Source organism: Phodopus roborovskii, unplaced genomic scaffold (genome assembly GCF_943737965.1).
Source record: "Phodopus roborovskii unplaced genomic scaffold, PHOROB, whole genome shotgun sequence".
NCBI classification, from domain to species: Eukaryota; Metazoa; Chordata; class Mammalia; order Rodentia; family Cricetidae; genus Phodopus; species Phodopus roborovskii.
In genome coordinates, this window is record NW_026126032.1 from 68,002 (window position 1) to 212,180 (window position 144,179).

A 144,179-nucleotide genomic window follows, 5' to 3' on the forward strand; every position below is an offset into this window, starting at 1 on the left:
CACTACATAGTAAATATAATCACACACACACACACACACACAGGCACACACAGAAACACACAGACACACACACACACACACACACACACACACACACACACACACACACACTTTGCTTTGTTCTTTTGCTACCTAGCAAATGCCTTTAGTTAGTTACTCTGTGTTTTTTTCTTATAAAAAATGGAAGATTTCACTTTATTACATGTTAAATAACTACATCTTCTTACTTAAAATGATTACTTTAAAATTGTGTAGTATTGCTTCTGGGGATATCCAGTTTATTAAGTTCTCAAGTAGCAAAACCATGGGGCATTACTAACAATAATGTCTAATGTCTGATGAGTAAGTTACACAAGAAAGACTATAGAACAGAAACACTGTATTAAAAATTAAGTTCACATGTCCAAATAAGTAGGGAAATAACTAAAACACTGTATCTGGGAGTTGAGCTCTAAGTGGGAGAGCTGTAGAAAATTAAAAATGAAACTCATTTCCTGGAGGATGATAGTACAGATCAGTATCTCACAAGCCTTAGTCCGATGTGGGAGTAAAAAGAGTACTTTATCTAGGTCCAGAAAATGTAAATGTTACTGAGGTCTGCCTAACATGGATATTGCAGCACTTAAAAAGAAAGAGATTGTCTTCTAAGGTCCACATAGACACACCAGAGCTAAGTCCAGTTGAGGGCCATATGAGATCATACTTTTAAAAATCAAGAAAGAGAGTGAACCTGATCATTCGAGAATGTGGTGACACATTTGGAGTTCAGAAATTTTCCCTCTTTTTCCCCTTGCCCTCCTTGCAGGTACAAAAGCAACAGGCTTAAATCTGTCCATCTGTTATATGAGAGAGGAAAAATTTCCATTCTCAGAGATTCCTAGGATCAAAAGCCCACAACATTTTCCTCATTACAGCAATGAGTTCAAAACAAGATTTGATTTCAAAGGTACTCAAAATTTTATGAGGGCTCAGATCATAAAACCCTTTTCAAATCATAAATACATTGCATCTAGATAAGAGAATGTCATTGCTTTTGGAAATACCACAATGATGAGAAATATTATCAATGTATTCTAAAATGGTTTGGCAAACAATAACAACAAACATATAAACATGTATAAACCTATACAGAGAATGATGAAACAGACCTGACAAAATGCAAGCCATTTTAGATGTCTGTGATTTCCTCTACTGTGGTGGTTCTCAACCTTACTAATGCTGTGATCCTTTAATATAACTCCTCATGTTGTGGTGACCCCCAACCATAACATTATTTTCATTGTTCCTTCCTAATTATAATTTTCTACTGTTATGAATCTTAAGTTAAGTATCTGTGTTTTCTGATAATCTTAGGTGACCCATGTGAGAGGGTCATTCAACTCCTCAAAGGGGTTGCAACCCACAGGTTGAAAACTATTGTTCTACTGCCTTTTGATGCATCTGTTAAACATTTATAAGATTCTTTAATTCTTTAATCACCTTTATGTATATGTATATACATATGTAAATGTCTACCTAGAATCCTCATAGGAAACAATCATGTTTTGTGAGATTATTTGGCCATACTGATCAGCAATCCCAAAATTATTTCTGGTAGCCTGTTGCATAACTAAAGAGATGGACATTGCTTGGAACCTTAGGGAGGTAATGTATTTTTCTGGCTCCGAATAGGAAAAAATCATCTGAACTGTCATCATTATTAGGTCCAGTTCAGTTTAAGAAACCTCTGAAATGTGATCTCTACAGGTAATTTATGACAGTGAATACTGAAGTTATGATTTACATAGATACTGATTTTAAATTTTAATTTAATTTCAAACTTTAACATATATATTCTTGACTGTTTCACTATATATATGTATATGTATATATGTATGTGTGTGTGTATATATATTTGCTTAGTTCTCTCTCACTCTCTCTCTCTTTGTGTGTGTGGTATGTATGTTTGTGTATGCATCTCCATTTGCTTGTTGTTTTATTACTATTGTTTTCTGAAACATTTTAAATTATCTCATCTGGATGATGAGAGCACACAGAAATAATACAATTTAGAAACTCATCATTGCTGGAGCCAATCCTGAATGCTAAATTCAGGATTAGAGAGTGAAAAGTATTCTTTTCTTTTGGCATAATGAATGAAGGATATCATGCTCAAAATCTTGTCACATAAAAAATGGCAAAATATTGGGTAAAACGAAAGAGCATGTCCAAAGTTGGTGAGAAAATGAGTTCAAATACTGGTACAATATCTTAAAAGATGAAAATTTCTCATAATTTATTTAAATTTTAATCTTTTAAACTCAGTGCAGCTCAAGTTCTCTCTGTAATAAAATACATTTGTTCATACTTTCTTTACAAGATGTGATTATCCATCAAATTATATGTACAGAGTGAAAGAGAGCAAAACAGGCATGTTTCTCACTAGATTTTGTGTTGCTTTCTGTGACCTGATCCCCATCTCTATCTGAACCCCGTCAACCAAGTTCAGACGGTATGGGGCTCACATTCCAAGGTAATACACACAGTCCCTGACCTTCAAAGGCATGTCTTATGGACATGTTCTAATTCTGTCACACTGTACAATTGTGTCTCAGCATTTCTTTGGGGCTTGATGTAGCTGTAGTCATCACCCTTTCAGTCAAGTTCCTTGTTATTTCCCATAAACATTTATTAGGTAACTATTGTGTTAATTTCACACTTAGTCACTTCAAACAGGCAGTTGTGGAGGTCAAATATCATTTCCAGGTCTTATATAGAGCTAAAGTCAAGGTATGAACAGAGATCCTTTCCTTCTGGAGGCTTCAGAAGAGAATCTATTTGTCTCTGTCTCCAAGTTTCCATGGGTTACCTGCATTCTTTGGTTCCTAACTCAGTCTGCAAAGTTGGCAACATTTCATATTTAACTATTTCTCCCTCTCTACCCTCCTCTTTTTTCTTATAACAACCTTTGTAATTACATTGAGCCCACCTATATGATCTAGTAAAAAAAAATCTTAAATGTATTATAAGGGTAATACATCGTCAGGTTCAGGCATCTTTGAGTTTGCCATTCTATCTCCTGGGCCGTGTTTTGAGGAGTTGTGGATTGTCTGGCTTTGGTTTAGAACTGTCTTGGTTAGGGTTTCTATTTCTGTGGAGAGTCACCACGACCATGACAACTCTTGTAAAGGACAATATTTAATTGGGGCTGGCTCATATCATCAGAATTTAGGCATATTATCCTGATGAAAAGTATGGTGGTGGTGTGCAGGCAGACATGGTGCTGGAGAAGGAGCTGAGAGTACTACATCTTCATCTTCAGTCAACAGGAAGGAAGACTGCCACACAGGGTGTGGCTTGAGCATCTGAAACCTCAAAGCTCCCCCTACCCAGTTAGACATTTCCTCCAAAAAGGCTGCACCTACTCCAAAAAAGATCACACCTCCTAATACTGCCATTCTATATGTATCTATAGGACCATTTTCTTTCAAACCACCACAAGAAGTTTGTGGTTACTTGGTACTGCACATTATAATATGGTTAAGAGTGTTCTTCTGATTTGTTGGCCAAGAAGCTATTAAATCAAATAAAATTCTCTTTCTTTGCCTCTCTCCCTCTCTCTCTCTCTCTCTCTCTCTCTCTCTCTCTCTCTCTCTCTCTCTCTCTCTCTCCTGCATCAATCTTCAAAATACAAATGTAAACCACCATGTCTGGCTAGCTTCGAAGATTCTATTTTATGTCTATTTACTTGTGTACATGTATATATATATCAAAGGACAACTTATGGAAATCCATCGTCTCATCCCACAGTGAATGTGCAGGGAATTGAATGAATTCAAGTTTTCAGGCTTGGTGGCAAGGTCATTTATCCACTGAGCCATCTCACCAGCCTTGAAATTCTATTTTTTCTTATTTTAATGTGTGTGTGTGTGTGTGTGTGTGTGTGTGTGCCTGCGTGTGTGCATGCACATGCTCACCATAGAAGTCTAGTTTTCCTGAGTGGAGATATAGGTGGTTGCAAGATTGTAAGGCACCTGACATAGGTACTGGACTGGCAACCAAACTCTGGTTCTCTGCATTAACAGCAGACACTCTAAATTACTGAACCATGTCTCCAGCTCCCATGATTCTTATTAAAAGTTGCATGCTATTATCCATTCCATGACTATCAGTTTAATTTTGGTTTTAGTATAGTGTGGTTTAAATTTGAATTGCCAGGCTTGTGAGAGATACCTGATCTGAATTTTTAATTCTTCATAACAATTTTCTAGGACAATTATATTTTATAGCTCAGTGACTGTCACAGAGTAAAATTTCATGTGAGTGTTAAATGAGTTAAATCTCTATATGACTACTGAAAACACTGTGTATGAATCTACTTTTGATCAGGTAATGCCTTTATGATGCAAATAGCTATCCAAGACATGTTTTCTTAAGAAAGTGTTTGCTTTTTGGCACAACTGTTCAGCTAGTGAAATTATTGGGTGGTGTTTGTTAATGCTGGCAGAAGAGAGAGAGAGAGAGAGAGAGAGAGAGAGAGAGATTTATAGATGACTGGTGGTAATCAGTCACTGACCTTCCACTGAAGTAAAATTGTTTACACTTCTGTATCACGAATGATAAAACTTGCAGCATATAAAAGGACTTTCCCCAATAGTGTTTTCATTTTATTTTTGACAAAATAAAATATAATAAGATGAAGCAAAAACCCACTTGTTCTCACAGTCACAGGTCCCATAAAATATCAAGCTAGAAGCTACAATATATGTGCAAAGACCTTGTGTAGACCCATGTAGGCCCTGCTTCAGTCTCTGTGAGCTCATATACACCTTGCTTAGTTGATTCAGAAGGCCTTGTACTCCTGGTGTTCTCCATCCTCACTGGCTCTTAAACTCTTTCTGCCTCCTCTTCCTCTGAATTCCCTGAGTTCTAAGGGGAGAGATTTGATGGAGACCTCTCTTGAGATATGGCAGGGGTGAGGAAATGCTGTAGCTGGTTTTCTATTGCAGTGCAGTGGGGGAGTCACTTTAGGGGAACAAAGAGAGAAGAGAAGGTCTTTGGGCAGCCTACCTAGTTTGCTGGCAGGTGTGCTGGCAGGGGTTGCCTACTGGAGTTGTGTATGGGATACAGACAAGAGCAGAGGGATTTTAGGAAAAGATGGTCTGTGAGATGTGGACAGGAAATGTGGGCAGCATGAAGGGAAGACTGTAGCTCGTGTTTTGTGCAGCACCACAGACAAGACTAGGAGATCAGGTTTGGGGGAACTAAGAGAGAAGAGAGGGTCTGATAGTAGCCTACCTGTTTTTCTGGCAGGCATGTGTTCATTTTTTTAATGACTATAAATATCTCAGTTTATCATGATATGGTCCTGATGTGACATTCACCAGTACTTGACTGAAATCCTTGACCAGGACTGGATGGAGTCATTGCCTCTATTCTGATTTTTGTCTGTCTTTACCTTTTTTTCCACAGTGATTGACCACAGTAGCCAGTTCCTATCTCAACCAATGCTGAGCTATGTTTTATGATTCCATTCCCTTTTTCATATGACATCTGATAAGTTACCTGCAGAGAATTTCTGTTTTCTATTTGCCAGTTCACAAAGTTAAGAATCCACTTCTCAATAGCCACACAATGGAGGATTCTATAGTTATTCTCACTTCCTAATGGAGGGATACATACAAAAAAATGAAATTTGAGTGCTCACATTATTTTGTCCTTTAGAAAATTAGAAACATTTCCTGACTGCACAGAAAATGGGTTTTAATGATTAGTCTAAGTCTACTAGGAACTCACAAATTTTAGGGAAAGTTGTTTCTAATAGGTGACCCTGTAGAAAGCTGAGAATCCTCTAAATTTGTGCACATGCACCACACCAAAGTCATCATGTCATGTTGGTTTACTAGTGACTATAAAAGCTGCATTTCTTTGAATAATGGATTTTCAGCATTTGGGCAACTGGCCGCAGAGTGGTGGGGGTACAGTATCACAAAGCTGAATCGAATGTGAGAATTTTTTTCCTAGAGACTTTAGGAAACACAAAAATGAGACTTACACATAGAGATCCAGTAATCTACTGGATAGTTGAAGCCCAAGAAATTGTGGAAAATAAAAAAATGGGTCTGTCTCTGAGAGAAATGACTTGCACATTCATCAGATTAGATGTACCTGTTTAAAATAGATCATCAGGAGTGGGCATGTTGTCTGTTGATGTTTCCATAGTAGCTGGGGGTGGAGAAGGTCTTTGGACCATCACCTGCGATTCTAGCTAAACTCTTTCTGCATCTCCCAGCTGTTAGTGTGTAATTATGTTCTAATTGTACATGGGCAGTGATCTTCAGAGGTACTGCAGTATATAGAGCATGGGAAGGTAACTGGAGGGGCCTCTCCATCTATGTAGCTATGAGGAAGCCAACACTCACAGCAGCTACAGTCAAAGCTTTATAGCCATGCTCTTCAAGTAAGTCCAATAAATTCATTGGTTCCTCAGCATCAGCTTTGGTGGAATCATACTTTGGTTTGTCATAGGGATCTTACAAAGAAGGGATAGATATGGGGAAGAGATTCTTGAATATATGTCAAAACTAAAATGCAAAAGTACACAGCCAGGAACCAAGAATCACCAGGAAACAGAGAGTTAGATAAAAATTGAAATAGATGTGAAAGAGTAAATAGGAATATTCTGAGGCAAATTCCTAGAACAAGACCTATCATTATCTATGGCTTGCTTGTACTTGAGATCAAGTGTCAAGTATGGTGTAAGGTTTGAATTATTGTTCAGTGTTAAGATTATTTCCCACTTGTTCTTCCAGATCATTCTGTAGCCTTTCCCACTTTGATTTGGACTACTTTATATTGCAACATTAAGGTCTCCTTGTTGTGTTGTCTTCTAGTTGTGTTTGGCTAAGGCAAGTCACCAGGAAGAGATCTGAGAGCAGGAGAAGAGAGAAACGTCATAGTGTTTATTTGTCTGGACTTCTGCTGTATTGGCAGTGATTATATTCTACTGGAGTTCTTTGTTCCTGTCTAGTGGCACTTTCTAGGTTCTGAGTTCCCATGGTTTCACCTTCCTTTTTCCCCACTCAGATCTAAGAATAATAGTAGCTTCTCACTCTTAAGACTTCCAAAGTCCTCAGCTTCATTGTTGGTCCTTGTGGAGGTTTGAAAGAAAATGGCCCTCAAAGGAGTGGCACGATTAGGAGATGTGGTCTTGTTGTTGGAGGAAGTGTGTCATTATAGAGGCTGGCTATGAGGTCTCTTTTTCACAAGCTTCGCTCAGTGTGACAGCCAGTTGACTTCCTGTTGCCTGAAAGATGTAGCACTCTCACCTCCAGAACCATGTATACCTGCATGCTGCCATGCTCCCCTTTATTATCATAATGGACTGAACCTCTAAAACTGTAAGCAAGCCACCATCAATTAAATGTTTTCTTTGTAAAAGTTGCCATGGTCGTGGTGTCTCTTCACAACAATAAAAACCTGTAGCTAAGACAGACTCATTTCTCCATCTTCACCTTTGTAAATAATCACTTGTTAAACTTTCTTCAGAATCCCATTCACCTGTGCTTGCCACTTCTTCTTGCTAAAACCCCAAATAATAGTGAGTGAGAGGAATATTTTCTAGAGTTGGTGAAACTTCTAAACATTTTTCAATGGTGTTATGACCTGGTATGTAAACTGTGTTCTGTGTTAGAAGTCACCCTATTGTGTGAGGATTGTAATTCAGGAAGAAAATGCTTTGTACCTGTCTTTAGTGACTTATAATCTGCCAAGGTGACAATAGCTACTGAGCACAAAAGCTCAATTAACACCACTGTCTTAGTGTTCTATTGCTGTGAATAGACACCATGATCACAGCAATTCTTATGAAAGAAAGTTGGGATTGGCTTACAGATTCACAGGTTTAGTCCATTATTTTCATGATAACAAGCACGGTGTCACACAGGCAGACATGGTGCTGGACAGGTAGCTGAGACTTCTACATCCAGATTGTTATGCAACAAGAACTGAAAAACCTGGGCCTGGCTTGAGCATTTGAAACCCTAAAGCTCATCCTCAATGATACCCTCAAACCCTATCAAGTATCTCCACTCCCTAATGATAAAAGTATTCAAACCACCACAGCCATGAAGGAATTTCCCTAGTGCTGGTTCACTTGGGGCTTTCAGAAATATTCTGTACTAGCAACATTAAGAGAGAATTGCTGTTGGATCTATTATCATTCTATGACTTTGGAAAGCTGGGCATATTTTTTGCCTAAGACTCACTTTACTTCTCAGTGTTGTTTATATCATTGTCACTAAGGCCTTTTCTGAATCAAGCCTGTCAGGTCCTTTGGAGCATTGGCTAGAATGAAGACTAATTTGGGTTCAAGCTAATTTTGAACGAGTGGTTACAGAAGAAACTGATGGGAGATGTCATTCTGTATATGTTTCTCATACTGATTAATGAATAAAGCACTGTTGTCCAATAGGAAAGGAAGATAGGAGGGACTAGGAGACAAGGAGGAAATAGGAAGTAGGAAGGAGAGTCAAGATGAAGATTCTGGAGAGAATAGTACCGCCAGCCACCTCTCACTGGTAAGACCACGTGGAAATACATTAGATCAGCAGAAATGGGTTAATAATTAAGGCAGAGCTAGCCGATAAGAAATTAGTACCTGGCCAACAGCATCCTATCAAATACAGAGTATTGGTGTGTTAATTGGGGCTGGTGTGGCGGCGGGACCAGACCAGGCAGTGGGAGGAAAAACCATACTCCTTACATATGGTGCCCACGTGGCTAATAAGAACTTCCACTTAAAATTTAACAAAAGCTTAAAATAGGGTTTTACAAACAAAAGAACAGAAACAAGCAAAGTTTCTTGGTAGCAGCATCTTTCTCAGTTGGACTCTGCTTTGTGAGAGACAAGCAGATATTTGTGAGGCTCCTTTAAGGGAAGATTCCTGACTCATCATAAGCGGCAAAAAACAAACAAACAAACAAACAAAAAACCCGCAAGGCTTTTAAATATCTCTGCTAACAATGTATTGGTGTGTATGAGAGATAGCAATGGCAGTGACCACATCTCCAAGCCGGCAGCATGCCTGCTGGATGGCAGTGCTGACCAGGGCAGTGACCACAGCTCTCAGTGCTGGCAGTAAAGGTACCCACCGCCATCTTTGATAACCGCGGCAGAAACAACAAAGACTTTCATTTTAGCAATGTTGTTTACAAGATAAAAGACTCGTGGCCAGAAAAAGATAAAGATTTACAGTAAAGACAGATTCATATTAAGAAAAATTTCCAAAGGTTTACAGTATGTTTTAAAATATATGTAGACATGGGAAAAATAAAATAAAATGGTTTTAAAAGACAGAGAACATCTAGGTGTGGTGGCACACAGCTTTAATCCGAGCTCACCAGAGACAAAGGCAAGCAGATCTCTGTGATTTGCAAAGTAAACCTGATATGCAGAGTGAATTCCAGGACAGATAAAAGTTACACAGTGAAACCCTGTCTCAAAAAATTAAAAAATAGAAAAAGAAAGAGAGTAATAATAAAGCCACGTAAAAATGAAAAGCTCAGAGAGAATCTGTATACTGTATGGCATTATATTGTCATTATATCATTTGACTGCTGAGGAAACAACTGTTAAAGGAAATACTGCTGGATTAATTCAATTCGTATATTTTAAAAATGCTTTGACTCCAAAATTTAAGTCTAAGGACAAGTTACTGGGGAAAAGGATTTCTATTTTTGTTTCCACAGAAAATGAAAAGCTGTGGATTCCTTCCAGACTATTTTGGATTGATCAAGCCATACCCCCTGAAACAAAGTTCCTGGTGATCCAACATTCAAAACAGCTTGAACAAGGCAGCCTTGCAAACTACAGCCAGGATTTCTGCATCTTCTTAGGATCCCCAATGACAGCGCCCCCTATCAGCAGGAAGTAGTTTGGAAAGAACGGCGCCCAAATTACCAAATATTGTTTATAAATGTTTGTTTTCATTTAAATGGACTTGGTTATAAATGGTTAATGATCACAGCCAATTCTTTTTAAAGGTAAAAAGTGGATTATGGTATAGATATGAATACTTTGTTTTGGAATGGATTTTCATTTATTGATTACTTTGTTTTGGAATGGAATTTTATTTATTGATACAATTTAAGATCAATCTTATGGTGTGTATATTTCTCCTTTTGTTTAGGTATTGTGTTTATATAGCTCATTTAGAAATGTAATGTATACTTCAATGCAGATTATAGATAGTACCTATGATAGTCAGATATTATAGATTTCTAGATATACAGACTTGTATTTGAGATGGATAGGCATTCTTCAAACCTTTCAAAGACCTACAGTATATGGCATTTAAAATGGTTTATGGTTTTTCTTGACAATGAGGCACAATTGCTCCTGGCAACACCACCTGCGTCAGAAAGGAAGATGGACATTGAAGAAACTCATTATGGTGTTTACTTCCAATATGTCAAGACTAGCCATTTGGACAAGATACTGCTCTTGTCTGGACTATTTGACTTTGTGCTGTAAACTGGACATGCAGGACCCACAGGAAAGTGACTCCTAATAAAAGATGGACATTGATACAGAGTTCCTGCCTCAGGGAAGAGTCTGCCAGACAGTCTGCAGGACACAGAGATAAATGACTGACAAGCTGTCAATACAAGAAGACAGTTTAAAGTTTCCTGCTTTGCTGAAGAATCTGCCAGGCACACTATGGCCTATGGGCTGAAGATGGAAGATTACAGAAGAACTTCAGGTGACTGACAAGGTAAGATGTCTCTGTCATTTCTAGAGTTTATATACTATCCTTCTGTGGTCTTTGAAGGAGTTGAAGACAGATAGTTATGGTTATAGTTTTCCTTAGTTAGGATTCAATGATAAGGTACATGTAGGACTTTAGACTCACAAAGATAAAGTAGATGATGGAATATTTTCTTCAAATCTTACTAAATGTTAATGAACTAAATATTGTTAACTGTGATTCTTACTTGATAAATGTTGTGTGATATATTTTGATATGTTAAGCTTAAAACCCTTCTTTTTATTTAGACAGAAAAGGGAGATGTCATTCTGTGTATGTTTCTCATACTGATTAATGAATAAAGCACTGTTGTCCAATAGGAAAGGAAGATAGGAGGGACTAGGAGACAAGGAAGAAATAGGAAGTCGGAAGGAGAGTCAAGATGAAGATTCTGGAGAGAATAGAACCGCCAGCCACCTCTCACTGGTAAGACCACGTGGAAATACATAGATCAGCAGAAATGGGTTAATAATTAAGGCAGAGCTAGCCGATAAGAAATTAGTACCTGGCCAACAGCATCCTATCAAATACAGAGTCTTGGTGTGTTAATTGGGGCTGGTGCAGCGGTAGGACCAGAGCAGGCAGAGGGAGGAAAAACCATACTCCAGAAGGGGGCAAAAGCCAAGGGTGGCCAGTTCACGTAGTTTCCCAATCCCTAACTCATTCTCTGGTGCATTGGTTTCCCAGTTGCTGTAACAAAATAGCTGACAGGAGTAATTCAAGGAAGGAATGGTTTATTTTGACTTATATTTTCAGAAGGACTTGGTTCTATCATAGCAAAAAGTCTGGGCAGAGCAGGGCATGACAGTGGGAGCCAAAGGCTTCTCAAGGATTGGTCAGCCTCTAGTGTCTTTCTACTTACATTTAGGCCCCACCCCCTCAAAGCACAGGTGCACAGAACACATAAAGGAGAGTCTAAAGAAGTAGGTCAAAGCCCCTTTGGGGGAGTCGAATGACCCTTTTATAAGTGTCACATATGAGATACCTGGCATATCTGATGTTTACATTTTGAATTATAATAGTAGCAGAATTATAGCTATGAGAAACTCAAACATGAAGAACTGTATTAAAGGGTTGTAGCACTAGGAAGGCTGAGAACCACTGAGCTAGGGATCTGGCCTGAGCACCAGAAGAAGCCTCCATACAATCCTTAGTGGAAGCACACTAAGTTTCCAGGGAGAAATAAACCTGTAATGCTTTCTATAAATACCTTTCTTCAGGCTCAGAATATGGCTGAGTGACATCCTGTATCAATGATGAGTGATGATTCCAAGATAATGGGTTTTCAGGGTGTCTTGGTTACCTCACTGCTACTGTCTGAAAGACACCACCATAAACAACGGATCAGATCATCTCATGGAAATCTAAATCAAGCAGAACCCACCAGTTGTAGATATAGAAAAGTGGCAAACCTTCCCTGAAGTAGCACCTATTGGCTTCTAGAGATAAACTTAGGAACATGAGTCATTATCTGGGAAGAAACTGGGTTTCCACAAGGAGAAAAAGAAGACAAGAAGGCTTTAGTTATCTTCTAGTAGAACCATGGCCATTTTAACTCAGGGCAGTAGTGGACATCTCTTCAAGATACACTTTTGAGGAAGTTATTAGGATAGGAGTGGTATATAGATTTTCTGGATACACTCAGTAGTGAGGCTGCTTTGGGGGTTGGGTCTTTCTTGTGGCTAAAGTTGCAAGAACAAGATACTTGCTTCTCTTTCTCTGCTGCTGAAGAGAGGAGGAAACTGGTTGATAGTGTTTAATTTTCTCAGGTATTGGCATGATAATAAATTTCCATTTAGCAATAATCCCGTTTAGCTTTATCTCAAGTTTCATGTGAAAGATGAATAACACTTCAAATTATATCAATTTTTTATAAGAGAAAATATGCCGTTTTCTGTTTTCATGACATTTTTGTTTTTTAAATGGGGAACCAAAAGGTGATTCATGACTAAATTTATAACTTATGTATGGGTTGAAAGGTTTTCTAAAAAAAAAAAAATGTTGTCATGATGATTTCACCCAGGGGAAGCTGCAAAGGTTTCAGAGTGACAGTTTTTTGTTTGTTTGTTTGTTTGTTTTTGTTTTTGTTTTTCCCTGTCACAATGGCAAGGAAGGAGCACTTTCTCCCAGTCAACTCCCTGGAAAAAAAGAAGCACTTTTACTGTTATATCTATAGATGTACCTTGTAAAACTAAAATACTAAGGAGGCTAAGGGAAATAAGGAAATTGTGGGCTATATCCTATACTTCTAAGTGTATAAACATTTTAGGGTTAGCAGTTGTAAAAGCCAGACTTTCTTGGACTGGAGACTGATAATTTACACAGAATGTTTGCTGTCAGGGAGAGTGCAACTGAGAGTACACCAAGAGCTACAGGGTAGAGGGTAGAGGCAGAAGCGAGGACAAGCTAACTCAGCACTCCGAGTGAGAGTTTTAAGTTACTGCATTAGAGATAAGTTCGGATGCAGGTGTCAATTGCGATTGTAAACTCTTTTATTTATTTATTTATTTTTCCGAGATGAGGTTTCTCTGTATTGCTTTGTTTTGGAATTAGCTCTATAGACCAGGCTGTCCTTGAACTCAAAGAGATCTGCCTGCCTCTGCCTTCCAAGAGCTGGGATTAAAGGTGTGTTCCACTAACACCCGGAAAAGGCTTTTGTGGTGGTTTTTTTGGGGGAGGGGTTAAAATATTCTGTATTTTAATTTTTACTTATGCTAAAACAAGTTTTTTAACCCTAACTTCATATAGAAAATATTTAGCGAATGAACCTTAATTACATTCAAGCTCAATAAATACTGAATTTTGGGGGCACATGGGGCAGGTTTCATGGGCTAGAGGCCTGTGCAGTTGCATGGGGATCCAATTAGAAGGGGCCCTCCAATTAATGTAATACTCTAGTGTCTTGAAAATCTTAGTGATTTCTTTTTTAGCAATCAGCCCTGCTTTTCCATTTTGTACTGGTCCCTGGAAATTATGTAGGAAACCCTGGATTGTGTATTAAGGCTTTTTGTTTTGTTTTGTGTTTAATTTCCCTGTGTGTGTGTGTGTGTGTGTGTGTCTGTCTGTCTGTCTCTGTCTCACTCCTCTCTCTTTCATTCCTTTTTTATTTTTTTGAGACGAGCTGGCCTTGTAGCCCAGAGCTAATCTTGAATTACAGATTCAAGTACTGGGATTACAAATATGAAACACCATGACTTTTTATGTGGGTCTGACTCTTCATTCCTGGGTGGTCTAAAACTTACTGTGCAGCTCTGGCTAGCCTCAAACCTTCAGCAATCTCTTGTTTTGGCCTGGCCTCCTGTGTGTGTGCTCTTTAAAGTACCTCAGGTGATTGTGTGTGTGTGTGTGTGTGTGTGTGTGTGTGTGTATTTCTGGATTTAGTGTGTTTTTTTTAAATATTTTTTTTCTTATTTTACATATCGATTCCAGTTCCCTCTCCCTCCCTCCATTCCATGCCCCCCACTCCCCCTTCCATCCCATATCCCTCACCCAATACACAGGGAGGGTGATGCCTTCCAGGAGGGATCATCAAAATCTGTCAAGTCATTTGGAGTAGTTTCTAGGCCCTCCCTCCTGCCTCTAGGTTAAGGGAGTATCTTCCATTGGGAATGTGGTCGCAAGGTCCTTTTGTACACCAGGGATACATCCTGGTTCCACTGTCAGAGGTCCCTTAGACTGCCCAGGTCGTCTAACTGAGACCCACATTCAGAGAGTCTGGGTCAGTTCAGGTGATTTTTGTATAGGAAGAACAAATAGAGAGCTAATGTTGAAACTTTGGACTATGCTACCAGTGAATACCACAGGATTTCTGTGAATGAGAGAACCTGGAGTTTCTGAAGTCTAGAAGATTCCTGTCTTCAATGATGTTGGGTTCAATTTCCCTAGAGGATCCTCTTGCCCTGCATACCTAACATATCAATAGAGACTTTCCAAGGGACCACTTAGTGGGAGCCTTAATGAAGGAGGTGCCTACCATGATATCTATAACATAGATGCAAGATTAGAGAAGCAGGGGTATTTTGCCTTTTCCTGCTCTGGTGTTCTGTGTAAAAGGCCAAGGGTTCAGGCGACTCTGGTCTCTGCAAAAATGAGGGAGTTCTCTTAGTTGACTGCTCAGTGCTAGGATCTTGGTGATTGTCCTCTCCTCTGGGAGAGTGTCAGCTGACTCCTGAGTTCTTCTAGTCAAAGAATCCCATACCAACTCTGCCATTGAATCACATACACAGAACTGGGAGCAGAGTCTTAGGTGGTCACCACCTTTTGATTAGACATTATCAGGTAGATCTACATATATGTTCACAAATAAGAGCCAGGTGTGCTTGCCAAATTGCTTGCAATCCCGTCATTAAGAGGTAGAAACACAAGGATAAGACGTTGAAGTCTATCAGCAATATAGAGAGTTTGAAGCCAGCCTGGGCTACATGAGATTCCCTCTGTCTCTCTCCCCTCTTTGTCTCTCTCCTTCCTCTCTATCAATATGCATATGTGTATGAGGAAGAAATGTGCATGTGAAGAGAAAGATAGCACAAAGTTTTCATCATGAATTTTTTTCTTTGTTTTTTTTTTATCAAGTCTTTGCTTCAATAAAATAAAATTAGTCAGAAAATGAATTGGCTTTTCTATCACTAAGTGGGTTAAATCTGAACATTCTTTGGTCCTATTCAGTGTAACATATGAATTTAGTGTATTTGTATTGGGACCAGTGAGGTAGTTCACAGTCCCTGACAATCTGGGTTTGATTCCTGAATCCCACATTGCATATGAAGAGAATTAACCATAAGTTGCCACTGACCTACACATGTGCACATCCACATAATACATCACAAAATAAATAAATGTAGTAAACATTAATCTTTGTACCAACAAATATTTATAAATTATCTTGAATGTACAAGACAAAATTATAGGTGCCAGGTAATAATTGTAAACAAAATAAACAAAAATTCCTGCTCTCAGTGAATATTTATTCTGTTGTTGAGAGATGGATGATGAGGAAGAATACGATAAAGGGCATTTGATGGAGATCCATGCTACCAAGAAATATAAAGCAATGAATGCATCAAGTGGATATTGGAGTTTGGTGGGTGTGGTAGTTTGAATGAGAAATATCTCTGTGAGGCTTAGACATTTGAATGATTCGTCTCCAGTTGGTGGTGCTGTTTGGGAACATTCTGGAACTGTTTGGAGGTGAAACCTTGCTGGAGAAAGTTTATCACTGGAGAAGGGTGTTGATAGTCTCACATTACTTCCTGTTAAGTTTTTCTGCTTAGTGCTTTGAAGATATGAATTGTCAGTTTCCTGCTGCCATGCCTCACTGCTATGATGGAATCTTATCCCTCTAGAATAGTACAGCTAAATAAACTCTTTCTTCTATAAGTTGCCTTATTTTATTGGTGTTTTTTTGCAGCAACAGAAATGTAAGTGATAGGGTAGGGTTTGATGTTTCAGATCAGTAATATCTAAGTAATTGCTGTGCTTGGGTGGTGGAGAATTTTTGTCTGAGATGGGTATCACTACCCTAAGGTTTCGTAATGAATGACCTAGGACCTGATTGCTGGGCAATATCTTCACTAATAGAGTCAGCTTCCATACTGATACTCTGGTTAGTTTAATGGTTGGTAGAATTCATATGCATGGTAAAGAAGGACTCTTTACTAAAGGTACCATATCAAAAAACAGCAGCACATCCATTCACAGTGGCACATGCCTGTAATCTTGGCCTCTAGGAGGTGGAAGGAGCAAGATCAGAAATTCAATGCCATCTTTAGCTACATAGCAAGTTTAGGCCAGCTTGGACTACAAAAGACAGCATCTGAAAATCAAAGAAATAAACAACTCCAAACACCACAACCTATAAAAGGATTAGAGGGGGCTGCTTTTGTTGTTCAATTGATAGAGTACCTAACTTGCATGATGCCTGATCACCAGCGCCACACAAAAAAAAATTAATAATAATTAAATAAAACAGAAGTGATGCAACCCCAGCACTTGGGAAATGCAGGCATGAGGATCAGAAGTTCCAAGTCATTCTCTGTATGGTGGGGAGTTCAAGGCCAGCCTGAACTAGAGACTGTCTCAAAAGGAAATAAAAAGAGAAAGTCATGGGAGGTTTTGCATGAGGAATAGTCCCTCACTATATACCTAATTCACCATATATCTAAGTTCTTAGCACTTTGATTTTAAGATTCATCACTTATAGAACTAAGAAAATAAATTCAGTTTCTTATAATTAACTCATATTAATTCCCAACTCAAACAGTCCTCAGTTCACCAGTATATCTCCCATTGTCTAGGAAAGAGGCTATCACAATGGAATAACTAGAGGTGGAGTTGCAGGGGTTATCTTAAGGTTTCTATTGCTGTGAAAAGACACCATGACCATGGAAACTCTTATAAATTAAAACATTTAATTGGGGTGGCTTACATTTTCAGAAGTTTAGTCCATTATCATCGTGGTGGGAAATGGTGGTGTGCAGGCAGACATGGTGCTGGAGGAGGAGCTGAGAGTCCTACATCTTGACCTGTAGGCAACAGAAAGTAGTCTGAGACACTGGATGTGTCTACTTCCACAGTAGCTCTCAAGGTCCACCCCACAGTGATGCACTTCCTCCAACAAGGATATACCTACTCCAGCAAATCCACACCTTCTAATAGTGCCATTCTAAATGAGCTATGGGGGTCAATTTCATTCAAACTACCACAATGGCACATACTTTAGATGTTGCACAATCTGTTGAAAGAACCCCATCTTATGTCTTTTGAAGTCATACCTCGTGCCATGTGTTCCCAAACAAGAGAAAAATCTCCAAAATCCTTTAAACATGTTAATATTCCATGATTGTAAATTTCTAACAAGTCCTATTTTAGAGGAGCCACTAGATTAGATAAATTCTGAAGATTCTGTCTGTATTCTAGATGATTCTACCTGATGCTGTTCTTTGTGAACAAAATTGACTCTGCCTCTCACTCTTCACGTATCTGTGTGGTGTACACATGTGCTCAGTATGTGTACATGTATGTGTTTGCATGTGAAGGCCAGGGTCACCATCAGCTGTCTCTATCATTCTCTACTTTTTTGTCTTAAAATATCCTACTTTTTGTCTTAAAATATCCATCCACTCATTAATATATTCAATCATTCATGTGATTATGTGTCTAAATATATGTTCACATATTGTGCAAATCTGTGTGGTCATGATCAGCTCTTCTCCTCTGTCACTCTGTACTTATTATTATTTAGGCAGGGTCTCTCCCTGAACCTAGAGTCACAGGATTTGCTGTGATTCCAGGCTTAATGCATGAGTGTTGGGATGCTTATAACCACTGAACCATCTCTATAACTCCTTTATTTTTGAGAAAGGGTATTTCAGTGAACATAAAGTTCATCAGCTCAGCAAGACTAGCTGGCAAATAAGTCCCAAGAATCCTTGCCCCCGCTTCTCCAGTTCTGGGATTATAGGTGCTGATATGCTGAACAATTTTCTTAAATGTTGGTGCTGCAGATTCACACTCATGTCCATAAATACTTCACTAGCTGAGCCATCCTACCAGGAGTTTGCATACATTCTTAAATGTGCTACCCTTGAACATTTAATGCATACTGGATAGAGGAGATGATGGACAGGTATCACCACGAGTTGGAGATGAGTCTGTGGTTCCCACCTGCTACAAAGTACTTCAAACTGGGTGGTTAAAACTAGCAGAAATGTATTATTTTACAGTTCTGGAGACTAGAAGTCTCAAATCAAGGTGCTATTGGAGTTGTGTCCCACTAAAGGCTCTAGGAGATGAGTATCTGTTCTTGTTTCTCTGATTTCTGATTATTTTGACTAGTGGCAACCTAACCCCAATCTCTATTGTTCCTCTGGCTGGACAAGGGGAACTTCACTCTGTCATTTCTTCTTGTAAGAAACACTAGGAAAACTTCATGAAAGGACCACTGTGAACTAATCTTAACTTATGTCATAATCACATCTTCAAAGACCTTCTTTGTGAATAAGGTCACACTCTAAGGTACCAAAGAATACAATTGCAGCTTATCTTCATGAGATTGTCAGCCATGAAAAAGAATAAAGCAAAAACTGCCCATAATGGAAAGAAATCATGAGTCTTTTATCACTTTGGGGAGGTGCATCTCATTCTTGTAACTTTCAGAGTTTTGAAATCATGTACATTTCCTTAATTCCTACCTCCTGCTAGGAGGTGATGTTTTACTTTGTAGCAAATTGCTATACAATGTAAACTAGTGCTTATTGGTGTCTTTCTTTTTCTTTGGACCCTTTTATCTTTTCTCCTTTCTTTCAATTTTTTTTCAAAGCCATGGAATGATACAGGTAAATGGCAACAGAGATTTATGGGATCTAGATTTTTAAAAAGTGCTTTCATGTGAATAATATAAATAGTGATGGATTCTTTAATTTGCCATGTGCGTCATAAACAACTGCCAACAAAGAGGAGGAGAAAGGAGAAGGGGGTGGAGAAATAGCTCACCAAAGGTTTTGTAGGTGAAGAATTTATCACAAGTATTTGGGATTACATTTAGCTATGGTTTATATATACACATCCACATACATACATTCATATTTTCATAGTTTTCCTTTTAAGTTTTTAATTTATTTGAGGATTTTATATGTGAGTACTGTATTTACATTATTTTCACTATCCCATCCTCTCTGCCTCCACAGATCCTCTCATATCCCCACCTGCCTTTCAAGTTCATTACCTCAAGCTGGCCATGATATCACACACTTTTAATTTCAGTGCTAGAGAGGTAGAAGCATGACTGGTCTACAAGCTGAGTTCCAGTTGGGCCAAGGCTACAAAACTCTACAAAAATGAAAGCAAAATTCATGATCTCTTCTTCTATAATTCAGAGATGGGGGAGGGAGAGAGAGAGAGAGAGAGAGAGAGAGAGAGAGAGAGAGAGAGAGAGAGAGAGAGAGAGAGAGAGAGAGTTGTCTGTAGTTCTTCATCTAGGGATGGGATCCTCAGATTTCCTCCATTCATCCAGATTTGGATCTCAGCTGGTGCCAACTTTGTGCAGGTCTTGCTGAGGAGACTATAATGTTGAGATTTCATGGATGAAGCTTCACTGTCACATATAGAAGACACGATCTGACAGCAGAGTTCCCAGTACGTTAGTTCTTACAATCTTTCTGCTGCTCATCTTCCAAGAGCCTTACATATAGGGATTGTGGGATGAATGTATCAATTGGAGATGGGGACCTCTATGGTCAGTTTTTATCCACATTTTCACCAGTTGTGGATCTCTGTAGTAGTCTCCATCTGCTGCTGAAAGAAGCTTCTTTGATGAGGAGTGAGGGCCACACTCAACTGTGGGCATAAGGATATGTATTTAGCATGTAGTTAGAAATTATATTTAGGAAATAGCAATAGTAGGTAGTAGGTTCTCTAAGATCCACAGCACCAACTATTAGTAGTTGGACTGGTTTATAGTGACAGGCATGGATTCCTTCCTATTTAACAGGTTTTATATCCAATAGTTGGCTGTTTGGTATTTTTTAAGTTACTTATAAGTAGTAACATTTCAATTTGAGAATAAGATGTGTGGCATTGTCTCTATCCTCATTGTCTTGTGTGACTGATTCTGACTTATTTCCCTAACAAAATGAGACAATTTAAAGTAATTGACATTCTACAAATTTAAATCAATGATGTTGCTCACTAATCCTAATCAGCCAAAGTAAAGAAATTTAGTGCTTTTCTCAGAGCTAAAGTGGCAAATGTCAAAAAAGCTGTTCCATCACAGCCTTGTAAATCTCAATTACAAGAAAAAAGGAGGGGAGATTTTATTATGTTCAGGCTCAGAGCTTAATAGGTAAACGGACAAAATTTACTAAAACAACTACCAAGTGACATCTTCTCAAGTGGGGAACACTAGCACACTTAGTAATTTTTTGCTGGTGTGAGAACTGGAACAAGAAGGCATTATTGGGATTAAACTGTCAGACAACAGTTTATGCCATTTAATCCATTATTTACTCTCTCTCCAGGGCTCTGGGGGTGCTCACATCTGTCCTCATCTATGTTGCAGGCAAGTCAAGAAATCTTCTGGAACCAAGTGGAGGGTGACATAGGATCCGTTGAGGACAATGGAGAGAGGTGAGTGTTTAGTGCACTTTTATTTACAAGTTAATGAAAGAATTTCATCTGCACAGGAACTAAATAAAAAAAAATAGTTGGTGTTTGGTTAGTGAGGAAAAGGATTTGTTCCAGTGACAGAAAACACAGGGAAAATTATTTAAATTGTACCCTTTACATATGATGAGATCTTGCCTTAATTTTGGCCAGAACAAAATGTATCTGCTGGTTTATTATTTTTTTTCTTTGCTTCCTTTTATTCAAATGGGTCACACCCTCCAGGTTTTGAGAAATTCAACTGATATCTCTTAGAACTATGCCTGAACCACTGATGCCATTTGGCTCAAGTGGAATGAAGTCACCCATGGGACAGCCTGGGTCCTCATGGTCCAGCTTGCCCGAACCATTCCCATACCCAGAATTGGGTGCCAATATGATGGGCAAATATGTATGGTGGTGAAATGGGACAGAAAGCAAGTGAGGTTTTGTGTACTGTCATAACAGGCAATTCTGAAAAAGCAGGGGTGGTGAGGAATGGGGATAGCATATGGGCCAGGCTGCTGCCTAAAGCCATATATGGGTCTGTGATAACCAGGGTCCATGTTGACATCCATGACCCATGCTTCAACAAGGCCACATGGTTGCTGGGGCCGTTTTGGTATCCAAGGGCTGTGCTGCCACTGGGGCCATGTTGATCTGAGTGGTCTGTGCTGCTACAGGGGGGCATGATGACATTTGGGCCTGGTCTGCAGCAGTGGGCCATGTCTAGATCTGTGGCCCAACAGTAGCCAGGGTCTGGGCTGATGTCCATGGCTCCTGTTACCAGAGTAAGTCATAAGAACCATGTGTGTTGAAATCTGAGGGATGTGCTTGGCCATCACTGGCCCTGGGATAGCTGGCTCTGCCCTACGCTGGACTCTGCGGTAGGAGAGCTGGAGCTTCCTCTTCCATGAGAGAGTTGATTCCAGCACTCAGGAGAACTGGCCCCAATTGCATGGGCCTAGGAGAGTTGGCTCTGAGTGGGTGGTCCCAATGGCCAGAGTCACCAACTCAGCTGCCACCCAGACCCACATTGTGGGCCTTGGATTGGCCCACCCTAAAAACTGTCCAATCTATGACCTGCTGAAGGGCATGAAAGGATTGGTCCTGCACATTGCAAACTGCAATTTCACCATGACTCAGGCAACAACAGGATAGCTGAGAGGAGTTTAGATGAGGGCCCAGTGACAATAGTGTATGACAAACTAGAGGCCTTCGACCAGACCTTGAACATTTTACAGGTAGGGCTGATTGGACAAAAGGGGTATACTACATGACACACGGCAGCTCCTGATGCAGCTAGGATGAATAAGAGGTGTTGGAAAGATGGAGGAGAGAGGTGGGCTTTTTGTTTGTTTTGCTGTTAATTAATTTTGGGGGGCATACTGCAGGAGTGGACATGGAGGGACTGGGAGGTGAGCAGGTTTGGGGTGCATGGCATGAAATTTCCAAAGAATCAATAAAGAATTATGCTAAAAGAAAAGAACTATGTCTGAAGTACTCTTTCCAAATTTAGATGTTTAAATTTGGCGATTTTTTTTTTAACCAAACTCAACCTAAAGGACAAGTGCTAAGTGAGTTATAGATCAGGGGTTGATTCTTGAAATTTCGATGGAAATAGTTTAGACAAAGATAGATTCAACAAGGTAGACAGAAAGAAATGAAATGCATTTCTGGAGGAAAGACAAGGCCACACTGGAACTCATTATAGTCGCAGCCAATGAGCAGTTGAGAACCAATATCTGATATATGATTTAATATCCAGAAATCACTTAATATTAACTCTTCAGTAACACACACTCAACTTAAGAATTTGGCTTGCAATTGCTACTAGTTTTTTACATTAGCTGTTTTTAATTCTTTCAAGTGTTTCTTTGGAGGCAAAAATAAACGTTAGAATAAAACTGAATTTATTGAGGACCTTTACTTAGATTAATTTGGTAATAAAAGCATTTTAAATTTCTAATTTACTAAGCAATGTCACTGGAATGTTGAGTTACTTTAGTTTTATTATGATGATCAAAAGAGATAAATACAGGCCTAGCCACATTGGAAAGAGAGAAGAGGAAACAGTCTCTCTGTATAATTACTGGTTTTTCTCATTCCAGTATCTTCACTATTTCTAAAGAGTCTGTTTTTTAGGACTGTTTATCACCCATGTTGTCCCGATTTACCCAGAAACATGTAGAGTACTACTATATTTTTCATTAGTCAATTTAATGAATTAAATTTTGGTAAACAGTGTTAACTAAAAATTGTGTAGTTTATTCTTATAAGTATGAAACTTAAAGAAACAAACCAAATTCTCTCAGGAATAGGAGAACCAAGAGTTCAAAGTCAGGCTGAGCTTCATAGCCAAATCATGTTTCAAAACAATTATGACAGAAAAACCCTTGTTTCCAAGTATCAGCTTAAATGAATGACTAAAAGCAGGGTTGGAAATTTAGTATCATGAGATTCAGATGGCTTTTGATAATGAATAATGAGGAATTATCCTATCCTGTTTAAGAAGACAAATGCTTAAAAACTATGTAAGTTTGGAAGAAAAATGTAAAAAAGAAAGGAAGTTTGTCCGAAGGAGAAAGAATTAAAGAAAAAGCTACCAGATCAGATATTCCATCATTAGAAAATGAGTGTAAATCTTATTTTTTCTTGGCTTTAAAAATAATTTGTTCTTTGCCACATCTAAACATACTGTTAACCTGGAAGAAAAATGATTCATTTTTCTATATGACTAAATTTATTAATTGCCATGAAATTGACATCTTATAAATAAAAACAAGAATCAAATGAAATCTCTGTAGTTCCTGATCCCCAAATTATGACCGTTTTAATGAAATACTTAAAATATACTTACAAAGAACCAATTAATATAATTACAGTGGATTTAAACAATACATATGCACTGAATCTGTTTCTGGAAAACATAGCTATTCTGTTATTTTGTTGTTGTTTCTAAATGAGAAAGGTGGCATATACAATGCATATAAGAAATGCAAAATTTTTAAAACGAGGGAGCCTGTAGTCTTCTGTCATCACCATCCCACCCCCCAAAATAAATAAATGAAAAGCCAACAGCCCAATACCAGTTTGCATGGAAATCTTCCGACTGATGCCTCTGAACATTACTGGGGTTTTTAACAAGGACAGCAGCATATCCAAGTAGTTAATGTAACAGAATTAGGGCGCAGGCAGCAACTTGCATCCATCCCCTGCCAGTTGACATGATTATTTCTTTGCCTCTTCTCACTGGCTCATTCTACTCCGCTTTACTTGATTCCCCACCCCCTCTACCCCTCTTCCCACAAAGCGTGAGGCTGTCCCTGGTAGGGCAGTGGAAGGTGCCTGGCAGGGAGTGAAGAGCCAGCGGGAAAACAGGGGAGAGCATGCTGTGCCCAAGCTGTGGCCGCCACTTGAGCCCGGGAAGGTTGGGAGGGCGGGGGTCGGGAAGGATCCCAGGGCCACCCCCAATCCTCACGAGTGCTTGGGACCAGGGAACTGCAGCACACAGCAAAGCACAAGGCGCGGGCTAGGCAGTTCAGGGCTGGGCCCCCGCAGAGAGGGGCGGGCGGGCGGGGGGTGGGGCGGAGCGCAGCGCTGCGCGGGTGGCGGGAAAGGGGCGGAGATGAAAGCTTGGCTTGCTCTGGTCGCTGGACCCAGTAGCAGAACCTGCATGCCAGGTGGACGACCGGTCCCCCAGGCTCTAGGGAAGCTCTTCCCTCTCCTCTGAGGGAGCGAGGCCATGTGTGGGGTTCCACGGTCTGCTCATGGTAGACTTCTCAGTCAGCTGGAGACAGCGCACCGGCGGACTCATCCTGCGTTCAGGTGGGTACCCCCACCCCAAGCAACAGTGGCGCCTTGCCCACTTCTGGGGTCGCCAAGGCCCGGGAAGCAGGGCTGCTGTGGTCATCGTGGGTAAGGGCCCACCAGGTCCCAATTGCCAAAGAAGGGTGCTCGGCCCCATAGGGCGCGGGCTTGAACGCGCGCTCAGAGTAGGTTAGGGAGAGATGCGGGAGAACTAATGCCTGTGGGATTCGCTCCTTTGGGTCTCTTAGGCGGTCCTCACCAGGACTCCTTGGAGGAGCTGAGCTTCCTTCCACTGTAGAGTCTGGCGACCGCGACCGACCCCTTTACCCACCTGCGATCTGGGTGGTGGTTGCTTGTCACTCCAGCGTTTCCGATCCCCACCCAACAGCCACCAAGGAGCTGTTGACCCTGCTTCTGGCCCGCGGGGACTTAAGGGACTGGGTGAGGGGAGAGTGGCAGGACTGCCCGGGTAAGGTTGGAGTTGCTAGAGTATTGTGTGCCAGATCGTTGCCACACCCGGGGGCTCCCTCCTGCTGTCCAAGCTGGGGTGGGGGCTGGGGTGATGGGGGTGCAGAACTTCCCTCCGAGGGCTGGCGGTGCAGAAAATCCTTGGGCGCTCATGCACGTTTGCATTGCACGAGGGCTTCATGGAGGCACGTGGGAGCGGAATTGGTTCTTGGCGGGTACTCAGACCTTCTTTGGGATGGTGCAGCATATGATCGGGCTTGGGAAGGGAGAAGGGTCTCTCTCTCTCTCTCTCTCTCTCTCTCTCTCTCTCTCTCTCTCTCTCTGTGTGTGTGTGTGTGTGTGTGTGTGTGTGTGTGTGTGCGCGTGTTTGTCTGATGAACACTCTAGAAAGGAGGAGGCTAGTGTCTGAAGGAGACTTGGTTGGCCAGGATTTGTGCAGTTCCCTAAAAAACAAGCTTTTGAGCTTTAAAGTAAATGATTGGTAAGTGGGATGCATCTCTGGTGTGGGCAATGAGGCCCGGGCTTGGCTGGGTAACGAGCTAGCATGTGCAGTGGGGTCTTTCTCAGCAGGGAGTGGGCGCGGGAAGTGCTTCTCAGTGGATAACATGTTGGAACCAGGGAGGAGGTGGCCACTTGTCCTGGGAAGATGAGCTGCCTCTTTGCAGCGCAGCAGTCATGCAAGGTGCTTCCTCCTATTTTCAATTAACCACAGAATTTTAAAGTTTGTATCTTTCCCTCTGACACAAACCCTTCTTTTATCTTGTGCCTGCTCGGATTCTCTGGTAATTGCTTGTGCATATTTTATTCCTATGTTCTTTCTGTGACTTTTCAAAGAAAGAATTCATCTGTATTTTAATCAGAAGGATGGTGAAATATCTTTTAGTTTTTATTTATTCAAATCAAGGCCAGGACACTATGAAGACCCACAGAAAACCTTTAGATTGAACTTATCTCTGTTCAGACTGGAATCATAATTTTTAAATAGATACCTTATGACCTTGTGATAAAGTAAGCTTAGCACGGGCTTTATCTCTTTTTATCTGGTTAATTTATGGAATTCTTTCTCAGATAATCATACTGGGCAAGTTGACTTCTAATTTTAAATGGTAGGTCTCCAAATGGCTGTAAATTATGCTGGCACGTGCTCCCTCTCTTCTCCTCCTCCCTTCCCCTCCCCCTTCTCCCTTGCTCTCTCCCTTTCACACACACACACAAACAACACTGGCGCGTTCTCGAGCGCGTGCGCGCGCGCGCGCACACACACACACACACACACACACACACACACACACACACACACACACACACATCCCCCATCTCCTCTCCTTTTCCTCTCCAGACTAGTAGCCTGGACCCAGTAGGTAGCCCTGGATGGTCTCAAATGTGTTTTCATTTTCCTTCTCTACCTTCCCCAGCGCTGGGATTAGCAGAATTCAACATCTCTTTTAATGAACTATTCAGAAAGCCACTTGGTTGATGATCTAGGACTTGGTATGTTTCGGGTTTCTAATCAACTACTTTACCTAACCATCATGAAAGGAGACACCTTAGGTATGTTTCTCTAGGAGAAAGAACACTTTGTCCTCTTACAGCAAATATTTTGCCACTTTTTCTCCCGTTTTCTCTGTTAGATGCCTAGGAAAGATGCATTGCTGATGAATAATACATGATTTATTTCTCTTTTATGTCTACAGGTGGCAGTGTCAAAGCCAAAAGCTTCCAGAAGTGGTTTCTGAAAAATAAAGAGTTGAATGTACATGAGTAAGCAAACACAGGAATCTGAAAAACCACAGGTATGTAAGACAATTAATCTACCGATCCATAATTATTGCATTCTAGTAGTACTAACCCACTTGTTTTTATGCTAAATATTTTGACATTTCTATTGACTTTTGTGAAGTGAAACATATTTTGAGGTGCTCTCAGAGAAAGCAAGGCTAATCTATTTCAGATAGTACATTTAAATAAAAATATGCAGTACACCAGATTATCCCTGTTTGCTGTTCAAAAAAAAAAATGAGAGAGAGAGAGAGAGAAGCATTGTGTTTTCACTGTGTCTACATGGTGAGCTTTAAGGAGTAGTCTGATCCTTTCTTTTCAAAACATTTTTTTAAAACTTTAAAATTGACAACTGCACCAGACGATTTTTTAAGTTGTACTTCTGATTTGTCTTACTGAACAAATGTAATAAACGGCTGCTGTTAATTCCATATCACATTGATCAGGCTTCTTTTTACTTCTGACTTACGTGCTTCTGCCTCCCAAGTGTGGGCATTGTGGGTGTGTGCAACCTCTACTGGTTTATGCTGGGGCTTTGTGCATGCTGGGCAAGCATTATACCAGTTCCCCCAGCCCAGGTAATTTATTTTACACTAGTTTTTCTGTGCTTAATACTTTCTCATCACTTCCCAATTATTGCCTTGCTTCTTTGCCAACCCACCAATTTGTCCATTTGACTAAATTAAGGGCATGTTATATCCAATGTATAGACAATCAAGTTTGTAAAATTATGCAGCAAAAGGCTTTGACTCTTATAAGATTTTTGCATATTAAGGTATTTAATATTCATATTATTACTAATGACAGGTGCCAGAGGAGGTAGGGAAAGACATTACCCCTTTTTAAATTTCTTGAGAGGAAGCTGTGCCAATTTTGAGTGTTTAGGGTTAGGCAATAAATGTCCCTTAATAAAAGGAGTGCAGGTTTCTCTTAGTGTGGGTAGATGGTGGGTGGAAAGAACAGCTATGGGAGGGGTGTCATACATTTATCAAATAATGGAGTGTTATATAACACTGTAACCTGCCTGGCAGAAATGGAGATATTCTAAAAAGACATGTGTGTCTCAATCTGATTATCAGACCATTGAAACAGTGGACAACAAAGAAATGGGAATTTCCCCAGGAATCTCATGCTGCAGAAAGAAAAGCCATCAGCCAGCTGGGGAACTTATCTCTAGGAGAAAGGTTTCACACAGATGTAACAACTTGTCAGAACACCTTACAGCCAGATAATGATGGGTCTTTGTAGGTGGGACCATACCTTAGCCAGAACTGATTAAATATGCAAATCCTTGGGGCTATATTTAAACTTTGATCTTATTTCAGGACCCTGATTGGCTTGGGGTACTGGATCTCTTTGTCTCTTTCCCCAGTGTGTCCACTTTGAATACATTTCCTGCTTTTCTAATTTCCATGTTTAATTTGGCTCTTTTAATTGGCTTGCTGATGGTGATTGTCAGGAAGTGACTTGACACAGATGTGGATAACACATTATGATATATACATATATATCATATATAAATAATTATGCATGCACAACTTTTTAGGTTGTGGCCAGAGATGCTGCTGGGAATGCAACTCAGGGCCTTGAGTGCATATAAGGCAAGTGTTCTGAAAATTAAAAAGGACTATAGTGGTGGTATATCATTTTAATCTTTGCTCTTGGAAGCAGAAGCAGGTGGAATCTGTGCTATGTAGTGAGACTCTGTCACAAACAAAGCAAAACAAAAGAACACCCTTAGTTCCAGCACATGGGAGGCAGGGCCAGGCAGATCTGTGGCTAGCCTGGTCTACAGAGTGAGTTTCTGGACAGCCAGGGCTGTGCAGAGAAACCCCGTCCCAAAAAAACCAAAACCAAAAACCCAAAAGATAACAATGTCCAGTTGGACATTTGGCCAGTCGAAAGCAAACAGGAGATGTAGATTCCAAGTATAGACTAAATTAAATGAAAACCAGTTATTATAAAAGCCCAATAAATACAGAGTACTTTTAGGAAAGGGACCACTGATAAACAGGAACAGGAAGTTTGCTCTGAGGGAGGCTTCAGATTCATCAGGTGTCTTGGGAAATTGGCAATTCTGGGTACAATATAGTCCAAACTTGTAAGTCAGAAAAGGAAAAAAAAAAGGTTGCAATTTGTTAACTTTTAAATCAGATTTCTAATTAAAGAGCTGGGGTGCTTTACATATAATTTACCTTTGAGATAGAGCAAATATTTAATAAAAGCACATGTGCATTAATCCAAAATATGATTGACGATAACTTAATGTTTTCTGTGAATAGGCAGCCTGTGGCAGATGAAACCTAGTACATTTCCAGCACTTCAGGAGAGTTCTTGCTCAGTCTATTCAATATTCATCTCAACACCATCATGAAGGTAAAATAAATTGCCATTAAAAGAACAAAAAACTTAATCTACCGCTTTAACCTGGTTTTAAGGTCCGTATAAATATCATACAATAGGAACTCTGTGATGTATATCTTTTTTTCACAGGTGTGCTAAGTAGTTCATTGGAATATATTGAGTGATAATTTACTTGATTCCTGTTACATCTCTGAATAGTGTGGAGGATTTGTCTAAAATGAATAAAGCATCTTTGAACATTATTGCTTGTGCTCTTTGGTTCACATTTTTACTTAGTTCTCCAAGCATAAACTTAGGTAATATAGTGTGGTACTTATAGCATTGAGCTTCAGTAGACTATGTCAACAAACAATTTTCCAAAGTGGTTGTGCCAATTTAAATTCTACCAGTGGAGTGTAAGAGCTCTGATTCCTCTCTACACTCTAAACAACACCATTTATTTATTTATTTGTACACTTTTACCATATTTGTTGCCGAGACTGGTCTATAATGCCTAAGCTGAAGTGATCCTCATCTTCCCAAGCAGGACACTAGTCACACATCATTTTTTTTTTATTTGGATTTTACCTATTTTTGATGAGGGCATAGTGTTTTTATTTTTATTTTTTGTAGGTTTAAAAATAGGCTTTAAAATGGTGATTAAAAACATACATGCATGCAATTTAGAAAACCAAAACTCGGATGAACTGTAATACCTTATTCCCCTATGCTATTATGGCAACCAACATTCTAGTTTCTATTAATTTGACACTGTAATTTGTCTTCTCCTCCTCCTTTTCTACAGTGCCCTGGGTTTCTTTCTTCCTTTTCCTTCATTCTTTCTCCTGTTCTTCCCCCTCCTTAATAGCTTATTTCACATAGAATACTGCCTCAAGGAAGGTCTGCCCATGTTGAAACACTTGCTATTAATATGTGTATGTGATCTGCTAGCCATTCATTTGTTCATAGATTCTTGAGTAGTGCCACCTTCTGGCTGTTGAGAATAATGCTGCTGTACACATAAGGCTACAGATACCTCCTTAAGGTTCTGCTCTGAGTTTTTTCAGTATATATACAAAGTAAAGTGACTGGAGAAATTGTATTTTTAATGTTTTGTAGAACTGCTATGCTGTTTATAGTGTTTAGAACATTTTACTTCCTAACAATAATGTGAAGGTTCTAGTTTCTCCACAGCCTTGCCAAAGCTTGTTAATTTCTATTGTTTTTTTTTTTTTTTTTTTTTCCCCGTAGTACCCATACTAATTAGTGTGAGGTGATCCTTTTGGGTTTAAAACCATTTTTTTGAGTAGTGATGCTGAATACTATAGATGCCATTGATACTTGTATATTCTTTGTGAGGGCCTGTTCAGGTCTCCCCTATCCCTTTAAGGCAGTAGCTCAAACTTGTCCTGTACTTGGTATGTAGCACAGGCTGAAGGCCTCCAACTGGTGATTGTCTTACCCCAGGATCCCAAGTGCTGGGAGTAAAGGCATGAAGCACTATGCCCAACATTTTATAATTTTTGATCCCCCCTTATTCTGTTGTAAGAAACATATTCTGTGTGAATCCTTTGTCAGATGTATATGTATGAGTCTTTATGGTTTGGTAGTATACAGCTATCATCCTATTATTCAGGAACTTGGGTAAGAAGAAGGCTGCTAGTGAGAACCTGCTTCAGAAAAAAAAATTCACTCAACCCATGGTTTGTGTTTTTATCCTTTGTTCTTTGTTTTGAAATGCATTTTTATTCTTAACATGCCTTTGACATTTTTAATAAAGTACACTTGCTTTTCTTTTCATTTATAACTGTTGCCTTTTGTTCTATCTAGGAAATCTTTGTCTACTTCAGAGTTCTTTTCATTTTTAAATTTAATTTTGAAACAGGGACTAACAGTCCTGCCTGGGCTGCTTCTAACTTGAGCAGATCCTTCTGCTCTAGCCTCCTGCGTGCTGGCTTTACAGCCATGTACCACCATGATGACCTTGTATTGCTTTTAAAGCATCTCATTAACTATGGCCACCTGTGGTAAAAGGAGCTGGTTGCCAGCTGCCTGGGTCAGCTGGCAACCATCAGGAAGAAATCTCCGTTTAGTGTTGAGGTCACTCTCCATAGACCGAAATGAATAGAGTTCTTTAAACAAGTGACAACCCTCTGAAGTGACAATTTTGTCCCAGCACAGTGTGTTCCCATTACTAGCCCCTGCCACACAGGCTGCACTCACTAAGCCTTTTTTCCCCTGCTATCATCAGGGCCTGCTCTTTTAAAAGCTTTTTTAATTGCTGAGGGCACATGAATATAATTTATTTGGTGGCTGTTGTCTTATGCTAGCTACAGAGTTAAGTAGAACTTTCTCTAAAATGTTTGAGTCCAGAAGTACTTTATGTTTTACAATATTTGTCTCTACCTGAGTTTAAGCCTGACTGCCATTAATATTTATATTATTCACTTATTCATGTTGCCTAGTGGTAATCTTAAACTATTTATTTAGTATGTCTGTTTTGACTATCATGTGATGTCAGTCATGAAATTTTTCAGATTTTGGTGCATTTCTGGTTATGGATTTGGGCTGATCAACTTATATAAGCACATTTCAAATATGTGACCCAAGAATAAATCTGATTATCCATTGTTGTAGTAGGTGGCATAAAGGGATTTCAAAAGTTGTATGTACCACCCTGCTTTCTTGGTTGATTGAATGAATTTAATTATAATCCCAGTTCTCATGAGTCAGAAACAGGAGATTTAGTCCAAGTTTGATACCACTCTGGTCTAATGAGTGGGTCTCTATCTCAAAAATCAAAATAAAACTATTTAAAATGATCAGTGTTTTCTCTGGATTTAGATGCCCTCACTCATGGTTCATCATTAAGTCCTGGTTAGGGTGGTTAGGGCAGGAGTATCTATCCAGTGGGAAAGACTGATAGCTGAAGGAGAAAATGGGCAAAGTTGATGCTTCAAGACTTCCCTCTTCCCCAGGATTTTGCTATCCATTAGCTATTTGTTTTCTTCATCTTTATCTTTACTGAATGTTCTTCATTTATACCTTCACTTTCATCTTTTGAAGGACCCCCTTTTCCTACGTTAACACTAAAGAGGCAGATCAGATATTTGAGGCCAGCCTGGGCTATATAATGAGACTGTATCATTTTGTTTTTGTTTTTGTTTTTTCAGACAGAGTTTCTTCTGTGTAGCCCTGGTTGTCCTGTAACTTGCTCTGTTGATCAGGCTTCCCTTGAAGTCCAAGATCTACCTGGCTCTGCCTCCAGAGTGCTGGGATTAATGGTGGGAGTCAACCATTGCCTGACTGTGACCCTGTCTTTAAAACAAACAAAATAAAAATAAAATTCAACCAAACAACAAAACAAGATGCCCTGAGTCTTGTTAGTACATCTTTTGGTATCTATTTCCCTACTCATGGTCTGGATCAACTTATTAACAGCCTGTTGCCTGCTTCCCTGAGGATGTACCACAAGTGCCTTTTTTTGTAGGGAACATGGGCGTTTCTTTCCAATCTACTCTTCTGTTCTTTCTTTTAACATGCTTCTAGGGTTCCAAAGTAGTAGAGCCTCGGCATGGTTCCTGATCTTCCCACAACTTTTCTTACCTTCACAGCCCATATTAGTTGATTGTCAAGTGTCCTGAACTTTGCTTTTGTCTCTGAGGCATTGTTCAAAGAAATCTGTTCCCCATGTTCATTGGCCCTTGAGAATGTAGTAATTGTTTTCTAACTGGTCTCCTTGAATTGGACTCTGGCTCTAATCCATCTTCCACTTGTAATTAGCTTTCTTATTCCATTTATTCCTTAGGGATGATTTGTAGCATTCAGTCTTATAAGAGGGATTCAAATTCCATAGCAAGATGTACAACATGAGACCCTTTAGTATTTGCCTTCCGTCTGTTTAACTGCTCCATCATCTGCCATTTCCTCCCTCTACTCCATCTGCCCTAAACTGTTTGCCACCCCTAGAACATTCCTTGTTCTTTCTTGTATCTCTGTTTTTGCTTTTTCACCATCTTCTGTTTTGTTTCCTTCTGCTGGGGAAGGAATTCAGATTGTATGTGCTAGATAAGTGTTCAAGCACTGGGCTACTTTCCATTTCCATTCTCCTTGTTAAAATGGTGTATTTTTAAAATCATCCCAGACAGTTTTAAAGTTCTCACCTGGAACTAGCTATGTAGCTCCTACTGGCCTTGAACACATCTGTCTGCTTCTCCCTAGTGCTATAATTAAAGATGTGTAATACTATGCCCATTCAAATATGGCCTTTTTGAACCAATTTGTCCTCCTAAGTAGACCTTGTTACTGCTACTCCTTTATATGGGGGGAAATGACTGGAATGGCAGGTACTGTTCTGTGGTGATCTTTATTTCCAGTAACTGCCTCATCAGTCCTTGAAATAATGAAGACTTAATTATTGTTTATAAAATGAGTTGATGAAGAATTGATTCTTTATTGTCTAAGGTAGATTTTACTGTTTAACAAACCATCAAACTACCAAGTTTAGTTAGTGATTTTTAAACCACCATCCCTTAGATACTGATTTTAGGAGTAGAATGTTTAGGGAAGCTAGGATTATTGGCATAACTTCTGATATTCACTTGTGATTTGGGTGGTTTGGAGGATGACTCTTTTTGGCTTCAACTACTTACTCTACATGCTTTCTAGTTCATAACCACATAGATCAGGCTTGTTCACACTGTGTGGTAGTCAGATTTTTAAGGTAGTATCTAGACTTGAAAGAAATTACTACTGTCTGAATGAATTCAGTTAGCCAGATGTAGTACTGATAGAGAAGGTGGAAAAACATTACGCAATGAGGGGAACTGAAATTCTGTTGCAAGAAATCTGAGTAGAGAGAGGGTAATAATAGAAACTAGTTTTTGAAATCAACCTAGGAGTAAGAATAAGATAATAGACCCAGCTGGGGCCAGATGTTTTATTTCACTATTTCACTAGCAGTAGGCAGGTTTGAACTGATTCATTAGTCTTAATTTTGCCTAAGGTGAACCCAAGATGGCCTTGTGGCTGGCCTTCCAAATCCTCATCTTCTGATGTGAAAGTTATGCAAAAACATCTCCAGTCCCTTTTTTGGCCTTGGTGTCCTGGACTGTAGTGGAAGTACCTCTATGCTATGGTGCAGTGAAGGAGTTCCTGGTACTGCAGAAAGGAGCACCAACATTCTTGTCTCTGCATTCTAGAAGCTGTTGTATGGCTCTAAGTAATGTCTACTGATGGTAGTGGGTTACTGATCTTCAACTTTTGTGTTTTCCATCCATTAGATACTGTTGAAAGTTGACAGCATGAATTGAAATGTTTCTGATTTGCCTAATCCCTATTCATGAATCTCTTTAAGGACTAGGATATGTCTGCTTAGATCTGCAGTAGGAACTTAATATACTAAGGTATACAGAGAGTGACTATAATTTGCATAGATAGTGTAAACTACCCCTGAATAGTTTTTTTTCCAGAACTTAGCTTCAATACGCATCTGTGTACTTTAGTAGAATTGTTGAAAGTAGTTCAAATAAAGCACATAGTGGACTGGGATTTAGTTCAATGGTATACACAGGACTATCCATCATGCTAGAGGATTCAGCCAGTGTTACAGATCAAAGGCTGGGCATGTTGATACATGACAAATCCATGTGGTAAACATGGAAGGATCATGGGTTTATGGTCAGCCTAGGCTACATAGGTAGCTCCTGTCTCAGAAAAATGAAAACCAAAAGCATGTTGACCTCGTCTACACCCATTTCTACAAATTGTAGAGACTTTAATGAAAGTCATTGAGGTCATAAAGGATTGAAATGCATTTAAAGTGCCATTAGACTCTTTCCTCCTCAGGTAGTAACCTCATTATTCGCCACTGGAGCCAAAACAGCTCACGACCCACCTAAACCATAAATCATGTTGCATATAGCTTATATGTAGAATTTCAGTCATGGAGTGAGAGTATATCTGGTTAATCTCAGCATCCTGGAGGTGGAGGCAGGAGAGTGCAGTTTAGACTATAGTGAGACTTTCATAAATAGAATGAATGGTAACTTACAATAACAAAAATACATTCTCAACATTTATCTGGTTACAGCCATGCTCTGTTGGCACCCACATTTAGTCACAGGACTCGGAGGCAGAGGCAGGCAGATCTCTGAGTTTGAGACCAGCCTGGTATACATAGCAAGTTCCAGGACAGCTTCCAAAGTCACAGAGAAACCCTGTATCAAAAAACCAAAAAAAAAAACCCAAAACCAAAACAAAACAAACAAATGAAAAAACAAACAAAAACAAACAAAAGAAAAACAAAAACAACAACTTTAAAACCACACTTACCTGGTTACAGCTCTTCTGACTCTGTAGCTGAGGATGGTTTTGAACTGATTCTCCTGTGTCCATCTCTTGAGTGCTGAGATTATAGATAGTCATCACTATGTTTAGTATATAGGGTGCTAGGCATCTAACCCAGTGCTCTGTTCAGGCTAGTTAGGCAAGCATGAACTACATCCCCTCCCCTCAACAGTCTTTTTCGTAATTTTATTTTTTCAGAGAGCAAAAATTTACTATCTTAATCTCTCCATGCCCATCTACTGATCATTTTTTTATTGGATCTCTGGCTATCTTTTTAAAAAAAATATAAACTCATGATCATGATTCAGTATTTTTGAGAGCCACAATAATTTGGTTAAAAGATCAGTAGTTTATAAGAGGACAAGTGAAATCGAAGTACTTTAATAGTGGGTACTCATGATTTATTTTTCTGAAAAGACACTTAACCTGTTATAACAACTACTCTTCCTAAATTATATTTGACATGCATACAAGGTGCATTTGTATCTGTAAGTGGACCACAGACAACGAATGAGTTTACTAAATGAAGGTGATAGATTCGGAAGGCACCTTTGCTAATACTGAGTAGGGTTAATAGACGTACTGTTGTTTCTTCTTAGAGATTTAAAGATGCACATTTAAGATGGACTAGATGGTAATTCGGAACTAAAATTAGAACACTACATTGAGGATGATTTGCATGTTTGGTATTCCTATTCTGGGTTAATGATGCTTGCAACAAGTTTCAACCCCACTGTCAGTGCTGTGTCATTGTCAGTGTGGTAGGTTTCTAGGCATAGGTTTAGGCCTGAGGTTGGCGTCTGTCACTATATATCTTGCCCACCCAGCAGCCCAGCTGTGTATGCAGGAGGTTCTTGCATTGTATTTTGGCAATAACAGCAAACCTCAAACTGGCAGGTAATTGAACAGGAAAATAATAGTGGAGAAAGACAATGGAGTCTTGATGACTTTAGAGGAAGGAATTGATGGTTTCAACCAATGCCAAAGCTTCAGGTTTGTGGTGTAGGATAGAACAGATGATATTCCTTGGACAGCTATATAAAGGACAGTTGCTGTGACCACTGAGGGAACAGCTTGTGCCTTAGTGATAGGATCCAGGCAAAATGCCGTCATTGTCCTTTCCTTCCAGGATGGCAGGAAAAAAAAAAAAAACTTGACCAGTGGAGCTCAAATGACAGTCCCAGACCCCACCTTTTTCTGCTTCTTTGTATTTTTCTTTGCCTGTGTGTTTTGTAGCTGATGATTGGAAAGAAATCATACACCCCCATCCAGGAGGCTCATAGTTCTTAGAAAGCTGGGGCTGTCTGTCCTCTTCTAGGGAATGTCACACAGTGCATGTATGTGTTCACATGCATTCTCTTAGTGATGAAGAATCATCGCTATGTGATTAGGGTGAATGAGTTCCTGATGTGCTTTATTTGGCATCAGGGGAAGGACATACGTGTCTGTAGAATGACTCACTGGTGGGGGGGGGATGGGATGGGAGGGTGGAGGGGCATGGAAGGGAAGGAGGGAGGGAGAGGGAACTGGGATTGATATGTAAAATAAGAAAAATAAATAAATAAAAGAAATGATTCACTAGGAACTCAATCTTGGGAGATGTGACTAGGTAGTTGGCCTAGAAATCAAGAGGCTGCTGCTGCATTGATTCCAGTCAGGTTGTACATGGCTCTGGTGACTTAGCACATTGTTTTTATTGCTCTTGGTTTTGCTGTTACCAGTTCTCACACAGGGTTAGATTCTAGTCTCCAAAGTCTCTTTCAATTCCGACATAATTCAGCATAAAGATATTATTGGGATTCAAAACATTGTTATAGGGTCTGGAGATACAACTTTGATCAGTAAAGTGCTTGTTGTGCTAAAAAAAAAAAAAAAAGATCTGAATTTGATCACTAGAGCTCATGTCAAAAAGCCTGCCTCTCAAAGGTTAATCCCAGTGCCGGCATCTTAGGTAGTAGTTCTTTTTTATTGTATTTCTAATGTTTCTTATACTAACATCATGCCTAAAGGAGCTATATTCAGATTATGTCATCCTCTAGATCAGGCACCTTTGGACTTTTGATGTCGGACCTTCTCCCTGGGAGAGATTCATTGCTACTTTTTTGTAGAAACCCACATGTTCTTTTATTTCAGTTGGTCAATGGAATTGGGAGGAATATTTAACTAAAACCTTTCCTTGGAAATACTATGCAACTGTTAGGAGGCTTCATAGTGCCTTCTAGAAACTCCTGGCCTAATAGCTCAGACTTTTTCTACTGAGTACCTGGGACTATCATATATTTGAGTCTAATGTCTCCCTCCCTCTTGCCTTGTGTGTGACAATAGATCAAAATATTCTCCATCTTGTTTTTGGAGTTTGCTAAGTAGGCTAGAATTTGCTAAGTAGGCTAAGTTGACTAGTTGGCGAGCCCCAGGGATCTGCCTGTATCTACCTTCTTTATCATGGGATTATAAGCATGTAGCACCGTACCTGTTTTTTTTTAACAGGGTACTAGGGGTTGAATTCAGTTCCTATGCATGCAAAGCAGCACTTTACTAGCTAAACCATTTCCTTAGCTTCTGTGTACCATAAAGCTTCACTTATTTTGTTCGTTACTATGAATCCTCCCTTTTCATGGGTGAGAGCTTGGAGTTACCATATGCCCCAAAGGAAGGAAATGGGATTATCTGGTCATTTCAGAAGAGTTTCCTTTTTTAAGGGGTGGGGTGGTGGGTTGTGTCTTTGTTTTCCTCAATAGTTGCATGTCAACCTGGTAAGATTTTCCTGAATAAACTGTCAGATGGGGCCTACATTTTCCTAATATGCATCATTTGCCTGTTCTTATCTATTCTGGAGTCTTCTGTTTAAACATAAAACAGTTCGCAGCTTCATGATAAAAAGCAATTTTGGTGGTAAGTACGTACTGACTCTCCACAACATTTCAAAAGGAGGAAAATGGGAATAGTTAGACAGTGTGATTCTCTTCAAAAATATTTTCCTTACAGGCTTTTCAGTTCCCCAGTTTTAATTTGTCTAGAAAAGCTATTGTTGGTAATAGAGGCCCTTTCAACTGATGGGTTCCTTATTGCATACATTTACTCCTGCTTGTAAAATGAGGCATGATTGTCATTACAAGCCCTCCCATTTGGGAGGGTAATTTACTCCAGAGAATTTGAGGATCCTTAACAGGCAGTATACATGGTTTACATGTGTGTAAAGCCAAGCATAAATCCCTTTGGGTACTAATTTCGAACCACTTCATTGTTTAGGTGCAGTTATTTGTGTCTTGCTATAAACAGGGTCTTGCTATGAACTTCTGGCTGTCCTCAAACAGGAAAGTGACCCTTTTGCCTTAGCTTCTGGAACACATAGTACCACACATAGCTGTTAAGTAGCCATCTTGAGTTCCAGAACAGCCAGAGCAACACAGAGAAACCCTGTCTCAAAAAAAAAAAAAAAAAAAAAAAAAAAAAAAAAACAAAAAAAACAAAAAAAACCCAAACAACCAACCAACCAAACAAATAAAGCGTTTCATTTGAGACTAGGTAAGACTTAGCCAGGGTAAGAAGTGTATAGTGTTCGGGAAGGCTCTGTGTTTTAGTTTTTTTTTTTTTTTTTTTTGGCTATGCTTCCCATAAGCGTTTTTTCCCTGCTGCTTCAAGACAGTATACACTCATACATTTATTCCTTTATGAAATAAAGTTCTGAGAAGTGTCATTAGGTGACTAGTAATTTTTGTAACATCTTAAGTTATCTTATATAAAGTAAGGTGGTCTAGCCAAGTGCGATACCATACATACAAGTTTGCACTGTGCTTTTAGACTGGAAGCCAGTGGTTTGCTTACACAGCATTGCTACATGTGAAGACTGGAAGGGATTGTTGTCTTCCAATTTTAATACACACTTCCTTGTAGGTTAAGTCACTGGTTGATTCCTAATCCTGCTTTAGTCCTTAAGATACCAGCATATCCTTTATTAGTTGTAAATTAAAATTGTTCTTATATTTCTATAAAATATTTTCAGTATGAAGTTACAATATTAGTATGAACATTTATTTAATTATTTAAATTTTGTGTGACACCAATGGGAAACAAGGCAGAGTATGTCAATGTCTTAAGAAACAGAATTAGCCTAAAAAAAAGCAGTAATTATGAATTTTGAGTACTTGATTTCAAGTCCTGGGCTTGTTACTCATCTGCTGTAGGATCTTGGGCAATTTCTCCAACTTTTTTTTTTTTGCTTTATTTTATTTTCTGTGTTTTGCCTGCATGTATGCCTGTGTATCACATGTGTCCCTGGTGCCTGCAGAGGCCAGACAAGGGGTCAGAGTCTCTGCAATTGAATTTACAGATGCCTATGAGCTGTCACGTGGGTGTTGGAAATCAAACCCTGGATCTCAAAGAGCAACAAGTGCTCTTACCTCCTGACCTAAATTAGCAGCCCATATTGTCCACTTTGCAAAAGCTTAGTGTCTTCAGTTGAACAAGGGGTAGACCAGTTCGAGTAGTCTTTTGTTTCAGTCTGCTTTGGGGATCAAGTAGAACCTCTTCATGTGTGAAGTCTCTTTCTAAACATAAAGCTGTAAAAAGCATCAATTATCATTAGGATTAATGATGCAGCCCTTGTCAGCAGCAGCCATCTGTTTGTTGTGGCTGTCACCACTGTCAAAAGCAAGATGTGAAAATGGCCCAAGGGTATTTCAATTATATACACCTTGATTTTCATCCACACCTCGTTCTTTTTTTTTTTTTTTTTTTTTTTTGATAGCCCAGCTTGACATGATTCAAATTGCAAAATGTCTCCTGGAAACCATTGAAATAGAGGGCCAGAAGGAATAGGAATAGTGGGATCATATTAATCAGTTTTTCTCTTCAAAGATCTGAGCTTAGAAACTCAAATTGACTTACAGAGGTAATAAGGGCTGCTTCAAGGCAAGGCCACCACTAAGGCATTAGTAGCTTCTGTTCTTTATTGACACCCTGATTTTTGTAGTTAATATATTGTTTTTGTTTTGATTAAAAAACCTATCTCATAGCTCAGGATTGGGTGCTCTTACCACAGCACTGAAGTTTTAGGCATGCACAGGACTTAGTATAGTAGTTTCTGTCAAAGACTCCCTCCCCCCACCAATTTGGTGTTGAAATAATACGTTTCTCTTTATACTTCATAGTCCTTCTCCCATTCTGATAACAGTATGTCTCTTTCCCTAGCTTTTAAAAGACATTACCCTATATATTGTAGGTGGGCCCAGTATAATCATGAGGGTTTTTTTTTAAATTGGTCTGTGCTTTCATAGCCCTGGGTATGAAAACTGCTGAAGATCTTGAATTGCCTTACCTGTTATCTCTAGTTAATGCCTCATTGATGTCTTTCCTCTAAGAGATATGACTACATCTGTTTTCTGTGATAGCTACAATGAAAGAAAGCTTATATGAGTCAGGTGTTCTCTGTATTGCCTTATTTAATGTGATAAATGTGTCAAGAAGTAGACAGTAAATCCTTTTATGGATGAGGAAACAGTACAGAGTACTTAGCTTCCACAAAGTCATGCTGCTAGTAAGCAATGACCCTGAGGTTTTATTGCACAATACAGAGGAAAATTCTAAGGTGTGTTATTTGTACTTTTGTCAAGGTACGCTCACAAAACTATATTTAAAAAGTGTCCCACATTGCATTTTAAAAGTTGAAGACAAATATGTATATAATTAACAGTATGACTTATTAGAGAACAAAATAAGGTTAATTCCAGTAAAATCTTAATCCTACTTTATAATCTCTTGTCAACATATATATGTTACAGTTTCCCATAGTTGTAATCACAGTGCTGTGCTATTTAAATTTTACAATGTGTTTTCTTGTTAATTTTTGTAATTGTTATCTCTGTAATTATTATCTTAGGTAGCCATCTTAGGTTGTTTCTGAGTTTCATATTGTTAAAATAACGTTGAGCAAAAAGCTGTCTGGAATACACCATTTGGCAAAGAAAAAAGGGTGTCAGGAAGGTTCAATTCAAATCAGTGAATTATTTCATCTGCTACCTAGAGGGAATAAGATAATCAGGCAGAAAATAAAAATATAAATGAGTGATAACCTATAGTATGGCAGCATGTATCTATAATATCAGCACTTGGGGTAATAAAACAGGATGGCAAGTTTGAGTTAAGTCTGAGCTACATAGACAACTTTTCTCAAATGAAAGGAGGGGCCAGCAAGATGACTTAGCAGTAAAGGAGCTGGCCATGCAAGCCCCTAGAAACCCATGTAAAGGTAAAAGGAGAGAGCCCGATGCCAGGGTTATCCTTTGACCTACACATACACAGTATGTGCTCACATACATTTACATTATGGAAGTATTGGAGCCTTGAGCATGGCTCATCAGTTAAATGATTTCTGTGGAAACATGAGGACCTGATTTCAATCTCTGGTATCCACATACAAGCTGTGATTACATATACCTATGATCCCAATATTGAAGAGGCAAACTTAAGAGGATCAATCCCTGGAGCTTGCTAGCCAACCATCCTAGCTGGATCTTCAAGCTCCCATATTAAGTAAAAGACCCTACCTGAAAAGATGGAAAGGGACTGAGGGAAAACACTAAACATTGACCTCTGTCCTCTACATATATGCTGGATTGCACAAACACACACCTACAAAAAGGTACACATACACAAATAAAGCTGTCCAGCTGGTTTATGTTTTGAAGCAAGGTTTCAATGGCTTCAGGTTCCTGGGCTTAGGTGCTATTTCTACCTCAGCTGTTTGCTCAGTAACCAGGAGTACAGGCACTCACAACACACCTGGTTCAGGATCGTTAGTTTAGAATCCAGATCCTGACCATGTAAGAGGGCTCTGTCCATAGGTACTTGATGCCTCTGAAATGGAGGAAACACTGGGAAGTATGCACTTTGCCTGAAACACTGTGATAGACAGAATGCCAACAAACTAGATTCCTCTAGATATGTAATTTTGCCATGGGATTGTGTGTGCTATTTTTGGTGCTGCTATTTGGATGAAACTTGACTTTTTTTTAGGTTTTTAACTCAAATGTACACAGTGCTATGGATTTTCTAATTGTGAAAGAAAAGGCGGGTTTAATTTGTGGATTACACTAATTAAACTCTTTATTTTTTGCTGTGTTTGTGGAAATGATCTCTGTCTCACACTCTAGGCAAACCCTCAATCACTGAACTGCAACCTCAGTATAAACCCTTCTACAAAGCACATAATAATTATTTGGGGGCTGATCTAAAATCTCTGGCCCCAAGTCCCAAGGACTGCTAGTGAAACATTGAGTGCTGGGATGACAGAGACAGGCAGATACCTGGAGCTCATTTACTAGATAGCCTAGCTGAACTGGAGAACTCCAGGTTCAGTGAAAGACTGTCTCTATCACAGTGCTACACAACTGAGTAGGATACCTGGCATTGATCTTTGTTCCACATGTACACACGGGTATACACAAAAAAGAGAAAGGGAATATTAGAAACTTGTAATAAAAAATGGGAAGTTTAAAATCAAGGTTCTGATTGATCAATTGGTGAGGCATGCTTTCTTTCTTGATCCTTAGTTGGTGGCATGTCTGTTCATACACATATTGCTAAAGACCAAAAGTGTCAACAGGTGCCAGGAATACTGATAGTATTCATGATGACTGACCTAATGGCCTAGTTGCCTCAAGGGTCCGTGTCTCAACTCTATTCTCATTTGAGTCAAAGTTTGGAAGGATACAGCTTTGAAATGATGTCATATGGTTATTACAGAGTCTGTAAATTAAAGGGTGGTCTAGGAATTATTATATGCCCAGGAGCTTGTTAACTTTTCCGTTACATCATTTTGTGTACAGGCCCCATCTCAGAATGTGCATTTTAACAACATCTCTAAGAGCATCATGTGCATGTTAAGTTTGGATAGCATGGTTATAGTTGGTTCTTAGGAAACATTTTAATTTTTTAGTTTAGGGATTTGAACCTAGGCCCTGGATGCACTCCAACAACAGTTTGGTTTTGAATTATGACATACTTGCCTTTTATAGACCTGTCTTTCTGTCTGACCTTGGCTTGCTTGAAACTTGCTTTGTAGCCTAAGCAGATCTCAATGTCATCCTCCTGCCTTAGCTGGGATTGCAGATATGTCATTGCCTGCCTTTTTAAATGTGACTATATTAATTGCTAATAGTTAATATCATAAAAATTTAATTTGGGCAATATTTAGAATTAGGCACATTTGGAACAATAAGAACTTAGAAGCTGTTTTTAAGAAACTGTTACTAAGAAGGCTTGATTAGGAATTCATACTGGTAGTCTGGCATTGTCTGGTTTACTGGAACACTGAAGAAGTAGCTTCATACATAATACTTTTGAGTCTTTGAAACTGGTCTGTTCAGTTTCGAACTGGAGAAGTTTTTTCTTGTAGTTGCCCCTTGTCTTTGTTAGTAATCTTGGTATTTTTCTCTGCATTGATAGTGGGTCAGGGAACCTACTCACCAAGAGGGCAGTGTGGACACTGAGTGAAGTAAAATTTGAGATGATATGCACCCAACCTAAGGTGTTTGCTTGGTTTTAAAACACACTGGTATATGAGGCCAAATTTGGAGTGCTTCTAAGCAGCTTTCCATGGGTATTCTTGAGTTACAAACATAGAGCTTCCAAGGTACTAGTAGTAAAGATAGGAAGTACTTTGTAGGTGTACATGTGTAGTTGAGAAAAGAACTCTATACATCTTAATTTGTTTTTTTTTTTAAATGGAGGTCACCTATCATTTTGTCAAATTATGTTTGTATTAAGGCCCAGATCATTGGTTCAGTGACCTTGGCTGTTTTGTGTGGTGATACCTTGTTTATTCTCTAACAAATAAAACGTGCTTGAAGATCAACGGGCAGAGCTAGCCAATAGCTAACCATGGAGATCTGGAGGTTTGTACAGACAAACAGGAAGTGAGATAACTGGAGAGAAGGGATATGAGGATTTTGTAGAGGTAAGAGATCTAGTGGCTGTCTCTTCTGCTTCTCTAATCTTTCAGCTTTCATTCCTAGTATCTGACTCTGGGCTCTTATTATTAAGACCTATTAGAATTCCTGTTACACTATCAGTTTTAATTCTTCCAACTAATCAATTCTTTTTAAAGTCCTGAAGGTGATGTTCTTACTAATCAGCAGTTTTGTCTTTTTTTTATGTCGAAGTTGTTAGGAATTGAACCTGGAGGCCTCATACATGTGAATACATAAATTATTTCTTGTAAGTCACATCTCTGAAGGAGTTCATAAGCAAGAACAATTATTGTTTCTTTATTAGCACTTTCGATATTTCAGTGTCTCATCCAACTGATTGGTTTTCTTTGGATGGGCATTAATCCATTACATATTCGATTATAGGCAGAATTTATAAGCTAGGAAGCCTTTATAGTCAAGACTATTTTCTTGATCATCTACTTAAATTATTTCTTTGTAAAATAGGCTAATAAGGCACACCCATGTAACAAGAGTCCATTGATTGCAGTAGCTATTACAGGAATAGGTGAGTTCTGCTCTCAATCTATGTAAGGATTCTACTGTTTATTTGTAACTTCAAATAGAAGCATTAAATAATCAGTCTTTAGCTATATATGGAGAGAATTAATGGAGTTTTAATGGAGTTAACTTCAAACTGGAAGAATAACAAGCTCATTTAGCAAGCTAACTGCCGAAGCCTTTAAAGACTCTTTGAATGAGGATAAAGAAATGTATTGCTCTCAAGAATTGACATATCTGGGATACATATAGCACAAATAGTACTTTGGAGATGTTCAGAACTATGGTATTCAGCTGTTTCCATGGTTTCAGGATATATTCATCCTTAGATGTTTGTTACCAAAGATCCTAATGCTGTAAGCAGCTTGGAACAGATTTGTGTAGTTGCTATGTGCAAAACCCCTAGAACAAATGAGTGGGAAATGATAGCAGGGTAGGAAAATATTGCTATAGTAACAACTTATTTTCTATAAGAAAAAACAAAAAACACACACATACAGAAAATAAAACAAGAAACAATTAGGCTTGAAATGAAATTTTTGTTTGTTTGTTTCTTTATTTTGTTTGGTTTTGTTTTTTTGCACAGAAGAATAAAGGAAATAAATAAAAGTTGTGTGTGGCTCCTTCCTTCTTTGCTCCCTCCCTTCCTCCCTCCCTCCATCCATCCCTTCCTCCCTCCCTTCCTCCCTCCCTCCCTTCCCTGTCTCCCTTTCTTCCTTCCTTTAACAGTAGCATGTAGCTCAGATTAGCGTCAAACACAGCTAGATGGTGAAGCCCTTTCTCCACTTCAGAGTGATGGGATTACAAATATGTACCTCCATGACCTATATGTGGTACTGCAGGTGGAATGGGGTTCATGTATGTCAGACAAGATCTTGGGTGATTTTTTTCATTATGGATTTTGGATTAAATCCCTAATAGAAAGCAATGGCTTTCCATTTTTCTTCATAATATGTCAATTCCATAGTATGTATTGTATTCCTTTCATTCTCTATAATGAGTAACATTCTTTGGTGCTGGAGATTTCAACTCAGAGTCTCACACATGGCAAGGCAATTGCCACTAAGCTACAACCTCAGCCCTCATTAACATTTGATTACAAGATTCTTTAAAACAAGCAAGCAACCTGAATCTTGGGTTGTCTTTCAATTGAGTTTTATTTCTTTTTGATGGGGCTAGGAAGAGGCCACATAATTACTTTTGATTATAAAATTGTGTTTTTTTGTTGTGTGCATTTTCCTCTGGCCTCCATACAATGTAAGCAAGAGCATTAACCACTGGGGATTTGTGACTGATCCCCCCCCCCCACAACAACAACATCTACTCCTAATGTGCTATTCTCAAGTGACTATATATTAGGAATTTTTTTTAGCCTAATAAAGTACAGATGCCAGTCTTGCTGCTTGAATTTCTGAATCATCTATTCTGCCTGGTTTTCCTTGTGGTCTGTCATGAGCCTGCAGTAAGAGCATCTGGGGCTTATTTACATACTCGGTGTCATTGATATGGATTGCTGAAAGGCTGACCTCAGTGGTAGTAACAGGACATCCCAGTCTCAAGATTTGTCCCCCACCCCTGCCCCACAAACAAAACAAAAAAGTGAATATAGCATCTGTATGTGCTCTTGTCTTGCAAAAAAAACAGAAACTGCCGGTCTTTTCAAAAACATTTAAAAATGTGTGTGTGTGTGTGTGTGTGTGTGTGTGTGTGTGTGTGTGTTACCATGTTATCAGTATAGATTGGGAGGCACCTTTACCTACTGAGCCATCTCACCACCCTGCCAGCCTTTCTTAGATACAGGCAGGACATTTTGTTCTAATTCTTCAAAGTTAGCACATTTAGTGAGGGATTACACAAGGACACAAATACAGGGAACCTGGAATATTGTGGCTGGCTCATTTCCCCTTTTCTGTACTTTTGTTTAATTCCTCTGTTGCCCTTTCATTCATTCAGATTCTTCTTGACTAACCCACTACTTTCCTGAAAGGTTTTTAAAAAAATATTTTTGGTTGGGAAGTCTATACTGAAGCACATGACTAAGGAAATGAAGCTCCTAAGCTGAGAGGCATTGGAGTTTTGAGGAGAGAGGTTGACAACATACTGTTGCTGGTTAATACCTAGTAGCTCATTTGAGGTTGGTGACCATAAATTCAAGCAGTAACTGACATGACTGTGTTGGTCCTTCACTGTCCAGAGAACTGACTTGGTATCAAATAACGTACAAAGTTATTACAGTTTGACATTGAGAACTGGTAACTGTAGGTCCTACTGTATCACTTTAACGTTTCAAAGCACTTCCACTTGTAGAAGAACCCGAGGGAAGAGTTGAACACAAGATAGATCGGTTCTTCTCTTGTTCAACACAAAAAGAATGTTTCTTATATGAAACCATTTTAATCCGTCCCTCATTCACTCCTTGTCATGGTGACCTCTTTTTCCTTTAATTTCTTTCCCGCATGTACTGCCTTTGAAATTATTTGTCCCTGCCACTAGTGATTGAGCATGAACTCTTTTCTTTCATTTTTATCATGGTGGGGTTAGCTCTTTCTAGGAGGTAAGAAGGGAAGAGAAGATGAATTTTAGTTATCTCATCCAGAAATTGGCTTGAGATTTAGATCTGTAAACTCTAAGTCACCCCCAGATAAGCTGTGCATGCTCTAAGCATTAAGTGAGGAAACCTAGTATTTCTTGTGCTGTTGACAAGAAGATGGAGATATCGCATGGGAAATAAAATTAACTGGGACACAGTATAGGTTGAATGCTGTTTATTCAAGGGGAAATCACTTACACCTGAAACAGGACTGCTATGGGTTTCCGCTATAAGGATCCCACCTTAATGTTCTCCGCAATGGACCAAGCAATTTGATGTCTTGAAGGATGACTTAGGTTTGCTCTGTTTCTTTGCTTTACCAGCCTGAGTTTATCATTCTTAATTTAAGCAATGAAAAGTGGGATTGTGGCTAATTAGCTGTTTAACCAACCATTCTCTCTGTCCACAAATGAATGATTCACTCTGCTCCCTTTTTTATAATAGCAGCAGTGTTTAATTTCCAAGGCTGTCTTGTGATATATCCTTTTGCTAAAGTCACATTTGATTTATAAAGCAATTTAGCATACTATGCATACCATTTGAGAAAAATGTCAGGATCCTTCCTGCTATGAGAATGTTATGTGGGCTTAAAATGACAAAGTTTGTCCCAAGCAGTAGTTTCATAATGATTTGAGTCTTCCAAGCAACTTAATTCTCACTGTTTCATTTTCAAAACGACAGCAACAAAATATCTTTATTTTTAAATATCAAACTGCTGGTTTAGCGAATCAATAATGGAGAAGAAAGGTGTTATTTTGTGTTTTTCTCTTTTTCTTTTTTGTCTAACAGATAAACATAAGGTCAATTTGTCTTTTAATTCATGATATAGTAATGTTTTCATGTTCACCTCCATGTGCTATGGATCTCTAGAACTTTCTCATCTTAGAAAATCAAGTATATACAGAGACCTTTCCCCCAGTCTCCTGGCAACCACATTTTGCTGCTTTGTTTTTAGGGAATGTCTACTTTAGAGTTCTCATTATAAGTGGAGTCATGCATATATGTCTGTTTCTGAATTGGCTTGTTTTAATTGGTGTGATGTCCTCCAGGTTCATTTGTGTTATTGAAAATGCTCAGAGTGAGTGAGCATATACACACAACCACATTTTCTTCATAGGTGAGGTTACTGATTATTGTCAAATGTTTCCTCTGAAAGATTTTCTTGGAAAGTAAAGCACCAAGTCATAGAGAATACAGAAAAATCAAATTGAGTCACACATGGTAAGAGATGGAATTTCCATGTGTGATATTTAATATCAGTTATTCACACTTGGATAATATGGAAGTCACTCATCTAAAATTCTAGTACAATTGTTTTAGATTCACACGCCTATGATACCTCTCTCCCCACATGCCCATTGGGCAATTCTTAGAATTGCATTTCCTCAGATTGTACCCTGGAGGGACAGATGAAAGCATTTCAGTTGCTCACTGCAGAGCATGATAAATGGTGATATTTTCTCCTAAAGTTGTCTGTGCTTCACTACAACGTGTTGCAGGCAAATAGGTGTCAAGGGGGCAGGGCAGGAATGGAGCTGTTGCAGCCAGGAAAGGATGCATGACCTATGAGCTCATTGGGGTTGCTACTAGGTTTTCCCATTGAATGCTATGGGGTTTTCTCACAGATCTTCTATATGAATTGCAACTCTAACTCAAGAGATAGCCCTGCCTCCAGAGAAAGCACATTGGGTAATAGGCTCTGATCTGCTTTTAAGTCTGAGAAGTGTTGTTACAATACCAAAGACACGGTTTGACTTCAAGGAACATACCCACAGGAAGAATTGCAATGATGTGGTGTTTCTTTTTCTATTTTTTTTGTTTTGTTTTGTGTTGTTTTACTGTACAAGTAAATTGACTAGGCTCTTAAAGTAACTGAGGTGGTTCCTGTTCTCACCGGTCCCTATTCTCCCAGGTACTTCAGTGCCTGGTAAATAGAATCTGTGAGGACGCCCCTCGCTTTCTCCTTCTCTGTCCCTCTGATGGTTGGGGATGTACATGCGGTGCTATGGAGTGCTGGAGATTCACTTTTCCTTGTGCCTTGCCGCCATGGGATGCCACTGACCTTGGATTACGCTAGTGCAAGAGACTGTTTCCTTCCTGCCTCTGCTGTCCTGCCTTTCTTTGTCTTCATAGGATAGCAATTCAGGGCCTCCCACAAGTCAGTGAGGGAGGAGGAAAGCGAAAAAGGTTCCCAGGGTTGACAGTTGCACATAAAGGGCTGGCTTCACCTTAGTGGGAAGGGAAGGTGATTTCACAGCAAGAGCAACCTTCTATGACAATGACACCTGATTTAGTCCTGCCTCAGGTGACAATGAAGAGAAATGCTTTCTTGAAGCCTTGCCAGCTGCTAGGCTAGTCAGTTGACTTAGTGAGGACCACGACCAATCAATCATACTCCAAAGTGAGGGAGAAGGGTGGGAGCCATGCACCATATTTACTGCTGCCAATATATATTTCAGAGGAAAAAAGATTGCTTTGCTTATTATGTGTATATAGTATTCAGCCTGCATGCATGCTTGAACACCTGAAGAGGCACCAGACCTCATTACAGACGGTTGTGAGCTACCCTGTGGTTGCTTGGAAATGAACTCAGGACCTGTGGGAAGAGCAGTTAAATGCTCCTAATCTGAGCCATCTCTCCAACCCATTTTGAGACAGGGTCTCACTGTGTAATTCAGGCTGACTGTGAACTCCCAAGATTACAGATATGAGCCACCATGCCCAGTCCAGAAGAAGTGATTGAAAGAGACATTTATTTTCATTTGAGGCAGGGTCTTCCTATAGCCTAGACTGTCCTCACACTTGATCTGTGTGTTAGCCTCCTGAGTATTGAGATTACAAGTATACGTCATCTACCCTGTTTAAAGAGATACTTCCCAAGGCCTTTTGTGTTGTATTTCATATGTGTGTGTCTTTGTCTTTTGGTTTTCAAGGCAGGGTTTCTCTTGTTTCCCTGGCTGTCCTGAAACTCACTCTGTAAACCAGGCTGACCTAGAACTGTGAAAGCCACTTACCTCTGCCTCCTGAATTCTGGGATTAAAAGTGCACTGCCATGTGTATGTGTATCTAAAAAAAATGCAGATGTATGTTGTTCTTTCCCCTAACATGGTAGATCTTTACCAAAGTTAAAGGAATTTTATGTGTGTGTCAAGCACCTTAATAACTCAATAACTGACATATACTTGGTTTAACAAGTTTATTTCATGGTGAATTTCCATTATCTTCTGACTATCTCTTATTTTGGCCGTTAATTACTTCAGGAAAGAGACTAGCAATTAATTGAATGTCTTGCCAGGGCTCATGTGAAGGCAATTCTTGCTTTTGCCTTTCACAGGTTTTCTTTATGCTAAGGTATGTAAGGAGAAACTGTCCTATTCTAGTATTTCATGCAAAAATCTCCCCTAAAGCATAATGGCAATACATGATGGCATTTGTCCATGTAGAATTAAGTGGTTTCCTTGTAATAGCAAATTAGTATTGTAAGCATTAGGAAAATTGGGAGATCTCAACAGTATGTTTTATTTTACTGCTGCTGTCACTGGAGAAGATGTCATGACATTTGTTTTAATTGTCATACTGATGGGAAAGGAATGTGGGTAGGTGAAGAAGATGCTCCCAGTCTCTGCTTAAAGGGAAGGTGCAGTTGGAGATTTGGCTTTGTAGCTATTTAAGTGTGTATACCTGAATGGTAGATGCTACTGGTACAATAGTTAATCTTAAGGATGGGGTCTTCCCCTGGGAAGGGAAGAGGGTTCAGGATGGGTTAGGAAGGATGAGAACTCCAGAGAGCAGGGAAGCAGGCAGGTAGTCTCCATGGTTACAGGAGTTTTGTTTTTTTTTTTTTTTCTCAACATTTCTGTTTATGTTGAAGGATCTGCTTTGAGGCAGATAGACCCCATAAGGTCTCTAGGGATTATTCATATTGGTCACCTTTTCCTTTCACCATAGTAAACTGACTATGGTGATGGCTGGTTGGAGAAGGCTTTACAGACAAAAAGCTAAGTAGGAACTGATTTTGTTGGATCTTGCTTGACCCATATTTTGGATCATTTCCCATTCCTGGAATAGGGCATTTTTCCCCTGTTGAGAATGGTACTCATGTACTTACTATGTGAAAAAAAAGTGATAAATCATTTGAATATGAAGGCTGCTGCTAATAAGGTTATAAGAAACAATGGACAAACAAAACATACTTGATACAAACTCTGGAATGTGATGGTTATCCCCTAAAACCCAGGTGTCTCCATTTTCATGGAGAAGCATGTGAGCATAAGAGTAGCATTCCTTTTGCTACTAGGGGTCAGGTTGCTGTTTAGTGCACAGACAGACAAGAAAAGCCCTGCAGGGTTTCTTGGGTATAGTTACTCATCCTCTCAAATGTTGCAAAATACCAGAGGGAAAGGAAACGCAGAAAGGGGAGCGGGTGAGTGGTTTAAAAACCTGGTGACTAACCAACTTGAGCTGACTAATACTGGTGAACTCATTATGAGTAACAATAATTAATTCAGAAGGGCTCTAAGTAGAAGGGAGCTATTTAAAGTTTGCTTTTATATAAAAGGTAGCCAAATTGTTGGTCACGAGAAAGGATTCTCTTTGGGGAACTTGGGAGTAATTCTTCTCTCCTCGACAACCAAGTTCGATTTGGTTGAAACTTTTACAAGTCTAGAAATTGTGATCTTCCTGCCTCAGTCCTATGAGTGGATTGTGGCTTTCTACCACCACGGCCAACTTCCTGTTCATTTTTTATAAAATTATTTTATGTATATGTGCTTTGCCTACATGCATATCTGTGTACCATGTGCATGCCTGGTAACCTCAGAGGCTAGAAAAAGATGTTAGATCTTCTAGAACTGAACTTACAGATGTTTGTGAGAAATAGAGATTTTTTTCTTTTACCCATGAGAGGTGTCCTGTATCCTGAGAGACCTGTATATAAAAAGGTAGAAAGATGTTGCTTGCTGTTTCACTGGGATTTGCTGTCTGAATGGGGTAGGGTTTTGAAGTCTATAGGAGGACCGTAAGTTCTCATGTTGATAAACATTAAAAGGAATGAGTTCCTTCAGATTCTACAAAGGTTGGTAGTACCAAGGAACGGTTTGAAATGTTGAGTGACTGGATTGATAAACCTCATTAGTGTTCTGGTATGTTAATGAAGCTTGAATCCTGAAAGAAGACATTTCTAGGAAATAAAGCAGAAACTTATATTGTATAGTCAATGAAATCATAGAATCTATCATATAAAGCACTGTACCTATTTAATGTGCCAAGAATAAACTAGAGGGAAAAAAAATCTGTTGGGATGGGATGGATGCAGCATTTGGGCACTGAAGAAAATAGAGTGCCATCTAGTGGAGTCACTTCACTAATGTTCACTGCCGTGAGAAGATTTAGGTTCTTCATTTTCTTCTGTTTTGAGACAGTCTCACTGTGTAGCTCTTGCCTGGGATTCCCTATGTAGCCTAGGCTGGCCTTGAACCTGCAATGGTCTTCTGTCTCTGCCTCTGGAATATTGGGATTAAGACATGTATCACCATACCATATGATTTAGGTTCTTTAACATATATTTTTATTTCACGTGCATTGCTGTTTTCTCTTCATGTGTGTCTGTGTGAAGGTGTCAGAACCCCTATAACTGAAGTTACAGATAGTTGTGAGCTGCCATGTGGGTGCTAGGAATTGAAGCCAGGTCCTCTGGAAGAGCAACCAGTGCTTTTAACCACTGAACCATCTTTCCAGCGCTCTTGGGTTCTAAAAATAACATGAAATATTTTTTCTCTTGTATTCGTTTTAAAGATTGTTTATTTTGAACTGCTTTATATTTGCAGAAGAGTTAAAGAAATAGTTTCTAGGTTCCTCAGTACACACTTATCACAAACAAGAAATTAACATGGTACAAAAGTTTCAACCTCCGGACTTGATTGAGACTCATGAATTTTTCCACTTTGGTTCTTTTTCTGTTCCACGATCCCATCCAGGATCTCACAGTGTTTTTACTCATGTCTCCTTAGGCTCCAAAGGCTGGTTACTAAAAATGCTTCCTGGGATTATGGCTGTTGTAAAATGTGCTTGAAAATTGCCAAAACTTAGAAAACTGCAAAGGTTTAGTAATGAAACAAGGCTTTTGGCCCCAAAGTATTTATTCTTTTTGTATACAGCTGTCATATAAATGCCTTTTTATATGTTTGCAATGGTTTTCTAAGTCTTACTTGTCTTTAAAAGTTAAGTCACTCATCTTTCATAGTTTTGTCATGTTATTTAAAAGGGAAATTGAGCATTTGGGGGACTTTATTGTCTTTTGGTGACTGTTCCTGTGTACAACAGCAGGTAAAAAAAGGAAGATATCATAAAGCAATTACAAAGTAATCCTCAGTTTGCTAACAGTTTTTGACCAAAATTGGAAAATAAAAAACTTCTAAGATGACATAGCCTAATGCATCAAATAGTTTCTTTTTAAAATTAGTTCTATTGTTTGTTTTTTATTTTATAAAAGTGTTTTGCCTGCATGGAAGTGTAACACTCGCAGACCTTCTGCCTGTCGAGATCAGAAGAGGGTTTAAGATTATCTGGGACTGGAGTTAAAGATGATTGTAAGCTATTGTGTGGGCACTGGGAATTGAACCCAGGATCTTTTGGAAGAGAAGCCAGTGCTCTTATGGGTGTGGTCAGTGCCACAGAAGGACTATCTCACTACACTTAACCATTGAGCTATCTAAAATACCAAGGTATGTGTTGTAGATATTAAGTAATTGTAACATTTAACATTGTTTTGATAAAATATTTTACCATATATTCTAATTGTTCTAAACTTTTCCTAAAGCATACATTGAAACATATTTCCATTACAATTTTTATTACATATTAGGAATGACTTGATACTTACCTGTTTTTGTTATCTCCATTCTGAATTTCAGAAATTAGGATAGGAAATTACGTAAAATATAGATTTGGTTTCATTTTAGTGGTTTGTGGCTTCATTCTACACCCCCCCAGCTGTCAATTTTTTTTTAAGACTGTTTAAGTCTCAAACATATCTGAAAGCTGTGAAACGGCATGCTGTGTCATGAGGACATACCGATTTTTTTTTTTTTATTGTTGTCCCTCGCCCACCTTTCCAAAATCATTTCCACAAAGCAAGAACATCATAGAATACAGTCATTAGGTGGATTTAACTGCATTCTAGATTTCTCACTTTAATGTGCTTTTTAGACATTTTTGTTCTATAAGACAGTAGGTCACTTCATTGCAGTTCTCAATAAACATTACATACTCTGACTAAGCTTGTAACATGTAATAGTAAGCTTAAGGTGTATGGGATAAATTCATGTAGTATTTGATAAATCCTCATATTTTCTTTAAATTGCAGGTTCATCTAATTAATAGTAAATTGTTTTCCTATAAGTACTATAAATCTGTTTCATGTGCTCAGAAGTATCTCTACTTTTAAAATAGACAAGTTTTGGCTATACTTGGTTTTCATGACCTTTTTGCCGTTGTTATTTGAGAATGTTCTAGAACAGAATTGCTCTTTATCATCAATACAAAATGATTCTATGAATCCTTAGACTCCTTTTGTCTGCATTCCACATTTCTTAGCAAAGCTGTTTATGACAAGCTCTGGCTTCCCTCTCTATCATCTGCAGTGTGAAGCCATCATATTGATGCTATGCTCATTTTATAAGTGATCATTACAACTACATACTCAGCAATAGAGTTCCAGCATGTAGCTAGACTCATTCTAACATACACTTTGCTAGTAGTAGTAGAGGTTCGGGGGGAGAGGGGGCACTTGAGAAATGGATTTAGTAGACATTCTGTTGAGAGGTGGTTATTGTAATCGACTGTCCTGTTTAGGGTGAACAGAGCATCTAGAAAAGGTTTATTTAGAATATGGATTATTGTGTGTAATTTTAAAACTCATTTCTTCTCAGGAGCTACATGGTTGAGGATAACCATATTTGGCAATAAAATAACCTGGCTTGGGGGTACCAGTGACTTCCTATATCCGTCCCTGTCTGCTTCTTGGTAAACAAATGGGGACACTGAGTTCTGAAAGGTTTCAGCATCCTTGGAAGTTACCCAGTCTGAGAAAAGGTCAAGATGATAATTGTACTTGATTGACACCTTGATCCAGTGGTGCTCAGTTTTGTATCAATGGTTTGATTATATATCACTTAGGATCTAAAAACAAAACCAAACAACTATGTTAAACTTATCTTGAGAACATATATGTATTATGCTTTTAAAATGGAAGGATTTTAGCAGCATTTTTGTCTGTCTATATGTTATGAATCAGGGCAAATTAACCAGCTAGTTTCAGATTTCCTTTTTGATATCACAGTTATAGATGTATTCCTGTCTAATCAGTTTTTAAAAGCCATCTCCAAGCTGGCTGAATGCTGGGTATGTCAGTGGATTAGAGCTTGTAATCTCTGAGTTCTGAGGTTACTCTCCTTTGCTGGTGTTTCCCCAAGTTCCTGAGCTTCTGGAAGGTTTGGGTAATTGGGGCCAGGAGTAGCTCCTTCCTTCCTACTTACACAACTTGAGGGTCACAGCTCTCTTTGTGGACTATAGTCACAGGCAAATACAAAGTTCTTTCTGTGATGGGCAAAGAACTTCCAGTTCAGAAAATAGGTTAAATGGCAGAGATGTTTCCTCAGACTCCAGACACATGTTTTCATGGGATTTCCCTGATTAGTATTTAATTGGTGGACTCTGAAGAGTGATCACTACATTTCATTCCTTTCTTGACATTGGACAGAAAAGATGCTTGACCTTGTTCAGAAATAAGGCCATAGTTACATGCAAGAGACATTGAAGGCATGTTCCAAGTCCGCATAGCTAACAAACAATAGTAGACATGTTTTTCTCACCCATCTGACTTCACCAACCTCTGTCAAGAAAAATCATATCTGAAAGTGGAAATTGTGGTCGATATGTCTTTTTTAATTGCATATCAGTATGAATTACTTTCTTTCAGAGCATCTAGCATACTTTGTAAATGATGAATATCACTAAGTTAACTAGAATGGCCTCCAACTACTGGGGCTCATGGCTCCTACCTCCTTAGATGCCCCAGTAGCTGAGACTGTGGGTGGGGGCCCTGTGATTCACAAATTGTGCATACTTTTTGTGTGATAGGATGATTGCATATATATTAAAATTATTGACCCTGTTACAGCACTTGAGGATGCAGCAGTGAACATGCACAAGAAATTTGTCTCTTAACAAATACTGAGCTTAAAAATGAAGAGCTTTGTATGTGCATTTCATTTTTCTCACTATTGAGGCTTTCTAATGGAGACCAAGATGACTCATTTGCCATTTTCTCATTTATTTTTTCACTGAAAACTTGAAATATATCAGGTGCTTTAGAATTTTTTTAACCAGTTTATGAGTGTCTAGGAGAGAATTGCAGCCTAATCCCATGTATGATAATTTTCCAGGGGATAAATTCCATTAAGTCATTGATAGTTGCTCTTTTAGGAGCCTTACCACCTGTAGTGAGGATAAATTATTTTTGCCCCAGCAATGTTAACTGGAGCAAATGCACTTTTAAAGCTGAACACATGGAAAAGGAAAACACTTATTTTCTTGGTGCTGAGGGTGGGATCGAGGGCATTGTATATGCTGGGCTACCACTGAGTACAATCCCAGTTCTTATTGCCTCCCACCAAGCTAGTTTTTTTTTTAAATCTTCCATTCTGATTTAATTCAGAATAAGCTGCATTAAAAGTTAAGGAAGGATGAACAAATAGTTGAGGCAAGTGGTCACAAGTGTCTTTGGTGGTAATATGGTCTGATTCCAGTACCAAACTGGTAATTCTGTTTAAAAAGTTTGTTGATTGTCTTTCCTCAGGCTGATAGAAGCCAGTCTATCCAAGTTTGCAGTATGCTTTAGAAACTTTAGGGATTTCTCTCTGAGTAGTTAGTTGCCTCAGCTACCTTGTGGGTGACTTACTTTTCCTCTAAGGAATATCTATTTCATAGGGTATTGTGTACCAAGTTTTGCTTCTCTGTTGATAGTTGTGGTTAACAAAGCTGGACCTTTTGTTTTTTGTTTTAAGGCAGGGTCTCATGTAGCTCAAGTTGGCCTGCTTCATTTTCTCTGTAGCAGAACCCATTCCTAATCTCCATCTCCCAAGTTCCTGAGCCACTATACCTGTCTTTGGATTGATGTTGTACTAGAATTGGTTTATGTACTGCAGACAGGAGTCTTGTTTTCTTAAAGCCTTCTATGTGGCAATTTACCATATATAAATCTTTAATGGCAGCCACTTGGCCACGTTTCAGGTTCTGTGATGGATATATTCCTTGAAAGTGTAGGGGAACATTAGAGAGTATGAATGGTTTTCACTGTGAGAATACCAGTGTAGTGACATAATCTTAATATGACTACGCCCCCCTTTCCCTACCCTTGGAATTTTGGGATAATAGTCATCGTCTTTGGGTTGGTTTTAGTTATTTGGGATTGGGTGATACTTACACTGAGGTTTATCTTTTAGACAGGAATAGGGAATGGTTGGTAAAGGTATGGTTTAGATGGGATATAGGTAGATTAGCCTATTTTCTTTAGAATTTGAGTAAAAATGAGATAGTATTTTACAGCTTACATTGTTGTGTATTCTTATGTGGTAAGCTATGTAAAATTAAGTTTATATTTTGTTATATTATGTTAAATGTTTCCACTTATAATATTTTATGCACATTATTTTTTACCATATTCTATGTATGTATACTTTTCCTGTATTCAAGACATTTTGTATATTGATACAATTTGGGATATTTATCTTGCTGCCCTTTATAGTTCTACCTCTTGTCTTGACACTTATACTCTACCTCTATTTTAGGGATTTACATGTAGGTATATGTAAATAGTTATATTGTTTAAGTATTTGTTCCTGCTTTACTCAGGAAAGTTTTAATCAGTCTTTTTAGCTAAGTTCCCGAGTATTACAGATTATCTTCACTCACATTTCCTGTACCTATGAGATTAGTCAGATATAGATGCTTAATCTTCAGTCACTTCATAGACATGCAGAACATGACATTTAAATGTTTTAAAATTAGTACTCCATTGACATGAGACACTGTTGCTCCTGACAGCACCGTGTACTTTCCCAAAAATATGTTGGACACTGTTGTTGCTCCTGCTGGAGTTCAATCTCGCCTCAGCTAATGGCCTGTTGGGCATAAAATTGCCCCCACCTTGACCACTGATTTGGACATGCAGTCCTATGTGCTTACAGGAGACAAATATAAAAGACTGCTTGACCTTGCCAAGTCAGGATAAGACAGCCATTCTATTTCCCTGCTGTTGTTATGGTCTGTCAAGTTCTCTTGGCCTTGGCCAAATCTGGGTGTACCAACGTCGCTGTGAGACCTAGGGTGACTGTTCAGGTGGCTTACTGTTTCTGTCCTTGCTACACCTTTTAAAAGTTGTCCATCCGCATTTCCTGTCTACTCTAGTATTGTTAATTTCCTTCTCAGGTCTTGATGAGGTTAAAGATTAAACTATCACAACTATTATTCTCTCTTCCTAGTTAGATATATTAGGTACTAGACTTACGTTTTCCAGCTTAGGACAACTCTATTGTAAACTCCATTATGCCCTCACCCTAGAACTAGATATGTAGGTCATTTTGTTCTCGATTTTCCTTTTCTTAGAGCACACTTGTTATTCACTGTTTTGTATATAGTTTTGTATTAAGCCTAAATCTTTTCTTTAGACTAAAAGGGGAATTGTAGTGATGTAGTCCTTCTGTAGCACTGACCACGCCCATTGGGGGGTGGAGCGATGGGCGGAGGTGAACTGAGGAAGGAGGTCAGAGGGGGCCAGGAAGGCGCGCTCTCTTTCTGGCGTGACTCGGACAGGAGAGGATCGGGTTGAATTTCCTGGTGTTCATCTGTCTAGGTTGTAAGTTATTTCTCCCTGAATAAACATCTATTCGGCCTATTTGTTTATCCTGATCCTTATTTACCGCAATACACCAGTTTCTGAGAGCACCTCTAGAGGGATTATATGTTAAACCTGGGCAGAAATTTTACATTTGAAGTGTTTTGTCTATACAACTTTCATCATGTCCTGTCTTTGCTCTTCCTTTTAAAGAGAGAACTGCTAGGAGTTCCTTTTGTCTGGATTGTTGTCATATTGACCGCTGAGTCTATTCTGGGAACTTCTTATCTCCAAGGTTATCTATCATCTCAGCAGTATGAGGACCATAGTTAGTCTTGGTCTTAAAACATTGTCCATGCCTATAATGATTACTTCTTTGCATGGTCATTGCTTTTGATCTAGCTCCTTATTTTACCACTTCAAAGTTCTTTCTGATTGTGCTTCATATACTGGGCAGAAGATTTGGGCAGGTTATAGACTTTTAGACAGAGTGATTTTCTATTTGGTCTCTAAAAGGAAGGGCATATGTGCCCCTTATTTCCCAAAGTGACTTGATCACTATGCCTGTGTTGATGGTGGTCAGTTAAGTCTTTTGGAATATTGGTTTTGTTAGTTTATTTGAACTCTGTATTTCTCCTTAATAGCTGACACTCATTTGCTTCTTTAGTTTTCTGTGTAGTAGTTTGATGAATATATTCACTAAAGTTTAAAATCTGTGGTAGTAGCATTCCTTTCACTTAGCATATCACCTCATTTAATAGCTTTCCAATTAGTGTTTTATTTGTAGTATAAAGGATATTGTGATGAGATCCTGGCACTTGGACTCAATCTCATTTTTACCTCAACAAGGTATACAGCTACAGTCTCCCCATCTGTGAAGTAAGGGCATGGGCAGGGAGATTTATGAGGTTGCTTTGAACTTCATGTGTCTCTATTTGTGTCTGACTAAGAGACAGTAAGTAGCCGGTCAGTTGGATACCATGATTTTATTTCACAACCTCAGCTGACTATACAAGTTCCTGCCTTGGGTAGGAAATGGCTGGCACATAGCCTTCTTCAGGAAGCTATGCCAGAATCCCGAGTCACCTCCTCTGGGACATCTGAGCACAGTGCTTTTCAGACTTCTAAAACAGCTGAATTCCCTTCAAAGGAATAATGAATTAAATAAATTCCTTATTATGTACAGACAAGTTTTGTTAATGGCTGGAGAACTGGTGCATGGAAGATGGAATAATTCCAGAACAGTCCCAGAAATTGGTTCAGAAAAGCAGCTTTTCTGATTTGAAAATATATAGAAATTCAATTCCTTGACCTTCTTGGCCAGCTGTATTCTTAGACCTGCTGCCTCTTGTAGCATAACCCAATCTTTTCCTTACCTCCAGCCACACAGATTCCATTTCACTTCATAGAACATTTCAAATACTCTGCAAGGATTCAAATGGCTATGATAATAGTCACAGCCATGTATGCCATTCCTCTTTATCTCCTTCACCCCCACCCCCACTATATGATGACTGTAGACTTCTGTGATAATTAAGAAGATACCAGGTCAGGAGGTGTCTCTTGTTAGTCATATGGATCGTGTGACTCTCATGTATGTCTCATCTAATGAAATAGTATTACTGTTAGTTTATTATCACTATGGCTGAACATCTGAAAAACACCTTTAAGGAATAAAGGTTCATTTGGCTCATTATTTTAGAGGTTTTACTGTAGTTTCTGGGAGACATATACACAGCAGAGCAGTTTGTGACATGGCATCCACGAAGCAGAGTGGATGAATAACATGAAGGGTCCAGGGCAAGATACTGCCTACAGGACACAAGGCAAGTGTTACACTTCCTCTAACCAAGTCACATCTTGACCTGTCATACTACCTCCCAATAGTTTATTCAGATTTTAAATACATGAATGGGTTAAATCAGTGGATTAATTGCAAAGGTCTCTCTGTAGGTGTTCTCACAGACTCCCCTGGAGCTGTTCTTTGTTTTAATCTCATGAATGTTTCTCAATTCAGTCAAGTTGGATAGTAATCAAAATTAACCATTACAAATAGTTAACAGGAATAATTGTAGCCCTGTGTAGGTTCATGGTTAAAAATCTTTCAAAGGGATCTCCAGCTCTTGACATTTGGGTTTACTAGTGCAAATAGATGGAAGCAAGAACACCTATTTTAGGCAGTCTCTTCTAAAAAGAGAAGGAAATATTCCAACTTATTTTATGAGTATTTCATTAACCTGAGCCCGGTAGTTTAAAAAAGAACACTCTGAAGACCAATACCTTTCATAAATATAAAAATCATAAAGCAGTCTAAGTCAAAGATATGTGTTCATAGCATTTCATTTTTAATGTCTACAGATCTGTAATGATACTCCCCCTTTTTATTCTTGAGATTAATAGGTTGGGATTTTTTATTGTTTGAGTTTGTTTTTGGTATATGTGGTTTTTAAGTCTTTTTTTTCAGGTGTTTTAACCACTATACATTGTCAAAGAATCACTTTGCTTTCAGCGCTTTTCTGCCATTTTTCTGCTTTCCATTTCCTTGCTCTCAGCTGTTAGTCATTATTTCCTTCCTTTTAGGTTTAACTGTACATTACTCTTCTGTTTCCTCAAGTAGAAGTTTGAATCATTGATTTGGGGACCTTCATTTATTTCTAATATAAAGATTCAATGCTATAAATTTCCCTAGATGTACTATTTTACCTGTATCACATTTTGATATATCTTTATTTTGTTCAATTCAAAATTGGTTTTTTTGACCCATAATTTAGAAGTATGCTCAATTTCCAAGTAATTGGACATTTTCCTTTTGTTTTTTGATTAGCCATTTTGGCTTTGGCATGTGTCATCTTTTCATACTGAGTAATACTGATTCTATCTGGGATTTTTTTGAATATTATGGTATAAGAGTAGGTCTAATTTAAATCCTATGGAGAATTTTATTTTTGTTTGGTGTACAGTTGACAGGGTTAGGCCCAGTGAACAATTACCATTTTACCTTCAGTAAGCTGTTGTATCAGTGTCATCCTTTGCTAGTACCATTTGTGTGTCTGCTCCAGATGGCTAATCTGGAGCTTTAGCACTTGCTTCCCATTCTTTGGCAGGTTATTTTCTGATGAGATCTACATGTCCAAGCCTGAGAGGTAAGCCAGAGAGTTTATAAACAATCAGGAGTGATGCTTGTTTCCTAAGTTCTAGAGGTAAGCCAGATCGTTTATAAACAATCAGGAGAGATGTTTGTTTCCTAAATTCTTCCTTCTCTATGATATTTTTTTTAAGATCCTTCCAGTTCTACCTGGTCTTTTTTTTTAATTTGGCCAGAAAACTTGGATTTTAGTTACTGTCTTCTGCCATGAAGTGCACAACAGTTTCTAAGGTTCTGCAGTCAAATGACTGGACAACAAACCACAATGGGATTCTGTCCCACCTTCTTGGAACCACAGCTCTGCTGAACCCAAATGAAGGCTTTGTTTTTAGCTTTGCAGGCTTCTCTTGCTGGATGTCATCTACACCACTGGGATACCTGGGCATGGCAGACTGAGACAGCCTAGGGAAGGAGAGAAATGAAGGCTCCTACCCCTATTCTGTCTATAAGCGTAGCCAGTTCTCATTCATGGTTAGAGCCAGAGCACTATGGGCATCTCCTAGTGTAAAAATGCCTGGAATTGGGCATATTTTTGCTGCTATTTCAAGTTTGATGTATTTGCTAGGCTGCCTACTACTATTGACTTTTCAGAGTCCTCATGAAATTGCTCCAGGAATTATAATTGTGTACCCTAGTTAAGAAGGTACAGAATGTGCCAATTCTATCTGTGTCTGATTGTGAACTTGACAATGGTGTGAGGCTAAACTATGGGGGATGTGAATTACATCTGACTTTAGATTTCCCAAGCTTTATGACTTTGCTTGAAAAATAATTCCTACTGTTTACATTAAGAAATTTGGAGAAAGATGTGGATACTAGTGCCACTGAACAACCCTAGCTCCGTCAGCCCATGAAACCTCCCTGGAATGGAGAAGTTTGTTATTTTTTTTTAAATGTCATTTACCTGTTCATTGAAACAAGGGCAGGGATTGAAGCTTTTTCTCTTTTGCCCAAAAGCAAACATGCACAAAGGCCTTTTGGTTTATTACAAACTCTCTCTCTCTCTCTCTCTCTCTCTCTCTCTCTCTCTCTCTCTCTCACTCACACACATACCCACACAGAAAGAAAGAAAGAAAAAGAAAGAAAGAAAGGAAGAAAGAAAGAAAGAGAGGCATTTTCAAAGACAAATTAAACAGAATTTATCCCCTCCCTTCTTCTGCTCTAATGCCTCATTGGGGATTGAACCACTGACCTATATGCTCTACCCCAATTTTTTTACTTTTTGTTTCAGAGACGATTCTTGAACTTAGCATCTTTCTGCCCCTGCCTTCTGGTGTTATAGGAATGTACTGTCAGGCCCAGGCAAACTCAGAGACTTTTTGAAATTTTTTCATTCCAGGTTCGAAGAAGGAACATGGAGATAATTCTTCTGTGAATCCAGTCCAGCAGATTGACTCTCCCAAATAAACAGGTACCTCTTTCATGATGAGATCTTTGTGTACATAATTTGTAGAGTCATGTTGGGATTTGGGATTTTAAATATGCTTATAAGTCATCTAGAAGTGATTATTGTGATCATAGCTAACATGGTTTTGTGAGAATCTGGGAACAAGAGTCTCTGAAAGTCTCACATAAGATGGAAATGCCTCCCTTAGTAGTGAATGGTGAAATGGTTTAAGGTGTTCCCAGGGTGGTGAAGGATATTCAAAGACCTGTTGTTCCTAAGTGGTTGGGGAACAGGAAGCCCTGTTGTGGAAGTGAGAATGGAATGTTTTAGGGAGTGGGGGTTTGCATTTCCAGGAGCAGGGCGGGCTGCACAGGGGGAAGGTCTGGCTCCAACTTAAGCCCACTCACAGGATGTCAGGGGAAGTGTGACTAAGGTCATGGCCACGCCACGTGGCAGGATAGCTGGGTTCAAAAGCAGGGGCCTCTGGCCACACATCCTGAGTTTCCATGGTCTAATGTAGTAGGCTTGAAAGAAAGGGTGGATGCAGGATGCTGGCAGGGGCTCTGCAGTGCGTGGGCAGTAAGTCTTAAGTGGCAGTGGGTGGAGATCACAGCATTTCATCTGCTTTTCCTTTGACACCTTTTAAAGATACAACATACAGTTTGCAGAGGCTTATACTAATGTCTGCTAACAGGGATCTTGTAGACCTTAAGTCCTTCAGTGCTTAGGAGCACAAGGAAAATCTCTATTTGGGTACCATTTACAACAATTATGGAGAGTATAAGTTTCATTTGAGCATTTGTCCTGTTTGCTCTTCAGCAGTTTCGTTGGAGATGATCTAAAAACCCTTATGTAATTTTCATGTGAATGGCTGTAAAGGATACATGAGATTTCTTTTAATGCTTCCTTAGAGAAAGGCCATTCAGCATGTTCAGCTGGTGGCTTTGAGAATTTCAGCAGCTTTATGGAGTCGTCATGCCTTTTGACAGATTGAATTTTCACTTAAAGGAAATGGAATGTATTTTTAATCAAGGAATATATTGTATCCAAGGCACATCGGGAAAGTCAGATTTCAGCTGTAATTAATATTTCACTGGTGACTATTCAACTACATGGCATGCTTAAACCTGGCTTTCACTGAGTCCTCTAGTGTTTTCTGATTGCAAATGTGAAGAATATTAGCCAACCAGCCCAGAGTTCTTGGGCTTTCTTTATCCAGTTAGTATCTTAGAGAGATCTCTGTCTGAAATTCTAAATTTTGAGAGAAAAATGTATTATGAAAAGTTTTAAATGTTCACTTTTTTATGTCTCTACAATAAATTATACAATATGCTGAGAGGAATGGAGGAGAGAAGTGGCAATCAGCATAGAAACTTTGGGTGGGAAGTTGTAAGTACTGGGGGGGTATATGAGCTGCTATTATTAGACACCCCTGTTGAGGGTGCTCTGTTTTTATGACCGTCTCTGAGGGTTCATTGAAGTGGAAAAGGCATTTGTATTATTTATTTAGTTCGGGTTCTTTCTAAACTTTATTCATTCCCACTCATCATTGAGTGATAGTAGAAGGTATCAATGGTCTTTATTGTATTATTTTGGATGTAATGTCATATTTGAAACTTGTGGGTGTGGTGCCTGGAAGAGACATCTCAAAGAATAGAAACTAAAGTTTACCACTGTTAAGAGTTTAAGCATGAGCTGTCTCATGTTTAGAATATATTTAATTTTATTCTTTTTGAGTTATTTTCCCATCATTATTTTGGGATTCTTTCATTTGGCCTGGAGTTCTTTATCATGAGGTGACAATGAGATGGTGACCATGTCTGTATGCAGGATGATTTGTTTCAGGTATGTAAGGCCATTATAAAATTGCCTCTGAGCTTTAAATAACACAAAGCAATGAGGAACACTGCTTTGGATTAGTAATAAGGTGATTGTTAACAAGCATAAAAAATGTGGGATGGCAAAACAGAACTGTATCATACTGTATAGACACTGCTTTGTGGGCATCAGGCATTACTATAAGTCAGTTATTAAAAGATTGCTTTTAAAAAGATTTATTTTTTATTTGCGTGGCATGTGAACCATGTATGTAGGTACCATAAACACCAGAAGAGAGTGTAGTGTTGGATCTCCTGGAACTGCAGCTAGAGGCCGTGTATATCACCTATTGTGGGGATCAAAACTATGTCCTCCGTAGGAGAAACAAGTGCTCTTAATCACTGAATTAACTCTCCAGCCCCACAAAGTTCTGTTTTAAACTATTAGAGTATACTTTGAAATACATTACAGGGTTATAGCAGTTTAGAGGGCCTGTGTTCTTAATCTGCCCCCACAATACTTTTCTCTTCTACAGTATCCTAAGAGGCAGAGAGCTGTCAAAAAGCTAACCATGACATCTGTCTGGTACAAAAATACCATTCTTAGACATTTCAGAAGACTTACCACAAGTTAAAGCCTTCCAGTGAAGAGATTGAACAGAGCTTAAGGAGGGGAGAACCTTAGGAAGCAACAAAAAAAAAAAACAAGGGTTAAGATTTGTGAACAGTAAGGAAGAGGGTCACATACACTACTCTGCATCAGTGGGGAGGCTGGAGATTAGGAACCCAGGGGAATTCTCATGGAGACTATCAAGTCCAAAATGTTTACAGAATGTTATTTGCATTTTTATGCAACATGTAGTTGTTTATTATGTGATACTATTTGTTTGTGCCACATTTGTTTAGTATGATATTATCTAGAGGTGGTAAGTAGACAAAACAGGAAAACGAACATGGGTTTCCCATAAACTCTGTACTATTCAATATAGGGATTTTGAGCAGCAGAAGAATTGCTCTCTGTAGCATGCTCTAGACATACTGTCCTTGGGTAAGCTGAGGGACTGTCACTTACAGTGCTGAGTGTAGACTAGTATGAAAAGTGGTTAGTAAACAAAGGCTGGGCTGTGTTAGGCTCTTTAAAGAATATAAAGGAAGATAAAGGAAGTGTTAGGAGATAAAACTAAAGATTGCTGATTTTATACAATGAATGCATTTTATTCTAGTCCTTGGGAAAGGAACCATGGCTCATTTTTAATTGTGGAATCTGCTTAGTTATGTGGAAAATGATCTATGCTGTTCAAATTAAATTTAAGAAGATGCCACCCTGACTTCTAGGATACAAAATAATCATTTGTCATTTAAAAAGAATTTTGGCATAATAGCTTTTCAAATAGATGTGGAACATGGATTTAGAGATTAATGATACAGTATATAGAATATTATCTTTTCATATGGTAATAATTTCACCCTAAGAAAACAAGCATAAGAAACATATGTCTTAAATTCATCTCAGATTGGTGAGTTGGTTTATGCATGACAACTTGATTTTGATCCTGGGGCCCACATTGTAGAGGCAAGAACCAACTCCCATATGTTGTTTGCTGATTTCCACATTCATGCTATGGCATTCATCCATACATATGTAGCACAATAAATAAATTAATTAAAATATTAAAATCGTTCACTTCGTGTGATGAATTCATGCCTATAATCCACACAACTGTGGGGTGAAACATGAAGTTTTAAGGCCATCCTGAGCTACATAGTGAGTTCTAGACAGCTTGGGCCACAGTGAGACCCTGTCTGAAAAGAAAACAAGCAACAGTCTGCCTATGCATTTACGTTACACTTGCTTTTTTATTTTCTAGTGATAGTTTTTTAACTACCCAAAGTCAAAGAGTTGTTGTTACTCCTATTATTGTTGTTGAAAAAAAAGAAATTTAAGATACAATTGTACCTTATGTACTATTCACTTAATTCTTGTGTATACGAAGTTTTCTACCATAAATTATTTTTATAGTAAGCAGCAGAAATAGGAAATAATAACATTCTAGGGGAACCACTTATCTGTGAAAGATTGGAAGGAAAGATCTGAATAAATAAGTTGAAGTACATACACCTTCAGTAGCTATCAGCACGTAGAACTGGTTGAGTGTCTGTGTGGCAGACATGGAAAAGGAATGGAGTAGAAATGAGAGGAGAGTCACAGATGGAAACTCACTAGCAGTAGTGAGGGAATTATGATTCACCTTGACCTTGCTGCCAGAAATCCTTTACTGACTGAGCTTGTCTTATGTAACCTATCACTAAGTCATCTCTTTCAGTCCCATTCTTTTCCTGTCCCCTAAAACTTGATTTTGTCCCAGGGTTCCTAGAATCTGCTCATTTCAGGGACACTGGTTTTTGTTGAGATGCTGTATGGTTTTCCACTATAATTTGATGTGTATGACAGTTTGCATTTATGTTTGTCTGTGCAAGATTTGTATGCCTGGTTCTTGTAGAGGCCAAAGGGGGTATCAGATCTCATGGAACCTCTGTGTGAGGGTATGTGTTGCTGTGTGGGTGCTTGGAATCTAACTCACAGAGCCGTTTCTCTAATCCCAAGGAGTCATTATGGTAATACCTTCAGATATTTGTTTTTCCCACCTGTGGGATCCCCATTTAATGGAATTGTCACTCTTTCAACAACCTTGAAACTTGGTTTGGGGAGATGACTCAGTGGTAAAATACCTGTAGCATAAACATAAGAACAAGAGAGTGGATCTCCTGCATCCCTGAAAAAGCTGGGCATATCAGCATGAATCTAAACTTGCTGCTAGGAAGGCAGACAGATGAATCCTTCGGTTGTGACTATCCAGTCTAGCTGAATTAATGAGTTCCTGTTTCAGCGAGGCACCCTTAGAAAGTAGTCCAGTAAGATATCTGACATGAAACTCTGGCTTCTCGTTCACCTGCATTCAACACATATTAAAAAAAATGCTCTGTATGAGAAGCTGTAAAGGTACTACAACTGCTTAGGAACTCACTCTTTGCAGTTATCTGTAAGAATCAGGCAGAAGGCACCCCAGTCCACATCTTAGCACTCATGTCTTAAAACAGCATAAAACATTCCCTAATGACAACATGGGGTTGTTTGTGTTTGTGATAATTATTGCTAGTTTGTTTGTTTTAACACATAGTGCTTCTATTGGAATCATAGTCCTTGTATATGCTAGGCAGAACTCTGCTTCCGAGATATACAGAATATACTTCCAACCACTTTGCCGGAGGGAGCATGGTGGTTGGAACTGACATATAATTCACTCCCTAATGTAATACCTGGCTGGTGTGGTGACCTTATGTTATAGTTTGAGCTCATATATATGTTAGACCATGTGCAGGAAGGTATGAGCAGTGAAGGAACTTTACACTGACTCATTGGCATGTTATTTTACTCTATATACTTAGAAATACTACAATGTGTTTCCTGCTTGAAAGCCTGGGGAATTGGACCAGACATGATGGTACATGCCTTTAGTGGCAGCACTTGCTAGACTGGTAGACTACTTGCTAGGCAGGTAGATCTGTGAGGTTGAGTCCAGTTTGGTGTTTCAGGACAGCCAGGACTATATTTGGAGACCCTGTCTCAAAAGAAAAGGTGTTCCTTTGACCTGTGTCCCCACATGGTTAAAGTTAGGAAGATGGGGCTAATAGGAAGTGCCTTTCCTGGTAAACAGTCTTAATGTGCCACTGTCAGCCCCATTTCCTTCCATTTTTTTCTGCATTAGTGGCTTTTGCCTTTGGGAAGGGGATATTGCTTGGGATCTCCCTGTTTCATAAGCTTCTTTTCATAGGAATCTTCCCGTGGAATTGGGTGTCTTTCTTGGTTGAGAGTTGGGCCAGGATGCTGGCTTAAGATGGGAAGCAGGAATCCCTGCTTTGTGGGTGATGCCTCTGACATGTGTTCTTTATGGAGCTCTTCTGGGTCATCACTGCATGGCTCATTGGCTACAGCTGCAGCACCTTCATTCTCTTTAGAAATAAAAAGACCAAGTTATTCCTGGATGATAGAATACTGCAAACTGTAAATCTAACACGTGGTGCGAGGTTGAGGTTGGGAGAATTGTATTTAAGTATAGCCTAAGGTATAGAGATGATCTGTCTTTAAAAAGGGGGTAGTGGGGAGAAAGAACAACAATAACAAAGGAAGTGGTAGTACTAGTCCTTGGATCTTCTATTATGTTCTTTTACTCTTTCCAACTCTAACTGTGGCACTGAACCCGGCTCAGACTTGTTTCTTGGCAATCCTTGCTGCTCATTACAGTGTAGCTCATCTCAAAGCACACGCTTGAATATTCTGAAGGCTGAGCACTGGCAGGCAGCAGAGAACATTTGAAAAAAGGATGGAGAAGCTAAAGGTGTACTTTCTGTTTCTTTGGAGTCCACATGCTTCCTTAGATCATTCATAGTCTTCGTAACTGTTTGTTTGCTGTGGTGCATTTGTATATACTGTAGTGCTGCATAATGTATCTGATCTTTCCTCACTTTTGTACCAGGTCGCTATGATCACATTATGATTTCTGGTGTTCCAGATCCTAGTCATGGGGCTGTATTGTAAGGTGAAAGGAAATTTTCTTTGAAGAACAAACCAATATTCGTGTGGTCTTCAGAGCACATAGTATATATAGTTGATACAAATGTACAGTTTCCTATGTTGAGACATAATTTCCCTTTGTTTGGTCACATCTGTTCCTTGTTCAATATTGGAACTTTGAAAATGGAAACCAATTCATGCCATCTTGTTCTATTCTATTTCTAACACCTGTTTCCTTCCATTTGGAGCTACAATAATGGAACAGGTGGGGATAGACAGACCTTGTTAAAATATCACTGGCAGTTCTTAGTCACCTGAGTTGAGGAGGACTGATGTGTTGATGAGGTTTTGAGTAGAGACCACATTATTTAGACTTCTCAGCTTATAAGGTTAAGTAAGGATGTAGCTCAGTGGTCAGACACTTGTCTAGAGTACACCATCCCTATCTATACCAGACACATGCCACAGAACCCACAAAAACAAAGCAATGAACCAAATGAAAGAAAAAGAAGGAAGAGAAAAGATACTGCACCTACACAGCAACACAGCTTCATTGGGTAATTGAGTATCTTTCCAAGAGACTCCAAATCACATGATAATGTGCAGAGATGGCACAAGTTGGTAGCCCTGGTTCACTTGCTAACCGTCCTCCGTCCTCCTTGTTCTTGCTAAGTAAACTTGCTTAAATCTGTCTCTTCTCATAATGGAGAGCCCTCACAGGGCCATTTCCTGGCAGGGTAAGATCTCTTCTGCTTCAGTAGACAGTTTTTTTTTCCATTGTCCCTCTGGAGTTTCAGAAGAGAACCTCAGAGGCAATGAGGACAAAAATAGGCTGTGGCAAGCATATAATCTATTTCCAGTCCCTGTATTCTCCTAAAATGTGAATTGTATGTTTTTAATCTTCATGATAGTTGTGTTGGCTCATTGAAGCAATCTAGAAATTGGTTTTGTACCTTAAATTTGTATTCCCTCAAACTTCATAGTACAATTGGTGTTCTGAGGATATGTAACATTCCTTTGCTCTCTTTGTAATTTTTTTTCTGAAAGTTTTTAATGCTAATTTTGGCAAATTCCAAGGTTACATGTCATGCTATCAGTAGATTCAGGTAGAGAACCTGTATTTGGCTTGGGCAGTTTGTGTTCTGAGCCCAATTTGACTGTTCTTACCTGTGATAAACTAATTCAGGTACCCCGTCTTTGTGTGTGTGTCTGTATGTGTCTGTACAAATCCTGGAACAGCATTGTTGTAGTCAGTAAATATTAATTTCATGTTCAGTTATATTCTGTATAGTCCTCAAGATGCTCAGTGGTAGGATTCAGTCTCTTTAATTTCCAAGACCTCTACTCAGATGTTTGGCTACAGATTGATTCTACCTGGTGCTTGGCACTATTCCTGCCTATTGGAGGCACTGATATCATTCATGGAGACACGTCCAACCTTCAGTTCATGAGACAGACCCAAATAAGCTATATACTAGGTGTTTTCAAGCAATATTTGCCGATAGGGTTGTTGCGTTTTTGAAGTACTATTCAGTTATTGATGTACTTTGCTCATAGTTAATGTTTCTTAGCAAAAAAAAAAAAAAAAAAAAAAAAAAAAAAAAAGAAAAAAGAAAAAAAAAAGCTAAGCCCCATTGATTACAGGGCTTTTCTGAACACTTGTGTTTGAAGCTTTGCTAGATATTTCAGTCTATAGCTACAGACTTAGGTTATCCTGTGTTATATCACCAACAGTTTTTTATTTGTTGCTTAAAAAAATGCATTGAAGATGTGCGCTTCCTTTTACCAGTGTGGGAGTTGGAACAATAAGCAGCCAGATGGGATCAAACCAAACATACTGCACCAATATACTTCCATGGGTGATCTCTCTGACTTACCTTCACATTTTGCCTCATCAGAAGTGAAGGCTAGGCTCCTACAATTGACCTGTATTCTACCACCCACTTCTTCCTGAAGCCATTTTTCCATTTCTGTTTGGCAGAGTTATCTCTTAGGACTACCTGGCATGCCTCTGTCCTATGCTCTATAGGTTTTGCCCATCTTACCCTGTCAAGAACACCCAGAACTATACAGTTGAAATTCAGTGTGATAAGCTGATGGTCCTGGTGTCCATCAGCTTATCAGATGATTACATGGTCTTCATTTTGTCTCCTGATGCCATTGATTCCTTGAAGGGTATTATTTGCTAGCTCATTTTTCTTATGGTTATTATTCCTGTGATAAAAGATACAACCAAAGCAACTTGGGGAGGAGTGGGTTTGTTCTGCTCACATACAACCATTCCATATAACAGTTCATCATCAAACTGAAGAAAGGAATCTGGAGGCAGAGGCCATGGGGGCACTCTGCTTGATTGCTTGCTTGCTTCACATGACTTGCTCATCCTGCTTTCTTATAGTACAGAGGACCACCAACCCAACTAAGTAAGAAAATGCCTTACAGCTGGATCTTATGGATACATTTTCTTAGTGTCAAGTTGACTTAAAACTACCCTGTACTCCTTTGTTGAGCTCCTTGTCATTGCCCCAACTCCTTCATGTTCAAGGGCTTCAGTCTTTTTCCTTCCAATTGCCCTTACTCTCAGCACAGATACAAAGCAATAGAACAAACCCTTTGTGGACCAAGTGAAAAAAAAAAAAAAACCTCTGTATATGTTATGTCAGATAGCTGTCCTAAAATACTCTCCTAAGATCTTTGGACAACCTGCTGTCATAATCAAAGTGCATATTACTGATCCAGGAAGCCCTGTATAGCTTGCTTCCCTGTGCTTGTCCTGCCTAATAAGTCTCATTTCTTTCTTCTTTCTTCCCTGCTTATTTTGCCATGTGACACTGGATTTTCTGCTGATTTTTTTTTTCTCCCTGAGAAGGTATGTGTCCACTTCAAGTTCTTTCCTTTCTGCCATGGCCCATTCATTCACTGTCCTGTGACTATTTAATCTGTCCCTTTGTGCCTCCTCTATTCTTTCAGAGCACTTTATCATCTATCTGCTAGTTTATTCTGTATTTATTTGATTCTATTTCCTTTCCTTATAGTCTGGAAACTGCATTAGGACAGAGCCTCTGTCTTTTGTCCATTGCCATATTCCCTACACCCTGCATAGTGTCTAGGAATTAGGGACTAATTTGTAAGATGTGGAATGACTGAAAAAGTATATGGGGCAATGTGGTCAGAAATCTGTGATAGGGAAAGCATGCCCACCCAGTTAGAGGGGAAGCCACAACATCTACAATATTTCATAGTCTAAAGGACTTTCTTTTGGGCACTCTCTGAGATCTACATACCTCTAAAATTACTGAACATATGACAGTGGATGAGACTCCAATTGTTATCTGCCCGGCACTGGTTATTATACAGCTGTTGTTCACCCTGGCATCCACAATTTGGCAATACATATTCACTTGACTGTATGTGATGTCTGTGTTCCTGTTTCTGTATAGATTGAGTATACCTGCTATGTGATAGGTTCTTAGTAAAATTGTTTGGAAAGGAAATTTTGTTGGCTTTGGAACAGTGTCCTAGTACACGAAGGAAGGCATGATAGTAGGGAGTGAATTTAATATTAGTGAAGTTGGGAAAATGACTGCGACTCTACTTTTTAGAGAAATACTTTGGAATGTAGAAGTATTTGAAGCTGTATTATACTCCCTTACATCATTACATACAGACATGATGATCCATTATAAGCAGTGAAGTGAAGGCAAAGGATGTTCTCTAATTCCTCAGAACAAAGCAATGAAAAACTAGTGCATGTCTGTCTTCAAGATTCCATGTTATGGTACAGCAGAGTTTGCTACTTTCCTAATGTTACCTGAAAGTTTGTTTCATTAAATCTGTAGTGTTTCAATGTGGATGAAATTGGGCATTAGAATTGTAAACTTAACTTTATGTTTCTTGCTGTTGTTGGGAGTGTTTATATTTTTCTTTTTGTGAAAGCAAATATTACTGTTGAACGTAATTATCCAGGAGAAGGTGAGAGCTGGCAAGTATTTGTTAGGGTTTCTTTTTTTACCACTTAACTTTTTTTCTCACAGTTGGGACTGATTATCCATTGGTGACAATTCATTTGCCTGTTTGAGATTGGTTTAAGGATAGTTTTTTTTTTCTCCAGACAGCTGTAGGTTTTCTTTTCCTTTCTTCCTTGCTTTTCTGTTTTCTTTCTTTCTTTTTATATAGAAGCTATAGGCTTCTAAGATAAGAGAAATCTGGAGTTTCTAGCATCTGGTATTTGAATGTGGAGTCATCTTTTACAATTGTTACTATCTGTGGCCTTGAATAGATTATCTCATTCTTTTCTAATTGCTTGCTAGGGTGGAATAGAGAGAAAAATGTTAGTTTTGTCATAGCAGTTCTTCACATTAGGAAAATTCTTGGTCTTGAGGTGAGACTAGAAGTAGAGGTATTATTGTGACGATGTGCACCAACTACTCAGGTTGAAATAGGAGCATTATTTGATACTTGTGTTGACAGACCACATCTCATAAAAGTTAAAAGCACCTAGATGCAGCTTGGTCATTTTTCTCACATTTGTGACAAAATTCTTGAGAGAAGCAAGTTACATATGGAAGGAAGTTTTGCTCTTTTGTTGTTGCTGCTGTTGTTCACTATTTTATTGCTTGTGCTGCCGCAGGAGCTGCACACTTGCACATTTGAGTTCATTAAGGCCAGGACACCAGTTGCTGTGGTCATGGTGCAGGGTGGCTCTTCCCTCTTTGGCTGAACATCTATGAAAATATCCTCACAGACATGCTCTGAGATGTCTTACCTAGGTGATTGAAAATCCAGTCTAATTGACACTGAATATGATAGTATCTAGGTCATAGAGGACTATGGGTTTCATACCTAGTCCTTAAAAAACAAGTATGTATGCGTGTGTTTCCTCCCTATACCATCTCTTAAGTATTCTCCTTTGCCTATAGCCTCAATGCAATGTCTACTTGCCATGACTTTCTTCCCCGATTTCATGCAACAGGCAGTCCCCTCTACACCACCCACACCAACTGCATTTTTAATCTTGTGCTAGTTTCAGGTTCCAACACTCCCTGCTTTTCCACAGGCTGCATGGTTCTGATAGCTTGGTCTAATGCTGGATAAGTAGGCAGAAAGGTATATGATAGAAAACGGAAAGTGGCAACTTAGTAGCTACAAGTTTGGGAATTAAAGTTTATTATTAAAACGAAATTTTTCAAATGAGGTAATATCTTTCATGTTCCTCTTTTCCATTTTTAATGGTTTTAATTGAAATTGAAATATATTCATTTTCATGTTCCCTTTCTCCCTAGCTAAAGTTGATAACATGCTTGTTTTATTACTGGTACATATATGTTTGAGTGTATGCACTAATATGTGTAATTACCACCCTCCAAATCAGTGTTTATATCATTTCAAGGCTGAACACTCTGCATTGGAAAAACAATGGGGTGAGGACAGTCATCCTTGGGAGTGGGTAATTCTCCTTACCCAAGCAGTCGTTAGTTGCCTATTGTTCTTTGCCTAGGGGTAGAAACCCATGAATATTTCCCCATTCCATGTTAGCATATCCTTTGATAATGCTCTGGCAATTTCTAGGTGAGACTTTCACAGCAAGCTTTTTGGTATTCTGACTCTTAGAATGTTTTCCCTTCTTTCCCCATATCCGCTGAGCTGTAGATGCAGGAGTAAGGGTATGTTCATATCCATTGGGCTTAGGCTGTCTATGACTTGCTCATCCTTTGTATTGTGTCCATCTGTGGTTTTCTGTGGCTTCATTGAAGGCTGGTAGCTCCACTTATCTGTGGGTATAAGGATAATATTTATTTATTTTTTTAATTTATTTTATATAACCAAGTCCATTTAAAGGGAAACAAACATTTATAGACAATATTTGGGAATTTGGGCACTGTCATGGAGGATTCTAAGAAGATGCAGAAATCCTGGCTGTAGTCTGTAAGGCTGCTTTGTCCAGCTGTTTTGAATGTAGGATCACCTGGTACTCTGTTTCAGGCGGTCTGGCTTGATCAAACCACATTAATCTGGAAGGAATCCATAGCTTTTCATTTTCTTTGGAAACAAAAATAGAAATCATTTTCCCCAGTAACTTGTCCTTGAACTTAAATTTTGGAGTCAAAGCATTTTTTTTTTAATTTAATTTATTGTTTTACATGTCGATCCCAGTTCCCTCTCCCTTCCCCCCCTATTTCCCTCCCTCCCTTTTACCCTCTCTGCCCATTCACATGCACTCTAACCATCCTCCCCTCCCATTCCCCCACCCCAATTCCATATGTAGGGGAATGCCATCCAGTTGGGGTCATGTAGATCTGACAGGTCATGTGAAGTAGGGACTAGGGCTGCTCTCCTGTCTCTAGATTAAGGCAGTTATCCCTCCATGGGGGATGTGTCCACAAGGTCCTTTTGTGCACCAGGGATACATCCTGGCTCCACTGTCTGAGGTCCCTTAGACTGCTCAGTCCTTCTGGCTGAGATCCATATTCAGGGGGGCCTGCGTCAGTCCCATGCTGGATTCCCAGCTATTAGTTTGGTGGCCCGTTAGCTCATCCTTGTTCAGGTAAGCTGTCTCTATGTGTTTCTGCCACCTGTATAAGGATAATATTTAAAATGTAGTAAGGAATTATACTGGAAGTGGCTTGACCAAAGTGGATTCCTTTGTAAGTCTGTGACATCACTAGCCTTGGAAGCTGGCTAAGTTTCTAGTACCAGTAATGATTTCCCACCTGCCTAGTGGGCAATAAGTCCAATTAGACAACTGTTGGTTGCCACCAACCTGTGAGTGCCTCCCATTACAGCTTTGTGCATATGTACCATGCTGGTCATTCTCAGGTACATAAGCATCACTACCAAATAGGACCGTTAATTACTTTTATCTCTTGTCTATGCAATTTCCCTGTTTCCATTTTTCTTACTGTTTCATCTGTTTTCTGACAGTGCATTGTTTTCTATCTTTGAAAGCCAGTTTCCTAGGATGTATGTGGTGTATTTTATGAGGGCTGTTTGTATGCTGACCTCCCTACTCACCATATCCACTTGCTTTTTCCTTCTGACTCCTTTCCTTTGTCCTCACCCAACAAAGTTCATCCCTCCACCACTGGTACATACATCCTCTGTCCTTGACCAGATTAATGCTCTCCAGGGTATCTTTGCTGCAATATTTTTTTCCTTTTACTTATTACATACTTAGTGACTGATTATAATCAGTCTGAAATTCACTCCACTTAAAATCTACAGTATCTCTGAAACTTGTGATTCCCCCAACTTGAAAAATGCTTGGCAGCCCCTGTATCCACCCTTGCTCCCACTCCAATTGTTTAGCATATTACGGAACAGAAAGTACCTAAAGAGACTGCTGAATGACTCTTTAAGGTACTTTTACCCTGGGGATTAATGAAATCTGTTTCTTTTTTCCCCTCAATGTTTTCCCTAGTGTTAATATTTAGACCATCTGAATTTTGTGTGTGCAGGTGTACATGTATATGTGCAGGCCAGAGGATGGCCTTCTATCTCCAGCACCAATCTCTCTCTCTCTCTCTTTCTTTCTTTTTTTTTCTTTTTTGGATACAGGACCTCTCACTGGCTTGGTGCTCTCTGATTAGCCTAGACCATATTATCCAGGGAAACAATTGTTCTGGCTTACCCAGCAATGGGATTACTGATTTTTTTTTTTTTTTTTTTTACAATGATGCTTGACTTTTTTTTAAGCATGAGTTCTGAAAGAATATGGGTCCTTTGCGTGGTCGCAAGTGAAATTTCCAATTGAACCATCTCAGCTACAGAAACTTTTTTCCCCTGAGTGAATTAAATATGAATTGGAAATTGCTTTTAGCAAGTTTTAGTAGGCATAGAACAGGATGTGGCAAAATTGGGCTTGAATGTTGGTTTTGTTACATAGGAAATTTGAGATTAAGAGTTTGGAGAATACTGACTGAACAATAAGTCATATGTACTTGGCAGAGTACTTGAAGGCTGAGTTTGTAGATAGCTAAGTAATCCAGTCTGAGAACAGACGTTGCTCATTTTATATAAACCCCACATTGATAGATAGTATATCTTGGTTAAGATTTACAGATCAGCCAACTTGGGTATACAAATTATCATCTACAAAGAACTCATCACTACTAATTAACATTTCCAAATTGAGGAGTACAAAGAACCCAAGAAGCTTCAAAGCCTTGGCATATTCTACGTTGTATTGAAATAATTTATGAGAGCCCCCTTTAATAGTGCTAGTACAAAATTACTATCCTATAAATAGAGATGAACTTTGGAAAAAGCTAACAATGTGACAAAAGCACTGTCCTCTTTGAGCTCTGTAGATCATTCTGAAAGGAACTGGATTTGTAGAAAACACTGTCTAATTAGCTTGGTGCTTTAGCAAAACTAACATCAAACAGCTTTTTGGGAGAACGCTTGTCTAGCATGCCAGAGCACCTATGTTCCAGACTCAACATTGCCAAGGGGGAAATGCCCCCTTGACTTCTTAATATCTATATTTACCCAAGAACAGAAAATATTAATTTGGTTGTTTAAAAACTTTCATTAAGCTAGCCACTGTCTTTTAAAGAAGTCTCATTGTGTATGTATGGGTTGACCTTGTGTCCAGGTGATTGACTAGAAGTGTGCCTTAGAGCTGATCTCTCCTCTCCATATACTACTCCCACATACATTTTTAATGCTTAATTTTTATTTGTCTTCAGTTCATCTTTTTCTAATTATTCTTAGTAATTCAGCCATTCATGACCATTCATGTATTTCTGGCGAAGCCAATTTGAAAGGTTCATGTAATAACTTTCTACTTACTACAAACTGTTAGGGCAGAGATGCATACTTTCTTCTGAGGGTTTGCTCTACTCATGCACTCATTTCCAGGGTCTGCTTTCGAGGTGTTAAATCACTTTTGGAAAAATTGGCCTTATAATTATGTATTGTCTTTGATATACATAGTGTGTAACCAGACCTCTACCCAGTAATCTCATGGTGTTTTTCTCACTTATCTCCAAGGGCCAAAGATTATCTCACAGTGGTTTCTGAAATAAGTGTTTTCTGAATTATATGTGTAGATGGATTTATTTTATTTTTTTTAAAGAAGATGGTTATCATTGAGTTCAAATTTGAGGGATTTTTGTCAAGAATTGTATTGATTAGTAAATGTTCTTTCATCTTCTGGACAGCTTTGGAGAAAACAATGATTGTAGTTAATTTTTAGTGAGTGTCACATAACTGATAATTGCTCTGATTCATGATATTATTATATTCTTTCCTTCACCCACAGCAAAACAAGCTTAATTTGATTTATATCCTTAGGAAGAAAAAAAAGCCCTAGGATTACTCACATGGCTGTGATTCAGCTTTTGGCTCCTTCTTTTCCTCCTCCTCCTCTTTTCCCCCCTCCTCCTCTTTTCCTCCTACCCTGCCCACTCCTGTATTCACTCCCACCCACGATGTTGTCATCAAAGAACTGAGTCAGTTCTTTCTTAAAAATGGGTGGGGCAGAAGGCGAGTAATAAAAAAATTTTCTGAGTGAAGTATGTGGCTTCTGTGTGAAATCATTTCAAGAAGACAGGCAGCTCCTTATATGACAAGAAAAGCTTAGATCAGAGTCCAGTCCTCATAAAGAGATGCTCTGAGTGTCTTACATAAATCTGCATGTAGTTTGTTTGCGTGTTTGTGGAGGCATTCACATAGCATAGCCATGAAGGCAAGTTCCTATGACATAGTTATGAAACTGGAAATTTTTTATATAAACTATATAAAAAGCTAATGTGCTTTCAAAACAGAGTAATTTGGTTGTGTTTTAGAGACAAGCTCTCACTCTGTACCTCAGGGTGGTATTGAACTTGTGTTCCTCTCACCCTTGCTTCCCAAAGCAGGGAGTTATAGTCATGTGTCACATTATTTGACTTTAAATGAAAATAGGACTTGGAGGCTTGATGCTGATCTTCCAAACCTTTGAGTGAGTGGAAGAGAACTCCTGGGGGTGGATGCTCACCTTGGAAACAGATTTCTATTTCTTCCGTGTATCTTCTTCTTTATGCCCACTCTTCTGGTGATGAAAAACAGAAATGATGTCACTGTCAGATTCCTTCAGGCAACACTATCCTGGGGCCAGTATTGGATCTCTTGCTGTCTGTGTTGATCCTGTCCTATAGTTGAGGCTTCTGGACCTGACTAAGTCATATTATTTGTAATTTTCAGTTGCTGACACACAATTTGTTTCCCCAAACCAACTTTTTAGTGCAGAGTTGAACCAGATTTGTGCCTCTGACCCAAACTCTTATGCAAAGGGTTGAGGCTGAGCCTCCCCCCACCATTTGTAATCCCAACCACCCTCTCTCCATTATGCTGCCTGCCCCAGTCAGGTTAAAGACAAGTTGAAATAGTTGCTTGTCCTTTAGCCAAGCAGGGTATTTGATGATATGCATATTTCTAAAGTGTGCTTGTACTTCAGAGATATTTTCTTGCTGTCCTTTTTTTTGTCATTTTTCAAGTACGTCACATGCTGAATGGAAACTATTAGCTTTTGTTACCCAAGAGCTTGTGGAATGGTTGAACTGCTTCATATAGCTTTCAAATGGAACCAGATCTTCTTGTACTTGGATAAAGGAAGTAAAATTTCTAAGACAAACTAACAGAATGTATACTGAGGTTTTCTTCCCAAGTGCCTGCTGGTTTCACTCAGGCTAAATATAGTGGGGTTTTATGCTGTGTTCTTATGAACTTTTAAAAAAAAGCAAAGTAGAGTAGATGTAAAAACTTTCCTGGGTCTATACTCCTCTTTGTTCCTCTTGTCAGGGACTGTTTGGAGGTAACAGATAGTGCTCTGCCCCTGAACAAGGCTATAATATTCTTCTAATTCTTTTTCCTGGCTGGTGACAGTCTTAATATCTTGACCTATCTGAGACAACTACAGTGAGAGTTTTGTTTTGTTTTGTTTTTAATTTTGAGGTGGGGTTTCACTCAGGCTAGCCTTTAAGTAACTCCTTATCCTCCTGCCAGAGCTCTATAACCTTCCAGCCTTCTGCGTGTGCTATGATGTCAGGCTTTTTGTCAGCATGCTTGGCTGGGATGGGAGTTTCTGAATGCCGTTTCTCTGAATGGTTCCATTTGGTCATAGCTTCTGCATTGCCTTTAGGAGGCCCCAGCAAATGGAATTGGAAATCCCGTAACAGATACTTGAAACTCCATGCAGAATATGATGTCTTGCTTGCTCAGGTGTTTGCCATCAACACTAAAGTTGTCTTAAAGGTTTTTTTTTTTTTTTTAATGATAGAATACATATGACGTGCATGACTGTTTCCAGCCTTTTTCAGTTCACGCCCACAGCTAGGAATGGAGAAACCAAGATTGAAACAGAGCCATCCTCCAAACTTAAAACATGTTAAAGGTCTCTTCAGATACCAGAGTTTTCATGTTTGTTTTTTATTTATTTCCATTGAAAGCTATGCAATTAATTATATAGATTTGATGTTCTTTGTGGACCATAGAAAGAAAACTAAGTCAATAAACTTTACTCGGTAAATCTCAGTGGCAATATTAATATATCCCTATTGAGATATGAACAGATTTTAATAATTAGTAGAGACATGTGATTGTAGTTAAAACAGACTTGAAAAGTATAATTTGCAAATGTCTTACAAGTAGTTTGTATAAATTTAATTTCTAAAAACTGATTCTCTATGAAAATTTAGAGTGGTGTTTATTCCGGTAAAACCTGCAGGCTAATTTTTAACTAAGTGGATGATCATCTCCTGAATTAGCTTTTTAATATTATTTAAGTGAGTGTATCTCTTCTGTGTCTTCTTCTATGAGTTGGAGGATTGCTATTTGAATATTTCCTTGTGTTGTAAAAAATAGAAGGTAAAACATGACTAGTTATCCATCAAGGTTTAATCAACAGCAAATGCTAAGGCTCAGTCAGAGCAGTTGCTGACTTTGCTCAAGGTTAAAGGAAGTATGCTGAAAAGAGATAACTGCACTTGAAGTGCTTGCCTGAGCCTCCCAGGTTTTTTGTGTTCAGGGAATTGCATTCATTATTCCATTTCTTCCTGTCTGCGTAATACCTAGGAACAATTGACTTCATGTAATGCCACTCCCGTCATGCTACTTACTGAACCTTTCACTGCAAAGGAGACTTTTAAGCAGTTTATTTGGGATTTTTCCCATAGACTTTTTGGTGATTTTGAAGTTTCTGTCTTTAGCTTTTAAATAAGTTAACCTTAAAAGAATATTCAGATATTGGAGTGGGCAGCTGGGTCATTGTCACATTTGTGTTTCTATGTGAATGACTCTAGTTAGAGTGCAAAATTGCAGTGCATACAAAAGTGAAAGCCTCTTGCATGACTCTCGTGTCCCTGACCACTTCCTGGAGAACCTGCCACATGGGCCCCAACACGAGATTTAAACTGGGTTCCTCTGCTGATAAAGATGTGAGACAGACTGCACATTTATTTCCCCAATGTTGTGTGAACTTGATTGTTCAGTGGCCTTAGTTGTAAAATTTCCAACGCATGGTTCTGAAATATTACATATTAGTCAATGGGACCAAAATTTAGCTGAGGCTTAAAAAATAATCTTATTGCTTTCTTATTTACATGATTGAATGCTTTGAAACCTAATAGAACATGCATTCTGATTCTTAAATGCACGAGTTACAAAAGAAAAAAAAAACTGAACTTGTTAGATCAGCTACAACCACCAGTCTAATAAAACTGACTCATATCCAAATGGCTGCACTTACACTACCCTCCCATTCTAGGGAAAATGTGGCCGGGGGAGGCAGTGTGAGTCATCACCTGGTTTGTTTGACATACGCTTCCTTCCATAAATTGGGAATGGCAAGCAGCACAGTGCTCTGGGCTTGCCTCAGAGAAATAGCTATTGCAGCTTTGCTTGAGCAAAATAGGGCATCTGGTTTGGAAAGATGAAGCTGAGCCTATGTTTTGACTTCAGATGTCAGGGGAGAGGGAGAAGAAGTGGACAGATCCAAACAAGGAACACTTGTAAGTACCGTTTTTCAGAGAATGAAGAAATGGTAGGAGCGTCGTGGTTGAATTTCTTCCTGAGACATACTTGGTATTTAAGAGAAATTGGGGGTGTTAAAAATGAATTGGTAGCTACTTCATGAAGTGGGCTTGTATACTTTACAAGAGTGAGCTTGATATGGACAGTCCAAAATGAACACGGAAGGGAGCTATTATTTGTAGTTAGCATGAAGATTTGTCCTTATGATGCTTAAATTGCTTAAGCTTTACAAGTGTTTGAAAAGAAAACATGTTTAACTTAGGAATCTTCTTGGGCCCTTTGAGGGAAGGAAAAGAGGGTTTTGCACCTCTCCCATTTCTCTACAGTGACTCTACAAGGCTCGGTAGAGCTGGGCAGAAGGAAGTTTTAAATGTACAATTGTCAGGGGGATGAGCAGTATATTTACAGCTGAAGCAAGTTTTTAAACTCAGCCTCTGCTTTGGAATTATTTTTTAATATATGCCATCCTGTCTGGGTCTCCACTTCTGTCTGTGTGAGGCTAAGGTGTTACTTGTTTTAAAGCCTGAGTTGTCTCAGTAGCCAGGGCGTTTTCTGTTTTGGCTTATGCACACCCCCCCTTCCTGAATGAGTGTCCTTTGTATAACCTCAGTAATTCAGAAATCCTACAGTCACAAGGACTGCCCTGTCATGTGACTTAGGTACTAGGTGTTAGTTTCGATTGGTCAGCTGCTAATTGGCAGATCCCTATAAGAAGTCCTGGGTCAGGTGACTATCCACTCTCTACTCTGCTGCTGACTGCTGCTCAACAGGCCACAGTGGGGGTGGGGTCTGTCCAGTAAGTCCTTGTGATAGATGACCAAGTAATTGCTGCTCTGGGGTCTGCACACCAGTGGAAGACACTCAAATTACGTGTGGCTGATTTGATCAAACTCTGGCTTCCTGAACTGGTAACTGTCACTTTAATGTAGCTTACTGATTAAACTGAGAAAAATGTAGCTGAAAATGTGTGCCAAGAACTTGTGTGGACTTATTCCCTGTCCCCTGTTTCCCCTTTGTCTGATTCATTTTGTCACAGGAATGAAATGCAGATAAGTCGTAGGAAAACTTTCATAGGAAAAGTGCCTCGTGTGATCAGAACAAAGCTGTTTTATAATCAGATTTACCAAGCTGAGAAGAAGGAGTTTCAGTGAACGGAAGCTGCAGTGTTCTGTCACCAGGAAACACTGCATTTTCCAGAGTCGGTAAGTGAAAAGTGGCATTGTCCCTAATAGATATCATATGGTATGTGGGAGAATTGCAAAACTGTTCACAGATCCCTAACAAGTGTGAAGAACAGAAAACATAATAGCAAAGGTAGGAATTTTAAAAACACGCAGCCCCACAGTATTGCATAAAGGCTGAGAAGAAACCAGGTAATTAATAAATTGAGCCAAGTTTTATTAGTTCAGCCAAACATATGTAATATATCTAGGTCTTACTTTTTGGACATGGTTTCCTTTTCATTTGGGGGAAAGCATAAAATCAAAATGGGCTGTTTGATTGAGTTGCTACATTAACTTTCCATGGATAGAGATTTGCATTCAGTTTGACTAGCAAGTTGAAATTTGACTTTCAGAATTAGTCGGCTCCTTTGCCTCCCTGTTGTGTTCTTTATCTAGATCTTCACAAAATGAAAGTTGAAGCAATGCGCCCAAAGCATCGGATTATGATGCTCACAGATTTTGTTTTGCATTCATGTCACAATTTTGAGATTGTTCTGTTTGATTACAATAATAAAGCAAAGGGTGCCTATTTCCATATAGTCCATAACATTTTCAAGATGATCATGAGCCACACTTAATGGTGGGACCCCTTTCTTTTTGTCTGGCTTCCTTTCTCTGAAACCTGAAATTCAGTATTGTGATTTTGAACCTGATGAGCTGCTACACTTAAGTATTTCAGAAAAAGACAATAAAGCTTTGAATACCTGTATTCCTAAAGACAGTGAGATAGCACAGTTTTATAGCAAGTGTGCATATTGGATTACTTGACTTTGCTGAATAAAGATTGTAGAGAAAAATAGAGCACAATAAACAAAGACTAGATAGCGTGCCTGCTTGATTTTTGCAAGTGTCTTATTGGTCAGTTGAAGTAATCATGGGGTATATACTTACATAGAATTAGAGGGAAATATTTTAAGTGTCAGTAACTAGGTATTTTTGGTGATCTTCATTTATGAATGTAAACATGAAACTACGGCCTATGAACAAAATTGTAGTTTGAATTATAAAGAGTGTAATTGTTTATTTTACTTTAAGTATTTCCGAGCAAATTAAAAGTTGGATGAATATTCCTTACTTGTGGCTCCCTTTCTGCTGCTTTTGAAATCATAAAATCCTCAACTTAAGAAAACAAAGCTATAAACAGCATAAAAAAGCTATGGCCTCTCTGTTCCTAAAGTGGGGTGCAGATAGGCAAGGGAAAGTGAGTGTAGTAATGTGTATACATACTTTGAAGGTTATTCTTAGGCTAATAAATAGCTCCCAAAAGACTTCTGTTTAAATTGAAAGACAAGCATGGCTGTGAAGTGCAAATCCAGCTGTAAATCAGTATGTTGGCATTGCAAATTTGTGTGAATACCAGAGGTATGCTCTTCTGACACATGAATCTATAGGTATGAGAGAAAGACAGAAAAATGATGACAAAATGTAAAGTATTTCTAGAGAATTTACATTCTATTGCTATTGGCTATTCAGTGAGTAATGTAAGGGCTCGCATAAAACATGGTGATTTAATGAATGCATCCTGCATAGAAAAAAAAAAGACCATATAAAACCTTTAGCTGTTCTTCAGACATTTGTCCATTATCTTGGGTGATAAAAATGGAACAGAATGTAAGGTGGAATGGTAAATGTTACAAACTATGTCCCAGAAGAATTATCCAAAATCTTCACTCTGAATTATGTCCTGGAGTTACTAAATACAAAATATATTAGTGACATTTGTGGGTTTGCAAAAACAACTAAGTGAAAGGAAGCCATTTTAGAGACATACCTCAGTCATTTCTCCCCAGCAGTATTAGAGACATATACACCTTTGTCTGATTAAATTTTATTGAGGTAATTTTCTCTCCCTGCCTATCTGTCTCTATCTCTCTGTGTCTCTCTGTGTGTGAGCATGCCTAAGCTTAATTTGAAGGGGGCTTTAATCACCAATGAAGTGACTGGCTGTTGTTAGAACTTAGATAAGCCTTGCAATGTTGTTCCTATGACTACTGAGTTGTTGGGTGTTGACATGTGCCTTTAAGATCTCAGTTCATAAATGTCATTCAAATCTTCTGTTACAGTCTTATTGAGTAGGAGTATTAACAGGAAGGGGGGGGGAGAGGAAACACCATGTGTAGGAAATACTGTATTCCTTTCATGTCTTCTTGATTTGGCCTTTGCATATGGGATAACCATGGAAGTGGTTGTAGCATAGATCTTGAAGAAAGCAAAACTTTAATACAAATATATATGAGAAAAGTTGGGGGATAGACATATCAACATAATGAGTAATAAGTAGTCAGCTTCCAAGAGATTTTTGTCCAACTTTGCCCAGTGCTGACCAGTAGTGAGAACATTTTGAATCACTTATTGGAGGTTCTACAAGAGCTGCAAATATTTTCTTCAGATGTAAAGTAGAGAGAATTCTTCTGGTGGCAACAGGGTGGCTTACCACTTTGGCATAGCATCTATTCTTTCCTAGCCTGATGTGGAGGCCTCTGTGCTCTTGAAAGACTTTTAAAACAATTGTTCATGTCATTTACTAATGAGCTTTTTGTTTTTTTCCTATGGAATAGACAGAATTGTGTTACTAAATTAATTACTCATAAACCTAAGCAATTTGTCTTATATTCAAAAATATATTTAACATTTTTAAAAACAGTTTTTGAGTGAATTGGCAGGCTTAGGATCTCAGCAACACTCTATCAGAGTTAGAGACTAATATGTACCATAGATTAATTATGTACTTGTGCTTTTTCCATGCCTGAAGGCATTTTCTATTCCCATTTTCTCTTACTCAATGGTTTTGGCAAGAATTACTTAGGAAAAAATTTCAGTAAGGTTTGTCACTTACTTAATAAATATCCAAATGTTCTAACAAATGGAGAAAAAAAAGTTTGTCATAAACTGTCTAGTGCTGACCTCAGTTTACAAGAGGCCACTTATAGTCTTTCTTTCTTTCTTCCTTCCTTCCTTCCTCCCTTCCTTCCTTCCTTTCTTTCTTTCTTTATTTTTTAACTCACTAAGTGTATATGTTTTATCACAGAAATGTTCGCATACTTGACTCTGAAATGTTGTATCAGACCTCCTCAGAAGTTACATATATATGTGTGTATATTAAGTAATCACCCTTTTTTATAAGATTTATAGTAGTCTGAATGTCTCTTGCCAGATAAGGGTTTCTGACTTCTTGAAGTAACATTTATTGGACACATGCTATGTGTTAGCTACTTTTCTAAATATATCCCTGGCATTTAGTGCAGTGCCTACAAGTTCTTGATAGTTACCCAGGAGATATATTTTAGTATCCAATATTTTATATGTATTAACTGAAAAGCCAGTATGTTTGTGACTCCAATTTATACAGAGAAAACAGCACACATTGCCCAAAATGACATAGAAGGAAACAATGGAACCAGGTTTGAAACTTGACTGAGTTGGGAGCATGTGTCTCCCGTTTCCTTCATTCCTGCTTACCCCATGCCTAGTGTCGTGAGAAGGTGATGGTGATGATATCACTAGTATGGTCATTCCCAGGGTCCTGTGTGAAATGTTGTTAATGGGTCTGTGTTGGGACTATGGGAGTTTCAAGGGTCTAACCTCTCTATCAGTGAATCAACCTTTTTTTAATTGGGAAAAACAAAGACAAATGAAGATATAACCCCAAGGGAATTTACTTATACACATGGAAGAAGTCTTTTCGTGTATTTTCTGGGATATTTTTCCTTTTTCTTTTCTTTTATTTTTACCCAGCAAGGAGTCTAGACTGTGAAGAGAGAAATGGTCACCTCAGAAGGGGCAAGTCTTGGCATAGGAATCATGCTTGGCACAATATACGGCTTAGGCAGACCCAGGAAATTGAACTGCATGGCTGAATCCAGAAAAGGATACTTTTGATAGAGCTTCTCAAACGTGTCTATGATGGTTTTCTTGTCCCTATGTATTTCTATTGGTCAAGAAAACTCCAGCCCTCCCTGCTTCATTTCCATGTCCCTCTGTCCCACTTTTTCTTTTTAGCATATTGTACATTTTATGTTCCTGCTTGAAAGTTTAGTTAACCAATGCTGATTTGTTAGTTTTGAACAGATATAAAGATTTCTAGATACATATTTTGATCTCGGTCTTCAATTTCCCTTATGTTCATTTCAAACTGCTATGGATAAGAAATATTTTTCTGACATTTTGTTCTTTCATTTCCATTTCATATTTTCAAGACAGAGTTTCTATGTATCCCTTGGCTGTCATAGAACTTGTACTATAGATCAGACCTAATAGTTCTGGAAACTTATTTCTCTTAAACTGTTTTGATTGGATGGTCAAAATTTGGAGAACACCTTTTCATTCTATTTTTTAAATAGAAATGAAATGATTGGTTATTTATTTTCTTTACCAGGAAGAGTAAGAATTAAGGAGAACATGCAAAGTAAAATCATTTAATAACTATTTTAAACATAGAGATAGATAGCAGAATTAAAACATGTATTTCAGCTAAAATGTCCTAACACCTACTAAACTGCCCCTGTCTCTTTGAAAATTAGTCAATATAAAACAATTGCTGTATGTACTATATATTTAACATCTTCTGATTCAAGTTCTACGGAGCCCATGCTATAAACTCTACATTTTATACATTCTAAAATGTTTAAGTTAATTGAAGACATAAGGAATACCACACATATTATTAGCTATAAATTATGTTGTTTAATGCAAATACATCTTTATAGCTTATTTCCTTTAATTTTTTTACTGGAACAGATTTGATACTTACAGAAGCTGGATTTGATGCTTTTATAAGTCAGCATAACAATTGAAACATTTCCTTCTCTTAGCTATAGTATTTACTATTGTTGAAATCATCTTAAAACACTAATCTAAATGTTTTAACTTTGTACATAATTGGAAAAGTAAGCTGGGTGGTGGTGCACACATTTAATTCCTGCCCTTGAGAGAGGATAAGCAGGAGGATATCTGTGCTTTCAAGGTCAGCCTGTTCTACAGAGTGAGTTCTAAGACAGTCATGACTAATACACAAACAAACAAACAAACATACAAACATACAAACAAGAAAAACGTCAATGGTACATGATCTTTAATCCCAGCACAAAGAGGCAGGGGCAAAGGAATGTCAGAGTTTGAGGACTGCCAGAGCTTTTTACAGAGAAACCCTCTCTTGAAAAACAAATAATAATAATGATGATGATGATGTTTCTCAGCTATATGGTAGGATCTCTATCATGAAGACCTAGCTAAGATTTCATTTTAAAGGGCATGTCCTTCTTAGCCATGAAAAAAAAAATAGTTCTTGAAGCACCTGGCAATTCTGGTGGGTACCTTATTGGTGTTAATGTTATTTTCTGCCTTTATTCTCTCTTTTTTTAAAATGGATAGTATATTTTTTAAAGTGAGTCTATTGACATCCTTCACACACATAAGGACTAAGAAAAATGGGTTGAATTTTTGTTGGCCCAGCAATGCTTTGCTATGAGCTTCCACAGAATATTTTCCAAATCTTAACTGTTACTCCAGTAGAGGTCCCAGGGTGTGGAGCAAATGTTCTTAGGTTTATTAAGCTTACTTGGCCCCTTAGTAGCTGATTCCATTGGTTTTTCTAAACCACAGAGCCTGAAGAGAGTTCTGATGTTTAGATGTGATCATACATAGAAACACACATATTTGAGAACCTGGAGTAATGGTGCTACATTCACTTGATTTTTATTTTATGTTTTTTCTTATTTTACATATCAATCCCAGTTCCCTTTCCCTCCCTCCCTCACTTTCTCTCTCCCTCTCATTCCCCTCTACCACCATCCCATCCCACCCACCCCCCAACTCCACAGGGAAGGTGATTTTCCCCCCAAACCCTTTCAGTTTTGTCCCAGGCCTGTGGGCTTCAGATAACATACGTGAGTTTGGGCTTAGCCTACTGACTAAAATAGCAATAATTTGTTGGCTACCATTTGACACACTTAGTATGTTTGGAGTAGCTGCTCCTATAGGTGATCCACTGGAAGTACCCTGTCTGATCCTGATCCTACTATCAAGCTATTGGTGCCACTGTTCTGTCTACTTCATAAGTGAGGATCCTAAAGCATGGAGAAACAAAGAAATTTTCTTCAGATCACTTGTCTGCTGTAGGAACAGAATCTCAATCCAAATAGACTATTGCCATCACAGATGGGAAGTACTTTGGGTTCAAATGCAGAGTAATAAAAGTTGACTGGAGTTGGAAGTTTCACCAGTGATCTTCTCAAGTCTGTTCTAGAAAGTGCCACAGCTTTCAGATGTGGGCCTCTCTGTTGAAGTAAGCAGTTGACTTTCTCTACTTCTTATTTGACAGGTCAGTAGGAACAGTCTTAGTCACTGGTGTTTTATGAGTTTTAATTAGGCCACTGAAGTTCAGGAGGGGAATTCCTTGTTTTCAGTTTATCTAAATCACTAATAAATTTAGTCATCTAACTTCCCCATTTTTTTCTCTCAAGTTTTCATTTGAAGGTGATAGTGGAGGGGGGAAGGAGGTATGTGAGCACATGGATCCTCAAGATGCATTTTGGTGGAAAGGTAAAGTTAATGAGAATATGTATGTATTCAATGGTATATTTTACCATCTGGTTCTGAAGGCTTTTTATGCAACAGAACTAGGGAGCAGCCACTGATGTACATTACTAAAAAAAAATAAAAACAAAACAAAACAAAACAACAACAAAAACCCCTAAAAAACAAGAAAAACTTTGTTTGTACCAAGTGCTAAATTTCAGTTAATGGGAATGAAGTTTGATAGTTCCCTCTTTCTGTAAATGCTGAGGATTTGAGTTAGAAAGTAGATGGGGTCCGTCCATGAGTTTAGTGCACTTGGAATACTCTAAAAATTCTCACTGTTCTTGAACTGGGCCTGCCCCTAGAAGTATATGCTAACAGGATTTGCATTGTTTCCATCTTTTTTTCCCCCTGCTCATTCATTCATCTTTATTTTCACTCATTCAACCTTTTTCTGCAGACAGGGAGAAAAGGACAGGATAATCATCTATGGAATGGGGTAGAGGAGTAGCCATATGCTCTAAACTTCTTTTGTCCCTTTTCTCTCTGTAAACTTCTTTTGTTTGACACTTGTCATTTGGGGACAGTAGACCTTTCACAGACACCAGGTCTTTAAGCATCTCTGTCAACCAGTCTCCGTGCTTAAAATGGGAATAAAAGTCTTGTGACTATGCAGAAAACTATGCAGAAAAAAAAAGGCTGTAAGGATTGATTGACTTCCTTGCTTCATGCTAAATTATAAATATGATTTTAGAACACCTAAATTTTCAAACCATTTCTACAAAGAAGAGTGATGTTAACAATATACTCCCCTTATATACCTTGGAAAATAATTTTAAATAGACAAACTCTGATTATGACCTCAGTTAAATTTAAGGGATCTTTTTGTTCACTTGTTTAGTGGTTGGTTTATTTTTTAACCTCTTAAGTAAACTGCTATGAAAAGTGAGGAGGGATAATTTTCTCTTGGTGGGTAGAGGAAGAAATAATACTAACACCCCAGAGAAAGTGTTACTTGCATGTAACCACTCTGCAATCACAAATACTTCTGGAATACATAGTTTACTTGTAATTAAGTATTGAATTCAACCTGGATTTCACTGCCCACAGATCTTTTAAAAATACTCATTCAAATTCTTCTCAAGAATTTGAGACAGTGAAGATAAGTATGTATTTCAGTGTGAATTGTGAAGTTTGCATTCCTGGTAAGCTTATGGTCCAGTGGGAGGAATAGGTAATATAGCTCAAAGTTAAGCAAACAGATTGGTCAATGCAGGATTTCTTATTTTCCCACATTCTGTTTGGCATCCACATGCTAACAACCCCTATTGGGTTTTCTACTCCTGGAAGGTGGGTAAGTTGTAGAGCGCTATCCTTTCTTCTCCTATGCACAATTTGTCCTAATGCTAGGCAAATGGATCCACCCCTGTTCTCCTGACCCTTAGAGTTTGGATAATAAAATTTGTATCCAGTGCCAACTAGACTTTATAAGTATGTGGGAGAATTAATAGGCAAAAATACCACACTGAGAAAGGTTCATGCAGCAGTCTACAAAGTCCTTGCTCATTGCAAGTGGAAAAAAATATATTTGCGTTAGGTGTTACTAAATGTTATGACAGAACACGCAACCAACCCAGACACATAGGAAGTAGTACACGGTTAGGATGTAACTGCTTATCTAGAGCTGACTGAAATGCCTCTCTGATGTAGTGGCATTTATGCAGAGAAACCCATAGAGAGATCAGGGAAAGAAGTACAATGGACACATCAAGATGGACACTTAGGAATCTGTTTTCCATAATAAGATGCTGGAGGTATCTAGGAGCTAACTAGAGAAAAGGTGTATATGATACCTATAGCAAACCTAGAGGGGTGAACCCGTTTTGCACTTTATACAACCAAAGTTAGTAGAAATTGTAGAGAGCTTTCTTTTGATAAAATGCTAGTAAAGAAAGATGAAAAAGCTCTATGTGCATATTTCCTCCTCCCATCCCATGTATTCAGAGAGTGAGGAGCTTGGCTATTTAACAGTGGTGTGTTTTGACTGATTTATATTTAGCCATATCCCTTTTCCCTCCAGGAATTTCTTTGCTTAGGTGTTTTTCCCTCTAATTTTATTTTACATTCAGTCAATTAGTAAGGTCCTTAATTAATTAGCATATAAGAAAATTATTTTTCACACAGGCTAGAAAATTGCTAAATCCTGCTGATTTTACAACCAGAGACAAAAAGGAACCCACCTGCATAAATGTCTTACTTGTTTTGTTGTTTATAGTTTAGTTCAACTGAGCCAAATATTATCATTTCTTCTGGCTGAAACTGACTGAAAATTCACTTGTTCAGAGGAGAAATGAATACTTTTGGAACAGTTTTGGTGTCTAGGGAGAAGGGCTATGTGTGCTGCTTTTTTCCTTCCCTCACCCTGACTCAGGAACTTCCCTATGAAAACAGAGAGAGGCTGCACATGCAGCCAAGAGGTAGAGAAATCTACAGGGAGGTGGTAGGGAAGTCTCGGGGATAAATCTCTGGTTCCAAACCCAGGTGTCAGCCCTTCATTCTTCCTGGTGTCCCATACATGCTGCCCATGCCTGGGAGTGCTTATGATTGGGCATTACTTTGCTGAGTAGCTGTGGATGATGAGGAAGCAGGAATGGCCTTTAAAGGCACCATTTTGTGTGAAATCATCCTGTGTATATCTCTCCACTGGGTTCACTTACTTTCTAGAAATAGATGATTTCTTGCCTTGAAGACAACAGTGTAGTTATCAGAATTGTGTTGTGGTCAGTCCTTCTTTCAAGACCTAATCTCCTGGACCTGATCCTTGTTCTCTGCCTGAGATTTCCCCATCCTCCCATGTAAATCCCGTGTTCTGAAAGCTTGGTGTTTTTGCCTTCGAGTTGAGTCTCCTCGAAACGATTGTGTGGTGGTGACTTGGCACTGCAAAATGAGTCAGTTCCTGCAGTTTGGTTACAAGTTCTCAAAAAGTATTTCAGAATGTGGATGTGGTTAGCAGAGTCATTTTCCAGACATCTAAAAGGAAACCCACATCAACTGTAGCATGCTGGTACCATACAACACAACCAGGCCTGGTTTCTCTCAGAGCATTCCCAAGAACTGCCCTCCAACTTAGCTACCAGTTAACATATCTCAGCTGGGCATTCATGTTCTTATTTGCATGTCACTAAGTTCTGGACTTTGTTACAATAGTAATACATAATAAATTCTTTTCAAGTCTTGAAAGACTTTCAAGCTCATCATAAACATAGTATAGGCTTTAGAAAATATTTTCTGGAAATTTTTATTTACTTGTGTACCATTAATTTTGCAAAATCTGAGTTTGTTTCAACAACTCATAGAAAATAGTATTTTCTATAATAAGAAACCAGCAAGACCTTTTTCTAAAGAAGATACCCATATTGTATAGGATAAGTGCATGAAACGTATTCAGCATCATTAGTCATTAGGGAAAATGTACATGAAAACTACACTAGTGAATGGCTGAAATGTTAAATGCTAATGATCAAGCTTTCCCATTTAGAGGGACAGGAAAGCCATGTGTATGTGAATGTTCGTACCAGTTTTAATAGTTATGGTCAAGAACTAGAAAACCCCAAATGCTACTTAATGGACAAACAAATCATGATGTATATCAATGGAAACTGCTCAGTAATGGAAAAAGGTATGCCCTTAAATAAAGTGAGGGACCCTTATGAGACACTGGATGTAATGCTGTTTTCCCACATTTCTAGAAAATGCAAAAAGCTGGCAGAAAATTAATGATGACATCAATTGGAGAACAGAGTGTTAGACAAGGATGGTAAGAGGGGTCGAAAAGGGCATGTGTGATATACTGGTTAATTTCACTTTCTTATTTATGTTGATGTTTCATGGGTGATTCTGTTTTCCAGATGTCCTGCTCATGTAATTTAATTATGTATGGTTTATTGCATGTTAGTTATTTTAGAAGAATCTGAAGAAAAAAAGATCTCATGATTACACTAGATGTAGGGTTTGAAAATGTCCCTGTTTGGTAAAAATCTTAAATTTATACTCTCTTAGGGAGGGAAAACCAGATTTTTAATAGTGTTGCTATAGAAATATAGAACTTTCTAGGATTGGTGAGCATCCACAGTTCAACAGCAAATGTAGTCTGTAGCCACTCATATTTTACACCACCCTTTGTCATGTAAATGAATGTATTTTTTTCCCACAAAGTGTTCTCTCCACTCAATTGAGAGAGCAGCTGCATGCTGGCTTTAGAACATGTGGTAGGTCTCCTATGCAGCAAGGCTGAAGCTTCAGAAGCTCAGCTCAGCTTCTAAAGTGCCTACCTATGGCATTGTGTGCAAGCCTTTCTGTGGTCATGTGGCTCGGTATTATATTCTTTTGATTGAAGAATAAACAGGCTCAGAAATGCCAAGCTGTTTCCTGGATCATGAAAACCTTATGTCCCTTTTGTGAGCAAGGTCACTATTTTCTTTTGTTACTTGCTCCATATACCTTATTATTTTCCCAAGTAAAGGCAACTGCTATTGAAGGTTTTTCCCCCCTGGAAAACTGTTCCATGCCTGGTATCTGTTTGCACCTGCGCCATGTTGGTAGCATTTTTTCTCCAGGTATTTGTCACAGAAAGTGTCCTCCATTGTGTCTCTTACTTTTTTCCATTTGTGGTTTGTGGAAATTGACTTCAGAGAACTCATAATATAATTTGCCACCCAAACTTGTCATCAGCATATGTGATAAACTATGAGGGCTCTGAGTAGCCTTCAGTTCCCTGGGAGATGGAACTTAACAAACATGTTATGAGGGGTTATGAAGAGAATTCTGTGGGCAAGTAAGTTATGAAAATGAAAGGAATAACATCAAATAATTCCTACTAGGTTTCTCAGAGTTTTTATATTTGTAGGGAGATGGTACTGTGTGTGTTTCTCATTTGTAATAGAGTCAAAGAACTGCAGGGTTTTTTTTATTTCGTGTTATTTTTGTTTTTGTGACTTGTATCCTGGTGAGTAATAAGGGTGAACAAAGAATCTAAGGTTCTGTCTGGAAATGAAACTCAATCAAGGGAGTATTTTGCTTCCTTACATTTTGTCCAAATCATCTGCTACTGCTCTATCACTAATGATTCTGCTCCCTGCTGGGTTTCGTAGGGACAGCTCTAGAAGAAATGTGGTGATAGGCATGCTAGCTAGCTCTTTCCAATCTGTGTGAGATTTCCATATTAGCACTACCACTGTTAAGAAGGGAAAGGAAAACTATGACCATGTGTGGGATTCTTCTCTACTTTGTTCCCCAAACTACAGAGTTTTTGATCATCAGAGCAAGGCTTACAAGAGGGACCATGTCAGGAAATGCTTAGTAATTTCCTATGAGAATCTGAACCAGTCTTGATAACACAGTAAGGAGAACTAACATGGGGTTAGAGGCTTGAAGCCAGGAACTCAGGAGAATGCAGTGTTTTTAGTGGGAGGGAGCTGGTTATGGAAGCCAGGGCCTGATATGATTCTAGTGTGCCACTTAGTTCCACCCCAGGCCTCTCCTTTTGAAACCTGTAGTTCCATTCCTAGGGCACATTGACCAGCACATAGCACATCCACCCCTACTTCACTCCCAACCAATCCTTTCAAGGCACACCTCTCCTGACCCCTATTGTTCCTCACAGAAAGATGAACTAGATTTCTCCTGCATAATTTACCATCAATATAAACAGCAATTTTATTCCTGTTATTTCCCCTTTCGACCTAGTAATGAAGTCTGTTCCTCTGCACAGGAAGAAAGACCTTCCTTCATCTCTTGCCTTCCCCAAGTTTTAGGATTAATCTTCCCTTTTTTGTGGAATCTTAACTTCATCCTTTTCTAACTTTTTAACAGTCACTATTCTCTCTTCCCAACCTTTCAGGTTTTCTCATTTTCTGTGATGTCCCCACTGTGGAGTATTAGGGTAACTGTCTTCTCTTACCATGTTTCTGCTTATGCTGCACTGGTTGTGATCCCTCCTCACACTTCATCACTAGTATTGACCCTTTTTAGTATCCACCTTCCTATTTTATACTGCAGTATAAAAATAGACAATTTCCAATTGAAATCTCTTTCTCTCTTTCACTAATGTTTTCCTCTCATGTGATGCATAGGCCAGAGGTTAACCACAAATGTTGTCCTTGGGTGCTGTCCACCTTGCTTTAAGACAAGTGCTCTTGTGGAAATTCATCAATTAGAAGACGCTCACTAGTCAGCAAGCCAAAAGAATACACCTATCTTCATCTCTCTCCATTGCTACCACAATAGTTGAACACCATCATACACTTTGTTGCTGTTGTTTTTCAGACTTTGGTGCTGTGGATCAAATTCAATTTCTCATTCTTTTATGCCAAGTTCTTTACAGATGTAACTATGTTCCCAGCCCCACTTTTCTTAGGTTTCAACCTTAATTTTGACTCTTAAGTTTTAACTGGCTTGCTTTTATTTCTCTGTTCATTTTTACTCTAAAGAACTGGCAACTGTCCATGCACTGTGAAAAAAACCCTTTCCCTGTCAGTATAGGCTCAATCCAGTGTCTACAGCTACATTGAGGCTAGAAGAAGAATCCTGTTGTTAAGATGTGACATGGTCCTTGGTTTGTACTAAACTGCTTCTGACAAAATACACACTCTTCTGACCAGGTGTAGAACTGGGTCCATTTTCACTATGTAAGTACCAACACATTTGGCAGCTAGTACTTGATTGTAAGTGCAGACTATATACTGCTTGCTGCCTTTCTTTCATTTCTAAAGTTTATAAAACAAACCAGCATCCTCCACACTGCATTTTATGCAACACTTTTCAAATCACTGTTTAAAATCTCACTTACCTTTTCCATTTTGTCAGTGTTACACCAGAATCCACATTTTTCTTTTCTTTTTCCTCTTTGCTGAGTATTGCATATTGTAGCTAGCAGCTTTATCGAATAGGTTCTTTATGTATGTTGACATACATTTAACCTTGTATCCAGATCTTCACAGTCCATCAGTTAGCTAGTTTTTTCCCCCTCTTTTTCATTGTGGGAAGAGCCATTTGTGTAGACGTAGTTTAAGAAAAAGCAAGCAAACAAGCAAGCAAACAAACAAAAACGTACACACAGAACTCTGTCTGTTGATACAGTGTGGTTTGGTTTCTGATAGTCTTCCATGGTTGTATGACAGGCTGTAGTGAAGGATAAATCTTAATGAGGGTACTCCCTGCCTAACCCCAGGACCCTTCATTGGTGTCAAGTATATAAAGACATCCACAGGTGCTATCCTGAATGGAGATGTTTACCCATAGCATCTGAGGGTTTTCTGTGTCATATTATAAGTACCCAGACATTTTATAACTGATTGGTCTCTGATTGATTTAGATGACAAATATTTACAAAATGCTGCTGGCCCCTAAGGAATTACAAATGAGTGAGACTTGATTACTAGCTAAAAGTATCGGTCTTCTCACAGGGAGCCACATTTCTAAACAACTAATGTCAGAACTGTGTGACTTGGTTTCTGACCAGCACAGACAGAGCCATCAGAAAGCAAGCCCAAGGCATCCTTCTCATCTGTGAGGACGCCTTGAACTGGGCCTTCTCCAGGCACATACTTCTCTAGTTTGTTTGAGCTGAGTAGAACTTGTCTGGGAGGGTTCCAGAAGAACTATAAGTTCAGTACCATGAAAGTATTTGATAGCATAAAAGTTCAGCAATGCCAAAACAGAGGCGTGGTGGTTAATATTATAAATGAGACCTACAACCTATGATAGATGTCTTCAGAAAACTGCACATGACTGAGATATGAGACCAAATATAGAAAGACCAGTAATGTGTTGTGATTAAACAAAGTCCAAGTATTCATTTTTGGAGAAACTGACTGATTTGTTTATTCTATTTATAGATTCAGAAAACAATTATTTGATATCCTTATTTTCTTATCATTAATGGAGTGCAAATAATTTTACTTTTCTTTTTTTTAAAGAACAGGAATCTTTCATTGCCTTGTATGCTGCTGACATTATCTCTAGAAAATGCTGTGTATTTTCCAGAGTGGAATGAGAGGGAGAGAAGAGAGGAAGGGTGAAAATGGATTGCAGACAATTGATTTGTGGAATTTGTCTGCACAAAATAAAGTAGTCACTTAGGATAAAGCTACCCTTTTGTCCCTGATTGCATTTAGTGATCAAAATCCACTTATGTTCTTATCCAGTAATTGTTTAAAAATTGATTTTTTTTCACTCAGAGGGATTAAAGGCATGTATCTAATTGCTAAATATTACTTTCAAAAACTAGTTTGAGTCTGTCTTTATTAGCTTATTAGCTGGAAGAGGTTTCACCCTTAGAAGCATGTTTAGGATCTTGTGCCAACTCAAAACCTTCCCAAGCCTGTTCAGGCTAGAATTATTTGGCAGAGAATGTCTTTTTGAAAGTGTCCTGACTAGGAATGTCCCTGAAAATATTCACCTCAAACTTTAAGTTGACTTGGAGAACAATTTACTAAACAGAGATGTGAGGGTCAAGTGACCATCAGCTGGTATAAATGTTTTTGGTCCATGTAGTCACAGGACCTCAGGTATGCAAGAGTTAGACAGGCTGACACCACGTGCCTGGTTGTGGTGATAGCCTAATTCAAGTGCTCTAACAGAATGCAGAAGGAATCTAAGTTCCCAGGAATGTACTTTAATTAGACACCTGTATTTAAAAGGCTGTTTTCTCCTCCAGAATAATTTAACCCCGTGGCACACTGTGTATATGAACTCATTATTTTTCTGGTCTATACTTAGTGTTACTTTTATGTTCTTTACCATTTGAGAGACACAATGTATTTTTTTTTATTTTGTATAACCAAGTACATTTAAATGAAAACAAACATTTATAGACAATATTTGGGAATTTGGGCATCGTTCTTTCCAATCTACTTCCCGCTGGTAAGGGATGCTGTCATGGGGGATTCTAAGAAGATGCAAAAATCCTGGCGGTAGTCTGTAAGGCTGTTTTGTCCAGCACAATGTATTTTTTAACAGCTTTATTGAAGTGTGGGAAACAAAGAACAGCACATACTTCATGTGGGCACTTTGAGTGTGGATATATGTAAACACCTGTGGTGTGATGACACTAATTACCCATAATCAAGGTAATCACAGGCCCAGTGCTTCCCAAAGTTTGTTTCTCTCCCTCTCCCTCTTTGTCTCCCCATTAGGTTTATGCTTATTTTTTCCTTTTTATGAATTATTTTTTCTTAGTTTACATATCAATCCCAGTTCTCTCTCCCTCCCATCCTCTCCCCACCCTCTCCATCCTATTCCCCATCCATTTCCCAGGGAGAGTGAGGCCTTCCAGAAGAGGTCATCAAAATCTGTCAAGTCATCTCGAGTAGAGACTAGGCCCTCCCTTGTGCCTCTAGGCTAAGGGAGTATCCCTCCATGGGGAATGTGTTCCCAAAGTCCTTTCATGCACCAGGGATACACCCTGGTTCCACTGTCATTGGTCCCTTAGACTGGCCAGGCCTTCTAACTGAGACCCCTGTTAAGAGGGTCTGGATCGGTCCTATGCTGGTTTCCCAGCTAACAGTCTGGGGACCATGAGCTCCCCTTTCTTCAGGTCAGCTGTCTGTGTGGTATTCTGTGCCTTGGTCTTGACCCATTTGCTCACTTTCCCCTCTCTGCAACCGGGTTTTAGCTGTGTGTTGCTGTGGATGTTTGCTTCTGTTTCCATCAGCTACTAGATGAAGGCTCTAGGATGGCAGTATATGCCTATTTTTTTTAAAAGAATATTTAACATAAAGACCACTTAGTAGGAAACATTTTTATTCACTTTAAATGAATGGTAGTGTTGTTAAAGTCATGGACTGGCTTGTGCTATTTCAGATCCGTAAATGTGTTTGCAACAAAAGTTGACTGCATCCTTAAGTTAATGGAAAGCTGCTATCACATACATTAAAGGTGACCTGGTGGACAAAACTACTGGGATTAGAAAAATCACAGAACTAAAATGTGTTTAGAAGCTTTTTAAAAAGAAAGATATTTTAAGTTTTAGAAAGTCTTTTGAACACTTTCAAAACCTCCTTATGCCAGTGCTGTTCAAGTAGCTGTTTCTTCTTACCTCTCATATAGTCTTTAGGATCAAAATTTGTCTCCAGAGCTATCATTTCTAAAGTTATAGATACCTTTTGAAGATGACATAGAATTGCCTGAGGAGAAAAAAATCTTCAGAAGAGGTAGGTTGGTTCTTGTCTTCAGTTGAATGACCTTCCAAGTGGCAGCATTTCTTTCATTTCTAGGGAAAGTTTGATGCAAGTGTAGTTCTCTATCTGGTAACGTCACTTTCAGTATCAGTAAGTTTCTTTGTGGTTCATCCTGTAGAGTGCACCTGTTTTAACTGTGGAGGCTGTGCTCTTTATATTCTGGGGTAAATTTGCAAGTAATAGGGTCAATCCCAGTTCAAAGCAGCCTTTCTAGCAGTAGATAGACTTTGCTTTTAATGAGCCTTTGCTTCATTTTAAGCTCTTCCCACCACATGTTAATTAATGGTCATCAGCCAAAGGGGAGTTAATTGTTTGTGTTTTGTTCCTGTGTGGTATAAATTGGACTCAGGCAGTGGATCCTGTGCTTATAGTTATTTCTCATACAGGGACTTATTTATTTACTAGGTAATAAATTATGTAACTTGAGTTTTGTAGTCTAATACTGTTTCTTCTCTTTGAATTTATTTGTAAACTTTGAAAATGTGCTGTTACTCAAAATTTCCTATCAAGGTGTTCCCTGTTGCATTGGTTTGTGATTGGGTACTAATGGAGTAACCTTTAATAAAATTTATTTATATTTGTTCATCATACATTGCCTATGTAAATAAAAAGAAAAGAATATATTAATATTAGTTATTTAAATACAATTAATTTGGAGGATAAGTAGAGTAGCATTTTGGGAATCTAAAGATGGACTAATATTCACTTCATATTTACTTATTTATTTGTAATGTTCCTGTTAAATACCCAGTTTTAAGGTACCATTGCAGTTCTGTTTTTTTTTTCCCTCCCTGAAGAAATTTTGCCATCTTTGATATTTTAGTCACAATAGGATTAATTATTCTGAATAATTTTGTTGTTAGATAATTTCATGTGTGCATATAATTCATTTTGATTAAATACACCTCCATGGCCTCCCCTCCAATTTTTCCCTTTAATGGAAAATAGATTCTTTTCTCATACAATATATTCTGATTTCAGCTACTCCTTCCTCTCCTCCCCACCTCCCTTCCCAACCAAATCAATTCAGGCTTCTAAAAAACAATGGTAAAACATGACAAAATTAAACAAAAACCATCACAAGATTGGACAAGGCAAAGCAACAGAACTGAAGGCAAAAGAATCAGAGACCTGCTTATTTACACACTCAGGAGTTTCCTTAATAACAACTAAGCTCAAAGCTAGAATATGTATGCAGAGCATCTGGTGTAGACCCGGGTAGGCCCTGTGCTTGCTGCTTTAGTCTCTGAGTTTATATGAGCTTTGCTCAGTTGATTTAGAACTCTTTGTTCTCCTTATGTCCTCTCTTCTTTTTACACTCTTTCTTCCTCATTTCCTAGGGTTCCATAAGCAATGACAGGTGTGTGCTCAAGTCTTTCTCCCTGTGCAATGTTGTAATGTCTGGCTGTTGGGCTCTGTACTTGTTTCTGTGTGCTGCAGAAGGAAGCTTCTATGATGACGGCTGAATAAAGCCTGAGTATAGCAGAATATCATTCCGAGTCATTTTATCAGGTTTTGTTGGTTTGTTTGTTTGAAGATTAGTAATAATTGGCTTTTACTCTAGGTCTCTGGGCTATGTCTCTTGCTTTTGGTCACTCAAGCACTGTTAAGTTTGGGTTCCACCTGATGGAGTGGGCCTTAAATCATATTAGACATTTGTGCTGCTCCCACAATCATTGTGGTAACATTGCCCTAGTGTATATTTTGCAGGCAAGACAGATTGTAGATGAAAGGTTTTCTAGTTGGGTTAGTTTTTACATTTTTCCTTTGGTAACCTACAGAGTGCCCCTAGAATATGGGGTTGATGGTTCTGTTTAGGCATCAGCTTGACTTGTGCATCCTCAATAAGTTATATGTGTATTGTCTTCAGCAATGGGGCCTTGCTCTTTGTTTGTAGAGAGTAGCTTATTCTTTGTAACAGCTTGTGTTATTTGGGTACTCCTGTCGGGACCCTTTGACCAACAACTCAGTTGGATTTAACCCAGTCCCTGTTCTGGAAACTTCCTTTGGTGATGAGATGGCCAGCTGGGAACTCTGTCTCCCCATTATTTGATCCTTCATTCGAATCAACTTCATATGTTTCCACTGCACTAGGTAAAATCCCTCAATTCTATCTCCCTGTATTCCCTCCTTAACCCTACCTCCTCCTTCACCTAATTCTCCCTGCCATTCTTATTCCCCCAGACCACCCATAAAATATATTCTATACTCTTTTTTCCCCTTCCCATGGAGATCAATAATTGCCACCTCCCTAGTCCCTTCTTCCATATCTGACCTTTCTGGGTCTACAGAGTGTAGCTAAAATGTACTAGGATTTATAAATGATCCTCTGTTTAACATTGGCATTGGAACTAACCAAATTCAACCCTTGCCTCACTCTGGAAGGTTTTTCTATAAAGGATGATTAGGAATAGTTGTAGTATGTTATGAGATGTGCTTGTCTGCTATGTAAATGCTTTATTTTACAGTGAGGGTAAGAGTTGGCCAAAACTGAGAAAATGTTTTTTTCCCCTCATCTCATTATGCATACTCCTTTGTAGAGAACAGTAAGATATAACTAACAGATAAAGTTAGTTAATAATTATTGAAAGGGGGTAAAACAAGCAATCAAACAAACCTACTCCCCTTATCAATCTCCCAAACAGAGCCAAGCACACTGTGGCTCTCAGGAAGCTGCTCTCAGAAGTTTTCTTAATACTAACAATATTGTAATGAGCCACTTTTCTTGCTTGTGCATGTATTTGATTATCATTCTATGGTCCAGCTGCATGCCCATTGAACTTGTACTATTTGAAAATTGTAAGCTTTTGAGAGCTCTTCCTGATGATAAACACTCAGAAATATAAGTGAATTCTGCAGAATTTTAAAATCATCAAAAAGGCAGGACTCTTAAGGTGTAAAGTGTTTCAAGCAAGTCACATAGTTCTTTATATTTCAAAATGATCCTAAATGTAGAAAACCATGATTGCCGGTGGCAGTCAAATACAGAGATAGAGTGAGTGCCTTGATTTCTTCGACATTTGCCTCTTTAATTCCCCCATTGCCCTTTACTCTCCTATATATATATATATATATATATATATATATATATATCTATATATATATATATATATATCCTTTTTCCAAGATGTATGACTATCAGGTCCCCAGCTGTCTTAAAAACAATACTATTATTTTCAACTATGTAATCTATGAAATAACTGCATATCTGCTGGATTCTTTTCTTGTTTTTCCATACCTTTATTGTCATCTCTAATTCTTAATTTCAAGTGTCAGGGCCCTTTGTTCAATGTTGTATCTTTATACAGAAATGTGTCCTAGTAAGTATTTGCAAATATTTGTACAAAGATAAATGAGTGACTCGATCAACAAGGAACTTACCTAGCTAGTAATTTACACCTGTATTGTTAAAGGGGACAGCTTGGAACTGACAAACGCTTGAGGTCCTACTATGAATACTTTTGTACAGGTTACTTATTAATAACTTTATAAGTGAATCTAGAGGTAGTTAAGAGCTGTATATATTCACGACTTAAGCAAAATGTGTAACTGAAAACTCTTGGTTTATTAATTTCTATAATTGACTTTTCTTCCACAGAGTGTTGCCTAAGAAGGCCATAAATGTCTTGCTCTCAGAAGGATTAAGGTGCTCTCAGTGGCTCAGTAGCCAGTGTAGATCCTGTCTTTGTTAATCAGCAGCTACATCTGGCTACTGGGTCTCTGGTGGCATCATCTGGCTTCAGTTATGATACCCATAGCAAGATTATTGAAATGATAGCAGTTTTCAGATATACTCTTCCATTATTCATTGTGTTCGGGAAATCATCCAGAGTTTCATGAATGATGAGGTCTCTGAAAAGGATATTTGAGACATTGTTTGGTTTTCCTCCATATCCCTCTCTTTCTCCCATGAAGATACCCTTTTATATCTATGTGTCATATACCTAACTTGATACCCATTCCCTTCCCTATCTGTGCTTCCATACATCTCTTGACCCTTAAAGGGCATTTTAAAATAACCATGTTGACTGATACCCAATAGAATTATTTGGAGAAATTTCACCTTACAGGTAAATGACAGCAATTGTGACTTCTGTTTTCTTTTCTCTTTGGTAAATAAAAAGCATAATAATTTTGACATCTTGATTAAAACAGTTATTTACATGGATGATTTGCAGGCTGAACATCCAGGTTTGGGGCATGAACCTGGCATACAATGTAGATTTCTGTGTTTATTAGGCAACAGCTACATTGTCTGCTGGGTTTCAGGCTACCTGGAAGCAATTCTTCATTGGCCACCCTGTCAGTGTTTTATCTCTAATATTTCTGAGTCACTTTTCTAGGAGCCACAATGAGTGTGACTTGTCACATTGGAAAGAATCTCCGCAAAGTTGATCACCTTAGCAATTGATGGTGTCATTGTGATTTCATCCAAAACAATTTCCCATGCCTGCTGTGTCAACTGTAGAAACAAAGATAAGATTGATCATGTTATAATGAAATACGTTCTATTTGTTATTGCTGACAGGAAGTAAAGCACCATAGTGCACTGCTCCCCTACCTCACTATTCCTCCTCATTTTGGTTTCTCTTCCATCTGCAGGAGCCTGGTTTATTTCTGTTCTCCCTTCATGATTATCCCCAAACTTTATGAAGGATTATTCTATTTCACTACATAATTATTTTCCCGAAAATTCACCCTTGATTTATTGACTGTCCGCTGCTTGCTGATGAGTCTTTCTGAAAGCAGAAGAGCAGCTGTGTGATAGAAGTGGCAAGCAACTTAGACATGGAGCTTCAGCATGGCTATCCACTGTGAGGAAGAAGAGAATGGAAATTGCTTCCATGAAACACAAGTTTTACAATGTAATTTATTTCTCTATTCTTCTAATAAAGAAATTAAACTTATGAATTTTTTTTAAAGTAACAATTCTGGCTAAAATTCTCAGTAGAGGCATAGAAGTTATTATGGGAAATTTGTTGATTGTTTATACTATTTTATGTTAATATAACTTGAATAAATCCTCAAAGGAATTCAGATGATGTAAAGATTAATGTATATGTAATTAAATAATCACTAACGATGGTAATATAATGTGTTTTTGTTACCTCATGCTGAATTCAATGAAAATAAAGCTTATGGCTTAGAATTTTTAAAGGACTGTATTGTCTGTTCTGTATGAGTTTTGGTTTCTTACCTATCAGTTCATTCCAGTCCCAATTTTGTGCTCAAGCCATGGGTCCTATATAAAAGGCCCTTATAGTTCAGATATTTGATAATATTTTAAGTGTAGTAAATGCCTCCAAACAACATGGGTTTATTTAATTAAACTCATAATTATAAAACACTCTATATTTGTCAAGAGGAGAGGGTCTTCTTCCATATCTGCACACATGAATTTCCTTGAAGTTGTCTGCCTATCACTAAACCAAGTGTTGACTGTGGTACCAGATGGAGAGAATTTCATGCCCAAGGTTTCATTTCCTTCTCCAAAGTGACACAGCAATCCTCTAAGTATGGCCAAGTATAACAATATACAAAGAAATACATATTCAGTCATCATGTACAGTTTATAAAGTCCTTGTACTTTCCTGAGTGATAAGGATGCTAGTAGCATCTTTTATTTCAGTAAATGGTCTATTTCTCCAAGATCACTAGAGTCTAGTGCACTGAACCAACAATGTATGCTAATCAGTGAGGGACACGGGCAGGGTTGGCTTCCAGAAGTTTGCTAAATGTCCAAACCACCAAGATATGGTCAGTAGGTTGGAGCCTCGAGCTCCTGTTCTTCAGACTGAATAGGTTAGGTGACTTTATTTTCTATGCTTATGGCATTGGACGTGGAACCCAGATAAACTTCACAAGTATAATGAGCCATTATTGCAATCTTCTCCCAACCCACTGATATTTTCCTTAGTCCATTTGTGCAACTATTAAAAAAATACCTAAGACTTGTCAACTTATTTTCACCTCTAAGTTTTAAGAATTGACATTCGTTGTCTGATAGCTACCTTCTTGCTGTTTATTCATGTGTTAAAAAGGCAAGAGAGAGTTGAATGCTTTTCACATAAAGAATCCCATCCATCAAATCCCAATCATATCCATAAACATGGAGTCAATCTTCTGAATACCCTACCTCAGTATTTCACATTGAGTTTCATCACATATTCAAATGGGACATATTTAGATTGTTTTCCTCTTCTCCTAAGTCCATCCCTCATCTACGTCACTTTCAGTTATGAAGTAGAATTAGTTACTTTACCCCAGTAGCCCTTGACATCTTGCTCCAGCAAATATAATCACATCTTTAAACTCTTACCACTTTTACACTTCTGATTACAAGTTTCAACCTGAATGGGGGGGTAACATTCATATGACAGCATCATTAATGCCTGGTTAGTAATAAGTGTAATGGAACATCCTCCAACTCTGAAGTACAGATACTGAGCAAGTGGCCTAGGGCAGGAACACATCTTACCACTTTTTGGGCTCATCCTTTGGAAACCTTGGGATGAATGAGTAATGGTAAGTAAACTTCCCTGGGTTCTGTGAGCCACATAACTCTGCCAGCATGATGTGTCCTGGGAACTCCTGATACATACATACATAGCCGGGCGGAGAAGTGTAAATGATAACAAGCAATTAGCATTTGAAGTAGGATTCTTGTGAAATTGATCTCCTAACATCTTCAATATGGTAGCTTCAATTAGAAGGTAGCAAAATTTGAGTTGAATTGTAGATACCCAATTGGTGTCATTAAACTCCTAGAGATTTAACACATTTACCTAAAGGGTGCAAATGATCAGAAACTAATCTTTTTTCCAACTTTTCTCCCTTCACCTCTGTGAGACTCCGGGAATAAATAGACCAAATGTTTGAAAGCTTTATCTAGAAGTGAGAAGCACAACAACCTTGAGAGATATACATATATGTATAGCTATAAAATGTATTGCAAAATATAAACAATAAGAAATGCTAGTGGGAACTTAAAATGGTACACCTTCACAAAAGTGATTCTTTTTAAATTAGTTTTTATTCAAATTAAAAATTGTATTTTACATACCAATTCCAGTTCCCTCTCCCTCCTGCCCACCATCTCCCAATTCCCATACCCCATTCACCCCATCCACTCAGAGATGGTGAGGTCTCCCAGTGGGGATCATCAAAGTCTGCCACTTCATTTTGGTGAGGACTGAGACCCTTTACCCTGTATCTAGGCTGAAAGAGTATCTCTCCATAGGAAATAGACTCCCAAAGCCCTTTCATGCACTAGGCTCCATAGACTGCCCAAGCCCCCCAACTGACACCCACTTTCAGGGTGGACAGTTTGGTCTTATGCAGGTTCTCCAGTTGTCAGACTAGGGTCCATGAGCTCCCATTTGCTCAGGTCAGCTGTTTCTGTGGGTTTCCCTAGCATGGTCTTGACCCCTTTGCTCATCCCTCCTCTCTCTCTACAAATGGTGTTCAGGAGTTAGGCTCAGTGCTTAGCTGTGAATCTCTGCTTCTGCTTCCATCATGTACTGGATGAAGGCTCTATGATGGCATTTAAGGTAGTCAACAATCCCACTATAAGGAGAAGGTCATATTAAACATAGAGCAAAGGATAACCAGCCTACAATCCACAAACCTAGAGAAGCTAGGAAACAAAGAGGACCCTAAGAGAGACATACATGACCCCCCAACTCCTGAGAAGAGGAAAGGGACAAGACCTGAGTAAATTGGGAGCATGGGGGGAGGTCAGAGAAAGAGGAGTTGAGGAGGGAGAGGAGAACATAAGGGATCAGTAAAGTTGAGTTGGGGGAAGAACAGAGAAGGAGAGAAAAAACAAACACACAAAGAAAGATTCCTTGAAAGAGGGAGCCATTATGGGCTTAACAGGAAATCTCCAGGGATCCACATGGATGTCCCAACTAAAAATCTAAGCAATAGTGGTGAAGTTATCTTAAATGCCCTTTCCCTAAGAGATTGATGACTACCTTAAATACCATCAAAAAGTAGCTGATGAAAGCAGAAGCAGACACCTGCAGTTAAACACTGAGCGAAAGTCCTGGAATCCAGTTGCATAGAGGGAGGAGGGATGAGCAAAGGGGTCAATACCAGGCTGGAGAATCCCACAGAAACTGCTGACCTAAACAAGAGGGAGCTCATGGACTCCAGTCTGATAGCTGGGAAACCAGCGTAGCACCGACCCAGATTCCTTGAATGTGTTATTTGAGAGGAGAGGGCAGTCTATGGGGCCTATGGTAGTGGATCAGTATTTATCCATAGTACACAAATGGACTTTGGGAACCCATTCCACATGTTCTAGTGATGGTTGTAAAGCTTTGTACCATAAAGTGAGTAACCTAACCTGCACCTTTTATTTTCTCTCTCTCTCTTCCTTCCTTCCTTTATTTCTCTCTCTGTCTCTCTCTCTCTTCCTCTCTGTGTCTTTCTTTTCTTCTGATGGTTGTAAATCTTTGTGCCCTAAAGTGAGTAACCTAACCTGCACCTTTAACTTCCTTCCTTCCTTCCTTCCTTCCTTTCTCTCTCACTCTCTCTCTTTCTTTTTTTCTTCCTTCATTTCATTCTTTCCTCCCCCCTCTCTTTCTTTTCTTCTGATGGTTGTAAAGCTTTGTGCCCTAAAGTGAGTGAGTAACCTGACCTGCATCTTTCATTCTCTTTCTCTCTCCCCCCACCCTGTCTCTGTGTGTGTGTGTCTTGTCTCCCTTCCTTCCTTCCTTCTTCTTTTTTTAAAAATGGGATTGCCATGTGTCTCTAGCTGGTCTGGAACTTGTGTCAGATCTCCTGCCTCAGCCTCCCAGTACAGGGGAATTGGACACTTGGAATTGGTCAAATTCAGTTTGTTAATTACATCAGGAATTATAGTATAGATGGTTCCCATATGCTTTGAATTCTCTAGATGCCAGTATCATGTTTACATGATAGGAAGCAGAATTAACATGTGGATGCTATACATATCTCCTTCAGATTTCTAGTCTCACCTCACTTTTCCTGTTTCCACTTGAGTATTTCATCTGTAGTTCCACTCTTAGTTACCAAAGCTGTAGTCCTGATCCTGAAACAGGTTCACACCCTTCCTTTGTCATGATTGACATTTTGGAAGAATAGATGACAGTTATTTCATAGACCATTCCTCATTTTGCTCAGATGACCCCTGCTTAACTTTGGGTTATACATTGTCAGTACCACAGAAGCTATGTCCTTAAGTACATTCTAGTTACAGGACCATTAATATGAATGTATTCTACCAGGAGTAGTAACCTTGACCATTTGTTTAAGATGATGTCTGTCTGATACTGGCTTTACACCTCATCCCCCTGCCCCCATGCACACAGGCACGCACACCTTTCTGCTTCCCTTGTCTATGTTCTTGAAGAAGAACTAAATCCTCATATACTAGGCAAATACTCTATCACTAGTTGTATCCTAATGCGTATACTATTTTGTAGTACTGGGGAATAGAACTTAGGGTCTTATGATATAGTACATATGAAGTAATTGCTCTATAACTGAACTACAACCAGTACCCCAAATTTTCCTTTTATTTGCCATTCTGTATTTGTAGTTCCCTTACTCTCTAAATAGTGCATCATGCAGTCAGTTTCTGAGTCTTATTTAAAATGTTCCCCATTTTTCCAGATATTTAATTTACATGAGTTGTACTGTGTTAGATAGCTATCATTCTGTTTCTTACCATTTTACAAATTAAGCATGCTTTTTAATGTTTATTTATGTTGCTTCTAATCTGTGTTGTACTCTATGGGATGCTGCTACCACATTTTACCCATGCCAGTTTCAGTGATAGAGCCTAAACCTCATTTCTTGCATCACAAACAGAATTATAGTGAGCATTCAAAAACATATCCACTTATGGTTATGTGTAGGAAATAGTTTGGAAGTAATATAATGGGGGATGACATTGATGGATCACCAGATTTTCCTGCCCCTCCATGGCCCTTTCTAGTATGGACTGTCTGTGTTCCAAACATCAGTGATGCTTCTGGTGATTAAAACATAATGATGCTGTTTATGGGTACTCCCAGGTTATTGCCCTCCTAAATTCTACATTTAAGACTGTCAGTTAAATTGCTGTTAAGTGGAAAATATTTATGAACTGGGCATAGTGGTGGAAGTCTGTCATTTTAGCTAGTTGAGAAGGAAGCAGGAAGATTTTAAGTTGAAGCCAGCCTGGGAAACTTAGTAAGACCCTGTCTCAAAAATGAAAGTAGGGCTAGTGAGTTAGGTCAGTTGGTGGAATACTTCCCTAACATGCACAGAGCCTTGGGTTGTATCCTTAGAACTGCATAAAACTAGGCATGGCAGCCCACCCTTGTAATCCAGCACTAAGGGAATTGAGGAACATCAGAAGTGTTGAGGTCGAAAAGTGAGGACATATTACCCAGCAGTGAAACCTGAAAGCTGCAATAACAGCATCACAGAGTAGATGGACACACTAGTGGCTAAACTGTCTGTTGTTTGGATTTGAGGCCTACTCCCAAAACCCCTCAGGCCTGGATCCATAAACTTGGTCAAAAGCTCATAGGTTGGGAAGTCATTGTCTCTCGGTGGGAATTAGCCACTGTGGTTTCTGTCTAAAGTGGAGAAAATAAGCAATGCTGCAATACTCAGCCTTAGTAAGACATCTATATCTCCTCTGACAAGGCTCATGGAACATATCAGATGAGGGGTTGTGAAAAAAAGTAAGAAGCAAAGGACTGAGGAAATGCACAGCAAAAAGATGTCTTCTACACATGCCATAGCTGTTGCACTCATGAACTTCGTTGCAGCTGTGGTGGACCCTTCAAAATTTCATCATGCATGGGCAAGGGCACAACAGGCCCCATTACTCCCCAAGAAACTACTGGTTGTGCAAGGACAAATCAACCTTAGTATATAATTCTGAACAGGACAGTCAAGCTTAGGAAATCAAGGAAACCATAGAAAACAGAAAGCTGGCAAAGTTGTCATTGAATGAGGAGGTCATGTTGCAGCACTAGTAGGCAGAAAATCTTGGCAGCTTTGGCCACATGGTTTTGTCTTTAGAGACAAGGATAGACGAAAGGCATTATGGAACCTTCCTCTGGGACTAAGGAAAGCTGCCAAGGCCAGGCACATGTCAAGGGTTGTCCCCAAGAGAGGCCATTTCATGAAGCTATGGAGTTGAAACCTGGATTGCCTTGGAGGACTGAAGACATTAGAGATGCCAAATCCAAGGGATACCTGCCAAAGAAAGCTGCTAACAGGGAGTGGATCCAGCCCAAGAGAGAGAAATGTGTTGCAGCCAAAAAAGCTGAAAGGAGTTGGAGATCTGAAGAGCATTTCAACATCAGACATGGAGATGCAATTCGGAGTTTGCCCACATGGTTTTCTGTCTTGCTTTGGTCCAGTATTTCCTCACCATCCTCTCTTTCCTACATTTTGGAACAGTAATCTATATCCTGTGCTAATAAATTTAGAAGCATGTTATCTGTTTTTTGATTTTTGATTTTACAGGGGATTCCAGTTAACAGATTCAGAAGAGACTTTGAAATTTAAATATTGTGGAGACTATGACAGACTTTGAGAACCTTTGAAGTTGAACTACATGCATTTTATATAATGATATTATTACAAGTTTATGAGGGCCAGGGAGTGTGGAATGTGGTAGTTTGAATGTGAAGAAGCCTCAATTAAATACTTTTCTTTTTACAAGAGTTGCCATAGTCATTGATTGTATATCTTCATAGTAATAGACAATGCATATATGTAGTCCTAAATATAATCTGTTCAGTCTGTATAATGTTAATCATTTGTATGTTTTCAGGGCTTAGCATTTGTTATTAGATAACAAATTGGTGTGGTTTCCCCCTGAAGAACACTATTTCTCCCATTCTCCACATGCCTTATTTGCCTGTGGATTTTTGTTTAGTGTTGTGGCATCCTGGGCTTTCTCCTGTCCACTTTGGCATGTCTATTGATGTCCTTTTTGAACTCATGTTTAAGCAGTCACTAATCCAATTTTTGTTTATGGTATGAAATAAGAGTTAAAAATATTTTTATTTATTGTTTGAGAGTTCATACATGTATTCTTTTTATTTCCACTGAGTTTTCAAATTCTCTGAACAATATTTCCTGAAAAGACCATTCTTACCCTCTTTGTGTGTGTGTGCATGCATAAGCATGTCATACTTCAGGGACCATCAACACCCTGAAAATAATTTTAAGATTAGGTCTCTAATTGAACAAGAAATTGTGAAGAAAGCTCTCTGGTTGGCCAATGGGCCCCAAGGATTCATCTATCTACCACTCCATGGTGCCAAGCTTTTTTCTAATGTGAGTTCTGTGCATTAAACTCAAGTCCTCATGCTTCCAAACAAGTGCTTTACTGGCTGAACTGTCTTTGCATCCCCTTACCTTCTTTTACAAAATGTCAGTTAATCACAGGTCTATTTTTTATGCTTTCTATTATGTGTTATTGATGGCATACCTATATGAAAGCCAAAATCTCATATTCTTGAGTACTGATAACTCACCATAAAATTTGATAGTTTAAAATGGTAGTTGAAATCTGTAAATTTCATCTTTGCATTTCAAAACCTGTTTTGTTTTATTTCACATTTTGTTTGACATTTTTTTATATGCACTACATTTGTACCTTATTATGTAGCATTTATATTAATAATTAGTAAAAACGTGTTGATAGGAAACCATTTGCAATATTAAGGTGGTAATAAGAATGCAAATCTTGTTCACAGATTAAACTGCTGAAATATTAATAACTATTTTAAGTTCATTCTCACGGATAATCAAGGTGATCTGGAACTAAATTTTCTTAAACATGACAAGGCTGGAGAGATTGGCTCAGTGGTTTAGAGCACTGGCTGCTGTTCTAGAGGACCTGTGTTGAATCCCAAGCACCTACATGGAATCTCAAAACCATCTATAACTCTAGTCCCAGGAAATCTGACACCCTCATCTCGTTTCTATCAGCCCTGCATGGATGGGATGCACAGACATACATACCAGCAAAACATACATACATATAAAATAAAATATAAATAAAACCTGAGAACAACAGGTCAGAATTTCAAAAGTGCTAATATTGAAAAGTGGATACAAGAATAATTAATAAGAAAATAACTCAATCAAAGTGCTTGAGTAACAAGTCAGACCTTGTTTTTCTTTTACAGATGCTTTTCTGAATCCTGTTGTTTCTATATTTTTTATCCTACTCAGAGAATTAGCTGTGCATACTGACAAGGTAAATCAAAGCAAAACAAAGACAAGGCCTTTAAAAAAAAACTAGATCTCACTTATAAAACACAAGAGGAGGTCTTGCAATAGAGATTACTAATTTGAGTAGGCCAGAAGTTAGAGATGAGGCAATTGAAGACAACTCCAGTTAGGTCTTGGAAGCTGTGTTTTCTGATAACCCAGTTAACCTTTTGTAGTTGAGCATCCTAGAAGCTGCAGTTAGGTTGTCTGTCCTCACTCCAAAAAGTAAGGCGACAAAGGATTCTCCCACACATGTGAACTAATGTAGGCTATGCATCCTCAAAATACCTGATATCATTATAATATCACTTGCATTGTAGATTTGACATCCATGTTTTAGAGAGATCATGAGAAAAATTGCCATAAAAGGGAGACCTGGGTCATCATGATTTGGAAGAGAAAATGGGTATTCTTATTTAGTCTGAAAATATGCCACCAACTTCATACATATTCATAAACCCTTCTATGAACTTTACAACACACAGCCCAGTGGGTGGCTTCCATTCTGGAGAAGGCCACTCTATACTCTTTAGAGTGTTTAATTAGTTGAATTTTGCTAAATAAACTGCTTAAACTGTATGCCTCATGGCCAAATTCTTGCCTTTAAGACAAGAACTGGGAGATCTCCTTAACATCACTAGAGAACTAGTTAATAGTAAACACAGCTGAGAAACAGAATGTACCTCTACTGCCCACCCATTTCCCACTTCTTGGAAGCAAACATGGCTTGTAGAAATGGAATTAAAAAGCAAAGGCATGACATCCTACCACAGGGACTGGGCTCCAGCAAGCTACTTCATGTATGAGGATTATATTGAGGACCTACTGCCACTGAGCATGACATCCCACCATAAAAAAACGGGCTGCAACAAGCTAGTTCATGTACCAGATTTGTTTTGTGGTCCTACTGCCCGGGGCCCTTCAGATAGTCCAAGCTTCACAACTGTGAGAAGAAATGGATTGGGGGTAGGTGGGTGGGAGGAGGGATGGAAAGAAAAACTATAGTTGGAATGTAAATTGAAATGTAAAAGAATAAATAATTTATATTATATATATGTATATATATATATATATATAAATCAAAGACAGAAACAGAAGTTTGCAAGCTCTATATTCCTAGGTGACAAGTCAGTACTTTTGAGAACTGAGGTTAACTCTAGCGGCGCAACCAAAGCCAGGTGTTCAACAGCCAGAAGGCTACAGTAACAGAGTACATGACCATTTCCCTTTTGGCTCGTTCTTTGTTCTCCTCCTCCAGATGTTGCAAGCGTCTATTCAGCTTGATTATCTGTCGTCTCAACAAGGTTGCATCCAGGGCAGTCATCTCCTCCAAACTTGCTTCCGTTGCTGTGTCAAAACTGGAAGTGCTGTGTCTTACAGTGTCATGTTGGGGAAGATACATGGCTCCCATCACAGGTCTGCAATTTTGATGTAGCACACCCATGATCCGGTGGTAGGCCCTGTGAGTGGAAGACTGAATTAGTGATAAAAAGCCTCGAACTGAGGGTTGATTGTCTCTGTCGTCTGGTAACATCTGGAGAAGATGGATGGGAACTTGACCGTGCTGATAATGTTCAAGTGACAGGACTGCGGACTAACTATCCATTTCATGAAAGGAAGTCTGTTTAGCTTTAGCTTAACAACTGCATGGGTTTCTTCATTTTGAGGAGTCACAGATCTTCTAAATTCAGAAATCTTGTGAGATTTCACCTAACACAAGAACATGAGGTAACTGTAGTGCCAAGGTTTGCACCTAGTTGACTGAGCCTGCAGGTCTTGTAATGGAATGGTCTGACATGACAACCCTCTTTGGAACCTGTGTCATCACACTTGCTCTTGGAACTCCTTGGAATTCTTGTTCCAGGTACCTTTAATTTTTCTGAGGGCCCCTTTGACTAATAGCATTGTTGTACTCTATTCTATCCTCAGTTTGATTAGCTTCTGGCATCTCAGCAGAAATACAGATATGGACCAGATATGGACCCCAGATATGGACCAGCTCCTGCTTGCTGATTGATGTTGTCTGCTTTTATGCTTCATCTTGAATTTTGTTAGTTGTTTCAGTGTAAACACTGAGTTTAGAAGCAAGCACCTTGGTCTTGCTGGACCTGTGGAGGGTCCCCTGGCTGAAATGGAGATGAATGTTCTCCAAGGCTATATAGGCTGGGCACAGAAAGGTACTGTGTAGAAACAAAGCACTGCCTGGGCTAAAGTGCAGCAAGCTAGCTGAATCTTATTTGGTTATTTTATTATTTTTTGGCACACATTTGTGCTTGTTTATGTAAGGTAGAATATCATTTTCATATGTGTGACTTTTGTTTTTGCTGCATTTGTTTAACTCTGTAAATTTGTTACTGTGCCTGTCTAAAACACCTGATGGTCTAATAAAGAGCTGAATGGCCAATAGTGTGGCAGGAGCAAGGATATGTGGGGCTGACAGGCAGAGACTATAAATAGAAGGAGAAACAAGGAAGAGGAACAAGCACCAAGAAACAGGGAAAGGAGGATTTAGGGGCCAGCCACCCAGCCACCCAGATACCCAGACACCCAGCCACTCAGACACCCAGACACCCAGCCAGCCATGGAGTAAGAAGGAAAGTAAGATACACAGATGTGAGAAAGATAAAAGATCAGAGGGAAAAGGCAGAAGGATTAATTTAAGAAAAGGTAGTTAGAAACAAGCCACACTAAAGTTGGGAATTCATTACTAAGAATGAGCCTCCATGTGTGATTTGTTTGGGTGCTGGGTGGCAGGCCCCCTAAAAAGAGTCAGAGTAAAAGTAGTAAAACATCACATATTATATATGTACATATGCAAGCAAATGTGTATGGATGCCAGAGGACAACCCCAGTGTGGTTTCTCAGATGCCAACTACCTTGTTTTTGAGACAGGATTGTTCACTGACTTTCTGGCTTGCCCGTGAGCATCAGTGATCTGCCTGTCTCTGCATTTCCAGGGCTAGGATTACAAGTATGTACCCTCATGCCAGGCTACCCCCATATGGATTCTGGGGATTCAACTTTTGTTTATGTAAGGCAAACATTTTACTGATCACCAGACTTTATTTGGTTTAAATCATTTACATTTTTTTGTATTTATTTTAGAATCAAATTTTTCCATTTCTACAAGACAATCTGGTAGGCTGTTGATTGAGATGAAATGAAATCTGTAGATATTAGGGAGCCATGCCTTTCCCACATCTGTTCACTTGACCTTTATTTTTTTTTTTCATTATTTGGAGTAAATGTCTTTCTTTTTTCTTTTGCTTATTTCATTTTTGTTTTTTTTTTTTAATGTGTCTAAAAATACTGCCACCCAGTCTCTTTACCATCCCCTCAACTTTTTGCTTTCTTCCTGTCCTTTATATTCTTTTTGTTTAATTTACTATTTCTTGTGAATGTAGAACCCATTCATTTCCCAAGAAAGAGGACATAGAAAGCAGTTATTTCAAGACTGTCAGCATCTTGATTTTGTTAGCACAGTTGATACATAGTTTCATTTCATGTAAAGCCTCAGTAGGAAACAAAATTTTTATGCATAGGTGTGTATCTGAATATGTGTCCACATGAGTTCAGGTTCCCACAGAGTCCTGGGAATGTGTCAGATCTATTGGAGCTGGAGTCTCAGGCAGTTGTGAGTCTCTTGATAAGATACATATATCCACATCAAGGAAAGAGCACCAACCATGGATCCATCTCTTTAGCCCCTCTCTCAAGTTTTGCTGGTATTAAGTATTGTTTTGAAAATATTAGTGACGAAAATTAGAATATGACAATGGTCTCTGTATCTTTACATAAGGGCTATTTGTTCTTTATGATGTATTTCTAGTTCTTCTGAGAAGAAACTTTCTTTGTGCCATGTGATTGAAATCTGCCTGGATGTGGATCTGTTTTCCTCCTTTGTGATAAGCTTTTGCAAACAGGAGATTCCAGTTTTTCACTTGGGGAAGGTTTCTGGAATTGTTTTATTAGTAGTGTTTACAATGTCTTACCCTTCTGTTTTTCTGACTTTGTGTTTAGAGAATACAGAAACAAGACAGAGGGACAGCTGTTGCTCTTCTGCTAAGTCTTAATAACTTATTTGCTTTTAAACTGTCTGTATACCCCTATAATGTTAAGTAACCAAACTATAAATAGAAAAGACAGCTGGTTTTCAATGGAACAAGTGATTTAAGATACTTTAGTTTCCTTATGCAAAATTAACACAAATTGTTCAAATATGGATCATCTGAATCAATCTTCATCCACTTGTTTTTAATCCCTAATGCTTTTTGTTCTATTTTGTGTTTTCTCAATTTCTATTAAATTTATATTTTTGCTCCCACCATTTTGTATGTGTGGTGGTGGTGGTGGTGGTAATGTTGTGTGTGTGTGTGTGTGTGTGTGTGTGTGTGTGTGTGTGTGTGTGCTTCTGCACATGTATGAGTTTATGTTCACATGTTCATGTCTACAAGTTTACATGTGTAGGCCAGAGTTGGTGTCAGGAATCATCTTCAATTGCTCTTCCCCCTATTCACTGAGGCAGGGTTTGTCAGTCAAACCCAGAGCTTGCTCGTGTAGCTAGTCTTGCTAGCCAGCTACCTCTGAGAATTCCCTATCTCTACTTTGATAGAATTGTGGCCGAGCTGCCACACTCACTCAGCATTTACATAGGTTATAGAGATCTGAACTCCTGTCCTTGTGCCTGCTTCTCTATCAAGAGCTTTAACTCAATACCTTCCTAGAGTATTCTGAATCTTGTTACTACCATTTTGTTCTTGTTTTGTGGAAGTATACTTTCTCTAAACACATGGGTAAACCTTTGAAATATTCTCCCTTTTAATAAGTTCCTTTCTTGCTTTGTTTCTGTTTGCTTATTTTTCATCACTTTGTTTCATATTTCTCATATTGGATGACCTTTCACTTGACATTATATGGGTTGGTATATACAAGTAGAGGTTTTTGTCTATGGGAGGCATTAGAAAATGATCTGTCTGATTGATTTACTAGGAAATCTCAGATGCTAATAATATCTTCCACTCCATTGGTTTGATTAGATTCCCCAGAGCAAGACTTTATGGGAAGCTAAATGACTGTGTCAACATTTAATATGCACAATTTATAATTTTATTCCATCTTGTTTTCACTATATATCTCTACCACCAGTAGTACTTGACTCCCAGTTCAGAGGCTCATCTCCCTTTTTCACCACACTCAGTAAAATTAAAGTTTTAATAGGATGGTATACAATTAGTCTCTTGGCTGTCTAGAATGGTGATATTTTGAACCCAAGCTTTTTTTTTTTTTTTTAAAGATTTTCAGTAAATCATCCTGGTTTGGGTCTTACTTTAATTTCCATTTCTACAACTGATGCCAATTCTTAAGTCCTTAAGTAAGTTATGTGGTGCAGATGTGGTGCAGATACACTTTTATTTTTTTGCTGTCATTATGATGGCTTAGCCTCCAACTAAGTCAGGCCTATTAAGGCAGCCACCATCTATCCATGTGCTTTCCAGCTTCCATAAATTTATTGCTATTGTCTTCTTTTCTTTTGTTCTTGTGACTATCTGGAAGACATACGTGTGTATATTCAGTTGGTCATCATTATCCAGAACAAAGCCTTTCCTTAAGTTACAACATTCACATGTTTTCCTTTTATTTTTCTTTCTTTCTTTTTTGAGACAGGGACTCACTTTGTATTTAGGCAGGCTAGCCTTAAACAATCCTTTGGCCTCCTCTTCTCAGGTGCGGTGTGTGTGAGCCACCATATCCTCATCTCATGTGTTTTCTGATACATTTATTTCCTCTGTTATTCTTGATGTTCTTCTCTCCCACGTTTAATCATATGCTCAGTGTTAAACTTCATTCGTAATATCTCCATAATGTTCCATAGGACTGTTGCTAATGATAGTGCCATTGCGGGAAGAAGCAATGTTTATGTTATATATGTGTATCTACTAGTGTCTGTGTACACACTCACATGCAGAAAGTGAGAGAGGTACAGAGATGATAGAGTGGTTAGATCAAACTCTTTGTTCACCTTTTGAAATGATACTAATAATCATGCTTCATTTGGCTTTATTTTTGTTAATTTTATCATGAGGAATTAGTTGTTAAACTGTATCACATTGCCACTGAGACACATTTACACAAATATCTATGTAGCACATAGCTGATGTCTCAGAGTCCTGGGCTGAGGCTGGTGGATCATAAGTTCAATGCCAGCCTGTAGTGCATATTGAGACCATGCTCTAGTTTATTTTGGTTACTTTTCCTGAAGTAAAGGTAACTTTTGTGAGGTGGTCATTTAACTCACAGTTCCACATGACAGGCAATGATAGCAGAGATGTCAAGGATTCAGGAACTGAAAACAGCCAGTCACATCACACTCACAGTTAAGAGCAGAGAGAAACTAATGATTTCATGTTCATTTGCTTGCCTGTGCTCTGCTCTATTTCTCCACTACTCTTACACAGTTTAGTACCATTTGCCTAAAGAATCATGCTGCCCACAGGGGCTGTGTCTGTCCATCTCAATGAATTAAGAAGAATCTCTCACAGGCATTCCCATAGACCAATCTTTGAGACTGTATTCCCAGGTGATTCTAGGTAGTTTCAGTTAACATTCAAAAACAAAATATTTATGCAAATAAGGAAAGTATTTAGCAAAATCTTGGTTAAAGACAAATTAGAAGATAGATAGCCAAGTAATTCATGACCTAAACTTCAGGTTCTGATGATGAACATGTAAAAGATAATACCAAGAAAGTGTTAGGATGTCCCTGGATATTCTCTCTGTCTTCCCTGTTGCTTGGGAAGACTATATGGGTGTTGATAGAATACCCCTTTCTGGGTTGGTAAAAAGATCACATAAAATGTGCTATGAAGATAGGGGAAGGGAATGCTGGAGGTTAAATGTTTAAACAGGGATAGCACAGAGAAATGGGAGAAGAAGGGATGGGAGATGGGTTAACCAAAACTGAGGACATATGAAAAAAAAAGTTTTTATGGAAGCCCACTGCCTTTTTGTTGGTTTTGGTTTTTTGCTTTTTGAGACAGGGTTTCTATCCACATCCATGGCTAACTTAGAACTTACTGATGTAGACCAAACTACCTTCTACATATAAATTAGTGGTGCTCTCAACTGGTTTTTGCAGTGGGCAGTGCTCAGTACAGAAATTTGTAACTGGTCAAAATGCTGAGAGTAAGTGACCAGTGAGTGTTCAATACTAAAGATAGGACATTTACATTAGTCATACAAACCTCAGAGAAAAATCACTGAAGAGGACAAACAGAATATAAAAGCAAAATGATGGGAATGAATACTGTGACATGCTGGATTCTGGATATGGCATGGCCATTGCACTCATGAACTGAGAGCAGCTTTGTTTACCTGCACAATAGTTGCACAAGATCAAGCCAGTCAACCATCTAGCATTTTGGAGCAGATGTCTGGGAAAAGTGAAAGGGAGATTTGTGTTGAATGTGACCAACATACACTATATGCATCATAAAACTGGCTAAGAATAATTAACTAATCAATGAATAAGATAATGTGGAATTAGGTTTTCAGTGTCCAAATATGCGGCTTTAATGTAGAATAAGACAAAGTTGTCCAAATGAGTATTTTGTAGCTATTTCCTTTGAGTCACATCATACTCTTTTATTCCTACACAATTTTGGTCTATGTAAGTGGTACAGAAGCAAGTAGCTCATGCCTTATCCTCTGAATTCACAAACTGACACGTGGTTTTTGTTTGGTTTTATATAATGTTGCACAATGGGTATGTGTTTAGTGTGGATGTGTTCAATTATAGAAACTTCAAAGAATGTACAAGGAGCTCAAATAGTTTTTGTGGTCCTATGGAGGGTGCTAAATATACTATAATGATTGGTGTTGCATCCATAATGATTGCTGCATTTTATTCTCAATGATTTTTATTATTTTTTGTATTTACTTATTTTGAATCATGGTCTCTTTACGTAGTCACTGCTATTCTAGAACTCACTATGTAGACCAGGATGGCCTCAAACTCACAGAGATCCACTAGCCTCTTCTTTCCAAGTGTTGGGATTAAAGGCTTGAACGACCATGACTGGCTTAGCAAAGACTTTTAGCATCACCATGAGTTTGAAAAAGAGCAAGATGAACATGTGTTATCACAGGTTAAATATCTGACTAATTCACATTCATTCATAAAAGAAAAGAATAATAATGTGTCTAATCAAGAGGATCAGGTTAATTAGTCTCTAAGATTTAAGTAAAACTTCCAATTACAATTTAAATAACTCCCCTTTAAAGATATTTTGTTTCTATATTATGTGTAAGTGTGAGTATCTGCATGCATGCATATCTACTATCTGAATGTCTTGTGCCTGAAGAGGTCAGGAGAGATTGTCTGTTCTCCTGAAAGTGATCTGTGAGCTGTCATGTGAATGCTGTGAACCTGAACTCAGATCCTCTGCAAGAGCAGCACATGCTTTTAACCTCTGAGCCATCACTCCTGGAAGCCCTTTAAACAGAAAGTTTAAACCCAGCACTTTTTAGTGCAACTGAGGTGACTGAACCACAGCCATGATGAAAACTACCATCAAAGAGGATGTTCCCACAAGTCAGGGAAAGCTGAGCACAGATGCCCTCACTTCTGTTCCCTGCTATGAAATTCTGATTATCAAGTTTATAGAATCACAGTCAAATCACTAGCAGTTCTATGAATTCTTGATGTGTTTAGTCCTGGTAGAAAATAAGTTTTTTTTTTCTTCTGATTATCATTAGCTCATGTGGAAGAAAGGAAACTAGTCTATTTATACTTTCATATTAATAATAAGGGGAGCCCATTCTTGACCTTTGTTTTTCATGTAATGGCTGGATCTTATCAATTTAGCATTTGTTTTTTTTAATTATTTATTTTATATAACCAAGTCCATATAAATGAAAACAAACATTTATAGACAATATTTAGGAATTTGGGCATCGTTCTTTCCAAACTACTTCCTGCTAGTAAGGGGCACTGTAATGGCAGATTCTAAGAAGATGCAGAAATCTTGGCTGTAGTCTGTAAGGCTGCTTTGTCCAGCTGTTTTGAATGTAGGATCACTTGGTACTCTGTTTCAGGCAGTCTGGCTTGATCAAACCACATTAGTCTGGAAGGAATCCAACGCTTTTCATTTTCTGTGAAAACAAAAATAGAAATCATTTTCCCCAGTAACTTGTCCTTGAACTTAAATTTTGGAGTCAAAGAATTTTTTTATTTAATTTATTATTTTACATATCGATCCCAGTTCCCTTCCCCTCCCTCCCTCCCCCTTCCTTCCCTCCCTCCCTTTTACCCCATCTGCCCTCTCACATGCACCCTAACGACCCTCCCCTCCCATTCCCCCACCCCAATTCCATGTTTAGGGAATGCCATCCAGTTGGGGTCATGTAGCTCTGACAGGTCATGTGAAGTAGGGACTAGGGCTGCTCTCCTGTCTCTAGATTAAGGCAGTTATCCCTCCATGGGTGATGTGTTCACAAGGTCCTTTTGAGCACCAGGGATACATTCTGTCTCCACTGTCTGTGGTCCCTTAGACTGCTCAGTCTTTCTGGCTGCGACCCATATTCAGGAGGGCCTAAATCAGTCCCATGCTGGATTCCCAGCTATCAGTCTGGCGGCTTGTTAGCTCCTCCTTGTTCAGGTAAGCTGTCTCTATGTGTTTCTGCCGCCTGGTCTTGTCCTCTCCATCTGCATCTGAGTTCTAGTTGGACTCAGTGTTTATGTATGGGTGCTTGCTCCTGTTTCCAACAGGCATTAGATGAGGGCTCCATAGATAAGTTAGTTGTTGATCTCATTATCCGGGAAGGGCATTTATGGTAGCCTTTCCACGGAAGCTCAAATTGTTAGTTGGAGGCAGTCTTGTAGTTCTCTAGACCTTTCTTTGTGTTCAATTTTGTCTTCAAACAAATATTGGCTCCCTCTTTTATGTTTTATGTTCTCTCTCTCTTTCTCTCTCTCTCCCCCTCTCTCTCTCTGTCTCTGTCTCTGTCTCTTTTCTCTCTCCTGTCTTCTATTCCTAACCAGGCTCAATCTTCAAGGTCGCACATGTTTTCCTTTCATCTCCCTCATTTTCTCCTGCTTCTCTCTCCATTTGCTTGCCCACTTCCTGTGTGCACTGGGGCACTTGTCCCTTCCCCGTTCTCTAAGGGACTATATATGGATCTCTTAGAATACAACTTGTGTTCTAGTTCCTCTGGTGGTGTGATTTATAGGCTGGTGATCATTTGCTCTAGGTCAAAAATCCATATATGAGTGAGTACATACTATGTTCCTCTTTTTGTGACTGGGTTACCTCATTCAGGATGGTTTCTTCAAGGGCCATCCACTTGCCTACGAATTTCAAGATACTATTATTTTTTTCTGGAGAGTAGTATTCCATTGTGTAGATGTGCCACATCTTCATTAACCATTCTTCAATTGAGGGGCATCTAGGTTGCTTCCAGGTTCTTGCTGTTACAAATAGTGCTGCTATGAACATAGTTGAACAGATGTCTTTGTTGCATGGATGTGAATCCTTTGGGTATATACTTAAGAAGGGCATTTCCCAGTCCTGTGGTAAACTAATTCCCATTTTCCTGAGGAACCGCCATACTGATCTCCAAAATGGCTGTATGAGTTCACACTCCCAACAGCAGTGGAGGAGTGTTCCCATTTCTCTACATCCTCTCCAACATGAGTCATCATTGCAGTTTCTATTTTTAGCCATTCTGGCAGGAGTAAGATGGTATCTCAAAGTTGTTTTGATTTGCATTTCCCTGATAGCTAAGGATGTGGAGCACTTTCTTAAGTGTCTTTCAGCCCTTTCGATTTCTGCTATTGAGAATTCTTTCTTCAGTTCTGTACCCCATTTTTTAAATAGGGTTATTTGGTGTTTTGTTGACTAGTTTCTTGAGTTCTTTGTATATTTTGAAGATCAGCCCTTTGTCGGATATAGGATTGGTGAAAATATTTTCCCAGTCTGTGGGCTACCGTTTATTCCTGTCCACTGTGTCCTTTGCCTTACAGAAGCTTCTAAGGCTGAAGAGGTCCCATTTATTAATTGTTTCTCTCAGTGTCTTTGCCCCTGGAGTTATATTCAGGAAGCAGTCTCCTATACCAATTTGTTCAAAGGTACATCCTACTTTCTGTTCTAAGAGGTTCAATGTGGCTGGATTGATGTTGAGGTCTTTGATCCATTTGGACTTGAGTTTTGTGCATGGTGAAAGACATGGGTCTATCTGCAGTCTTCTACACACCCTCATCCAATAGTGCCAGCAACATTTGTTGAAGATGTGTTCAACCCATTGTATAATTTTAGCTGTTTTGTCGAAAGTAAAGTGTTCATAGTTGTGTGGGTTAATATCGGATTTTCAATTCGATTCCATTGGTCTACCTGTCTATTTTTGTGCCAATACCAGGCTGTTTTCAGCTCTGTAGTAGAGCTTGACGTCAGGAATGGTGATGCCTCCTGTAGTTCCCTTATTGTATAGGGTTGTTTTGACTATCCTGTGTCTTTTGTTTATTCATATAAAGTTGATTGTTATACTTTCAAGGTCAGAGAAGAATTGCAGTGGTATTTTAATGGGGATTGCATTGAATCTTTAGATTGCTTTTGTAAAGATTGCCATTTTTACTATGTTTATCCTACCTATCCAAGAGCATGGGAGATCTTTCCATTTTCTGGTATCTTCTTTAATTTCTTTCTTTAGAGCCACAAAGTTCTTATTATATAAGTCTTTTACTTGTTTGGTAAGTGTTACACCAAGACACTTTATGTTGCTTGTGGCTATTGTAAAAGGTGATGTTTCTCTGTCTCTTTGTTGTCTGAAAAAAGTAGGGCTACTGAATTTTTTGAGATTATCTTTTATTCTGCTAGTTTGCTGAAGGTGTTTATTAGCTGTAGGAGTTCTCTGGTAGTGTTTATTGGGCCGCTTATGTAAACTATCATATCATCCGCAAATAGAGACAGTTTGACTTCTTCCTTTCTTATTTGGATCCCTTTGATCTCCTATTGTTGTCTTATAGCATTAGCTGGAGCTTCCAGTACAATATTGAAGAGATATGTAGAGAGAGGGCAGCCTTGTCTTGCTCCTTATTTTAGAGGAATTGCCTTAAGTTTCACTCCATTCAGTTTGATGTCAGCAGTGGGTTTGTTGTATATTGCTCTTATTATGTTTAGGTATGTTGCTGTTATCCCTGATTTCTCCAAGACCTTTATCATGAAAGGGTGTTGAATTTTGTCGAGGGCTTTTTCAGCATCTAGGGAGATAATCATATGGTTTTTCTTTTTCTGTTTGTTTATATGGTGGATCACGTTGATAGATTTTCCTATGTTAAACCATCCCTGCAATCCAGGGATGAAGGCTACTTGGTCATCGTGGATGATTTCTCTGATGTATTCTTGAATTCGGTTTGCCAGTATTTTATTGAGTATTTTTGCATCGATGTTCATCAGGGATATTGGTCTGTAGTTTTCTATCTTAGTTGTGTCTTTGTGAGGCTTGGGTACCAAGGTTATTGTAGCCTGATAAAAAGAGTTTGGCAATGAACCTTCTGTTTCTATTTTGTGGAACAGTTTGAGGAGTAGCTGTATTAGTTCGTCATTGAATGTCTGGTAGAATTCTGCACTGAATCCATCTGGCCCTGAACTTTTTTTGGTTGGAGTGCTTTCGATGACTGGTTCTATTTCATTGCTGGTTATAGGTGTATTTAAGTATTTAAGTTTGTCTGTTCTTGATTTAATTTTGGTAAGTGATAGTTATGCAGAAATTTGTCCATTTCCTTTGAATTTTCAATTTTTGTGGAATACAGATTTTCAAAGCATGACCTGAAAATTGTCTGTATTTCCCCTGTGCCCCTTGTTATGTTCCCCCTTTTTTTCCTGATTTTGTTAATTTGCATGTTCTCTGTCTGTTTTTTCGTTAGTTGGGATAAATGTTTGTCTATCTTGTTGATTTTCTCAAAAAAACAAATCTGTGTTGCATTGATTTTTTTTTTTTTGTTTTCCTGGTTTCTATTTTGTTGATTTCAGCCCTCAAGTTGATTATTTCCTGGCATCTACTCCTGGTGAGTTCGCTTCTCTCTGTTCTAAGGCTTTCGGTTGTGCTGTTAATTCTCTTATGTGACTATCCTCTGTTTTCTTCATATGGGCACTTAGTGCAATGAGCATCCCTCGTAGCACTGCTTTCAAGGTGTCCCATAAGTTCGGGTATGTTGTGTCCTCTTTTTCATTGAATTTTAGAAATTACTTAATTTCTTTCTTTATTTCTTCTTTGACCCTGGTGTGGTGCAATTGCACATTGTTCAGTTTCCATGAGTTTGCAGGTTTTCTGCTATTTGTGTTGTTGTTGAATTCCAATTTTAAAGCATGGTGGTCTGATAAGATACAAGGGACTATTCCTATTCTCTTGTACCTTTGAGATTTGTTATGCCACCTAGCATGTGGTCGATTTTAGAGAATGTTCCATGTGGAGCAGAGAAGAATGTATATTCTTTTGTGTTTCGATGGAATGTTCTATAGATGTCTGTTAACCCCAGTTGAGACATAACTTCTGTTAGTTCTTTTGTTTCTTTGTTGAGTTTCTGGTTTGTGGTCCTGTTTAGTGTTGAGAGTGGTGTATTGAAGTCTCCCACTCTGAGTGTGTGAGGTTTTATATGAGCTTTGAGTTTAATAGTGTATCTTTACGAATGTGGGTGCCTTTGTATAGGGGGCTTAGATGTTCAGAACTGAGACTTTGTGTTGATGGATTTCTCCTGCGATGAATATGAATTGACTGTCTTCACCTCTTTTGATTAATTTTGGTTTGAAGTCTAACTTGTTAGATATTAGGATAGGCACGCCTGCTTGCTTCTTGGTTCCATTTGATTGGAAAACCTTTTCCAAACCCTTTACCCTGAGGTAATGTCTATCTTTGCAGCTTAGATGTGTTTTGTTGTATGCAGCAGAAGAATGGGTTCTGTCTTCATATCCATTCTGTTAGCCTGTGTCTTTTTATAGGTGAGTTAAGACCATTAATGTTGAGGGTGAGTAAGGACCATTGGTTGTTGATGCTTGTTTGTTTTAGGTTTGTTGTTGGCACTGGTATTGTGAATATATTTGTTCTGCTTTACCCTTGGTTTCCGGTGTAGTTGGATTATCTTGTGCCTACATTTTTGTGGGCATAGTTACCATCCTTGGGTTGGAGTTTTCCTTCCAATACTTTCTGTAGGGCTGGATTTGTAGATATGTATTGGAAAAATCAGGTTTTGTCATTAAATATCTCGTTTTCTCCATCTATAGTCATTGAGAGTTTTGCTGGATATAGTAGCCTTGTCTGTCATCCGTGTTCTCTTAATACTTGTAGAACATCTATCCAGGACCTTCTGGCCTTGAGGGTTTCCATGGAGAATTCAGGTTCAATTTTGATTGGTCTGCCTTTATATGTTACCTGTCCTTTTCCCTTCAATGCTCTTAATATTCTTTCTTTATTCTGTCTGCTAGGTGTTTTGATTATTGTATGTCGAGGGGCCTTTTTTCTTTGGTCCAGCCTATTTGGGGTTTGGTATGCTTCTTGTACTTTCATGGGCATAAACTTCTTCAGATTTGTGAAATTTTCCTCAATGATTTTGTTGAATATGTTTTGTGCATCTTTGGCCTGGGTTTCCTCACCTTTCTCTATACCTATTTTTCTTAAGTTTGGCCTTTTCTCAGTGTCCCATATTTCCTGGATGTTTTGTAATAAGGATTTGTTAGATTTATGATTTTCTTTGGTCGATGAATCTATTTCTTGTAGTTTATCTTCTGTGCCTGAGATTCTCTGTTCGTTCTATTGAATTCTGTTGGTTATGCTTATGTCTGTAATTCCCGATTTTTTGCCCAGTTTTTCTATTCCCAGCCTTTTTTCGGTTTGCGTTGCCTTTATTTTCTCTATTTCAGTTTTCATGTGTTGAACCGTTTCCTTCACCTTCTTAATTGTTTTTTTCTTAGCTTTCTGCATTCTCTTTACTTTCCTTAAGGCATTTATTCATTTCTTCTGCTTTTTGGTTTGTTTTTTTCCTCCATTTCTTTAAGGGATTTTCTCACAACTTCTTTGAGGGCCTCTATCATTTTTATGACGGTAATTTTTAAGTCATTCCCTTCTGCTTCCTCTGCTTTGTTGTTGTGTTCAGATCTATTTGGTGTAGATTCCCTAGATTCTGGTGGTGTCATGCTTGTCTTTCTGTTGTTAGGTGTTTTCTTGTATTGCCGTCTTCCCATAGCTTCTTCCAGTAGGTGTTGGTGGGGTCTCCCCCTCTCTCTGTACTACTTCCCGGTGGGCTTATGTGGGTCAGAGATTTAATATCTGTAGCTCTGGGTGGTCCAAACTCTATAGGATGTCTCTCCCCAGACAGGGACCCAGGGATGGCATCAGGGCTGAGGATCCACTAGAAGATGGCACTAGCCAGTGGCTCTAGCCCATGGCTGGGGGAAGAGGACAAAGGCTGAGCTGGAACTTGGGAAGTTTTTCCAGGATAGAAGGATCTCACTGAAAACTGGGACTCTCTAGCTGAGCCTCTTTCTTTAGCAGTGACCCTGCTTTGGGGGTCAAGGATCTTGCTGGTGGGAACTTAGAGTTGACCTGCAGAGATAGGGAGATCTCTGGGAGGGGCCCAGAACTCCAGCAGAAGATTGGAGGGGGGATCAGAGACCAAGGAGGTGGAAATTATGGGTGGTCCCACGTGGATAGGCAGGTCTCCTTTGTTCAGAGTTGCTTCAAGAAGTCTCTGAAGTAGGGTGGACTGTTGGCTCCACCCTCTCTCCCAGTGCTCAACCAGAGTGACAGGACAGTGGGCAGGGTAGGGCACAGGGTAGGAGTGGCAGGCTCGTGGTGGGGATGGTTGTGGGTGTAACATAGCTCCAAGGGTGCTCTTGATGGGGACAGGACACAGGAGCAGTAGGATCAGGGGCCAACCCAGGGAGTTAGGGAGGGGGTAGAGGTTGTAGGAGAGAGGCCACCCCAATTGGGCCCACACTCACCTCTAGCCAATGGCTGGTGGAAGAGGACTGCATTTTTTTCTTTTGAAAATTATTACCTTTAATTTATTTTTAATGTGTGTGTGTGTGTGTGTGTGTGTGTGTGTGTGTGTGTGTGTGTGTGTGCAGGTGCCCATAGAAGCCAGGGTGGGCACTGGATCCCCTGCATCTGGAGTTACAGTTGATTGTAAGACACCTAGAGTAGGTGTTGGGAACCCAACCTGAGTTCTCTGTCAGTATAGTGTGTACTTGTAACCAGTTATCTCTCTAGCCCCAACATTTAGTCTTTAAAGATAGTATTATATGTTTTAGAAGTCTTAATTCATAAGTGAAAGAATCAAATCAATGTTTTTCAAATGTTTTCAAGAGAAAAAGAACAGACCAAAGTTTGAGAGTTGTTTTAAAATTCTATTTTTAACAAACTCTCCATCTTATATTTCTGCTGTTTTGAAGGACAGTTTTTTTAGAACTTTCTGTGTCTGTCATTTCTCTGGTCTACATTAGCATTCAAGTTTGTGCTTGATCTGTCAATGAAACTACATATTCCACCCCCGCCTGAGATATATCAGCATTCACATTTTAATTATAAACTTGAATGAAAAAATTAAACCTGTATTTGCATACTCCAGTTGATGGTGTTTGTTTCCAAAGTTGTATATCAGATTTAAATAAGAATCAAATGAAGGGGCAAAGGAAGGTGTTTTTATAAATTTGAATCCTGATGCTACTTACAGAATGATATATGAGTGTATAAAAGTATCTATGTAAGAATATGATATTCAGCTTGCTTCCTGTTCTGAATTGTGCATGCTAGGACATATTTAAAGTCTTGGCCCTTTTCTAAACTTGAACTCTTCAATTTTGTTGGTTTATCTGTTTATTTTAAGGTCTCATTTTCAAAATAACATGGTATATGGGAACAAAATACTAAAAAATTAGAATATTAGGCTTAGGGTATATTATATATGTTTCTTAAAAAAACCCTCTTCCTTCTGAACTCTTCTAGGACCAGGGATAATAACAATGTACAAATAGAGATCATCACTCTCACTCTAAGTGGCAGACAGTTTGCTCTTGGAAAGCCAATTTAAAGCTTATAAACCATACCATGAATGCACCAAACTTATATTTAACATACAAGGAATATGAATAAAACAAAATATATTTAGATTTTCATACCCACAGATTCTGCCTATGGAAATATTTGAGAGTTAGCTGGGTGGTGGTGGCACATGCCTTTAATCCCAGCACTCTGGAGGCAGAGGCAGGTGAATCTTAGTGAGTTGGGACCAGTCTGGTCTACAGAGTGACTTCCAGGACAGGCAGAGCTACTCAGAGAAACCCTGTCTCGAAAAACTAAATAATGATAATGATAATAATAATAATAATAATAACAATAATAAATGGGTATAAGTGACATCTGAAAAGGTACATAATTTTTTTCTTATCTTTCCTGATACAATATACTACAGTATCTATTTACAGAGTAATTTCATTGCTTCAGGTATTAAAAACAATGCAGAGATAATTTAAAATATGCAGGAGGATATTGTAGTTTCTATGAAATTACAACACCTTTTAATGGAAGGAATATTAAGAGCTACTGATTCCTAAACCCATTTCTCTTCTGTCCCCATACTGGTGAGTGAATGTACACATATTCAATTTACAGACAAGGATATTTAGAATATTTGGATTCTGAACATTTTTAGTTTGCAGTTTTAACAGTAACACTAAAAAGTGGATGTGAGGTTCAAAAGCTACCCAAAGTTTTGGAGGAGCAACCACTGATAACTGAATTCCATAAACATTTAGCAATGCCTGCCATGTGCAAGACACAGTGCTTGGTGCTAAGAAGAAACTAAATTTTAGTTAACAAACAATCCTCAGATCTCAATAACTATACACTTAAATCACAGTCCAATGTAGTTAGTAAGCATAGGAGGGATGGATTGTTGGGTGACCTAGCTTTTACCTAATCTAGGGATCTCGGTGATAGATGGTAGGATTTCTACGAACTCTCATGATTGTTGAAGATAGTAGAGTAAATTAGTGTTCTAGTTTCCTTTATATTTCTATGTTAAAATACTCTTACTGAAACCAACTAGGCAGAAAGATTACCTCACCTACACTTCTAGGTTACAGACCATCACTGAAGAAGTTAGGACAAGAACTGGAGAAGGAACTTGGAACAGAAACCATGGAGAAAAGCTGCTTTCTGGCTCACCGATAGGTTCATGCTAAGCTAAGATTCTTATATAGGTCAGGGTGACATGCCTGGGGATGGTATCTCCCACTGCTGCCTGGGCCCTCCTCTATCAACTAATGAATAAAACAATCTCGCACAGACATTCTCTCAGGTCAATCTGATCTCGGCAATTCCTCAGTTATAAAGCTAACAATTGAAGTGAACTAGGACAATTGGTCAGGTCATATACAGTATTGGGCTAAGTTTATATAGGCTCATAAAGAAAAAACAGCAATGCTGTCTAACTACAAGTTCAATGACATCACATTGGTAGCTTGAAATCAGATATTTATACCACAGAAACCAGCAAACACTCAAAGTTAAAGCTCTGTGTTTTGTTTTGTGCAAAGACATAGAGATCCAGATGCAAATACTGACCTGAATGTAGCTGTTTATAAGATGCTATTGAAAACAATCCCAGGGCCTTGATACATTAAATTCTCATTTCCTCCCGATATAACAGTGTGTGATGGTTTGAAAGAAAATGGCCTTCAAAGGTAGTGGCACTATTAGGATGTGTGGTCTTTTTGGAGAATATTTTTTTTTAGAGGTGGGCTTTGAGGTCTCAAATATTCTCAAGCCACACCCAGTGTCTCAGACTACTTCCTGTTGCCTGTGAGTCAAGATGTAAGAATTCTCAGCTCCTTCTCTAGCACCATGTCTGCCTGTATGCTGCCTTGCTTCCTACCATGATGGTATAAGCCTCTGAACTGTAAGTAAGCCAGCACAATTAAATGTTTTCCTTTATACGAGTTGCCATGATTATGGTGTCTCTTCATACTAATAGAAACCCTAAGACAAAAGTTGGTAGCAGGGATTGGAGTATTGTTGTGATAGGCCTGACCATACTTTTGTTCGAAGAAAATGGACCTTGGGACTGTGGATTAGAAATGTAATTAAACAATTTACATGCTGTTGGTTGGGCCATACTAGTGAGAACATGGAAGGCAGTGGTACTGAGGGTGATTTGATGAACTGTAGGAGCCTGATTCAAGATACCACAAAGGGGAAGAATATTATAATGTGGCTAGAGATCAATCTTGTGATATTTTGGTGAAGAATGTGGCTGCCTTTTGCCCTTGTCCAAAGAGTTTGCCTGAGTCTAACGTGAAGAGTTTTGGATTAATTCTTTTGGCAGAGAAAATCTTAAAAACAGCCTAGCATAGACTGCCTAGTTATTAGTGGTAACTAATGAAGATTTATACTGAAAATGAGCAAGATGAGCAGGGTAAATTACAAAATATGAAATTTGAGGAGTAAAGGAGCACCACAAAGTGGAATAGACCCAAATCCTGTGTTGAAGGAGACTAAATAGGTTAAGAAATAAAATAAATGGGGTGATGACCAGGGACAAGATCTCACTCAGACAAATTTCCAACTTGTGAAAAGGAATTAAAGAAAATATTAGAGCCACATGTGGTGGTGCATTCCTTTAATCCCAGCCCTTGGAAGGCAGGTATTAACATATCTGAGTTTGATGCCAGCCTGGTCTATAGAGCAAGTTCCAGAATAATAAAGCTGTGTCACTGAAGAAAACCATGGATGACAGAAAGCTAGTGAAGATTTAATTAAATAAGACAACCATGTTCAGGCCGCAATAAGCAGAAGTACTTGGAAGCTTTAGCCATATGGTTCTGGCTTTAGAGTCAAGGGTAGAAGAAAGGCATAATGGGATCTTCCTCTACAACTAAGGAAAGCCACTGAGACCAGGCATGTTTTGGGGATGTCCTTGAATGGAGACCTAGAGAGGCCATTATGTGAAGCTGCGGAGTTGAAGCCTGGATCACTTTGGAAAACTCAGGATGTTGAAGATACCAGAGTCAAGGGATACCTGTCAAGGAAAGCTTCTAACAGTGAGTGGAACCAGCCCAAGAGAAAGAAGTGTGTTGCACTCATCAAAGCTGATCAAAATTGGAGATATGAAGAACACTTTGACATCAGACATGAAGATGCTGAGTTTGGAGTTTGCCTGCATGGGTTTTGGTCTTGGTTTGGTCTAGTAGTTCCTCAGTATGCTTGCTTCCTTGTTTTAGAATGGTCATATGTATCCTGTACCATTATATATTGGAAATGTGTGATCTTCTTTTTCATGTGATTTTGATTTTATAGATCACAGTTAAGAGAGTACATGTATCTCAGAAGAGACTTTAAACTTTTAAAAAAGTTTGAGACTCTTATAGACTACAGGGACTTTTGAAGTTGAGCTGAATGCATTTTTGTATTATGATAGGCCTTTGGTGGCTAGTGAGTGTAATGTGGTGGTTTGAAAGAAAACAGCCCCCAAAGAGAGTGGCACTATTAAGAGTCGTGGCCTTGTTGGAGTAGTTGCTGTCTTGTTGGAGGAAGTATGTCATTGTGGAGGTGACTTTGAGGCCTCATATGTGCTCAAGCTACACCCTGTGTGTCAGACCACTTCCTTTTGTCTGAGTAAAGGTGTAAGAACTCTAAGCTTTAGCACCTTGTCTGCCAGGATATTGTCTTGCTTCTTGCCATAAAAATAATAGGCTAAACCTCTGGACTGCAAGTGAGCTTGCCCAATAAAATGTTTTCTGTTGTAAGAATTGCCATTGCCATGGTGACTCTTCACAGCCACAGAACCCCTAACTAAGACACAGTGTAATGCTATCTTGATAGGGGACACTCAGCTCTTGTCAGTATGTCGGAGGCAAAGCTTCTTTCATTGTGAGTCTCCACTAACTTCACATAGCTTCATAGTCATCTTGAGATATTTACTCACATACAGGATGCATAACAGAATACAAGGAAGGTCTACCACCTATTATTAGCTTAAACCTCAGAATGAAACACCACTTTGATATGCTTCCAGAAACAAGGCTAATCACAAAGCCCCACATGGATGTGACAGAAAAAAATGTTTGGCAGTGAAGGGTAGGGAAGGAAGTAACACATTAAAAATATAGCAAAGCTGAGCAAATTTATTCTGTTTTTAACGTATTATTTATTTATTATTTATTTATTTTTGCAATGCAAGGAGTTGGCACCTGGGATCTTGTACACTCTGCCACTGAAAAGTACCTGTAGTCATTGAGCAAATCTTTCTCTGTATTTAGATTTTCAGGAAATACTCAGTGTGTTGAACAAACTCTATTCATGGAATGGAAATCTGATTATTGCATTGATCAAAATAATTCACAAATCATCTCAAGAGAAAGGGAAGAAAAATCTACCTGTGAATTCAAGAAGCAGAAGAATAGTCTTGCAAAGGAATGTGGATGCAGTGAGGCACAATCCATGGAAGAACTTCTTTAATAATCTTCTACAACCTCCTGTCAGCAAGATACCATCAGCCCTGCCTTCCCCTTGTTCTTCCATGTACACCATTCCTAGTTATAGGTATAACTTTGGTTATATGTCATGGTGGCCCTGTAGTTCACTATAAATATGTATGCGCTACAAAGACTTGAGTAGAATGTAGAATTCTTCCCCAACTTTTATATGATCTAACTTTAGCTATCTAATATTTTTTTCTCATTACCCTCATAGCCCTGGGATTATATGGTGTGGCCCCCTTTTTATGTGGGTCTTCATACTTGCACAGAAAGTGTTGAGCCATGATGAGGTATATAGTGTTATAGTATGTTAGTAGTTATGGCCATTTTATTTTTTATTTAGTATATTTCTACAAGATTTTTATGATCACTATCCTTACAAAGATCCTGAGTGGGAAGTAGTATGCCTGTATCTTTAATCAGTTGACTTTTCTATTACAAATGTCACAGACTGAGTAGCTTACACAGAAAAACTTTTTTGAAAGTCCAAGATCAATGTACTTCCATGACCAGGTTCTGATGAGGGTCCTCTTCTTGGTTTACAGATGACTAGATTCTTATTGTTTCTTCATGCCAGTGAAAGGGGACTGAGGGAAGGAAAGAGAGGGGAAAGGATGGAGAGAGAGAGATCCTTACTTTTACGTTTCTATGTTTCTTCTCTAAAGGTCACTACTTCCATCCATGAGGGCTCTGCTCCCATTTAACCACCTATCAAAGGCATTGACAGTCAAATTCTAGCACTTCAGTAATGAGGTCTCCAACATAGAATTTCTTGGGGGCACATTCAGTATATAATACCAGTTATAATGGTGTCTTGTCTTGTGTTTACAAATAAAACTGTGGCTCTTCATCAAATAACTTCAAAACTGCTTGCCAGAAGTGTTTATGGCTTTGAACTGAGCTCTAATCCCTTCTGTGTTGAATTTATCCTCTCTTGAAATCAGCCCACACCCCACTACCTTTTCCATACTTTTTGCTTAAGTGAAACAAAACCATTTCATGTTCATACATACCCTGTAGTCACAAATATATATTATTTTCCAAAAGAAGATACATGGTATGTTGTATAAAGGTAGTTTTATGATGCCTAACTTTTGCTCATTGTTAGGCTAGACAGAAAGTAAACACCGTGTTTGAATGATGACTATGTCAGACTTGGGAAACATAACAGAGCTCATGTCCACAATTCCAATGCTGGTATAATCCTGATGGGATTTTTCCATGAAACTAGTAAGGCTTTGATCCCAGGGGTTCAGATGGGGCTATGATGTAACCATGGTCTCCACTATAGCAGCTTTGTGGACACTGGAGATAAGCACTGGGAAGGTTATATCATATGTAGAAAGGGTGACAATTTTACAGGGTAGATATGATTGTTGTACTTCCATTTTCTGGATAAAAGCCAGAGAGAAAGAATAAGAAGGGGTAATATTTGAGTACATATGAAATATCCCCCAATTCCCTGGAAATAAATGGAATAACTGGGGAAGGGGATACTTTTGGCAGTTGAGGCAAATGTTCTTCAGGGCTGTTATTCCCATAGCATGACCACATTCTTATTTAAATAACCAGCTGGTGGAGTTGCATAAAACTGAGTTACATCTCATTAATTTGAGAGGTGAAGCATCTATCATGTACTGAAAATGTGCCAGACACTTCAGTATCTGGGGAGCCAAAGACAAAGCCTGGTTCCTGCCTCCTGAGGACTTACATTTGACTACTTCTTATCTGCCCAAGAGCTTTTGACCTATTTCTTCAACTTTTGCCCCAAGGCTGCTAGCAGCCTTGTGTTTTATACAGAGGTTATTATATATCATTGGTAAAACCTGTAACCATCCACAATACAACTTGGATCTTGTCTGGACATATACATTTCACCTAAAATACTTTCTGCTTCAACTCAACCTTCCAACTCCTTCCAGATGCATCTCTGCTATGATAGCCTCCTTTTTACTTATTTTTACTTGGCCACAAATGCCAAAGTATTCTTTCTTCTGCTCTCTTTTGGTATAATCTGTTTGATACTCAAAAAGGGGTGCTGGGCTTTCTCTTCTTTAGTGGTTTCTCTTAATGTTTATTTAGTTCAGCATTCCCATTTGACTTACGTCTCTGCATGTTTTTCAGTGGTAATGGTAAAAGCTGTATTGGTGTCATCTTGTGGTGTCTCCCCACAGGACTCATTACATAACTGGAACCTAGTAGGACAAAAGAAGAAAGTGCTGTTTTAAACAAGGGACCTTTTTAAAAAAAATATTATTTTTTCTTATTTTACATATCGATCCCACTTCCCACTCCCTCCCATCCTCTCATACCTCCCAACCCCCTCCCATCCCATTCCCCACCCACTCCACAGGGAGGGTAAGAACTTCCAGGAGGGACCATCAAAATCTTCCAAGTCATTTGGAGTAGGACCTAGGCTTTCCCTCCTGTCTCTAAGTTAAGGGATCATCCCTCCATGGGGAATGTGCTCCCAAAGTCCTTTCGTGCACCAGGGATATATCCGGGTTCAGCTGTCAGAGGTCCCTTAGACTGCACAGGCCCTCCAACTGAGACCCATGTTCAGGTGGTCTGGGTCAAGCCAATGCTTGTTTCCCAGCTATCAGTCTGGAGTCCATGATGTCCCTCCTGTTCAAAAAGCTGTCTCTGTGAGCAGAAACAAGGGACCTTTTAAAGAATGAGAGATGCCAGTTGAAATGGAGTGTCTGTGACAAAAATTTCAGTCAATACATATTTCAAATTCTTTTAGTTGTTGACTCTCAAATATTTATGCTAATAACAACCAGGAAAAGTACAGATATTGAAAATGTACCAATCTCAAGACTACTGCTAGCCAACTAATTCTACTCATCAAACCTTCATCAAAGAGTGTTTGGCAAAAAATACAGTTGACCCCTTGCAATTTTCCCTTGGGGAGTCATTCACTTTCAGGATTGGATCATTCTCTAAGAGGTCCCAAATGAAGAATCAGAGAAGATGGAAAAGAAGAAGGAAAGAATAAAAGTATCTGGAAATGTACAAGCAGTTACTAATATAACATGTATGTTAGGAAACTTTAGGTCAGCTAAGTGATAACCAATTAATTAATTGATTAATTCTCATACACACAGTGAGTTTTTCCACAAAAACCGGGACAGAAGGTGAAAACAGAGGAAAGAAAAGTGAGACGGAGGGAAGAAAACAAAGCAAGAAAGAGGAAGAGAAGGAAGAGAGGGGGACAAGGGAACTCTCGAAACAGATCATTATTTGACATTTTGGTATTTGACTGAAGTTCAATATGCTTTAACTGACATAGTAGTCTGGAATGCATTGAAACTCTGACTAAGTTGGATAGCCTCCCTGGGCAATTTAAACTTATTTTCTCATTCACAACCCTAACCACAAGATTAAATTAGCACACTTTTCTTTTTTAACTTCATGAGTAAAAAAAAATGCATGGAAAACCATTTCTGTAGCCAGAATGAGTGCTACTTCCTCCATATCTTCTTTCTAATACATTATACACCCTAAAGCAGGTAGTTGACTAAGTCTTTAGTCATAAAAACATGAGGTTTTCATCTGAAGCCAGTCTTTTCTGCTCTGAGTTGGCCAGGCTGCCCCATCAGCTTTGGGACAGACACAGCAGCCTTCTGAGTAAATTGAAACCCAGCCTTAGGAATGAACTACTCAGAGAAAATCCCAAGCATCCTGTGCAGTATGACTGCAGCCTCGCACAAGTCCATTTAGGAGAAAAAAATGCAAATTGTTTGACATAGACTAAGAACTGCCAGACTCTGTGGTCTGATACTAAGTTGTCTGGGAAGTGCTGTGGAACACCCCTTCTGTACACACTGTGAATACATATTTACTCTCATTTCTCAGTAAAAAGGTAGGTAGCTGGGCAGGAAGTTAGGCAGGTGTCTACTGAATAGCATGCCTTTGTTATAAGCAGTTAGAAGCTAATTGTATGTTAGGCAGTGGTGCACAACTTTAATCCCAGCACTAGAGACAGAAGCAGGTGGATCTCTGTGAGTTTGAGTCCAGCCTGATCTACAGAGTGAGTTTCAGAACAGGCTCCAAAGCTACACAAAGAAATTCTGTTTTGAACCCCCCCAAACCAAAGTATAATTGTAAGTGAAAGAGATAATGTCCCCATCTCATATAGCTTATAATCTAGAACAGAAAAAAATAGCAAGTAAATAAATACATATCATAAACAATTTTAACTTTATACTGTTCTGATACACATGGATTTTCATGACCTCAATTTTATTCACTCCAGAATACCTACCAGCATGGTTCAAATTTTAGTTACCACCATTTAATAATTGTAAGTAATTTCTTGAAGTACAAAGGTCCACCACTGACTTCCCAATCCACAGATTGCCACATAAATGAGAAGTACATGATAACTGACCAGGCATATCATATCCTTCAAAGTCAGTCACTGATTGGTTACCATGAATGTTTTATGGTTCATACAATTTTAGCAAAGTTTGTGTTTCTTATCTCTACCCAGGAGAGAGATGCTATATGCAAAATAATTTAACATTTAAATCACCACTATTAATGTTCTATGCCATTCTGAATTTCCTAAGTGGAAATGTGAAAATTTGCTATTTACCACCAATACTTTATTCAGCTGCCCAGTGAGTCATGAATTTATTCTACTGTTAAAGATAATTAGGTGGACTTTCAGAAATGGTATCAACTGGGGATCAGGTTATTTCTTTAGCTGAATTGTGAAATAGGACATGAGGCAATTCATTCAACATATCCAAGTTACACAGCAGAAAGTAACAGCAAGTAATTTGTGTATAGTGTGGCAGAGACTCTTAAGTCTGGTATGTGGGTGACTATAGGTTTTTTCATTTTTTTACACTTTTGCTTTTTGGAATCTTTCTGTCTCTGCCTTCTAAATGCTGAGATTATAACTATACAATGTGACACTTCACATTTTGCATGTTCCTAGTTGAAGGCAAGTGGAATTGTAGAAGAAATGATGCTCCATGGCTTATGGGCTTGCTGCTCTAGTGGTTCTTGATATGTAGCCAGTGGAACAGAGCTAAGAAAAACTTAGAGTCACTAGTTGAGAAAGGAATTCTGGTGGAAAATGCAGGAAGCGTTTGGGACACTGTGATCCCTTTCCTGGTCCATGATTTACTGTTAATAGCCCATTTGGGCAGCCAAAGCTACACTAGTCTCCTTTCTTCCTTACCGCAACACGTTCTGCTTTCATACCTCACATGTAAATATGTCATTCTGCTTATTGATTTTCTGTGTCTCCACATTTTATCCACTTGATAAGCAAAAGGAGAAATGAGAACAATGAAAATTCATCTACTTCATAATTTGTCTAAGGCTTCAACATGAGCAGAGGATATACACTTCTGGATGATAAGATGTTCTCTTGGCTTTCTCAAGCATCTGATGTGTATCACTGAGGCTTTTTGCTGTCTTCCATCTCACTAAGCTTCTGTAATGTTCCTAAGAAGCTCCTTATGATGAGACATATGTGATCAAGGGCATGGATAAATAAGGGCTCTTTCTAAGTTAGTAGAGCTATTAACTCATGTGGTAGCTTTAAAATCCCTTTCCCCAAGAAGCAGTGGCCAGATTTCCCCACCATGGAGCCAGGTTCCCACAATCACAAGTCTGCAAGGAAAGCTGTCCCAAGAAGTCTATTGAGATAGCAAGGTTCCTCTTCTGTCCTCTTCTGCTCTAATGTTCTGCCAGCTGCCACTAATGAGAATGGAGCTGAGGGCTGTATATATTTAAGAGAAGCAGGAAATCCAGAATACAACTCTGATATTTTAGTAGAAGCAAGTAATGCACCTAATACAGGGCTACATATGATTTCAACTTTGAGTAGATAATTTTGTGATCCTCTGTTAGTTTGCATTTTAAAGGGATATACCCTCCCAAATACCCTTAAGAAGATTTCATTCAAAAAATCAGCACCAATTTTTTCCCCCATCCACAGGTTTTGCAGAGGGGAATTATGAATTACTTTAACTTAATTGGAGTCAGTGCCTTGGCACTTCTTAATGACCTTTTAATTTCAGGTTTAATGCACATTTACCACTTTGAAAGCTAGCCATTCAAAAAGCTCCTGAATTTAGTAGGAATGTCTACATCATTGGGCAGACATTATTGAGTATCAAGGTCTCAAAAATTTCTCTTAATACCCTACAAACTCTTAAGGCTATGTTATTTTCATTGGTATACAGCATAAGAAATAGTGTTAATTTCAATATATTAATTCACTAAGAAAAAGAAAATGTTCTTGCAGCATTCTAATTGTGGAAAATCAAGCAGAAAAAAAGCAAATACAGAGTCCTTTATTAAAGGTTAAGTGTAGCTTCTTTGTGTTGAACTTTCCAGAAGGAGCTATTGAAATATTTGTAATAGAAATCACATGCATGCAGAAATTTTTGCCCTCCTAAAATAGCTCCACATTTTCTTCAACATTTTAGTTTCTCTTTCCTGCTTAGAAATTGTTTCAAAGAAAAGAGAAGTTTACATGGGGTTTTGTAATCTGTAATTATATTATAACAAAAGGGAAAATGATATCAATCTTTCAAGGTTGTTCTTTTTTGTTGTTTGTTTTGTTTTCCCTCCCTCTCCTGCAAGTTTCTCCTCCCCTTCTCCTCTCCCCCTCAACCACTCCTGCCCTTTAGATACAAGTGGGCTTCCCATGAATATCAGCTAGTCATGTTATATCAAGTTTCAGTGACACTAGGCACCTCCTCTTCTATTAAGGTTGGACAAGGCAATAAGGGAAGGGTCCCAAAAGCTGGAACACAGATACAGCCCTTGCTGTCACTGTTAGGAGTATCATAATAAGACCAAGTTACACAGTTGTAACATATGCAGAAGTCCTAGGTCAGTCTCATGCAGTTTCCTTTGTTGTTGGTTCATTGTGAGCCCCTATGATGACCCCAGGTTAGTTGGTTCTGTGGGGTTTCTTGTGGTGTTCTTGACTAATATGGCTCCTATCATTCTTCTTCCTCCTCTTCTGCAGGATTTCCTGAGTACCACCTAAAATTTGGATGTTTTCATCAGTGGCTGGCTGAAACCTTACTGATGACAGTTGGACTAGGCACCAATCTGATTGTAGTGAATACATTTAGGACTTTTTTTATCATTTGTGTTTGATTCTAGACTATGTCTCCAGAGTATCTCACCTCTGAGTCCTGACCCTCAGTGGGAAACTCCCTTTCAAGGTATGAGTCCCCAGCTGGGCCAGTAATTACTTGGTCATTTCCACAATTTCTGCACTGTCTTTATCCCAGTGTATCTTGTAGGCAGAACAAATTGTAGGTTGAATGTTTGTGACAGGGCTGATGCCCCAGTCTCTCACCTGAAATTCTTGCCTGGTTACAGGGAGGCTTCATACCCCCAATTACTAAAAATCTTAGCTAGGGTCACCCTCATTGATTCCTGGGGGTTTTCATTGCTCCATGTTTCTATCTAGTCCCCAAGATGCTCCCAGATTCCAGTTGTCTCTCCCAGTACTCTTTCCCTTCACTTCCCTCCACCTAATCTTTCCTGTTCCCATCCCCACCTCCCTCCAGTCCCCCACCCCTACCCCCATGCACTTGTTATTCAATTTCCTCTTCATAGTGAGATTCATGCATTTACCACTTGAGCTCTTCTTGTTACCTAGCTTTTCTGGGTCGGTGGATTATAGCATTGTTATTTTTGGTTTACATTTAATAGCCACTTATAAGTGAATGCATACCATGTTTGTCTTTCTAGATCTATGTTGCCTCACACAGGGTGATCTTTCTAGATCTTTCTAGTTTCATCCACTAGTGAGCAAATTTCCTGATGTCATCATTTTTTTTTTGAAAACTTAGTAAAACT

At 38.7% G+C, this 144,179-nt stretch overlaps 1 long non-coding RNA gene across 1 annotated transcript; it reads left to right on the plus strand.

The window, feature by feature from the left end:
• Positions 1-26,867: 26,867 nt before the first annotated feature.
• LOC127218316 (uncharacterized) lies at positions 26,868-106,545 on the plus strand. The gene is made up of 4 exons (XR_007834181.1): positions 26,868-26,995; positions 29,264-29,357; positions 84,613-84,778; positions 106,156-106,545. It is a non-coding gene; the product is annotated as an uncharacterized LOC127218316 (long non-coding RNA).
• Positions 106,546-144,179: the final 37,634 nt, after the last annotated feature.